Source organism: Arachis hypogaea, chromosome 16 (assembly GCF_003086295.3).
Source record: "Arachis hypogaea cultivar Tifrunner chromosome 16, arahy.Tifrunner.gnm2.J5K5, whole genome shotgun sequence".
Classification (NCBI taxonomy): Eukaryota; Viridiplantae; Streptophyta; class Magnoliopsida; order Fabales; family Fabaceae; genus Arachis; species Arachis hypogaea.
The window spans coordinates 146,761,989-146,865,742 of record NC_092051.1 but is presented as its reverse complement, the minus strand read 5'-3'; the positions used below and the strand labels follow the sequence as shown (position 1 = coordinate 146,865,742).

At 31.6% G+C, this 103,754-nt stretch overlaps 4 protein-coding genes, 1 long non-coding RNA gene and 1 pseudogene across 11 annotated transcripts; 2 read left to right on the top strand and 4 right to left on the bottom strand.

The window, feature by feature from the left end:
* Window positions 1–2,357: 2,357 nt before the first annotated feature.
* LOC112697646 (uncharacterized) lies at window positions 2,358–4,482 on the top strand. The gene is made up of 2 exons (XM_025750903.3): window positions 2,358–2,845; window positions 3,505–4,482. Exons 1-2 carry the CDS (start codon window positions 2,553–2,555, stop codon window positions 4,019–4,021), a joined length of 810 nt encoding a protein of 269 aa, XP_025606688.1. The 5' UTR covers window positions 2,358–2,552; the 3' UTR covers window positions 4,022–4,482.
* A 766-nt stretch (window positions 4,483–5,248) lies between these two features.
* Window positions 5,249–24,061, bottom strand: LOC112697645 (myosin-15). The gene is made up of 38 exons (XM_025750901.3): window positions 23,456–24,061; window positions 22,913–23,059; window positions 22,005–22,150; window positions 21,766–21,922; window positions 21,593–21,651; window positions 20,517–20,673; window positions 20,202–20,351; window positions 19,970–20,106; window positions 19,229–19,375; window positions 19,034–19,135; window positions 18,762–18,819; window positions 18,553–18,654; window positions 17,400–17,437; window positions 17,182–17,308; window positions 16,911–17,084; window positions 16,599–16,730; window positions 15,931–16,040; window positions 15,118–15,178; window positions 13,576–13,753; window positions 13,009–13,214; window positions 12,530–12,649; window positions 12,347–12,445; window positions 11,634–11,855; window positions 11,281–11,420; window positions 10,947–11,058; window positions 10,748–10,795; window positions 10,582–10,668; window positions 9,919–10,089; window positions 9,651–9,803; window positions 8,585–8,761; window positions 7,631–7,768; window positions 7,195–7,265; window positions 6,983–7,082; window positions 6,852–6,908; window positions 6,701–6,757; window positions 6,428–6,508; window positions 6,266–6,348; window positions 5,249–5,765 (listed from the first exon to the last, which is right to left on the bottom strand). Exons 1-38 carry the CDS (start codon window positions 23,600–23,602, stop codon window positions 5,627–5,629), a joined length of 4,590 nt encoding a protein of 1,529 aa, XP_025606686.1. The 5' UTR covers window positions 23,603–24,061; the 3' UTR covers window positions 5,249–5,626.
* Window positions 24,062–30,373: 6,312 nt separating this feature from the next.
* On the top strand, window positions 30,374–32,375 carry LOC140180413 (uncharacterized). Its single transcript, XR_011874659.1, has 3 exons — window positions 30,374–30,874; window positions 31,365–31,970; window positions 32,054–32,375. It is a non-coding gene; the product is annotated as an uncharacterized lncRNA (long non-coding RNA).
* A 2,281-nt stretch (window positions 32,376–34,656) lies between these two features.
* LOC112697644 (LRR receptor-like serine/threonine-protein kinase ERECTA) lies at window positions 34,657–42,637 on the bottom strand. 2 transcript variants are annotated; one of them, XM_072221483.1, is made up of 27 exons: window positions 41,492–42,637; window positions 40,811–40,949; window positions 40,649–40,720; window positions 40,410–40,481; window positions 40,231–40,302; window positions 40,069–40,140; window positions 39,896–39,967; window positions 39,716–39,787; window positions 39,551–39,622; window positions 39,390–39,458; window positions 39,201–39,272; window positions 39,027–39,098; window positions 38,867–38,938; window positions 38,644–38,715; window positions 38,482–38,553; window positions 38,325–38,396; window positions 38,114–38,185; window positions 37,956–38,027; window positions 37,795–37,866; window positions 37,614–37,685; window positions 37,396–37,464; window positions 37,214–37,285; window positions 37,054–37,127; window positions 36,703–36,831; window positions 36,210–36,560; window positions 35,751–36,121; window positions 34,657–35,261 (listed from the first exon to the last, which is right to left on the bottom strand). In XM_072221483.1, exons 1-27 carry the CDS (start codon window positions 41,586–41,588, stop codon window positions 34,863–34,865), a joined length of 2,994 nt encoding a protein of 997 aa, XP_072077584.1. In that variant the 5' UTR covers window positions 41,589–42,637; the 3' UTR covers window positions 34,657–34,862. The 2 variants fall into 2 exon arrangements, with proteins under 2 accessions (XP_072077584.1, XP_025606685.1); XM_025750900.3 differs by having other exon boundaries at window positions 36,210–36,557.
* A 19,713-nt stretch (window positions 42,638–62,350) lies between these two features.
* Window positions 62,351–69,369, bottom strand: LOC112697643 (F-box/LRR-repeat protein 15-like; annotated as a pseudogene).
* Window positions 69,370–71,506: 2,137 nt separating this feature from the next.
* LOC112697642 (cytokinin dehydrogenase 7) lies at window positions 71,507–97,160 on the bottom strand. 6 transcript variants are annotated; one of them, XR_011874655.1, is made up of 6 exons: window positions 96,186–97,160; window positions 95,653–95,928; window positions 92,866–93,128; window positions 72,427–72,503; window positions 72,259–72,332; window positions 71,507–71,761 (listed from the first exon to the last, which is right to left on the bottom strand). XR_011874655.1 is itself a non-coding variant. In XM_025750896.3 (4 exons), the coding sequence occupies exons 1-4, from the start codon at window positions 96,879–96,881 to the stop codon at window positions 92,678–92,680; spliced, it is 1,275 nt and encodes a 424-aa protein (XP_025606681.1). In that variant the 5' UTR covers window positions 96,882–97,160; the 3' UTR covers window positions 92,540–92,677. The 6 variants fall into 6 exon arrangements, 2 of the variants coding, with proteins under 2 accessions (XP_025606681.1, XP_072077583.1); XR_011874656.1 differs by lacking the exon at window positions 71,507–71,761 and adding an exon at window positions 72,044–72,125; XR_011874657.1 differs by lacking the exon at window positions 72,427–72,503 and having other exon boundaries at window positions 71,512–71,761.
* Between the last annotated feature and the right edge of the window lie 6,594 nt (window positions 97,161–103,754).

Sequence of the window (103,754 nt, the reverse complement as noted above, 5' to 3'; positions counted from 1 at the left end):
GTTATAAGTTAGTATATGGAAAAAAAAAAAGATTTTTTCACTCTTTTTTTCAAAAAATAATTACTTTCTATGAATGAATAATCAGTGACAAGTATTTTGTATTATTTAATAAATATGTAGAGTTAAATTGTAATTTTAAAATTCCATTAAGTAAACTATATATGAGCCAAAATTTAAGAAGTAAATAATATTTTTCTATATTATTTTACTACTATGGAATTTATTACATGTAAAATATTTTATACACATTTTATATACTATAACAGATAATTCTTTTTAGGTTTAGTATAAAATTTAAGATTCATGCTTTATGATTTAATATTAATTAAAAATTTATGATTTAAAATTTAAAATAAGATGAAATTTGGGATTTGAAGTTAAATATTCAGGATTTAGGAGTTTGACATTTGGAATAAGAATTCAATCCTAAACCAACACATGATCTGCTTGCTTGCGTGATGTGTTGTGAATAGTCATTAACCTTAATACATAGATTAATTAGCACCCAGAACATTAATAGATGGATTAATTAATCATGAAAAGTTATGATAGTAAAATAAAATCTCATGGAAATGGAATTGACCCACTATAAGGAATGGTCTTCAACTTCTATTCCTTAAGTTTCAAACTTTGTACTTTAACATTTTATTGGGCAAATGCATATACTGTATATTAATATTTGGATGAGATAATTGAGATCATTTATATTTTTTCTTAATTAAACCACAAACTTTTAAATTTTATTAGTAGGAATTTGATGTTAGACAGTTCTATAAAAAATAAAATTATCTTATTCATGAAAATTGTTTTCACTTATTTTTATTTAGAATTCTAAACTAAGACAAATTTTGGAGCAAGTGAGTTTTACATTTCATCTAAAAAATAAAAATGACAAGAATGAATGTATCAAGTATCAACTTAATATATAAATAATATAAGGGATATAATTACCCTAAATATTTCTAGAGACAAATATATATTTTTTCAAAGATTATTTCTAGAAACAAATAGAATTTGAGAAATAAAAGGTAGATAAAGATGCTTACCGAGTCATTTGAAGATACCCTGTATTATAGATAGAAAAGATAGATCACAGCTCATTCTTAATATTCAAAAAGGAAAAGAAAAAAAAAAGAAAAAAGAAAACTTGCGAAAGCTTCATACTTTCTTTTTTTAACATCCAGTGGATCAAGATAAGACCAACCCCCACTTTACCCCCCTCATCCCATAATATATTATTATATTTTCCCCTAACTACTAATAATAGTTTTTTTAAATAAATAAAAAACAAAAGTACAGTACTATGCTGTTGGATACTCTATAGTCTATCCACTACGTTCTTTATTTAAAGAAGAAAATATTATTAAGAGGAGGATGATAATCAAGTGGAAGGAACTCATTATCTATTAATTAAGTGTGGAGAATTAAATTTTTTAATAAAATAATAAAAATATTCTATAAATTCTTAAAATTAATTAATAAATTAATTATTATATATTTATATATTATTTTCTTTTAAAATAAACAATTTCTGTCCAAGTTTTCCTTGCATTGTCATCAAGACATGGAGCAAAGTCAATAATTAAATTTATGGTAACAGAATAATAAACTATTTTAAGTGATTCTTTTATGAACAAGAAGGTTATAATTATAACTTCATTAATAAGCGAATGATGAAACAGCCAGCACTAATGATTTTAAGAAAAATAAATATGTAATGTCTAAGGATGAATCTTATTTAAAGTACTAAAATGATAGATACGCAGATATATAATAGAAAATATATTTAAATTGAAAAAAATTAGATTACCTAATAAAAATAAACATTAAAAATATTAAAAGAAGTCATTAAATTTTTTGTCAATAACTAATTAATAATATTTAAAAATATAAATTAAAAATTAATTGTTAGATTATTAAAATAAAAAAATAATTTAATAACTAAAAATATTGATAAAAAATAATAAATTCTACTAATTATTAAATTTTTCTTTTAAAAATTATTTAAACTTAATTTGAGTAAATAATTTAATTAATTTAAAAAAATAATTTAAATAATAAATATTTATATTAAAAATAATTTATAAATAAGTTATTTTATGTTTAATTTTTTTATTTTAAAAATATTTATTTTAAAAGAAATATAATAAAAAATATTTTATTATAAAAAATTATTTTTAAATTTTTTTATAAATATTTAAATAATTTTTGAAAAAATTATAATTTAATTTTAAAAATTACACTAAATATTAATATTATTATTTTTTATAAGTAAAAAATTCAAAAAAATAATTTTTAAAGCTTTTGAAACTGCCTTAGGATATTTTAAAGTTTAAAAGACTAAACTATCTCGTTTTGTGTAATTACTCCTAAAATTATAAAAAAACTAACAAACAAATTAAAGAGAGCTATAATGTGTTTTGTGTTTTTCTGACAAAAGCACATTACTCTCTCTCTCTCTCTCTCTCTCTCTTCATGCAAATCTATCTGTCTCTCTCTTTCTTGAATCTTTGTATGTTGAGTTTTGTTTTGTGTTAGGCTTCTTCAGGACAATGATGAGCCTCGAAACGCTGGGGTTGGCGGTGGTGCAACCTCCACGCGCCAACGTGTTTATGGAGGCGCGTGAGGTTGATGACGTGGCAAAGAAGCCAGCAGCTGCGGAGGTGGAAGAGTGCAGTACGTCGTCGTCGTCGTCGATCGGCAGGAACAGCGACGACGACGACGACGTTTCGTCTGAGAGATCAATGGACAGTAATAGTAACGAGAATGGTGAAAATGAGGCTCAGAGTTCTTACAATGGACCCTTGCATGCCATGGAATCTTTAGAACAAGTTCTTCCAATAAGGTACCTTTTTTTTTATTTCCATTTTTCAACTCTTAAATTTAAATGTGTATTTTAATAATCATTTATGTGCTTATACTCCTTAGATCCTTAAGTTTGTAGCTTTATACTATCTCATTCTGTATTTATTTTTTTTAATTAGTAGTTTCTATAAAATAAAAAAGAAAAAAATTTTATTGAACTCAGTTGAAGTTAGGTTGGTATGTCATTTTGATTTTATTAGATTTTTTTTGTTTTATTTGTTTGTTAGATGAGTTAGCTGGTTGTTAAGTTGGAAAGGGTGCTTTTTTTTGGGGAACAAAGTTATTTATATTTTATTTAACTAAATTAGGGTGCCAGATTGTTCAATCTTTTATTGTGATCATGGATTATGCATCAACTAGTGTCTTGGTTGATCCTTGATGTAATTTCCAGCTATTGAATTTGTCTCCATGTGTTTTCACAAATTAAACTCAGCCCTGAAAATTTGTGTCATTTGTCTTTTATTTTTGGTCAAAATGGTAGAAACATGTTAATTTGATTTTAGCAACTGGATACACCCTATATAAAGCATTAGATTAGTCAAGAAGATATAGATGCATGATATGTGTGTAACAGAAAATACAATTAGGTTAATGTTTTTTAGCATCTTTTGTGATGATTTGAAGTATATGATTATGTAGGAGGGGTATTTCAAAGTTCTATAATGGCAAGTCCAAGTCATTCACAAGCCTTGGTGATGCAGCAGCTACACCATCCATGAAAGACATTGCGAAACCGGAGAATGCATACACAAGGAGGCGTAGGAACTTGATGGCGTTTAACCATGTTTGGGATAATAAGAATCGAAGTTCCATGTTGAGGAGCAATAGTGGTGGCATTTACAAGAGGACAACAACATTGAGCTCGAGTCGAAGTTCATTGGCTCTTGCTGTTGCAATGAACAACTCTGAAAGTAGTAGTAGTATGACTAGTAGTGAGGATTCGACAACTTCAAGCTCGAATTCGACGCCCCAATTGCTTCTTCCGCCACTACATCCGCGTAGCAATAAGGCGTCTGTGTCTCCGACCTCTCTGCTGCAGAGGAGTTTCTCTCCACGGAGGTCATTTTCCATGGCCGATCTACATCATTGTGCCATTGCAGCAACAGTTAAGATCCCAAGCCCCTCCCTTGGAGATGAAACAGCTCATCCATCATAGAAAATAAACTTTTTTAGTTAAGAACTACGTCTTTAATTTTGACTTCATTTGAAAGAATCTTTGCTCTAGTGGTATTTATTTGAAAGAGCAAGAGGCTATTAGGGTAAAAGAAAAAATTGTATGCAATAGATAGAGTCTTGCATGTTTAGGAATGAATCATCTCATGTAAAAATTTCATCTCCGTTATTTTCACCGTTGATTAGATGTTTTTGTGGGTTGCAAGTTTGGCTCCACTTTCTTAATCAATGGTAAAAATGGACATATCGTGTGAAATTTTCGCATGAGCGATTACAGTTAGGATATCTTCCTGAGTTCTGATAGAGTATTATATATTAGGCCATGAGAGCTCTAACTTCTCCAATTTTTCGACTTTGTAATCATATAAGCTATATTATAGATCGAATGTCCATATTGTGTATTCTACTTAGCAATGTGATTAGATGTTTGAAGGATCACCCAAATAGGTAAGAGTATAATCTCCTTATGAAACGCCTTTTGATGGCTATTTATTTACTGAACTTTGAATTCATCCCAAACATAGGACGAAACTGACACTTTAACCTATATGCCTTACATATTTTAATGCCTTTATAAAACAAATTAGAATAATTATCCAAATTGATTCTTAAAGATTTTCAGACATTTTGATCTTCAACAAATTTTTATTCTCAAAAAGTCTTCAAAAATTATCGGACAAATGATTCTTACACCATTTTGAAAGGGTATTAATTTGTTTTAAGTGTATTTTTTAAGTACCTAATTGTTTATAATAAAATTTGTTAAAAATTTATTGTTTAGCACGTGAAAGATTTGATTCAAAGCGATGTAAAAAAACCAATGTGGAGTATAGTATAATTCTCGAGAATTTTTAAAGAATACAAATTTATTAAGACCTAAAATGTTCTATCTAAAATTCTTTAGGAACCAAAATAAATATTTTCTCAACAAATCAATATAATCATATTTACAAAGGAGATTAGTATTACAATTTACAATTGATATAACCTAATTTTGAAGGCAGCATATCATCTTCCAAATGAAGTACCATCTGTAGCCCACAATCATAGGGAAGGGAAAGGAGTAATTTATAAAACTAAACCACATCCTCAGCTTGGGGAATCATAAAATTCTTTCACAACTCCTAAGTATATAAACCCTACTTGTAAAGTTCTGCAAATTCATAACTTTAATTTGAAAGACTTAACGGAGAAAGGAACTGGACTAGTATTTACATCAATGAATGAAATTACATTACCCTTTTTTTTGCCATGGCTTTCTGAAGCAATTATACTACAGAGAATACAACATAAAAACCAATGACAAATATACACCAGAAGAAGAGCTGCAGTATTAATAGCAGCAGGATACCATCCATTAAGCGTCATCTATCCCTGAATAATTACTTACAAGTAACTAGAACTACTCAGAATAAACAAAGTAAATGACTCTTTGACTTCTGATTACAATGTCATGCACTTGCACAAATATATATGATGACAACCATGGATGCACATGTGAAGAGAAACTTGTGTCTCCACTGTGGATATGCTTGACATTTAATTCAAAGAGATGAGGTACTGAGGTTAAATTGAGCTTCAGCAACGATCATGAAACTGTAGTAGACTTCTGAAGCGAAGTAAGAAATTCGGCACAGGGATGTTCAGACAAGAATGGTGGAAGCTCAATATCATCCGGATCTATAGCAGGGATTGCCATATCTATGTCTTCGGCCGAGAAAGGAATACTGCAACAGGAACCGAAGGTGATTACAAATAAACAAACAAATGGCATACTCAACTCACAAAGTTCCAAAGTCCAGAACATAAAATAGACAAATTCTAGGATTTGGCTCCTCTACACTGCATGCTGCACTTTAGATTTAGTTTAAATAAATAATTTAAAAAAAAACATTTATAGCTACCCATATCAACGGTTGAAATACTTCACTCTCCAATATGTGACATGCACTTTAGAGGAGCAAAAGTGTGGAGATTGACATCAACATCTCATAGTAGAAGATTATATTTATTTTGAGACAATTTCTTTGATTGTTGTTATCCTGCATCGTACAGAAATTCAACAAGAACCAACTGAAGAGCTAAAAGCTATGCTACTCAACCATAGGCATCGTCAAGTCACTTCATTTAACTCTTTTTTCACTTCAGATTTATGTCTTAACATCAAAGAAACAAATGTTAAAAACACAGCAAGCACAGCACAACTAAATGGATGAGAGAATTGTACCTCAGATCGTCATCCAACAGAAAAGAATTTGAGGTCAAGTTTTGATTGTCCTTACTAACAATTTCCCTCATTTCACTGACTACCTGTTCACCATAAATAGCTCAGAACAACCAAGGGAACAATATCACAATTGCATTTAAATCAGTTTTAAACACGTCTTACCTCATTGGATACGCTCTGGGTTCCATACTTGTCGTCCCAGTACATAGTACTGATTCGATAGATCTGCCTCACCGTCAGTGCCTGTCAAAGAATTACACTTAGCCTTCTTGCTAAATTTGTGTTTATATAAACTTTGTAAAAGAATAGATGTTGCAATGGATGCAAGAAAGTTACTATGGCACTGGCATCTACATGAATGATGAAGCTCAATAGAATGAGAAGGAAAATATAGTGAATTCAATGATAACAATAATGCTGTAACCATAATCATACCGGGCAAAGATCTTGGCAAATCTCTTCCAAAGATTTCTTCCTCTTCTGATGTATTACCTGAATAATTCGAACATTGGAAAGCAAAAATGAGGGATAGCTGTTCTATTTGACACCATCAGAAGCCCAAAAACAAAAAAGCAAGTGCTTATACCAAGAACCCAACAGCTTGTCTTATATAATTAAGCTCATGCCAAGATGTTCCTGCATACTACAATTCACAAAAGAACCGAGTCAGGTCATGAAACAAAAATCTCAAACTAGCATTAGCAATCACATTTTTACCTCCTCTGTTGCATTGCCTATCCACTTCTCCAATTCTGCTAGACCAGACTTCACATACTCACCATTTGAGAATGTGCAACATTCACGCCGCAAGAGAAGACTACAAATAAATAAATAAATAAATAATGTGGGCTAAAAAAATCAACAAATTAACAAAGCAAATTAGCGAATTGAGGCTATAAAAAATCATTTAAGTAATTATAGTTTTTTACCTGTTAAAAAGGGTTATATTGATGAAAGAAAAGACCTGGGTAACTAGCTTGCGGATGAAGAAGGAAGGCACCTGAACATGTAATATTTTGTTAAAAGGAGGGAGAAAGGGATCAGTAAATGGTTGAGACTTTGTTAACAATAACAGCTCAAGACACCTTCACGTAAATACAGAAGGTATAGCTAAGACCTAGGTAACCATGCTTTTATATATTATATATATAAGAATATCACCAAGAAAGGAAAAAAGGAGGAAAAGATATCCTCCTAACAAAAAGATAAAAACTAAAGATTACTGAAGTTTGTATATGTAATAATGCGGCTTAACATGCATATCAATGTGATACACACAATTATGATGAAATCATGAAAATGGACAAACATATGATTAGACTAAACAGAGAAGTAAAAGGACCAATGAAAGAATGCAGAACATACATGGTTTCCACGAAGTTGGCTCATGAGTGTGTCCAAAAATTTGACAATATTGTCCCATTGACCACCAGATGATTGTTGAGGAGGTGCACCAGGAGATCTGGTTGACTTTCCACCATGGGATCGTCCTGCTTTGGGAGCCTAATGTCCCATAGACATCAAAAGTAAATTACAATTCTTTTAGGAAAAATCACTAGAATCTTAATGTTGACTTGAAATATAACCCTAGCAATCATTGATGAGGAGAGGGTCTGAAAATTGTCAATAATAATAGTAGCAATATTAGATGATAATAATAATAACTAATAGGATTATGAGGGCAGGTGAAAAGCTTATCTATAGCTGCTAGTTACAAAAATTATATCATTACTATACTAAAATTAATTTCGAAAAGAATTCTAGTTTCTTTCATCCACCAAGAACTGTATTTTCTGAACTTCCCCACAAGAACCAAACACCAAAATCAAGCTTCATGGATCACAATTCACAAACAATTAAGATAAGTTTCAACAAACACAAGTATTTCCACATATCCCAAGATAGAGCAAATGGTAATTGCTAGCTGAGAATCATCACTTATGAAATTAAAATTCATCTCATTACGAAATAAGTTCCACTGCATAAACTATTGTAAGTAAAATGGAAGAAATTCAATAATAATGCCGTTGTTACAGAGATACTACTTAAATACATGTGGAAATATTTTAAGTAATAAAATTGGTTCAGAAAACAATAGACTCTCTTTCCCTCCAACCTAAAAAATGAATGTGTAATGGAAACCCAATTCAATAATCTGCTTCACTTGAAGATAGAAAGCTAGTCACGCATTACAACCATAAGATTATTGAAAGCAAAAAGAAAGAATCAACTACTCAAACAATTGATACTGTAGCCTTGCTTATTTGCAAATAACAAGTCAAAAATCAAGAAAAAGTTAAAGGAAAGATAAAGGGCCACCTGAATACATTGCCCCAGAAGAGGGGAGAGTTCCTTTTTTAAATTATCTCGTATAAGACCAAAAATTTTCTCTACACAAGCAGTGAGCTGTTGCTTAAAAAGTATAGCTGGATATCTTGCCTCCACATGTGAAAAACCATCCTCATATCCAATAAGCTTCATTGGAGATTTTGGTCCCTGGAAATGCTATCATAAGTTCATAACTACATAAAGAGGAAGACACAAAATAAAGTTGCGGAATCCTGGACAAACAGTTTAAACTAAAAACTCTGTAAATAATCAATGCTGATGAAGTTTTAGTGTGTTTCTGCCCCTATATTACCTACACCTCTAATGTGCAATTCATTTGTTCTTTCACACCTGCCTGGTGTGTGAGATTAATATGTCATTACCCATTAGTATAAAGCATAATTATGTACAATAAATAATAAATAATGTAACCAAATAACAGGAGTTGAATGTTAAATGACCATATATAATCAAGTTTTAAACTTAAAAGGTTAACTTATCCGTATATTTTCACTTAATTTTCAGTTATATTCCTAGAGTTTGAAATTGAGTTACGGCATTGTATAAAAAGATGCAATCAAATCCCTTTAGTTTAAACATTTCTAACTAAATCCATGTATATCACAAGCATCTCTAAACCAAGTCCCTCCAGTTCCAAATTTTTTTATTAAGCCTCTATAGTGAATTATAAGTTCTTTTTTTCTCATCTCTAAAACTTTTTGTACAATATAGAGACTGGATCACAAAGTTCTTAAACTACAAGGATTTGGTTGGAAAATGTTCGAACAATATAGGGACTTAATTGGAAATATACAAACTATAGAAAAGTAAGTGCAAATTTTTTAGCAATACAAAAACATGATACGGATTTTTTTAAATAAAGGGACTTCAATGAAAATTGAATGAAACTATCAACACCAAAGGAATTAATCAACTTTAATGTCCACAATTTAAGCTATAGAATCTTTTCCTGTCATCCATCATAATGGGCCCTTAGTTCCACCCCAAAAATATCTTATTCTACATTTATGAGTGGGAGCGGTAGAAGACAACTTACATGGCCTAATCGGCTGCTGAAACCAGAAGATCCCGTATGACGATGAGCAGTGGGAGTTAAAAAGCCATTTGAACGTATGTTCCTCTGTAAAAGGCACAGCAGGGCAGATGTATTTGAAAGCCAATATGGCAATAGAGAGGCATCATCCTTAACCTGAATTACACAAAGAAGCTACATTTCAGATACAGGACTACCAATCTTAAGCTACACTGAAAGAAAACTGCTATATGAGGAAGTTTTTACCGATGAGAGAAAATATCATATTTACCTTTAGAACATCGTTTATGCCTTCAATTATGTAATCAAAAATAGCTGTGCGCTCAGATTCAAAGGCACGCCATTGAAGAAGACATTTGTATATGATACGAGCTGCCAGAGGTTTACCGTTTTTAAATCCCAAATTTTCTTTGATACACCTAGAAAGAAATTCATAGTTATCCTGCACAACGTGAAATCTGTTAGCCAATAGACAACAGGCAATTACATGTTAAATAGAAGATAGAATCATAGTAGCAATTCTAGCTTTTGATGAATAAATTTAGAGGAATGTGTGTGGTTCCTTTTTTATGCACTCACTTGATACTCGCTTTGAGCAAAATGGGATCATACAAATACCTACCTAACTTACCTTGGTCCTTGTGCTTAAGCTATTTTACTTTTATAAAACGAGGTTGTTAGAATTGAACTTCATACACTTGGTTGTGCAAACTATTAAGCTACAAAAATGTGAAGTTGTTTAAAAGTAAAAAAGTCAATAGAATAGTTTGTTAACCTCACAAGAATTTCCTCTACTCTTAGACTCATCATACCTCCATGTTTTTATCATCTTTGTGGGAAAAAAATCATTAAAATTGTATGTCGTCTAGACAAAACATGACCTCAAACTAAAGGCAAAGGATATAGTACACAACCAGAACAATAATAAGTCTACCTGGTGCCTCTCTGCTGTTAACTTAGGACGACGAGGGTCTGTCAAGCCTGATGTAAAAGGAGCAAGTTTTGTGGGTGTGGGTGTCTCCTGCAAAAAACCAGACCACATAAAATCTATAGTTCAATTTAGAAATTATTTTAAACTGATGAAAACAAGAGTAGCTTACAAATAGGGGCTTTCTCTCAGTGCGGGAAGCAATTACGCTTGAATATTTCTGTTGCAGAAAAAACGACAAATTAAGCAATAATGTTTATACAATTCACAATGCAAACTCATGAGAACACAACAGATAAAATAAACTAATAATAAACAGAGAAAACCAGAGCAGGAATCATCTATTAATGAATATGCATGAAGCGAATTACCTCTGACAATGACTTTGCAAGACCTGAACGGTTACTCTTAGGAGCAGCACTTAAGGCTTTCTGCCGAAGCACGTGATTTTCTTCCTCTAAATTCAATACCTTCCCCTCAAGGCTGTAGTTGAGTTTTAAAAAATGAGTAGTTACAAAAAATTACCTTCTAGAGTGAGGAACCATATACAATATTACAAGTCAGGAAAATTTATAAAAAAGCTAAAACTTTAAAACATGCAAAAAGGAAAGGCCAATGTAATGGGAAATATACATTCAGTAAATAAATTTGTATTTTGGTAGAAAGTGGGAAAAAGGGGTTACAGGGAGGAGAAAGAAAGGGCACCTCTTAACACTTTGCTCAAGTTGAGAACACTTCTGTTCAAATTCTCTCAGTTTCTCAACCATTTCTATACGGCCTTTTTGAGCATCCATGAGTTCAAGTTCCAAATTTGTGCACTTCTTTTCGAAGGCACTCAAAGAATCCTAGAAATATAAGACGAGGAAAGAAAAATAATGTAACCAAATTCAGGAGAGAAAACAAGAAAGAAGTAAGTTAAAACAGCGATTGCGCACATAAAACTTAATCTCAATGCAGCATTGGCTAGTCTCAAAATATCCCATATACATGCAATTGGAAATGAACAAGTATGTGTTCTCTTATCACACGTATAGCAGCACACGTGTAACCACATCTACCTTTAGGATAGCATTTTCCTTCCGTACTTCCTCCATTACAACCAACTCTTTTTCTAAAGCAGATTTTTCCTTCATTGACAATTCCAACTGATTTTGCAGAACAGCATTCTTATTGCACTCGTTAATTGTTGCCAATTTAGCTGCATCTAATTCAAGATTCAAGGCTTCTAACATCTTTTGAAGTTTGGAAATCTCCATTTGCTTAGACTCTTCATTGGAACCCTGCATATGAATGCAGAAATAAACCATAATAAGTTGCATACATCAAAGCTTGAATTCAAATATTAATTAAAAAAAAAACGAGAGAAGAGGAAGGAAAAAATGGGGATAAAGCAATTTGAAATGTTGTCAACAGGTAGATATGCCAGATATGAGATAATTAAATGATAGGAGCTTAAGTCCAAATGATCACATAAAAGAGTAATCATGTATGTAAACAGAGTGGGGGAGGTAACCAGAAATAGTAAACTAAATGATCTCCAGTCACATTTGCCAGTTAAAATCATAGAAGCCCCCCAAAACTAAATATATCAGCCTTTGGAATCAATGAGATGTAAAAGTAAAGATAATCTAGATTTTTTTTGTTTGGGGGGGGTGGAGGGGGGAGAGCATGTTTCAAACACATTCAATGTACAAGAACTCTTTCCGCATAGAAGGATTAAACATTTCCAGCATAAAACCTATAAAAAGTCTTTATGACAGGGAAAAGGTACCCTTATTTTCTTTTCAAGATGCAAACGCCATGTAAGCTCGTCCAATTGCTTCTCAAGTTTACTCTTAGCTAAACGGAGAGCACCAGCCTCATTAGCCTCCTGAGAAAGATGAATCACAAAACAGTTTAGTTAACAACAACTGCTAACTTGGATCTCCCCAGTCTAATAAAGGAAATCACTTACTTGCTTAAGTCTCCGAAGCTCTCTTTTAGCTTGTTTACGCCGCCAAAGGCATTGTATTGCCACAATTGAAGCTTGACGTTGTCGGAAAGTTGACCTAACCTTGGCCATCCTCCAATATGCCTGTGATATTCAAGTTAAATGTTCAATAAAATAATACAACAGATTCCATCATGCCTGAGTAACAACTGCACACAAACAACAGCAACAGAAAGTAAATGTAGCAACAATTTAAGTAATTAATGCATTGTCATGCCTCATGTCATAAAAACATGTGTACTAGAAGATTGGAACTTTTAACATCAGCTATAATACTGCTGTTTGATAAAATCAATAAATTAAAAATTCCTAACACAAAAACTGGAACAAGTAACATCTGATAACTAGGATGATAAATGCAAATTTAACTGGACTATATCAAGACCAAGAAAAAGGCCATTGCAAATGTCCTACCACAAATAAAATCCCCTTGGTAAAATTACCTGAATAACAGTAGCAGCTCTATGCTCCTTTCCATGCAAGAATCTTTTGCGAGTTGCAAAACCACGGACATGTGACTGAATGATGACAGTAGATGAATATAGTTCTAAGTAAGCACACCTCTTTAGACACATACGGATGTATTTCTGAATAGAGATAGCTGCAGCGGTCTCCCTTTTAGCAACGTAAATCTTTCGTGCAATGCACCCTACATTTACAAAAAAACAGATAAAACAGAAGACCACCACATTGACGTAAATACAAAAGTAGGGGTTCCTATATGGAACATGGCAGATCTTAGAAGACTGCCAACCAAGAGAGCACAAATCCATCATGTGTTGTCTAGCACCAAGATACCAGTTAAGGATAGAAATGTAACTGAACTCAATAATATAGAAATTAGAATAGTTTAACCCATCCTATATCCATTTAACATTAAATCCCAAACTAAGTACTTCCCACAAAATTTCACTATCTATCAGTTGTAACAACAGTTAACCATAGAAAGACAACTTCTTCCGGGAGCAGCAAGAAGTGGTTCATGCAGTAGCAATAAAGAAAAAACTAACCCCTGCAGCATGACTGAATAGAAATTGCAGCAGCTCTGAGTGAGATGAAATCCCTGTGTAAAATAAATGTCCTCAGTCGCCGCTGAATACATTTTGCAGCATTGTCCAGAACCTCAGCTCGTCTGGAGTCTAAAATACCAATTTGACCAGCTCTGAGAAATACTTTGGTCCTACCCAACTGAAGAAGAAGAAACAAATATAACCAATATAAATTAACTAGATTAGTAAATCTCAATTTTGTTATTGAACAACAGCAAATACATGTTAAATGAATGGCTGGAACCTATGTTACAAGGAGAGAGAAGAAGTTGATGATGACAAACAAAGAAAAACAAAAGAACAGGGTCTGCTAGATTATTTAAGGAAGGCATAATTGCCAAACATAATCATAATCATTATTATCTCCACTTATGTCATCCTTACACGGTATCCAGCATAGCAATCAAAGAATTTAATTCATTAACATATCAATTACATAGAAATACATGTTAGTATTTGTACAAAGTATACTTGCATTATAGTGATACTCAAGGATTATTAGGGAGATTTTATCTCGGGTAGTTATATGATGACGACTGTTTTTACATTGAGGCCATGGCGGTACCATGGCATTATGGCGTGGCAGTTTTGGGCTAACCGCCATCTTAAACGTGCGGCATTGCAGAAATGGTGCTAGGCAAACGACGGCCACATGGCGGTGGCGCCATGGTGGTCCAATACTGGTATGGCGGCAATGGCGGTACTTTTGCAATATTGTTTTTAAAAACTTTAAGGATCTTTTGGTCATTTTAATACCCCTAAACCTAAAATTTACAAAAACAAATCTTCTCTGGCTCTCGTATTCTGCCTCTTCACGCCCTCTCTACTCTGGTTCACTCTCCCTGTCTGCTGCTTGAGTAAGATGAAGACTTGCAATGCTGACAGCACCGCCGCCAATAGCATTGCCACCGTTCTAGACCACAACAACAAAGCGCCATAACACAACAGATGCACGGAACATTAACGATGGCGCCATGACCTGCAGAGGAAGACGACGACATTGAACTTTGCTGGTGAATCTGCTTTTCTAACTGCTTCCTTTTTCCTTTATAATTTGAACCCTCAAGTTTTTGTTTTTCCACTCTAATCCCCCTTTTTTCTATTCTCACCCCTCAATTAGTTTTAATCTTTAATATTGATTGTTATAATATGGATAAACAGTTTCATATTATTATTGATAAATTATCAGTAGTTAGTAGTTTAGATATAATTTTTTATTTATCTTTTAGTAGTTTCACTTATATTTTTGTACATTATTTTAGCATTTTTTTAATGTATCCGCCATTTGCCGCAACACCATCCTTTATAACCTCATGGCGGTTTATCCTTCTGCCATGAGCCGCCATCTGCCATCAAAAGCTATGGATGATGATTAACTTACATAATGCATAATTTATTATAATATTGAGTATGACATGGGATTATGAAGTTTCCCAGCTTAGAAGTGTGTATCCCTTGTTGGTCAGTGATATTCCCAAAAATTGGGATGTAATAGAAGCATACCTGAAAGTTATCAAGCTTGAGCTTCTTCAGAATTCTCTCAGTTGCAACTTTATCATCATAACTATTAACAAAAGCAGCACATAAAAATTGATGAGAAGTGAAAATATTTAAATTTTTTAAAAAAACGAAAATTAAATGAGAAGCACATATTGATAGCCAGAAAAGAATAAATTGTTCAATAGCCACAGCTTTTCCTTAACAAATGATGATAAGAAAATATACAGTTAAGCGCACACTGCAGAGGTAGAACCAACTTGCTTTTATAATTCGTTCATTTATGGTGCTGCTAATTAATACCATCAAAAAGATCACATCACCAAACCAGAACAAATTAGCTATGTGACCAGATTACCAGGCATAAAATAAAGCACATTTTCTAGCCCAGCATTTAGAACTTGGTTTTATCCAAATCAATAGCTAGCCATGCAAAACCAGCAAACTAGGACTAAACCTGAGAATCACTAACAACTATCATTAAAATGGTTTTAAGGTTTCCACTTCTTATCCATAAAACCTAGTATACGGGAATCAAAGGTTGTAGGATTAAATCCTTCAACAAAAATTACTAACTACCAATATAGCACAGTTAAAGCTACATGATTTGATAAGTTTGTCATTAAGCAGCATAAATGCAAATGAACTTTGAATAGGGTAAGAAGTGTTGGCTTCAGTCAAACTATTCACCATAGATTCACTTGTTAGCAATTTGAATTTGGACGTAACCAAAACCATGAATTGGACAAAAGTATATAATATGAATTGAAGAGGTATCCCTTAATGGGTAACCACAAAAATCACATTTAGCAAACTCACCTCCCGTCCATTAATTCAGGGCCTATTAAGCCAAAGCGATCCACAAACTCTGAATAAGTCCTTCGGGTGGGGTAACCAGCTAGGCTTATACGAACAGCCTCAAGGACACCCTTAATGAAAGAGATGTATCATATATGTCAAAACACTGTTCAATGAATGAGAAGCTACAGCTTGTAAACCTAGAAGACAACATGCAAACAATACCCACCATATTTGCATGAAAATGTGAATCAAAACTTCATCATCGACTTGGGTTAGAGCTTTATCTTTTCAATTCTTTGGAAGAAAAATCAGTGACAAACCAAAGACACAAAAACAAAGCTTTTTCTGACAAAGAAACCGGGGAGAGGAAAGATTAAATGTGATTGCGCTAAACTATGGTTATGCCAAGGTCATTTACAACCAAATGCATCTTAATGAGTTTGTCTATTGCTATCTTTGGTTTCCCTGCCTCTAACCACTAAACTATCCCCCATGTCATCTATTCCGAGAGCTTCCATAGATTTCTTCTCACATAATCAAATGACAAAAGATTTTCACCAATCCCCCCCCCCCACAAAAAAAGGTGTTACTCAAACATAACGGAGATTAGGAATCGACATGCTGATAATCATCATGTCAGAATATTGCTCCAATAAAAGGGGATACAAAATATCTAAACTACTCACCCCACATCGCAATTGGTGTATGACACTGGAATTCTCAAACTTTTGTGGTCGGTTCAAAGAATTTGGCTTCACGCATCGTATGTAATGAGGCTCTGTTGATTTAAGGGTCTCCATAAGAGCTTGGAGTTGTTGCTGAGCTCACAATCCACCAAACATGCACAGAAGACACCCCCAAAACAAAAAAGGAAAGGTTAGTAAAATCAGCCATATGAAAATTGATGTTGAAAAAACCTTATTCTCCATATAATTTTGTCCCAAAAATGGATCTCCAAATTAGTAAGTAAAATGAGAAAAGGAATCAAATCTGCACACCTTAAATCTGGATGCCACAGATGAAAACTTGTAAGATGATCTTGAAGATTCCTCTGGTAGCAAAGGAAAAAGACCAGACACAAAGGGGCATTTCGAAGAAGATAATAGATTACAGTGTTCTACTACAACATAATCACGATTTTTGTCTAAGAAGGAATCTGTGTGATATGTAACCTACATAAATGAAGCAGATGATCTCTCCGAAATTAGTAATGTTACATTACAAGAATTTTCGTCCAAAACTAGAGGATGTACAAAAATACAGACTCACCTTTCCAGCATAATGAGAAATACTGAAATCAGTTTGTGAAAACTTCTCCTTTTCCAATCTCGGATGAGACTGGAAATGGTTAAACAACTTGGTTGAGAATGTTTCATACGTAGATTTTGGGAACATGCTGCAAGGAGAAGAAATTCAACAGCCGTTAAATTTGGAACTGAAATATACCAATATACACCAAAATTCAAACTAAAGAACCAAAACTGTACCAGGCTTCATCCAAGAGAGCAATGATACCAATGGGTTTCTGCAAAAGAATGCAATGATAAGACCTCAGTAAACCAAAATTACAGACATATGCACAAGGTGAAATCCAGATTAGACATTGAGCTATAAAACATTAAAATATATCGAGTTTGTTTGTAATATTTAATAAACTATATTATACTATCAATTGTTTAATCTGAACATTGTATCACCTAAAACGTTAAAATTATGGATAGAAGTAGGATTCAAGCCTAATTCATTTTACTGTGCGAGGACTTCCTTCTTTTCTCTCTTGATAAATTGTGTTATTAATATAATATTATTTATCAAAAAAAAATTGTTTTTTTCTACAGTTTTTCTTGATCTCCATTTACCTCAAAATACTGGCTTATACTCTCTCTGATCTTCTATCCTATAGTGACTTCTATAAGAAATGTGAAATACAACCATCTTTCCCACAAGTGCTAATAAATAGAAGTTACTATTTTACTATATCTCTTTGTTACCATGTAATGATATACAACCAAAACAATATCTAAATGTACAGGAGAGTATCATGTGTTGGTTAGTTTTTTATACTTTATTACATAAAAAAAATATATTAAAACCATAAAATTAGATACTAAAGAATATGTATCTTCAACATATTTTATAATTGAAAGCCTTTAAGAATCCTGAAATTTTAAAATAAGAATAACAGATAAACAGGTCCTTGGCCATTTTTGGAGGGGACACTCAAATCCCTGACTAAAATTAATTAGTCATAAGTCCTTGACCATTGAAAATGTGAGACACATGCCCTATTGACTAATGGAGGGACCTATGCATCTCATCGGACTTGCATTTCCATTGGTCAGAGACTTATAAGTCATTAATTCTGGTCAAAAACCTATTTGTCTTTTATCCTTAAAATAATTATAATTTACAATAAATAAGAAACAATTATAATATTAATAATTTCATTTTAAAACTTATCAAAATATTTTTTTTATTACAATTTGCTTTTACTTGTTAAAATTTTGCTTGTGTTTAGAACTAGTTACTACCATCAAAATACAATATAAATAGTATTGACAAATCTTATAAACTTGGTCCTATCCTATCATAAAATTTGGAAAATTTCCACCTGAAAAGCAATAACGATTAACCAAAAACCTTTTCAATTAGATCCAACACATCTTGGTTGTCCACGAATTCAATGTAACTCCAGTTTATTTCTTCTCTACCATACTCTTCCTGCTCCATCTTGAATACATGCTGAAACAAGTCACAAGATAGATGTTACAAGAAAAAAAAATGAAGAAAAAACATCAAGACCATATGCATGAACTTAGTGAATGTAACGTACAATAACACATGTATACCTCATTAAAATGTTGCTGAAGCTTTTCATTTGCAAAATTGATGCAGAATTGCTCAAAACTGTCGGAAGAGAGCACAATGGATTGAGCAAAACAATCATAGTGGAAAAAGGACCAATTTAAATAGACAACAGAAGCGAACAAATAAAAAACCAACAAAGGGAATAACAAGATAAAAAAAATCCACATAGGATATTAAAGCAAACTATGCACACTGACTGAAAGACTAAAGAAGGAAAAGATTAAAATCCAAGAGACATTAATCAACAACTTACCTATTATCCTTGAAGCACTCAAAGCCATAGATATCGAGAACTCCAATTTGAATCTGAGAATTTGTATCCTGACCAACAGACCTATTGATCTTATCAACAAGCCTGGCAGAACAACAAGATCAACAAATAGTGACACCTTAAACAGTGCATAATAAGAAGATAAACATGTTGATTCTGAATTGATCATAAGCATACCAATCAAATAAACGAGCATAAACCGTTTTTGCCAAAGCATCCCGTCCAGCAACAGCAGCATTACAATCAAGAGCTTTAATTATATTTCCCTCTCGAGTTTGTATTGACCGAGTACACAATGTTGCTAGTAGTAGCTCTACATCACATCTAGAGTGAAAATTAAGTCTTTAATATTGGCAAAGGAAAGAAACTTCCATTGATGAGCAAATCTTAAAGTATAAATGACTAATAGTCCAACTCATTTAGTATTTTTATCATTTCTAATTCTGCAATACAAAAAAGAATAATAGGCAACATCTGTTCACAGATAAAGTGATATACCCAACCGAATATAACCTGCTAAGGCTCTTACTCTGATATATAATGCTTTAGCCCTGACCTGTGAACAACTTATATTCACATGTTCATACTTGTTTTCAAAACGGAAGTTGGTTTACAACCTGACTTCTTAGAAATTGTTGTATGTAGAAGTTATATTATTTCCTCTTACCCCGGCCAAATTTTAATTGTATATAAATATCCATTTCTACTTTGTCATTCATAAAAAAATAAAAAAAAAATAAAATAAGAAAACCAGTACAGAGCATTACATGCTTTATTGCATGGTTTGGTCAGTTAGTCTTTGCCATATATTTGTGTGAAGTATATTTTAAATAAATGCATAACGAGAAAATTGAAATTTCAGCCAACTTATAATTCATATTAAGAACATAACATTTCAAAGATAATGTAATTGCGTACATGAAGAGTTCAGCGGCCATCTGCATATGAAATCTTGATTTCTCATCTTTTACTACTGACGAGTCATGCTCTTTTCCAGGAGAAAATTCAATATTCCCCAAATGTAAAATTGCAGCTAAGACACGAAATATGGCTTCCTGAGAATAGGCAGAGGGGTAATTATAATTAAAGGGGAGCCTATATGTAAAATTATCTAATAAAGTGAGTTACACTAATGTAAACATTATCATACCTGGTCCTCATGACTTATGCCAACAATATCCATTGACCTCGTCGTCTTCACATATTCTTCAGCATTGCTTACACCATCAAGTTCATAGATTTTACTTTGGTTTAAATAGTGGAAGTGGCTTGGATGTCCTAACTTATACTTTTCTGCATCCTAAAATGAGGCACCCCAATTATAAAGTATTAAAAATTAATACTTTGAGTGATCATGAAATTATGAAAACCATAACCTGCACATATGCAATGCAAAATATCGCATTATACTGCGATGCTGACCCAAAACAGAAATCAAATCATGGGTGCAAAATAAATTGAATACCATTTCAGATGCACACAACTGATAAAAACAGTGATAATTTCTTTCTGGATTCGTTATCTGCACTACTCGTGATCTTTCCAATAAGTATGTTCTAATTGCAGCACCAGATATTCTACCACTTGAATCAAACTGAATTTCAACAAACTTCCCAAAACGACTGCAGCGAAAAAAAGATAGTAACAAGATTAGGCTTTGGGCAGTAATAGTTTCAAATGAAGAGCTTTTGAAAAGGCAACACAGTAGTCACAGTTTGCACAACATACACCAAAGTGGAATCATCAAAAACATACAGACTGCATGATTGAGCATCAAATCTACTCATATGAAAACTTTTTCTTGAGCACTGCTACACAAACCATGATGTAGTTTTTTCCAAATAGAATTGGCACACACAACAAATTTTGAGTGACTGGATAGAAATCATGAGTGGTCAAAGAATTTAAGATGTTCCTATCAAATTTTGCCACATAATTCGGGCCTTGTGTTTCTGGCAAGTTATTGGCCATATAGTCTCTTCCAAATTTTAAATCTAAGAATTTAAGTGATGCCTTTTCACCCACTTAAGTCTCTGTCTGATCTCACAAACTTCAACAACTATCATCCGTTAACTTCATTGCTTCTAAATCAGAAATCTCTTATATGCATGAGAGGCTATAAATCCCAGAAAACTTTCCTTTTTCTATGCTACATTCTGCACCGTTTGAAATTTTAAGCATCCACAGCACATTAAATAGAACTCCAAATTAATATCCCAAAAAGGACTGACACTTCCATATAATACATAATACAGTTTGTTTCCATATAATTCCACTGTCCTGGATACATTGAATAGATTCAAATGTTGTCTGGACCAGTGAAGGGGGAAGAACAAAGTAACAAACACGACATTACAACATCCACAATTAAGCCTTTTCCTCCTATAACAAGATGGGAACAGTTATGCAAAACAGCTATTGCATCTTATCTTAAACTATGACTATAGACAAATAACCTAGAAAAATCTAGAGATGGAATCTATAGTAAAGGGCAAGTAGTCACGTAAAATAAATAAGCAAACAATGCAGAGCCAACTTCACCTTGAATTGTCATTTCTGACTGTCCTTGCATTACCAAATGCCTCTAAAAGTGGATTTGACTGAGCAATGAAAATGTGAAATTAGTTTCCCATAGTGGCAGATAAATGATAATTGGAACTTCAAAGCGGGCCAACCACTGAATTCATGATTGATTGAACTCAAGAATAGCTTACTTCCAGAACTTGTTGTTCAACTGTTCTATCGTCACCAGCAGCACGTCCACCAACAAAGGTAAGATACTGCATGATTAATTTTGTTGTCTCAGTTTTGCCAGCACCACTTTCACCGCTTACCAAGATGGATTGACTTTTACCTTCACTCATCATTGCTCTAAATCATGACCAACCAAAAATAAATAAATTAAAAAAATAAATTAAGAAACCAAAAATAAACACATTAGATGCATACTAACCTATAAGAAGAATCTGCAACAGCGAAAACATGTGGGCTAAGCTCACCGAATGGAGCTCCCTTATACTGCTCCATCATATGGATTTCATACAAATGAGGAAGCTTTGTGAAGGGATTAACAGCTATTAAAATGCTTCCTGTATAAGTCTGTAAAAGAAAAAACGAATCAGGGGGGAAAACCATTAAATCACTGCCACTTAGGGGGAAAATGTTCATAATCAATAATTAATATTAGCAACAACAGCTCTGCATTAAAATTAAGTCAAATCCATTTAGTGGAGTCACCAAAATGGAAAATGCAGACTTCAAAACTACATAAGATAAACTATCTTAGGCATTTGAAAGTGACTGATCCAGATAGGCAACTCAATGCCAAGTCATAAGTTGCATTCCAAACATGAGTTACATTGATAATCCATAGAGAGATATTTAAGAACTAAGACTTCAAAAGTGGTCTATCTACAACGAGCCATATGTACAACGCCATAGAACATGTCATATATTCTTCAAGAATCCACATCCACCAAACTAGATTTACGAAATTTATTATGCTTACGGTTATATTGTAACTTTTAAATCATTATTACTCTCTTTAATTGAAGAATTATACCTGTTTGTTAACTTTGTTATTAATTTTAAATTTTTTATGCTCTACCACATACATGTCCTGTCATGCAATTTTAAGCCATATCCTCATGTTCTCTTATCATGTAGGTGTTCCATGAGGCCGTGATATATCCTCGGTTCATAGGATAAGAAACATATTTAACTAATGTAGCTATCCCAATGTCAAACTCATATTACCAAACACTCTCTATCTAATTTCAAATGCCTAAGCTCTCAACCAAACTCATTATTTTGAACATCCAGAAAATAATCAGTTCCATTCAATTTAACCCTCTCACTCACATAGATATCATTGAGCGCATATCTCCTCCGAAGATTGTACAACACTCCTGGCTCATTCAAGTAAGCCAGCTTAGTCATGTCTTCAACTCCACCATGCTCTTCTTCATCCGCATCCCGCGGAAACAGCTTATCAGGAGTAGAAAAAACCTGCACCACCACCACCACCACAAGCAATAAACACACCAATATCCAACATAATAGCTTTTTTTTTTCAAAAAAAATAATCAATTCTTTCTCCAAAATCCACTGAAAATCAAGATCATTACTTCATTAGCTTTTCTAAACCTAAAATAAAACAATAGCAAATAATCCACACACACACACCCCTGAACCTCCGTTCAACTAGCAACAAAAAAATCAGTGACTCACTAGAATAAGTTACGAAAATAATCATTTCTCTTTTCTTTGTCCATAATCTACTGAAAATTAACATTTAAGATGTTCTGAAACCTAAACGTTAACAAAATTAAAGCAAACCTAAACCTCGAATAAACTAGCAACAGAACCGAACAAACACGTGAATAATGAATGAGTGACTCTCACCTTCTTGCCGGAGTCGGTCACGAGCTGAATACGACTATTGTTGACTCCGCCGCCACCGCCGCCGCCTCCGGAGTCAACAACTTCGGCAGGTATCCAAGCATCAACCCTGTCCTGGACCCAAACCTTAGCGCCCTTACGAAGACTCATTGTTGCTTAGTCAGCACTGCAAATTGAAATTGAAACCAAAAGCGAAACCCTAGGAAAGCGAGAGAGAATACGAGCATGAAGAAGAAGAAGAAGAGGAGGAGGAGGTTTCTTCGGTTTTTGGGTTTTGGTGCAGTGTACTTGTTGAGTTGTTAGTGAAAAAAAAGAATTTCAGGTTCCCGCCCTAAGAAAGAGGTGTGCAGCGTCCGTATTATTTTGATTTTGACTGAAAAAATCAAAAACTCGGAATGGCGTCGTTATTTATATCACAGGCTTTGGTGGTCGACACCACACGACACGTCACCACATTAAAAACCCACCTCTGCCACACCACCGTTAATACTACTTAGTCAGTGGGTTTCCGTTTTCCTTCTTTTCAGCTTATCTTCTTCCGCTTTCAAAGCTATCAAGCTTTGACGTATATTGCTTTAACGGATTCACGGAGGGTATAAATTTGTCATTAAGCCATTACTAAACTTTATTTTATTTTATTCTTTTTCGATTTCCGCTTAGGTAAGTAGTTTTTTTATTATTATTTTGGTTATGTGAGTCGAGTTTTTATTTTAATATATATTAGATAGCAGTACGTGGAACACGTATATATTAGCCAAAACATAGTTTAATAGAAAGTTCGAAATTCACAATATGCTTTTAAGATTGTACTTTTAGTTTTATATTTTTACGAATAAAAAAAATTCTCCTACAATATGTTTTGACAAATTATTTGTGTTACAAATGTTTCAAAAATTTGTTAAACACTAAATTACCTAATATTTAGAAGATTTACTAACGATAAAACAATGTAAAAAAAATGTCTATGTACGTCTACATATTATTAATAAGGGTCTACTTCTTCTTTGGTATAGAAGTTATCATGACATTATACCAATAATAAACACTTAATTTAGTTTCTATTTTTATAGTAACTAATTCAATTCTTAATGATAAAATGAAATGTGATATTGTAATTTTTAATTATAGTATCTATACTTTTAGTAAAATTACAAATTAGTATTTACACTTTAAAAGTTTGTAATTAAAGTCTTAAAAAAATAAAATTTATAATTTGTCTCCGCTGTTCAAAAAATATTTAATTTAACAGAATATTCTCAACATATTTTCTATTTTAAACATGTAAGCTGCACATGATTGACAATAGAGACCAATTTATAATTTTAGTAAAAGTATGGGGACCAATCGTGTAATTTAAATATTTGAAAATGACCAAAAACTCTCTATGCTATCTAAACTCACCCCGTACCTCCTCAGCTCTCTCATTCTCATTTTCTCATTTTTCAAAATGGCACTCCAACCCCAGCGCTTTCTGTCTCTCACCTCGCCTCCCCATCGCCGTGCCTCTCGCCTCCATCGCCACGCCGGATCTACTGATAAATTGAGTTGCTATTTTATGTTGATTTGTTGCTATTTTCTTCTTATACGTTGAATTATCCGCTTTGAGCATGTTTAGGATTGGAATTGTTCTCTTCCATTTATCGGTGTTTAGTATTGGGATTGGAAGAGAAGAAAAAGTCGCCGGATGAGAGAGGCTAGATGGAGGAAGGAGGCGAGACCCAACTCGTGAGCACAAATACGGTGGATCCGGCGCGACGACGGTGAACCGAGGTGAAAGACAGAGAGTGCTGGAGTTAGGGTGTCGTTTTGAAAAGTAAGAAAGTGAGAGTGTGAGAGCTGGGAAGGGGATGGGTGGGTTCAAATAGATTAGGGAGTTTTTGGTCATTTTCAAATTATTAAATTACACAATTGGTTCTTATACTTTCATTAAAATTGTAAATTGGTCCTTATTGTTAAACATATGCAGCTCACATGTTTAAAATAGAGAATATGCTGAGAATATTTTATTAAATCAAATACTTTTTGAACTGCGAGAACTAAATTGTAAATTTTAATTCTTTTTAAGGACCTAATTATAAACTTTTAAAGTGTAGGGACTAATTTGTAATTTCACTGAAAGTGTAGAGACAAACTTATAATTTAACCTAACAACTATTTAACATCAATTGGTTTAGCACAATTTAAAAACAGAGAAGAAAAAGATGGTGGTGCTTTTGAAAGAAAAAACAGTGGTCAAAATTCTTGTATCTTTAATCTTCACACTCCTTGTCACCAACACCAACAATTAGAAGAATCTTAATTCACATGTAGAGATGGCAATGGTATCTTTGAAAACGAAAATCTCTTTTTCGCTCTCCATTCCCATTTAATAAAATGCTCTCCGTCCCTACTCCATTTTCATTACATATCTCTGTTTATATCCATGGATATTATTAAGTTTTAAATTTAAATTTTTTTAAATAAATTAACACAACTATAATAAAATCCTATACAATTCAACTAAGTATATCAAATCAAACACAATTTAAACACAAATTTTACATAATAACATACATATAAAAAAAATTTAACATTTTTTTTCCAAACAAAACATTCAACACAATAAGGTGGAGCATCAAAGAAAAAGTACTAGACAGATAAAAAACCTAAATTCTAATCATCTTTGGCAATGCCATCGACAACCCAAAAGATCAAAATCATTCCACTATTTGTAACTCCTAATCGACCTGTTGACTACTTCCGCAACACCTGCTTATTGACTTCTGAAGATTCTGTCATTTCTTTCTAACCAAATGCTCCAAATGATAACAATAAAACCAAACTCACCAACATTCTATCAAATGGACTACACGATTGACCCCTGAACCACGTAAACTTACGGTCATTCAATTATATATCCATTAGTTCCATGTTATGCATCCATGTTTTGAAATCTTCCGCTGTTACTGCTAACACATTAGCGCCTTTCCTTTATTCCAACTACACAACCTCAATGAAGTCACCCATGTAGTAAAGAGGAACTTGGCATATTTCCGATAAAAACTCAATTCTCCCCCCACAGCAAGCTTCTCCTCTCTTGTATGCGCACCATACACCAAGCAAATCGCACAATGAAAATTATTGTTTGTTAATTCTCATTTTATACACAACCATATATTCCCTTTGTAACAAATACTCAACCTAAACATCATATCATCCCACATCATTAAAAAACTTCCAGAAACACCTTCTGATACCACAAATTCTCAACCCATCGCATCATTACCCCAAAATTGTACTATATCAAACTTAGTAATCACCTCATTCTTTATCTCTATCAATCCTAGCATATTCACATTATTTTTATGCTTAAAATTTTTTACTATTCTCCACTTTTCAACACCTCCTAAATCCCTCACATTCCACAAACTAAAATCATTTAAAAATTTTATTACACATTTTATTCCGGTTTTTGGGACGGCTCCTTCTTACTTTATCTTTCTGTTTTGCTTGCCTTTTTTTTGTGCCAATACTTCATTCTGAATTGGGAGAATAGCCATAATGTCCACATCCTCGTCGTATAAAACAGCTCATGATTCAAGTACCAGATCCCAAGCAGCCTTATTTTCAACCATATCTTTATCCCAACTTCTTCCGTGCTCGTCTTGATTAATTTCACCACATCTTGTTTTGAGACTCCCAAATCTTCCAAGTTCCTTACAACCCCTTCATCCTCCAACCCAGTTTTCTCCACCGCTATATTCTCATCCTTTAAATCTGAATCATGTAATGCACCACTCCTGTTCAAAACTAGCGTGGATCTCATTTACTGCACTTGGTGGAATGTTCCCCTCCAGTGTGTTGCTCGAACAATTTTTCGCATCTCAGGCAATCTCTTTCCGGCTTGATTGTGCTCATCGGGTGCATTAGGGGCTTCACACTATTTCCTGTCCTCCACGCCATCAAGCTCAGTGCAGACATTATCACCTCCGTCACCAGCAGCTAACTTCCGTACTGCTCCCAGATCCGTCTCGTCAACGCTGTTCACCGTGGTATCAACCTCTTCGCAAATTCCATGACCAGCCACACCCATCTCTTTACTGTCACCCCTCTTAAAACGTATGACGTACTTTCCGTCACACCACACATTTATTTCGTCGCCATGCCCCACTATAGACTTTATATGCTTCAACTCAATCCCAACTGAACTTTTATTCAATACCAAATTAGAATTAAAATTTTTAACATATAAATTAAAATAAAATAATTTAGGATTAGATAAACAACTTTTGTATATATATATATATATATATATATAAAAGAACATTTAAATAATTTTTTATATTTTTATTTATGATTTTATATATTATTTTATTACAATTTAATTATTTTAATTAATTTTATTGTTCTACTACCTTCTGGTATACTTCAATGGAATTCTAAAGACTTTTATCAGTGCTATACTTTTTAATTATTTTTCATTTTAATGAGTTGAAGACTTGAAGCCTTGAAGGTCACCCAAAAACCAAATAAAAGGAAGTCGCCACATGCAACCTTCTCTAACAAGCATCCAAGAAGGACTCGCTTGAAGCTCTTCAACATTGCTATAAGATAGTTGAGTCAAAATCTCCAAAATGACCTTACATAACTTGAATATTGGGCCAAATCCAAACCATAAACCCTTTCTCAGAGTTTCGGCCATGTTAGTTGAAAAAGCTTCAAGAAGACGAGAATAGTTCCTTTTAATTTTTCTTTTTAACTCTGAGAATAAAACGTGACATTTAATTTTTTAATATTTGTTTATTTCACATATAAAATATATAATGAAAAATCACATTTTACCTCTTTAAATACAAAAAAAAAAAAAAATTAAGATCCGAATTCCAAAAAAAAAACCTCTCATCCCCTCTCATCCCCATTTGCCCATCACATTGCCAATTTTACTTTTCCATACTCCATTTTTGGTAAATTAATTGTCTCTTTTGATATTTTACTTGATCTTTTGTTTATCAAAATCTTTTTTAGATAATCTTTTTTCAGAATTTGTTTTATTTAGTATTAATTAATTATTATAATAATTAGTAAATATTAAATAAGACAAATTTTAGTTATTTTTAACTAATTTTTTGTTACTAAATATTTTTAATCTTTTTATTTTAGCAATTCTCAATAAAAATATTAATGTAATAAACTACAAGATTTTAAAAGAATTATTACTATAAAAGTTAGCTATTATTAAGACTCATAACAATTAAAATCATTATTTATCATGCCTTATTTACTATTTTTGCACAAAATTCGCCTTTAAACAAAATCCATGCTCTGGCAACAACCATTCAAGTTCCATGTTCTAGTACAAACGTTATTATTACAACTTTTTTATTACGCATTAAAATCAGCAAAAGAGTGAAAGACTCCATTTTTTTATTCTTTCCCATGTGGTGTATGAGAGAATGGTGAAATAAGCGTGTATTTAATTTTTCTTTTTATTTTTTTCCTTACTTATTTTCCCAGAACTAGAAAGAACAACTCTAGACATGTGCCATAACGCATGACATAGAATAGAAAATTAATAGTAGAACTAGAATCCAGTGGGAAATAATGAATGGCCTAAGAGATGCCAAATAAGAAACAAAATAACAAACTAATCTTACAAAGTCCATACATTTGTATGTTTTTAGGATGAACACCTAATCTAACGTTAAACATTTCCCCATAAGAAAATCTTGCACAATTGTAGATAAAGCCACCACAAGAAGCTCTTAAATCAGAAAATGATTGGCCTTTTTGGACACTTATATTTATATGTGCCTGTTAACTTTTATTTCATAGTTCAATTTTTATTTCATATTTAATTATAACCACTCATTTATATTTTGTATTATTCTTTACTTTGTTTTTAGACTTTGTTATCTTAAAAGAAACAATTTTCACGACTCATTAAAAAATGCGAATGCATCATAATATTACCCTGTAATTATATTCATATTAATAGTAAATTGATATTTCAACTAAACACACAAGATGATAAGAAACCCTAACTTTTATAAATGAATAAATGAGTAATCTATCTAAAAAAAAAATTTACATCCTTTTTGGGTGAAAGTCTACCTAAATACTTTATATTTATAATAAGTATTTAATAAATAAAAATTTGGATCTTCTAAAATTTGAATTTCACTTTAAAGAGTAAAAAATAATCTTTTGTTCTTGAATAATTTCTCTTTCATATTTATTTTTGGTCTCACCTATAAAATCAATAGTGAGAGATCACACTTTATTCTTTAAAGTAAAATTCAAACTTTAGAAGATCCAAATCCAATAAATAATGAAGATGGGTGTTAGGGGTAAACAATTTTTATATTTGTAGCCATTAATTAGTCATTAATAAAATTTTTAATAGTGTGAAATTATATCTAATAGTATAAAATTATTCATTTTTTATTTACTGATTAAATACTAACCAAATTTTAATAAAAATGCTGATTCTTTATACTTTCTCTTTTAAGTTCCTAGAAACAATACAATATAATTTAACCTATGAACTCTTTATACAATCATATTGATAGTACTCTTTATACAATATTCAACGGCCGAGAGACGGTTCTGTATTGTTCTTCACATAGCAGTTGAAGAAATTTCCAAGAAACAAGTTAGAAAAAACAAACAACCTAATTAAATATCCAAAACAACAATAAAACTAAAAACAAATTAAATTATTCAGCTAAAAATACAACAAAATAGTTATTAGTTTTAGAGTAGTACTAAGTTTCTAACTAATAAATATGCCAAAAGAAACTAAAAAAAAAAGATATATTGAAAAAAAATCAACCTTCTTTTTCCAACATAGAAAAAAATAAGAGGATAACCATAAAAATCAACACAAACGAAGAAAAAGAAGAAAAGACAATATATAAACAAAAAAAGGAAAAAACCAAAAACGAATCTATGCCTAAAATTTAAAAATATTCTGGATCAACTAAAGGTTGGTCATGTTTCTCTTACGTTTTCTTTGGTCGTTATTATTATTATTATTATTATTATTATTATTATTATTATTATTATTATTATTATTATTAAAGTAAATTACTATTTCTACCCATAAAAATTGAAAATACTAATATATCTATTTATAAAAAAAATTATTTATACTCATAAAATATGTGTTCCACACAATATAATTATCCAAACACTAAAAAATACCTAAAATTCCTAAATTATTCTTATTTTCACCACCATTTTTCTAATCTCAAATCCTACCACCACCCAAATTCCAGACGACCTCTCTCCATACAGTCTCCGCTCTCTTGGCCCTCCCTTCCTCCTCCGTCCGTCACACAATCACCCAATCGCGCACCACCATTACCGTCATAGCTGCAGCCGTAACTGTCTCTCCGCGCCTCCAGCGCACCTTAGAACTCTCCGTCGGCGTGTCCCTTGACCGTGTAACAGCCCAGACCACCCGCTAGCACGATATTAATGATGCTTTCGCCCCCAAGTCCTGATTGGAATGCATATCAGGCACCTACCTCTTTTGTGCCAATGACGCGTTTTGACGAGTGAGTGTGGGGGGCTTCGGCTAGCATCCCTATCGTCAAAGGCAAAACCGTGAGGCCTTGTGTGCCAAAGCGGACAATATCGTGCTAGCGGGTGGTCTGGGCTGTTACAGATGGTATCAGAGCCAGAACCCGGATCGATGTGCCAGCGAGGGCGCTGGACTCCCTTAGGGGGTGGATTGTAAGGCCCACATCGGTTGGAGAGGGGAACGAAGCATGCCTTATAAGGGTGTGGATACCTCTCCCTAGCATGACGCGTTTTGACGAGAGAGTGTGGGGGGCTTTGGCTATCATCCCTATCGTCAAAGGCAAAACCGTGAGGCCTTGTGTGCCAAAGCGGACAATATCGTGCTAGCGGGTGGTCTGGGCTGTTACAGACCGCCTCACCTCCTCCAAACCCTCATCGACTTCTTCCATTGCCGCCAACGATGGACTTCCAGTGTTGAACTCCCTCATGTCGAACTCCTCCACCGCCAACTGCCTCCCCTCCTACTAACCTACCGCATTCTTCTAGAATCTTCTCAAAAACGCATTACCCACCCCCTATCTTCCTCCGCAGTCTTGACTCGGTGGTGGTGGTGGTGGTGAAAGTGGAGGGAAGGTTTGGTTGGTTGGGGTGGCGGAGAAGTGTGATTTGATTCTCGTAATGACGTCTTCTGATTCCATCTTTCTAGAAGACTTCGGCCAGACGGTGGACCTCACGCACCGAATCAGGATGTGCTTGTGAACTACCTTGAGGGAACCACCGTCCTCAAGGAGCTAATCCAAAACGCCAACGATGCTGGCGCCACTACCGTCTCCCTTTGTCTCGACTGTCACTTTCACCGCTGCGACTCACTTATCACCAACACCCTCGTCCAGTGGCAGGGCCCTGCCGTCCTCGCCTATAACGACACCGTTTTTACCAAGGAGGATTTCGTCAACATCTCCATGATTGGAGGTAGTAGCAAGCACGGCCAGACTTGGAAGACCGGCCGCTTCGGGTACACTAATTTCGCCCCTCTTCTCTTCTGCTTCGTTTTGATTCCTTGAGCTGAATTTGTTTGTCTTTAATGATTTTCTTCAGGGTATTTATCTTCCAAAAGTTTTGGCGGCAAATCTTCGGAAGCGAAGGGGTTAGGGTGACAGTTGGAGGAGGGCGAGGTAGTGGTACTGAGCGGCGATGTGGTCCATGTTGGGATTGGGTGGCTGAGAACATTGAGAGAGAGGGGAGAGACAATGGTAATAGTGGTGGAGAGAAGAGTAATTTAGAAATTTTATTTAATTTTTTAGGATTTAGATAATTTTACTTGCAAAAGCCATTTTTTATGGTATGTGTGTGAATACACAAGTTGCATTTATAACACATTTCCAATTTAGAAATACAATCAAACCATCAACCTTATATATGTGAGGCAATTAATATGAACAAGCTAAGTTGGCAAAAAAATCCACCACCATATGTATTTGAATACACAAATTGTATTCAGTATTCACAATAAGTCTCCAATATAAATATGTAATCAAGCTATTAATCATATGTATGTGACACACAAGTTTCAACTTCTTGCATTAACAATTAAAAAAAAAATCAGTTTGATATTTTTTCATTTGACCATACATGTTCACACTCTTCCAAAATCAAATTTCGACCACTTGTATGAAGTCATAATTTGATCATCCTGTATCTAAATTGATTTTTTAATTTTTTTTTACAGTCTCCAGTTTATCAAATACAAAAAGAAGACACAAAAGATTAATATAAATTTTGTATAACTAAAAAAAAGACCAAACAACTTGGTTTGCAAAAATATAGAAATACACATAGTTGAGGTTGATTTTTGGTGGAAAATATAGACCCTTTCTCCCAAAACAGTAAACACATTCTTATCTACTTATAGTTTTGCAATCGCCTGGGATGGTGAAGAAAATGGTTGGGACTCATTGATTTTCTTGCAACCAATGTTTCCATTACACCACCATATTTTTTCCATTGTCTCTTGCACATTGTGCTAACCTAAGAAATCAAGCTATTCATGCAAAAGCCCAAAGGTTGAATAATGTTGAACCACCGTTGAGTAAAAAGGTTGTGTTTTCCATGATCTTTTCCTTTTTTTTTTTTTTGGTTTTACATACTTGAGTTGAGAAAAAGTAGAGCAATTTTCAAAAGGGTCATGAACCTTATAGGTGGATTTTTGGCATTATGGAAATGGTTGGATGAAATAATAAGAAATTGGAAGAGTCCAATTACAACATTGCTTTTGCATATTCTTTGCAGTCTTATGCTACTTTTCCCATAACCAATTTTGAATTTAATTCTGATGCACTATCAATCAATGTAAAATAATTTTACACGTGCATCTAATTACGTAAGTAAAAATAATTATCTGTTTACATTGATCGCGTAAATGGTCATACAAAATAACGAAGGTGATTGCACAAATGTGTAAAAAACTTTACACAGTGCATCAAAATTAAACTCAACCAATTTTACCTGTTAGCTATTCTACCTTTTCTGGGTTGGCCTAAACGGTTATTTCAAATAGGCTTAAACATCCATATCACGTTGATGCAACAAATTTATCTACATCTGCACATGAAGATCTTTAAGAAGAACTTGACATGTTTCTAACTAAAATTCAAGGAGACTTTGAGAAGGAGATATGATAGGTTGAGAACCATTTATAAGAAGACATAAATTGTTGCTGATAAAGTAATAATATAGCCTTTGTATACAGTTTTTGTATATACATAAATTGGTTGAGAAGAGGGTTCATTGAAGTATATAGCCTTTCATATTTTTTTTTTGTCTGGTTCATGTTTGTTAAGCAGCTTGCATTTTTTCTGAATATTCCACCATTTTCTTATATTTCATTGAGTATGATATGCAACTTTATTATTTTTTATTAAAAAAAGGTTAATCGTTATGATATAGCCTGTTCCAACTGTTTATTTTACCAAAATAAATTACTTTTATTAACTGATAAAAGATATACATATTTTTTTTTTCCAAATAAACAATTTCAAAAATGCATTTTCAGCCTTTTTTTTTAAATTATACATAAAATTTTATCAAATCATTTTTTGAAAAAACTGAAAAGAATACACCCTTAAAGTGATTGTCATTAAAATCATATGGTTACCTAAAAAATCATATAAATGAAGAGATGTAATTAATTACTAACAAACAGTATAAAAAAGTAGTAATATTTGAAAATCTGAAACAGCCATGACACATAAATCTAGCATAATCATATTTCACAATTTTGAGGCAAACATGGCACAGAAATCAATGGCCTAACACTCTGAATCCTCTCTCACTTGTGGGGTGAGTGTGGTGACCCCATCGCCCTTATTTCCATGTTGAAGCTACAGGACATTTTGGCATCAGGCAGTAATAAAAAGAAGCAAATGAATACAGTGCCTATTAATACTTACTAACTTGCCAGCATATAAAGACACATGACACTGATCCATGTCCAGCTAAGAAAGAAAGAGAGAAAAAGAATCAAATCAGTGCATTATTGCTGTTCACACATTATGCACTGCTTCTTCTATCTCTCTACTAAAGCCATTAAGACCCTTTATCTACCCCACAATGCACAGTGGACCCTCTACACTACAACCCTCATTTACTACACTGCAATATTGTGTAAGTGTGTCTGTGCAACCAAACAAAAGTACAAGAAATTTGGTTAATGCACCTTTCCAATTTTTTATACTAAGGTACTTGAATCAAACACATCATCTTTGCAAACTACTACTAACTACTAAGATTGAAAACAAAAATAATTAGAATTCTTATACACATTTTTTTTTTGTTTTTGATTTAATATACATGATATATGAATCATATGATGGTCAATTTGATGATAATTTCCAAAAGGGTCACTGAATCACTCACTATTTTGGGAGATTACCTCTCCAAACTTGAGGAAAAGTTGTGCATCAGAGGTACTCATTGAAGGGCAATTAACCAAGTGTGGTGTCTTGAGGTTTGCATATTCATCAATGTAGCATGATGCTGGAACTTTTGCACATGGTAGTGAAGGTGGTGGAAGAGTTCCTTCTTGTTGTTTTGATGAAATGGTGGTGGCGTCCGTGGTGGTGGACGGCATGAGGCTGCCGAGGACACGTGTCACTTCGTGCATCGTTGGCCGATCCGATGGTTGCCGCTTTGTGCATAATAGAGCAAGCTGATAGACCTTCTTCACTGCTCCAAGGTCATTGCATGTGGCAGTGATGTCTGGATCAACAGTTTCCATCACTGCATTGTTTGCTGTCTTGGACAAAATCTACACAGTAGAGAACCATTATCCATGTAAAAATCAATTTGGAATTTCGAAAGATGCTGTACAAACAAAATAACAGAGTTGTATTATTTGTTCATATCATGTGTGAATTGACATGTCTCACAGTACAAAAGCACACATCATTTTCCAAAATAAGCAACAACCTTTTAACCTAATAAGGAGAATAGTGTCTCATTACCAACAACCATAAGTGGTGACCTATTTTATTTTTACCTATGATGTGTTCCACACATTATTGTGAATCATTAGGTAAATAAGGATTACCCACCAACAGCAGCAATTGATAATTTACCACATGAATCAATCACAAACCACTAGGTGGTTCAAGTCTAAGTGAAAACTTGAAGTTGGTAGAGAAAGTATACATAACATTCTAAAATGTTGGAAATGAAGAAACACACTAGAACATGCAAGCAACATTATGCATTTTTAAAAATGGCCTATAAATTAGATAGCAAATAGAAAACTCACCAGATGATGGAGGTTGGATTCATTGTCAACAGCTTTCCTTCCAGTTAGCAACTCAAGTAACACAATACCATAGCTATACACATCGGATTTCTCGGTGAGCCGGGAGGTTCTAGCATACTCAGGGTCTATGTAGCCAATTGTGCCCATTATGTAAGTCGAAGTATGCGACTTTGTGGGGCAAAGAACTTTGGCTATGCCAAAATCAGTGAGATGGGGCTCAAAGTCTCCATCCAGCAAAATGTTTGATGATTTCACATCCCTGTGTATGATCCGAGGACTACAATCATGATGTAGATAGGCGAGCCCTTGTGCTGCTCCAAGCGCTATCTTCAGACGCATATCCCAGTCGAGCTTCTTCTTCTTACTAGCCCCTGAAAAGAATAAACATAACAAAGTAAGAAAAAAAGCACATACAGCATGAACCAAAAGCATTTCCTAAAGAATTTGTTATCAGATTACCATGAAGAAGATCCCATAGACTGCCATTTTCCATGTAGTCATAAAACAGAAGGTGCCCATATGGGGATAAAGAGTATCCTTGGAGACTAACAAGATTCCGGTGCTTAATGCTTCCGACAGTCTCGAGTTCGGTCTCAAATTCTTTCAAGCACTGTGGATAGTGAGAATAGAGCCTCTTGATAGCCACTGGCTTGCAATTTTTGAGAACACATTTGTAGACTGTGCTTGATGCACCATATCCAATAATGTACTTCTCGCTCAGGTTTTCAGTCATCCTCATGATATCCTCATACACATGAAGCGCCATATTCATATGAAGAATCACTAGTTTCGGAGGAGAGAAACTAACTGCTAATTAAGTTCATGTGTCAGTGGTGGAATGATAAAAACACTATCACTATACATTAATCATCACAAACACTCCTAAAATGAGCCATGCCAATTTACAACTAAGATTAAATTTTGATCATCTACACAACTAAGATGAATTTACCTGGTTTGTCGAGTGATCCATCCGGAAAAGGAGATGGATTGTATGGCCGGCATGCTGCGAGCAATATCATAAGGAGGATTACAAGGCCACCAAGAGCAATTCCTAGAATAGCTGCCTTAGATAATGTTGCTGCATGATAAATAACATATTAGCTTATTTCTCATGTTTTTCACATGATTAACAGCTACCAAACAAACATAGAAATAAGATCAATGATATTATACTAAGGCCACAATCTATCACAAACAACTCGAAATCTCAAAACATGGACTAATCAAGGTACAATAATCAAAGAATATCTTCTGAGCAGACCCTAAAGAATTACATTTCCTGTTAGGTAGTTGTTCTTACCTCGCTCCGTAGGGTGATTAACATGACAAGGTGAATTCAACCAATTGCCACAAAGATCAGGGTTTCCAATGAAACTGTGAAAGGAAGTTTGTATCAATGAGGGGGAAAAAACATGGTTACCACATTGACTACACAAGAATCAAGTGTAAATGATCATTACCTGTCAGGAGGGAACCTTGAAAAGTTATTGCTTGTGGGAATAACACCAACTAGTTTGTTATACGATACATTACTACAAGATTCAAGATATTCAGCTTGTTAGTTAAAATAAAGGTGATGTTGTCCAATTCCTGCAACTATGCTACCAGATTATATAAAAAAAAATTAAGAATACAAACTTACAGCAGCGAGAGACTAAGGCAATTTACAAGCGACGTCACATCCCCGGATAATTTGTTGTTTTGTAGCCTCCTATATAACATTTTCAAAAAATAAAATTAAAAATACCAACAGAGATAATCATTGAAAACCATTTAACACTCCAAGAGTCTAAGATCATCAACGAAAGTTTGTGTTCTAATACAGATAACAAGTTATTAATTTCCAGCAACTGAACTTACAATGACACCATGTTCTGAAGCTGACTAAGTTCTTGAGGAATCAAGCCAGAGAGTTGATTATTTGACAAATCACTGCAAGATAGAAGGACAAAAACCAATTAGCAAACAGATAAAAAAAAAGGGTAGTAAACAAAGGAGAAAACAGATTTCATAAGAGGGAAAAAAAAGATAAATGACTTGCATGTCCATAACACTTCTAAGATTAGCAAATTCTGCTGGAATAAATCCTGTTATATGATTTCTGCTCAGGTTCCTACAAAAATCAAATAAAAGCCGTGAGTAAAAGAGAAACTGCCAGATTCGAAAAACAATAAATAACAAGAAACTTGCCACAGTACTCACAGCTTTAGAAGATGTTCCAAGTCACCGAGGGAAGAAGGAATGGAGCCAATTATATTATTATTTGAAATATCCCTAAGAAGGAATCCGAAACATTATCAGTATGAACCCGAGAGATTTACATTTTACATAAGTAGATACATTAAATAATTCATACTTACAATGTATCCAAATTACCAATCCGTGATAGCTCGATCGGAATAGGCCCTTGAAGATTGTTGGAAGAAAGGTTTCTAATGGATAGTGATCACAATTTCATGAAACAAGGACTAATTAAGCAAAGTCCAAATGTGTAATACTTGACAAGTTGTTAATAAACTTCAGTTGAATCCTACATAATAGAATTGTAAATAGGTTCTAGCTATCACTTACAAATAAGTCATACTCTCCAAGCTCTTCAGCGCTCCAGGAATTGTTCCAGTCAACTTGTTCCCATGCACATTGCTAGTAGAAGAGAATAGGAATCTGTTACCTTAATGTACAAGAAAAATCATAGTAACGAAGTAGCGGTACAAGGTTTATTTCTTACAGGCTGTTAAGGCTTTTACATGAACCAAGGTTATCCGGAATTGGCCCCTCTAGATTGTTGTTGGCAACATTTCTGCAAAACCATTGGTGACCCATCAAGTTAGGATAAATTAAAAAAATGAAGAAAACCATCGAATTGAAACTTCGAAGTAATGGTGCTTACAAGTCAAACAAATCAGTAAGCTTTCCAAGTTCGGGTGGGATGCGCCCACTTAAATGGTTATCATTCAGTTCCCTACAAAAGATGGTTGACCATTAAACATTATTTAAAAACTTGCATTCACTATTGGAACAGTGAGTTCAACAAAGTGCCTCTAGAACAGACATCTTTGTTTGAAGGGAAAAGAAACTACAGCATAATGTAGCTGAAGAAATAAGGATCTTACAAATAGTGAAGCTTTGTCATGTTCCCTAGCTCCGGGGGGATGAAGCCTGTGAGCTTGTTTCCATGCAAATACCTAGAAACATTTCAGCAATGATGTCAAAACACATACTGAGTCTAAAAATTAAATACATACAAGATGAAAACTAATTGCTTATACTTACAATTTTTCTGTGTATGTCAGGTTTCCTAAGATAGGAGGGATTGATCCACTTAACATGTTACAACTCAGATCTCTGGATAAAATGTATGAAATTAATATGATGGACAAAGAAGAAAACATTAATTAAGAAACTTCATAGTGTTTGTTTCAAACACTACAAGCTAACAATGCTTACAAGACGGCGAGTGCTTGCATGAGACCGATCACCGACGGAATATGGCCGGAGAGTTTATTCCCTTGAAGTGACCTGCCAAACTCAAACAAATCCATCAAGCAAGTTCTAGTTTTCTATCCTATTTTTCACCCTATAACCAAGCACCTTAATGAAATATAGCTATACAAAGAAACATCATGCAACACCTACAAGGTAGCTACTTGAAGAAATCCAATGTTGAATGGTATCTCTCCAGTGATTTTGTTGTAGGATATGTCCCTGACATCAAAAGAAGTTACATTAAAATTGTAAAGAGACAATAAAAATACAAAACATTCTCCCAAAATCAGCTATCAAACTGGACTACATACAAGACTTGGAATGAAGTACAGTTTCCTATGCTTTCAGGAATGCTTCCTGTCAAGCTATTGTTTCTAACATCACTGCAAACCCCACAAGAAAATTGATCAGTTCGACTCGATTTATGTTCATATTACCAAATTGGAATGAAAAGAGAGTGATATGGAGATACTTACAAATACCACAATCCAGTTAATTGGCACATGTCTGGTGATAGTGAACCAACCAAATTGTTACCTCGCAAGCCGCTGATGATCAAAAAACAAACAAAGCAAACAATGTTATTGATAAGATCAGAAATAAATATGTCAAGAAATGATAGATTATACTTGTTGCATGTATTGAATACTACTTACAGATACTGCAAAACTTCATTCCAGTATATAAGTCTTGGTATTTCGCCACTTAGATTATTCTGTGCCAGGTCTCTAGAGAAATATATTCAAAGAGGCTGAGAATCATGGAAGCTAAAACTATAATTATTTGGATGAGAATGAGAGAAACAAAAGAAAGGAATAAAATAACTCACAGAATCTTCAAGTTAGGAATCTGAGACAAAGTTGAAGGGATTGGACCAATCAACTGGTTATTCTTCAAAACCCTAAGACACCATTAAAAAACAACAAGAAATGTTATCATCAAATCTCTGTTGGGGTAACAGAATGACAGAGAAATGCACAACAAAACTCACAAATTTTCCAGTTGTTTCAACTTTGATATTGAAAATGGTATATCTCCTCTGATCTCATTGAATGAGAGGTCCCTGAACATGCATAAAAAAAGAATTCTAAGTTCCAAGTCATTAAGCTGTTCTTAGATTATGAATTGGATTCATGAATTCACTTCTTCTGAGTGAGTTTGAAGACATACAAGCTTTGTAAAGATGAACAGTCACCAATCTCATCTGGTATCTGCCCTGATAATCTGTTTTCTTTGAGATCACTGTACCAAAAGAAAAAACCAATCACACCATTGTAGCAGCAAGGACAAACAAAAAGCACGGAATGCCACAAACAACTATAACTAAATTTAATTCTTTGATGAACACTTCTGTTTGCAACATAATCTTTCAAAAGTAATTTTGGTAATTCAAAGTGTAAAGAAAGTACATGGTGACCAAGCTCTTAAGGTTCCCTATTGCTGGTGACATTTCACCATCAAGATTCAGTCCTGAAAGATTTCTGTATCAAAAAAAAAAAAGAAAATAAGGAAAAATAAAGCATATGAACACAATGTGGTAAGAGTAATTTTTAAGTTTAATAATAACTCACAGTGCAACAACATTGAAGGTGACATTATCACAAGTTATCCCTCTCCAAACACAATAATCTGAAGAAGGTGAATCTGTCCAGTCATATAGAACATTATCCACATCCCTAAATGACTTCTTTATCTCCAACAATGTTGCTCCTACCATTCAAAGTAAACATTATTCAAAGCATTAAACATGTTTGTAAGAACAATAGTTAGGAGCTTCAATATTCAAAGGAAACAGAGTTCTTCTTCCAAATTACATGTTCATATGCAACAAAACACTCATTTTCCATGCTAACAATGTGGAAATTTACATCCATATAATAATAGAAATGAGGGGGTTAAAAAAACACAAGATCCCCAAGAAAGAATAAATTAATAATCAAGTCAAAATCAGTGAGAAAAAAAGGTGCTGACTTTAATTAAAAAATTGGACCAAATGATATTTGGATGGAGAACCCAAAACATAAAAATAAATAATTCAGAGTCTTTTTCTCAATACCCTTTACTAAGAAAAGAGAGAAAAACATAGCAAGTACTTGGCTTTTCTAGCAATGCCCTCCATGAAAGAGAAGTTTCAAGTTTCAAGTTTAAGCATTGATGTTATGTTCTCTCACACTCAAAAGATATCTTAGCTAATCCAAACACATGAAGAAAAATGGGAAAGAAAAAGAAGAAAAGACAACTTAAACACTCACCATCATCTGAATCCACAGTGTTGCCATAACCACAATTGAGAAGAAAAGCAGCAACAACAAGAACCACCCCAAATCTAAATGTCATAGAACCTTCCATTGACTTAAACCTTCACACACACACCTCACAAAAGGAGAGAAGAAAAGAAGAGCCAATGAAGAAGCTCTCTCTTTTCCTTCAACTAGGAACCATAAACTAGAAGAAGAGGAAGAAGAAGAAGAAGAAGAAGAGGAATCTTAATATACTATAGTGTGTTATATTATGGTGCAATGTTTGTGGCACTTGTAAGTAAGTAGTAGTGGCACTTGTTCTGTGACAACACAGCATTTGAAAAATGAAAGTGGTTAAAAGGGTAAGGTTGAGTTATGCCTGTGACAATTCTTCTGTGTATTCCCCAACCCTTTTAGCCATTTATGTGAAGAATATTAATTGGATTTTGCCTTGTTCTGATTTTTCAAAATATGTAACAGAAACTGAATGAATTCACATCACAAACACAACACAAGCTTTTAGCCTTTGTGTTCCATCACATCCTTTCTGGCAAACCAACACAAGTGTAAGAAAGATGCAGCACAAAGAAGAGAAAAACAAAATTAAAAAAAAAAATATATGAGTTTGTGAGTGAGTGAGTGAGATAAGAGAGAGAAGAAGAAGAAGAAAAAGAGAAGGGGAAAATTATTTCACAGATAAAGTTAAAAACTATCTGCAACCACTTCTGCTATCAAACCTGCAACTTCTGCAAACACCACACTACTTGTGCTCTCTCTCTCTCTCTCTAAAATCTCTAATAACACTTCCATTATTAATATATTTTTTAATGTGAGAAACTGTATATGGTTTGATGGTGTGACATTCATTCAATTTCTAGCCATACCCCCTCTACATAGTAGTAGTAAATAGGACTGTGCTCTATAAATCTAAATCTATATCTATGTCTATATCTATATGCTATTATTAATGGTGCTGGGCTAAGTTATGATGCTTTTGCTATTCTTGCATACTTGCATGCCATTCATGTAACTTCTTTCATTTCATAACAATTTTGTTATTAGAAATTCGGTTAATGGAATGCATTTCAACTTAAATCTTATAAAATAGTCTCAAGTGTCAAGAGAGTTTTATAAAAAACATTTTTTTATTTATCTAAAAGACAGGATTAATAGTTGGTTCTTGACAAAATATAAAAAGAAAGAAAATAAAAAGTAATGCAAATCCATTTGAGGTGACAAGAACGTCTCTTTCTTTCTCTTTCTCTCTCTTTCCCTTTCGCACTCTCTCTCTTATATCATATCACTTTCTGAACATTGCCATCGGATGGCTTCATGTTTATCAATCTTGATTTATTTATAAACATCACTTAAAACTAATTTTGGTTGGTGGAGCCATCAACACTCTTTCTCGGTCGACTAAATAAATGTTAAGAATTTAAATTTTGTTTTGTGTTTATAGTAATTTATTAGTTAGTGATAAGTCCTTAAATAAAGCTTAAATTTATGACAAATTAATCATTAATTTATCAAATTAAAAAATATCGTAGGTGACAAAAAATTTATACATATCCACTTACTAATTAAGTTTTAAATCTTAATTTTTTAATTAAGAATTCAAATACTATTTATTTTGAATAATCTTTTATTACTTAAAAGTTGACAAATAAATCCACATTTTTCTTAATTCTCATGTGCTAAATTAATTTTAAAAGATAAAGTGTATTAATAGTTTCTAGAAATTATTAGGTTAAATACCTTTTTCTATTATCGTTTTTTATTTAAAAATAATGTTAGTATAGATAAAAACTAAAAGAGTAATTAGGATGGATATTTAGAAAGAAAATGCCAATAACGTAATTATAGAGGATCTTAAATTACTTTCTTTTTTAATTAGTAGTAAAATTTGAACTCAAAACATCTAAATAAAGATATAAAAATTACGTTATTTAAACTATAATTCCTTGGTCTTAAATTACTTTCTTTGTGCTTTGGAAAAGTTGAAAAATAAATCATTTGACATCGATCTATGATGTATTCCATGCATTCTTTTTGTTCTAGAAATAAATAATACAAAAACAGCAGTAATAGATTATTATTGGTAATAGATTTTTGTTCTTTTTTGTTCAATTTTATCACCTCCTTTTCAGCAAGAATGAAAGTAATTGTCCCACTTTAATAAGCTATCTTAAGAAACCTTTTCCTAAATAATTTATGTGAATGCCACGGCCCATTTGATATGATTATAATGTTATGTAATTTATATTATATTATATTATATTATTGCTCTTATTGGATAGTAAACGTTTTCTTAAAGAGAAAAAGCAACATTATACAACAAATTGGAGCACACTATTAAATTATCTTCACTTTTGAAGGAACTTAGGTCAATAATAAACGAATATTAATTTTTTCAGCACTTAGACAATTTAATTTTATTTAGTAGACCTAGGAATTCAACAAAAGTCAAGTCAAAATAGTTGGATCACTATCATCATTTACTGCAGTAATAAATATTTTACATTTATATATAAATAGGATAAATAACTCACTTAAAACTATCGATGTAAATGGTAGCAACTTAATTTTTTTTAAGGAATAAAATTTTAATAAGAAGACTAATTTTTCTTTAATTAGATACTAAAACAAAAGATAGAATGATCTCATTGTTAATCTAATTCACCAATCACAAAAAATAAAAAATAAAAAACAATTACCACTGCCTCACTAATTGAATGGCGAGTCCAAACAAAGACAACATCTTGATGAAATGGATGGGGTTCATATATGCCTTATCACCATATATAAGGATAATAATATAAATAAAAAACATTAAATTTATTTTCTTAATTATTATTTTTGACATTATTATTGATTGACATATCAGTATAGTTATCAAAAACCAAACTAAAAGTCGAAACCGATCATACTACTAAATCACTTAATTATTGGTTCCATTAGTAGATCAAAGATAAAATTGTGTTCAATGACAGATTTTGAAATAAAATTTTAGAGGGTCAAACAGAAGATAATTGTTAAGATATTTTTTATATGAATCAATTTAAAATAAGCTTGTTTAACCTTAGAGCAACTCCAATAGTTATTTTTTTTGAGTTCTTATTACTGTGCACGTCAATAAATATTGGAACTAACCATTGGAATGAGTTGAGAAAAAATGCTTTTTCTTGGATCAAGAACGGGAGTTCCTCTGAACGGGACTCCCATTGTCTAATAATTATATAAAATTTTAATTAATTAAATAATTATATTAAATAATTAAATAATAATTAATTAGATTAAATAATTAAAATTTTATTTAATTAATGATTTATATTAATTATTTATATCATAATTAATATTAAATATTATTTATATTATTATATTAAATTATAATTAATTAAATTTACTTACATTAAAAAATATATTTAATTTTTACACCTTACAAAATAATTTTTGGTTGAATTGGTTATTTTTATTTTTAAAATTTAAAATGCTAACTATATTATTAAAATTAGCAATTGTAAAAACTAACTGTTACAAAATTAGCCGTTGAAAACTTTAATTAGTGTAACTTCGAATTCATCTATTGTGTATTATTGTTATATATGAATTTATTTAATATTAATATCTTTTAATAGTGAATTATTTTTAAATTTAAATATTTAAATTATATTATTTAAAAAATTAATTATATTAATTACAAGTATTTTAATTAATTAATTAAGTGGGACCACAACAGGGACTAAAGTTAGTTCCTCCTAATGGAGAAGAGAGAGATGCTTTGAGTTTCTATTTACTGTTTATGACGCAAAAACTGATGTGAAGTTACTTTTTATGACAGGTGGGCCATAAACAGGAACTGGGATGAGTTTCCTACTGGAGATGGTCTTATCTCTCTGATTTGGGTGATATTGTCAAATTTAAAACTGTTTTCCACGGTCTTGTTCCAAAGAATTAAAGCCAAAATCATCATATTCTACTTTTTGAACTTTTAAAGATTGTATCTCACTTTCTTTGTGATTCATTAAAGTAGAAGAACTATCTACAGGTGTTGATATTGTAAAAGTTATATGTTCTCCTTCTTAAATATTAGCCTTCCTCTTAAAAATTCATCAATTTTTTTTTTATTTTTCATGATTATTTTATATAAAAATTTGAATATATATCCTATAAAATATGTAAAAAAGAAGTTAGAAGGACAAATATTAAAATTTATAATATTTATGGAATTTCTATTATCAATTTATACAAATACAATAATATCAATACTCAATGAATATTCTAATATTTTTTATCATATAAAAAAATTAAATTAAATAAACAGTAAAATATAAAATAATATTAAATTAAATAAATAAAGAATACTTAATTTTTTATATTTGAACTCAAAGGTAGAGAGAATGTTACTTATTGAATAGAGAGCTGCGAATACACTCAGTTCAGTCTAAATCTATCATATTTTGAATGTTTAAAATTAAAAACTATTGTGTAATAAAAATAAGAAATAAAGATTGAACTTGAATACTTTAAGTTATAGTAAAATATTTGAGCCAACAAAACTATTTTTTATTTTTTTAAAAAATACTACTAATTTTTTTATAAAAAGTTTGGGGCCATGGGCTCCCTTATCTCAACTAAGCTCCGCCCCTGATCGTGTTATTTTGTCATAATTAAATAATTAATTATATAAAAGTTAATTTTATGTTATTATTTTTGTAATAAATATTTTTTTAGTTTTATTTTATATTAAATTAACTATTATTTTTAAATTTTAATGACTCATCAATTAATTTATATTTATTATACTCTTTAAATATTTATCAAAAAACAAAATCATAATTTTGAAAATAGAATATATATAATTAATAAAAAACATTTTTCTTTTAAATTTGTATATATAATTTTATTTTATTTATATAATATATTTAATAAAAAATATTATGTATAACAAATAGTAACTTTGCTTAATTTTACTAGATTTAATCAAGTCTCCAAATTAATTATATATCCAATTCAAATAATGACTTAATTTTATCACGTAAATTTTGTATATTCTTGATGAAAGATATTATATTATTATTAAAATAATAATATTTTATTTATAAAATATACACTTTTTCTTCTAAAAAAGACCAAAATTAATGTAGTCTAGAATAAAAGGGAACGAAATTCACACCCACCTGAGCCTGATAGAGTAATTATACGAACTGCAACATTATTGAAGTCTGAAAAGTAGTAAGGGTAAATATTTGACCATATTGATACTCTGATTCTGGTTTCAATTTTGAGACAGCAGAACAGAAAGATTATTAGAGCCATCATTTCACGTTTTCACTTCTGAGTTCTCAGGCTGCCATCAACTATTTTTTTATTATTATTTTTTATATTTAAGTCCAGCCCACAGGCCCTACTTTGGGGGTACTCCCTCCTTCGATTAATTAGCTTATAAGCCTGTTTTTAATTTTTTTAGAATAAAATTATGTGAAGAATCAATAATTTTACTAAATTTTAAAAGATATATATGTATAATATTGTGATTTTTTATTTTAATATGGAAGAGTGAATAGAATTTTAGTTAATGTTACAAAAAATAAAGTTTTACAATATTTTAAGATACTGTTCTGTACAAGTATAATACGTAAACTATATATTGCACTAATAATACACAATTTGTGTATTTATAATACGCAGACCGTGTATTGTAATTTAATATTAAAATAATATAATACATAGTCTGTATATTGTTTTTATAAATTAAAATAAAAATTGATCTGACAATTCACATCCTACAAATTCTATAGCTTCGGTAATTTTGTAAAATATCATAACTTCCAATATTAAAAGATTACACCAATTCTTATCCAATATCTAAAAAAATTAACCTAATATTGTACATGATAAATTTTCAATTAAAACTTAAAAGAAATCATTTTTACTATTCATAAAAACTTTATTTTTCAGTAACATTATCCATATGGATGGATAAATCAAATAAAATCTTGGCAGAACTGCAGAAGCTAAATGGCCATCAATTAGAAGTTCATTTAATGGTAGATATGACTTACTAACAAGACATATAATAACGTGTATTTATTTTTTTTAATGTAGATATTTTCAAATTTTTTAATTAAAATTTTATAAATATAAAACTTAAATGAGATAAAAAAAATGTTAGAAAAAGTTTTTTTATGATGTAAAATTATACTTTATAAAATGAATTGAAAAAATTGAGAAAATATGTTCTCATATTTTATCTATCTTATTGTATCAGTTCTTTCTGATGCCCTATTTTTATTATTAATATATAATAAATGAAAAATAGCTATATGTAATATCATCTGATTGAGGTAAAATACAGTTAGAAGCCTAGAACAATTCAAAAAATAATATATTTTTTTATTCACAGGAAGATCATTTTCTAACTGAAATCATAAGATGAAAATCAAATGAACCTATACAACCTAACATTCATGATTTACTAGTACATAAGCACCTAAATTCAAAAAATTCTCACTATCACTTTAACATGGTTCATAGTATTTCATTTTTTACTTTACAACTCATTATAGTTTAATAAGATGGCTCTCATCTACATTTTTCATTTGTTGATCATAATAAATACTCTTTACAAAACAGTTATTAGGAGAAAAATTACAATTGAGTTATCTTAATAAATACTTTTTTTATTATTCATTCATTGTGAGACTCATTTATATCATCTAAATTTGTTTTGGCAATTTAGACACAAACTTAGAGTTTGAATTCAATATTACTTACTACAATCACATGATCATTTATATAAGCCAACACAATTAGTTATATTAAACTTACATATTTGATGCTGAATAAAGAATGGTCCCGTCAATAATTGTTAAATAATAAAATAAAAGAAGGTTTTGAATTGGCAAACAAATACATGACAAAATATTCAATAAAGTAATTTTATAACTTTTACAAAAAAATGTATTTAGATATTTAAAATTAAAAATGTTTATATATATATATATATATATATATATATATATATATATATATATATTCTATTTCTCTATCCTTATACAATTAGAATAAAAGTAACATTATTTAATTTTTAAAATTAGACTCTTGAATTTTTTTAAAAAATTTTAAATTTTAAAGTATATCAAATAGTTTATAAGTTTCTTGCCAGTTTTGAACATTAGTTAACAACGTTAACAATTAATGTGTGATGTTACTGGATAATTAAGTGTGTAAGATGAATAATTTAGTCTATAAAATTAAGTAATACAGTTCTGTTTTTGAGTGTCCTTTTTATATCTTTTTCTAATTTTACAAAAAAAATCCCACGAGAAGATGAAGCTAGTGCGAGAGGAGCTCCATGTTTTTGGGAAGGAGTTACAGATTTTTTTTTTACGACACAAAGATATAAATCAGTTATGCAACAGTTAATACTTCATCCAACTCTATATACTTACCCAACTCTATATATTTATCCGATTTTCTTATATCCCTTGTATTTGGATTCTCCATCAGAGACACCAATATCTCTGAACTAAGTTCCTAAAAGTTACAATTTTGGAAAAGTCCATACTGACGTGCTTTTAATTATAGTCAATAAAAAGATAAAAAAAAAGAAAGTAATATTATTGAGTTGTATGTATTTATAAAAGATGTATACTCTGAAGGCATTGTTTATTTCCTTAACTTGCATTACCTTTGCAAATTTGCAGTGCATAAATATTTTTGTTAAGTTCGTTATTTTTATTTGAAAAATGAAATTACAAGGTTTGATTATAAGAAAAAATATTTATTGTTTTAACCATCTTCTTTAGTTCATTACATTAGAATTAGATTAAGGTATCATATAAGTTAATACATAGCTTACTATATGTGATTATGTTTAGAATTTTGAACAATTTCAATTTGCAATAACATTCAATAATATTACTTTTTAGTTAAATAATTATAATAAATATTAATTTATTTTAATATATTCTAACAATTTTTATCAAAAAATAATTGAATGAAAGGTATAAACATTTTGATACGAGTAAATAATATTTGTAATATAATATTTTTTATGAAGTCACTTCCAACACAATAGACAGCATTATACTTATCATTCTTAGTAATAAGATTGCTCTTGTTTACTTGTAAGATTGACAGAGATATTTCATGATATCTTCCCATGATTACTAGCTTTATTATAATATATTGAAAGAGTTAATCATCAAATTAGTTCTTAAAAAATAAATTATTTTTTAAATTTATTTATAAAAAAATTATTAATTAAATTAATTTTTTAAAAATTATAAATTAAATATTTTTATCTTTTTATCATTTAATTAATAATTTTTTTAATGACTGATGATATAAAATATTAATTAATAGTATATATGACATCTAATATATTTAATTGGACATTAAATAAATATATTTATAAAAATCTATCAATTTAATATATTTTTCCAATATATAACCCTAACCCTAATATAACCTAACGACACTAAATTAATAAATTTTCATAAATATATTTATATTTTAGCGTCTAATTAAATATACTAAATATCAAGTATGATATAAGATAACGTTTTATATCATTAATTATTTACAAAAACTAATAATTGAATGATTGAGTAACGAAAATAATTAATTTATAATTCTAAAATAATAATTTAATTGATAAAATATTTTAAAAATAAATTTAAAAAATAAATGATTTTTTAAAAATTAATTTAACTATTAATCCTATCTTTAATCCTATCTTATCCTAATGGATGGAAAGTTATTTGTGTCCCTTTTTTCTAGGAAATTATATTTACTTTAGCAATAACATTATTAAAATTTTAAACCCTCCAAATTTTCACACATACTATCAAATCTTAAATACCCAAATTGAAATAAGGCACACAAATAAGCATAGTCAACAATTTACAAGATCGGGCCTGCTACACATACAAGCAAAAAGGCCCTATAAGTTTTACAAGTTCCCAACCCACACATCATTCACACGCGCACTCATCTCACTTTGAATAGAGCGTAAATTACACGCGTCCCACTCAAACGGTTTCTCTTCGCAAATAGCGCTCCTTAATGGCGCACTCTTCCACTTCTCCAACCCGTTCAAAGAAAACACAAACCGTCCATTTTCGAGCAACATTTCAAACTGCAGAGATAGCACTTGTCGCGAAGATCAGAACTCTCCATCAACACAACGTAGAACTCTCGATCAAGAATCTCAAGAAAAAACGAAGTTATAATACTCAAGGTACATTATGTTACTATTTCACTCATATTCTATATTTTTCAGATTTCGAAAACGAAGAACTAGATTTTACTGTTCTTCTACATTCTTCTAGGTTTTACTGTTCTTGTTCTAAGTCTCATTTTACAGTTTTTAATATTCTACTTGTTCTACGTTTTACTGTTATTCTTGGTTCTAGGTTATAGTGTTCTTCTTAGTTGTTCTAGGTATTACTGTAGTTGTTTTTCTAGTTCTTCTGGTAATTGATTGTTTGGAATATAATGCGTAATTTGTTGGGTGTATATGGAGTAACTTGTTGGGTGTATATCACATACTTTGTTGGGTGTATATTTCTGAACTGATATACTGTAATATATTCAACAGTTGCACTGTTCTAATATTTGATTGTCCATGGGTGTATATTACTTGACCTTGTAATGTTGCTTGTCCTTGTATATTAATGCTTGTTTGAGTGATATCTGACTGATATCTATGGGTGTATCTGACTCATATCTATGGGTGTATCTTATTTATATCCTTAGGTGTATCTTGCTGATATCTATGGGTGTATTTTTCTGAACTAATATACTGTAATATATATTCAACAGTTGCACTGTTCTAATATTTGATTGTCCATGGGTGTATATTGCCTGAACTTGTAATGTTGCTTGCCCTTGTATATTAATACATGTTTGAGTGATATCTGACTAATATCTATGTGTGTATCTGACTCATATCTATGGGTGTATCTTATTTATATCCTTGGGTGTATCTTGCTGATATCTATGGGTATATTTTTCTGAACTGATATACTGTAATATATATTCAACAGTTTCACTGTTCTAATATTTGATTGTCCATGGGTGTATATTGCCTGAACTTGTAATGTTGCTTGCCCTTGTATATTAATGCATGTTTGAGTGATATCTGACTGATATCTATGGGTGTATCTGACTCATATCTATGGGTGTATCTTATTTATATCCTTAGGTGTATCCTGCTGATATATATGAGTGTATTTTTTATTTCAGAAAAAATGGCAGCCAGAAACCAAGTTGGAAGAAATGTAAGTGTGCTTAGATGAAATAAATGTCAGCTAGGTAAATGTGTTTAAAAAGTAAATAACTCTGTATTACATTTCTCAATTAACATGATTGATTAAACAGAATATTCTTTTTAATTGTAGGACGAGATGGACCACTTTAGAGTGAAATATGCTTCCAGGATTCTATTCCATGACATGAATCTAGACAAAGCTGAAGCCATTAGGAAAAGTAATGCAATAAGACTGTTCAAGCCATCCTCGTTTTTATTGAGTCCATATTGTCAGATAGATTCTGATGATATTGACACTGTTTAATGTAAATGTTATATAGTCCTGTAACAAATTGAACACATGCTGTAAAAATTTTTCAATTATAGTTCTGTTTATTGTAAAATTTCTTTCAATAATTAAAATCTCTCTACTGTATTCAAAATGTATGAATTACAGGTACTATAATATGAAGGAAAAAATCAAATTAAATATACATCCATAACTTGCCATTTTTTACACCCAAAGAACGTTGAATATACACAAAAAAATCTATCCCCCTGATGCTTTATCCCTATAATCCTAAACACGAAACACTTTAAACCTAAACCCTAACCCGTACCCCGTAAACCATAAAACCTTAAACCCTAATACCCAAAACCCTTAAACCATTGTAAAAGAAATAAACAGTATTTTATAACATAGAGATCCTTTGCGTGCTTCTCATCCCTGTCCAGAAGTGGTGATCCAGATAGATTGGAACCCATATATGACGGTCTTCATAGAGATCTACAGAATACACCCAAACACAGACTATAAATACACCCAAAGAAAATTAAATTTACACCTCTGCTGCAGATTTTAAACAAACATTACCTGAAAGCCACTTGTTGTCCACAAGACCAAAATTCAGTAGAAATTCATTCCAATTCCTATCAAATGAGTCTTTACTATGAGAGTTCCAAACAACTTCGCTCATTTCTTGTTCAATTTCTGCATGTCCCTTGTACCCGTTTAATTTGATTGGAATCTTCTTCATTATGTGCCAAATACACCAACGGTGAATTGTTGTTGGCATACAGGCCTCTAAAGCCCTTTTCATTGATGCGCATTGATCGGCGAAAAACCCTTTCGGAGCATTTTCTCCCATGCAACGAAGCCAACATTGAAATAACCATTTGTATGATTCAATTTCTTTGTTTTTCATCAAAGAGCATCCGAGAAGTGTTGACTGACCGTGGTGATTCACCCCGACAAAAGAACCACAAACCAAATTATACCTGAAACAAATTACCATAGTGCAGAATGAAAAATCATTATGTACACCCAACAAATACTTTGTATATACCCAAAAAATACCCAATATACACCTCTGTGGCAGATTCATAAAACACATTAATTTAGAATCATAAAAAGGGACAATTTATTACCTGTTTGTATTGTATGTGATGTCAAATGAAATAACATCTCCGAAATACTAGTTTCTGTAAAATTTTCTAGCATCTCCAATGGTGGTAAATGTCATTCCAACCTTCGGAATAAACTGGTCATCAACAACAGAGAGAGGCTGCAGAATACACCATGTCAAAAACTATAAATACACCCAATCATTGGTAATATAATACACCCGAATGGCACCAACTCAACCAAAATGACAATAAAAGCCATAAGCTGTAAATACACAGGCTGCAGAATACACCATGACAAAAACTAAAAACACACCCAATCATGTCTCATATAATACACTCGAACGACAACAACTCAGCTAAAATAACAGAAAAAGCCATAAATGTAAATACACCCACACTACCGAAACAAATACACCCAAAGAAAACTCTGATCTATACCCGAGCGTCTGCTATAAATTCCAGATAATCAATCAAATACATTACATTCAATCCACAGATTTATGTTGACGCGTTAGTCTCACAGTCAATGTTCACGAATTATTCAGCTACACAATGTTATACAAATTACTGTAACAAAATTCAGAGTAAACGTATGTAAATCAAATCTCAGGAACTTCGTTAGATTCAAATTCATAATCCATTTCCTCTGATTCAGCTGAGAATCTGAGGTTGAATCATCTATTATCTTCAAAACGAATCCAAACTTTGATTTCAGTAAACAAAAATCGATAGAAAACGAAGCTAGAGTTAGAAAGAGAGAAGAACAAGAAGAAGAAGAACGAGAAGAAGAACGAAGAAGAAAATAAATCTATAAATAAGGAGAGAAGAACGAGAAGAAGAAGAAGAACGAGAAGAAGAAGAACGATAAGAAGAACGAAGAAGGAAACAAATCTTTTAAATTTGGTAGTTACATATACGCGGGATCTTTATATAGCGCGTGTATTGGACGTAGGGCATGCAGCGCGTTTTGTGGGTTTATTGCTTAATGAACTTGTAAAGCATACAAGCCCTAATGGCTTGTATGTAGAGCTTTTCTGTTACAAGATTGTTCTGGGTTTATTGATCTTTTAGTGTTAAAAATTCGAGATATTATGTCTTAGAAATGACGTGCTGATTTTCGGTTGATCTTGAGAGATACAAATACAGTAGCAGACATTATGACAAAGACTGCAATGAGAATCTTTTCTTCCTAAGTGGAGTTTTTGTTGCCTTAAAAAAAATTTGAGAATAATATTCAACAAAATTATTTTTCTTAAACAATTTTTTATTTTTTTCTCCCTCTTAATTTTTATTTATTTTCTTTTAGGTCACAAAAAAATTACTCTAACGTATAACAGTTCAAGAATAATTAAATTAACGCAGTTCAGATATTAAGCAATAATAACAACCTACCACTTTGGAAACACTTTCTCTTCTTGGTACTCGCCCATAATGCAACACATTGGGTTGTGACTACTAATTACTTAACATGCAAGTAAGGAACATGAAGTATGCATTAAGGAATAATAAAATAGGATTACAATAACCAAATTAGATCGAGTAATTAGTTCATTCTATGTTTAATTAAATGTCAAAAATTTAAATATCTCTTTATATATATAATAATTTATTAGTCAATAATAAATTCTTAAATAAAATTTATATTTATGTATTAATTTTTGATATATCAAACTAAAATTATTTTTTTGTTTTTGATATTGGAGTAATAAAAATATTTTTTTTAAATGTGAATTATTAAAATATTATTTTTAAATATGAAATCGTTTAATTAAAGAAGTAGAAATCAAACCATTCGATTTGTTAAAAGTATAGTAATTGACAAATTGAACTGTCCAATTTACATAGATACAGAAATTGAACCATTCGATTTATATTTAAAAAAATAAAAAAATTTGAGGTACAGAAATCTCAGACCTTTCGATTTATGTATCTTTTACAATTTTAAAAAATATCAAAAATTATAATGTTACAATATATCACTACTTTTACTTTCATATAAAAAAATGTGAAAACTATGTATAGTTGACTTCACGTGAAGTTAATACTTGATAATCATTCGATGAATTGACTAATTTGACTAAATTGTCATCTAATAACTCTTAATATTAATTTCATGTGAAGTCGACTTCATTGAGTTTTTACGAAAAAAAAGCCAACTAAAACTACTGTAAAAAAAATTACAATAAAACAAAATTTAAAATAAAAATAAAATACTTTTTTTATTTTAAATATGTGATGAGAAGGTTTGTTTGTGTTGTTTGTTGAATGAGGATCTGCTTTTGTTGGTGTGTGTCCTCGGGAAGGTGATCTGAATTCTGATGATCATTGAATATTGCAATGCATAGGCCCTATTGGCTCTGTGGGTCCCACCCTACGCTCCCCTTTAACGCCGTTAACGTGCCTTTCACTTTCACATCTCTGCATGCATGTCACTGTTATCATCACTCTTCTATCTCCTTTTTAATCTTGTTATCCAACGATTTTACCCAATCTTCATTTCTTATTCTTATTATATTCTTTGCCTTTTCAAAAGTAATCAAGATACTGCTTTCAAATTTTCTCAAATTAAATAATCAATTTCAGTATGTATTTTGTTATGTCAAAAAGATTAATATTGATTACTCTTGTTATTGGATTAAAATACACTTTCCCTTTTTACATTAATAGTTAAAAAAAAGTTTAGAAATTAGTAGATTTTGTAGTTTTTAGTCATTAATTAGTCATCAATAATATTTTAAATAATGTGAAATTATATTTAATGGTATAGAATCATTCAATTTTCTTTTGATGGTTAAGTACTGGTAAAATTTAACTAAAGTACTAGCCCATAACACTTTTCAATCATTAATTATGTTTGGATATATTTTAACAGTACTTTTTTCTCATATAAAAAGATCATTTAGGATTATTTGATGAACAAGTTTACAATCTCACCGTAAATAATTTAACTGGTTTTGTTGCAAATAAGTTTAAACTAGTTTTTGGGTATTATTTTTATCCTATAATATAAACAATTAGTGCATACTCATTGTAATTTCAATTTATCATTTAGAAGTAATTTTTATATCCAATTCAAACAAAAATGATTATTTTAAAATTATTTTTCAGTTAAATTATATATTTTACACTATATAAATTATATATTCAACAATCAATTCTTAACAAAATACATTAATATATTTAGAGTTTAGCTAACATAAAAAGCACATGTTAATGTTACTAATTAGAAAAATTATTATAAAAAATTTTAATTTTCAATGTAAATATTGTGTATTTATTAAAATAAAATATTTTAAAACTAAACCCATATATTTATTATTTATTTTACGGTAATACGAGTGCACAAACTTAAAATTAAAGCTTACATGCTTTTGACAAAAACGTGTAGAAACCTTATGAGAATTAATTATTAACAGAATCTTATAATAATGAATTACTGCCGTTAAGTACTTTCTTAATTGAACCTACTGTTCCCTGTATTAAGTCATGCTCCTTATTTAGGAACACAAGAAAGTTGAAACTTCTCAATCATTATATTATTTATATCAAACCAAGCATAAAAGACGAACCCATACTGTTATTTATGCTCCCTTAGCTTCTCTCTTTTTTCCTTATTCATTTTTTGTTTTCCCTTTTATAGTCTTATAAGAGATTAGCCCTTTTTTTAATCACCCTCATATTATTGATAATTTTGTTTTCGATTGGTTAAGGTTTGGGTTAATAATATGAAGATCTTATCATCAATTTATAAAAGGCTTTGCTGACTCCAATTTGCTCATTTTTGTTTTCAGTTGCAACTTAAAAAGTCAGCACTCTTCATCATATAGGCAACTTTTCTCATCTCCCTCACTTTAGTAAATAAAAAATAAGTTTAATTATTCTGTTTGTGTGTATAATTTTATAAAATTTTTAATTAGATTATTATATATTTTTTAATTAAATTTTTATATTAATTTTTTTTAATTGAGTTTCTATATTTTTTTTTTATTTGAGTTTTTACACTAATTTATATTTTTTAGTTGGGTTCCTATACAATTAAGTCAATTACTACTACGAGGGACCTAATTGGAAAAAAAATTGGTACAATAATCCATTTAAAAAAAGTATAAAAACCTAATTAAAAATTTTACGAAACTATAAAAACCAATAGAATAATTAAACCTAAAAAATATTAAATTCATTTTTAATATGAAGTAGTATATAAATTTTATTCTTTAACTTACTCAAATATTTTGATAATATTTTTTATTAATTTTTTATATTGCCTACCATCCAAGACTAAAAAATAATTCGTCGTTATTTTAAATGTTATTTAAAAATTTATTATTAGTCAATTTAATTTATTCACAAAATGAGATTCGAATTACGAGTTGGTATGACAATATATTATTTATTAATTGAGAAAAGGCTTGATTTTTTATTTTTTTTTTATGAAAAGCATTTTTTCTTTAAAATATTAAGATTAAACAAAATTTAATTACATTAAAGGACTGAGAATGTGGTCCAACATTCACATGCATGGCGTTTTAGTAGGAAGGCCCTTTCAACAACAATTGTTCCCAATCACGTGCCCATTAATGTGTGTGTATTTAAGGTTTTATGGGACCCATCTATATAATAATTCTCACTCTGAAAATCTGAATAATTGATGCTGCGGATGTATTCTTTTTAATTATATAACCTAAGGTAAGTAATGGGTTTCCTCCATGGAAAAGAACAATATCTCACATCAGAATATAACCATGTATTAAAAAAAGGTTGCAGAGGTTTTAATAAAATAAAATACAAAACTATTATATACATATTAAAATTTAACTCTATATAAAAATTGTTATTATATATTTGTATATAAATATATATAAATTTTAATTTATTTTAAATTTATATTTTATATTTTAATATATATTTTATACAAATAATTGATTTTTTTAGAAGTAATACGATCGAATAAAATAACATGCATTTTTTATTTTTCACATCACACTGTTCAAGTTCTGATATTAGAGAATGTTACAATGAATATAATAATGAGCAATGCTAGGGGGCCAGCAACATTTGTGATTGGTAGCCATCAACTAGCCATCAATGATGATTTGATGGTGTGAGATTGGTGTAAGATTTCATCCAATGGCTTACCCTTCTCTGCTGGTTACATGCTGGCCAAAATACAATAAAATTGCTGGCCCCCTAGACTTTTCCTATAATAATATACACGTAGAGTACATAATAGGTTGAAGTTGGTCCAACTGTATATTAAATTGTATCTTTTTTTGGTGAATATTAAATTGTATCTGATTGCTTTAGTATTTTCCCTATTCAGCCATATTTATTTACTTATTTTTTTAAATATGGTTAAGTATAGAAAATAAATAAAATTGAATTAAATATGAGACAGAGTTCTAACTAAAAATTATCATGTAATACAATTATTTTTATGAGATAGTCATATAACAATCTGTATTCATTTATCAAAAGAAAATTATCATTATATAACTAGAGATGGAAAAAATATATATTTATAGTTGGAAATTGGAATAAGAGTCAAATTAGAGAACATTTTAAACTATTTTAATGAGACATTTTTGGCTTTCACTCCTCAATAAACTTTGAAGGTAGTTAATACAATCACTCTAAATTTGAGATTTTTTTAACAACTATGCTACTATTATATATATATACTAAAAATTAACTACTAAATTAATTATTTTATAGAATATATGTTAAAATATAAAATATTATTAAAAATGTATAACAATAGTAAAAACTTATATATATTTATTTTCAGGTAAAATTATTAATTAAAAATTATTAAATAACAATTAATCAAACATATCAAATTCTCTAACAATTTTCAATTAACAACTTTATATAAAGTCAACCGTATTTGAGTTTTTACAATAAAAAATACATCTCATTTTTGTTTTTGTAATTGTTATTGAGAACCTTAATCTTTACTGAGGTGATTTTACTGTAATATTAGAGGTGTTCATGGATCTGATATGATCTATATATCTACAGTATTTATTCGAATTTGATCTGAAAATTTAGATATGGCGCACACTGATATAATCGAATTGCAGATTCTATGTAGGTATCCGCATATTTGTGGATCCGCAAAAACAAATAAATAATTAATATTATTTTTATATTTTATTTCAATTAATAATTATCATATTTGTTGTATTATTTTATTTTTATTGTTTAAAAAAATTATGTTTAATTATTTTAAAAGTAAACATGTTTAAAAGAGTAGAAAAAATGAATTTTATTGATATTTTTTAATAAAAATAAACTTTCAAAAATATTTGTATGTGTTGCAGATATATTCGATATCCGATATTCAAATGTGCAGATTGAATCAGATCCATGATTAAAAAATGCGGATATTGAATCCGATCCAATCCAGTGATTTTAGTGCAGATTGGATCGGATCGAGATTTTAGTCATATCCAATCCGATCTTATCCGCGTTCACCCATAATAATATATCTACAATATACTTCTATTATTTCAATAATAATAAATAAATAAATAAACAAAGGTGTTGTTAGCATTGATTGTCCATCAAACATAGGCTAAGGATGATCAAAGTTAAGCTTTCAAAATATTTAAAAATTAAAATTCTCAGCGTACTTGTTCAGTAAAAAATCATATAGGTTGCTTAATTGGAATTAATTAAACTCTATATATTTTTAGTTTTCTCTATAATATACTTCAAAAAAAGCATGCATGGGGACGAAGAAAGATGGGATGAGATAAACACACTTAATTTAAAGGGGATTTGGCAAAATTTTCCGCATCGAGGAAAAAAAATAACAAAAAAAGAGAGGACAGAAAAAAGGACTGGGGTCCTACTTGAATTTTTTTAATTTTCAATTTTTATTTTCTTTTCAGCCATCAAAAAAAATAGGGAAAATAATTTTGGCATCTCAATTTATTTATTTTTTTTTTTGAGAAAAAGAAATGCATATCTGATCTTCAGAAGGATGTAAGATTTCACTAATATTTTTGAAAAGACAAAATTGAAAGACACAAAGCTATATATATATACATATATCTATTGAATTCAAAACAGTAGTAGTTCCATTTCATTGGTATCTATTGCATTCAAACAATGAATTTATCAAAAGCCCATGCATCTATTTCAGTCCACGTTGTTCCACCAATCTGAAGTTCATGGCAAATTAAACTCAGACTTAGAGGAAGCTTCAACATTCAAGTTTAAATAGCAAATTTCAATTATAGCTTCTAGGTTTTCCTTGTGCATTTGAAAGTAGCAATGGAAAACCCCTTTCCCATACTATATTCAATTTGACATCTCAGTTCTCTATTTCTTTGTTCGTCAAACAACTATTTTATCTCTTATCTCTTATCTTTGCTTAAGGGCTCCTTTAGAGTAGTTCAGATCCCTTACTCTTTGCTTTTAACTATAGGGAGAAAAATAAAAATTGATCCATAGGTTTTTACATAATATCAGGACATTTCATTAACCCTATTCGCTCAGCAGATAGAGCACTCCAAAATGAAACAGCACTTGAGATGATAAATTCTTGCTTCCTGTAAGCATAATAAACATCGCATTATAATTCAAAAAATACTAGGCGGCCAAGCATTTTTTGAACCAAGTTTTTAATTAAGTCTGCGCGTTTCTTCTCTTTTGTATACCAAAGTTTTTCTTCTCCTTTTTTTGTACACTTCTTTTTTTAACACCATTATCGTTGTTACCACCGCCACCACTACCATCATCGCTTCCGCTGTCTTCTTTTTCTTTTTGATGTTATTGTTTAATTTCTTTTTTTTCTTCTTTTCCTCCTCATCCTCTTTTTATCATCATCACCGTCTTTGTAGTCTTCATCTTCTTCTTCTCCTATAAATATTAAAAGAACTAGAGCAAAGAAATTTTGATACATAACATAAATTTTGGTGCACAACATACAATTTTCAGTGTACAAATTTTTTTGAAAAACCATATATCCAAAACATTGATATCCAAACAATAAAATATGCACTGCACATAAATTTTGGTGTGCAATACAAAAATCCTAGTACGTAGCACAAATTTTGATGTGCAGCATAAATTTTTTGAGGACTATACTTCAAGAACATTGACGCAGCAAAATTTGTTATGCATGAAAATTTCTATGCTATGTGAAAAAATGTGTGCTATATGTAAATTTGTATACTATAAAAATGAAATACACAGCACATAAATTTTGACAAACAACACAAATTTTGGTTCATAACAAATTTTGATGTGCAACACAAATTTTTGAAAGACTACATACCCGGAACATTGACTCACCCAACTAACAAAATACATTTACAGCAAAAAATGTGTTATGTGCAAAAAATGTGTGCTATATGAAAAAAATTATATACTATATCAATTTGCTTCTGTTAAGTGCAAAATTGTGTGCTATATACTTCAAAAAATTTGCGTAGGAAGAAGAGAAATGGTACATATATTCCACATATGCTCGCTTTTGTTTTTTTCCACTGGATTTGCACCAATTTGTTGGACTTTTGTTACAAGAATACTTGTACAGTGTAACACCATTCTTATAATTCGATGGTGTTAATGTCAACGTCTACACGCTAATAGTCATGATTTGTAACAAATTTATTATCCATCAACTAGTTTGAAGATGGTAGATGAAGACACTTAAAAGTTAACGGTGGCTAGTACAAAATTTTAGGCATTGTACATTAATATGCCATTATTTGGCGTATTTGGTTACAGCTTTCCGACTCCTTCAATGACAGATCTGAGTATCAACAATATTTATGAGAAAGGATTAGATATTTCCACTCTAAATTGTGTAAAATACATTATATTTTCAAACGGAATTTCCTTAAACTATGCTTCATGTAAAGCTTTGTTATGGCTCTTTTTTCGATTTAGTACGGCAAATATTTAATCCAAACATTCCTCGCCAAAAACTAGGGAAAACCAGCTCTCCAAAATAAAATCAAAGATCCTTAGTGAGCCCACTTGGACATTGTGATAGTCATTAACGGATATAGTCATTAACGGTGAGTTAAGACTGATTTTAAAAAAGAAAGAATTTAGAGGATTAGACTCTTATTATTCAAATGACGAGAATTTTTTTTTATCCATCTTGTTAAGCACTTGATATCAGCTCTTTTCTCCAATGTATTTACTTATTTTATGGTTTTGGGGTGAGGCCAGCATTAAATTTTTACAGCGAGTTACAAACAAAATTTCATAAAATCAAAACATAGACGTGGATACCTAACTAATATATTACATACCCAGAAATATCATTACTAATGCAAAAGGTCATACTAACACCTAGGGATCAGATACACCTATTCTATACAACAAACAAGGCTAGACTGTTTTAGAACAGAATATGCATCAGCAAAATTGAAATGTCAAATTTACAGTAACATTTAGAACAGAGAATTTATTTTGACAATACATGAGATCACCTGATTTCTATATGCCAAACACAATGAGAAAGTTAACCATGTACAATACATAAGGAAATAAATAGATTTGTTACCACGTGCAGCTTCACTCCAAGTGCACTAGATAACTTTGAAGATCCTTTGTCAAATTCATGAAGTTGACAAGCTGCTGAATATACGCTTCAAACTAGCACAAGCAGCACGTAATCTAGCCATGCTCATTGAGCTTATCTGTGAGGCAGTGTTGACACAACATATAGTCAAACACAAATTAATTTCGTTATGTATGAAAGGTTCGTTAGCATACTCTGTAGAGAGCCCACATTTAAGAGGCACTTACTCTCACCTTTGGACAGAAGCGAACATCAAGAGTTTCCAGCATAGTGCATCTAGCAATAGCGGCTTCAACAGCTTTCTCATCAATATTGCAAGACTACAAAACCAAAATTACCCCGTCGGGGAAAAAAAAAACCCAAAATGTCAATAAAATGAAGAAAAAAATTTGCAGGAAGCCAGGAACTTCAACTTTGACCATGATTGGCAACACCTTTCATGGACAACTGATGAACTAATTCCAACATTTTGATAAACTAACCAAAGCTAATGCCAATAGGAGCCAATAATTTAAAAGAAATTCTAGAACAATAGCATTTAAAAAGCAAGGTGCATAATGCACTCATTTTTCAAAATAATAAATAAAAAAGCGAGAGAGAAATGAAAGGTAGAGAAGTCTAGTAACCTGAAGGAATAGGCTGGCCAATCTTGGGCACTCTAGCTTCAAAACTTCCAAAGCAGCACAATTACTGTATAGACAAGTTAAAAACATTATCACATCTAAATTACAAGTATAGAAAAACCATCCACATTTTTGGATCAGAGTCAAAGTTACCTTAAATTAAGCCAGCATAGGTTCAGACAAGCAACATCAACCTCCTTCAAATTAGTTGAGAGAGAGAGGTTCAGGTATAATAAATTGGCACAATGTGCTGCCAATGGAATGAACACTTTCCTGATATTTGGACATCCGACACAGTTGAGATTCTGCAGTAGCCGTGTGGGTTGCCCACTTGACTCGTGGACAATCGCAGAGGAACTTGGATGGGATAGGATCTTCACACCAGTCATTTCGGCAATCTCCCCAAGACTGGATCCCCAATTCAAATCATGCATATTCACACAGCCATTCAAGCTTACACGTGTAAGGTGTGTGCAGCAAGAAAGAAGCTCTTCGATAGCAGACTGACACAGGGTTCCATATGACAGGTCCAACTCTTGTAGTGCTGGTAAAGCACCCCCCTTGTAAAGAGGTTCAAGGGATGAATCTGGGAGATATTTGCACGCCTGCAACTTCAATACCTTCAAGAAAACAAGAATGATACTATCAGAGGTACATAAAATAACTATACAATCAAAGGTTGCAAAAGATTCCAATATCTGTGAACTAAGGACAACAAAGTCACAACTGTATAACAACTTGAATACGTTTGGTTGAAAAACACAAAGGAATTACAAATTTTGCCCCCTTCCCCCTCTGACACCTTCCCCTATTCTATTTTTTAAAACTAGATATTCTAACAAAACCACCCATCCCCGCCAACATACACACAGAGACATATAGGCCAGCACCTAAGTATCATCAACAGTTATTTTATACATAAAAAATGAATAAAACTAAGATCTCAACTTTATCAGGAGGCAATAAAAGCAACTAGACTAAATCGGCCTAAAGCTTGGACTGAAAATAACACACAACCACCACTAATAGAAATGTGTCTTTATTCTGTTCGGGTGGGGGCAACAACTGTTTGTGCAATACGTGATCTAATTTCACAATAGCCACCATATGCACACAAAATTGTCTGCAACTCTTACCTTTAGCTGTGAACAAGACTCAAAAACAGGCTGCAAGTCGACCAAGAAAGTGTACGATAAATCGAGGAGAGTCAAATTTGGAAGAAACTGCAGAGAACGGAGACCACGTAAACCAATCGATGGGCAAGACATCAATATTAGTGACTCAATCAGGGAGCATGAAGCAGTTGTAGCAGACAAGCAGGCATCTGTGAGTTGGCTGTATGTCACAACAACAAACATCAGTCCATGTACGAGGAGGATAAGAATTCATTAGTGAGTGAAACATCACCTGCAAAAGGAAGCATCCAGAGATGTCAAGAGAGGACAATTAATGGATGCCTCAGATAGTACACCACAACCTTTCAGCTCAAGTGAGACCATCGACGATGCTTCAATGCTGAGAATGTTCAATTTTGGACATATTCCTAAATTGAGAGACCGAAGACCAACCTATAAAGCAGGTGAAGAAAAAGAAAAAGTAAGTACCATCACACCAGCACATTAAATTCCTCGACTTTATTGCATACACCTAATCCCAATACTTAACCAACAACTGCTCCTCCCCCCTTCAACAGCACCACAATGCGATGAGAGAAAAGAGAAACTTACTATATGGCATTGTTTCCAAAGTGTAGAAAACTGTTCTTAAGGCTTGTAAGACAGCAAAAAGCTCATTTACACAAGCATAAAAATTTTGAAAGTTCCACCTCAAGCAAAACAAACAAATAAAGCACCTAATAAATGTAAATCACTTACAGGACAAAATGATGCTCTTTCCAAATGATCACAACCATCTAAAATAACCTTCTCAAGCTTAGGACATTTAAGCTCAAGGGTAGTAATTGCACGACATCCACCGAGAGAAAGACTCACTAACGAGGTGCTGTTGAATCGGACTGATGTTAAACTCTGAATTCATCAAAAAAAGATCAGTAATAAGATAGCAGAAATAGAACCTAACTTACATTAATTACAACTACCCGAGTAAAGATCAAATCAAACAATTTTTCAGGACACTTAACAGGTCGAAGGTGGAAATATGTAAGTAGATAGTGTAAAGTATTTTGACCATGAATACTTCATACACATCGAAAGAAAAAACTTTTCAATGATTCCATTTATCTTCATAACAACCCTGTCATGTCAATCATTCTGACTCATTTCCGTAGTGGTACCAAAATACTTTTGGAGATGTAAAGGTTAAATGCAATCACATAGTTAAGAAAAAACTACTAACATCTTAAAACTCCTCTGGTAAGTTTTTCATTAAGTTATGATTCAATCACTTGTGTAAGTTCTACGAAAAGCAAGTATAATAAGGCAGATAGCCTCAGCATCTAATGAAAACCATGAATGGGGTAAACTCAATCAAGCAAACGCCAAATCAGATGAACTTATTCACATACCTCACAATTATCAAGAACTAATGATTTCAACATAGGACAACCTCCACCATCACTAAAAACATCACAAATTGAATTCGTCAAAGATTCACACTCAGAAAGGTCCACTTCTTGCAATGACTGGCATTGCAGAGCTAATGTTGTCAAACTATCCTGCTTTTGCAATTTTAATTCCTGCATTGCCACAAAATCTGTGATTTAAACCGCTATATACATGAGCATAGTAGCAAGAAATGACAAGTAATTACTAGACATACTTTTAGTGAATCTGAAGTGATGTTGATACAGTGAAGCGCAGGGCAGTTGGACACCAGTATAGAAGACAACATTAGTGTCCTCAAGTTCAAGTCAACAAATCTGCCAATGAACAATTCCAAAAGAAATTATAAAAGCCAATGCAGAAAATTAAGTATGAAGTTAGAACTGGACTAATACTTGTGTTGTATTGCATACTATTCAACTAAGAGAGAAGGGAAAAGATTAATATTAAAACTAAAGAGCAATTGGAATAGTTTGCTGCAGAAGGGGAAAAAGGGAAGCAGAAACATACTTGCGACAGTGTACCAGTCTAATATTCTGCAAACGTGGTAGATCCAAAGACACTGAAGTCAATAGACTGCAATTGTCAAGCTCCAAAACCTGCAGTAACAGTGACATCATTTATGCATCCTAAATATGTAAACTAAGGAATTCAGACATATCCTTAATATCAGCATCCAAGACCAATTACATACCTCCAACATATAACTATGAGCTATTGCAGCCATTCCATTGAGGCTGAAGTGATTCCCTCGCAGCTGTGAAGCTTCAAAACAGTCAACATTGGCAGTCTAACCGACTTCAACGAGAAAACAAGACAGTAAGCAGTCATGTCATATGAAGTGATATTCAATCTATGAACGCAACAACTGACTCCAGAGTCTAAAGCATACCTCCAAAGATATATTTGGGCAATATGATGCATCAAGAAAACTAAGGTTAGCACAACTCAGTGCTATTTCACGCAGAGTTTCATCACTAACACACGAACAATTAGACATGTCTAGAGACGCTAGTTGTGGGCATGAAGTCGCAGCCGCTCGAATTGCAGCATCAGGAAGTTTATGACAAGAACCTATATCAAGCTCATGCAACAAAGGGCAATTAAGAACCACCTGTGCCATGTTACTACGCTTCAGTGACATGGTTTCTAGCTGTGGGCACCTGAGAAATAATACACAATTACATGTTAGCTCCTTGATAAAGTGCCAAAGTAACATCATAATTTCTGTTAAATCTCAGCATATTCACCTGACTGCTATTCGCATCACACGGCATTTGGTTAACTGAATATGGCACAATCTCTCATGGTTAATAGATATCTCCTGAATGCCATTTCCAAGTGTAGAATCATTGATATTCAATCTCTTCAACATAGAACAATCACCTAACGCATGAAAAAAAGTATCTGCTATCTGTCCTCTTCCTAAGGTTAGCACCTCAAGATTCCTGAAAGTAATTTATAACAAATCAGCAGGAGAGCTGAGACCATGATAACTTTATTGACTTCCTAAGTACTGCAAAAAATACCTACCGCAATGAAGAGATAGCTTTCATGACCAGCAAGTAAATAGTTGGACCAGATATGCTCATTGCTGTAGCATTTGGATACCGCCTACACATGTCTTCAACTGTAAACAGATATACAGCTTGAGATAAGCACGTTACCTAAAAAACTTAGCTAAAGCATGACTTCTAGTGACACAGCACAAATTCCTAAGCTTCTGTGAATGTTAAAATTTAACAGCAGCAGAAACGATCCATGATTAACAGTTTAGTAAAACATATACATTCAGACTCACATTGTTCTACAGATATATTCCGATCTTCAAAATTCAAACTCTTCCAGAAGTCTTCGTGAGCACTAGCAACTCGCCACTGCTTACAAACTCTGGCAGCTTTGCAAAGGTTGGGATGATCCAAAAATGAGAACACCTAAATTACAGGGGAAGGAAAAGTGCATGTAAGAAAAATAACGAGGGGGTTACATGGGACCTTATCATCAGGGGTTTAAGTTTTTAACGGAGTATCAATAAGTATAAAAATTATCATCACCCAATATCATACCATATGCAGCAAGTCATCTGTGAGATCCATCCTGACTTCTAGGTCTTCTCCCTTTGAAATGTCACTATCGTCTCCTTCGCCGTCTTTCGCGCAGCTAGCATTAAAGCCATTCTCCTCACCAGTACACATCAATGTAAAATCATCATAACATACATCACTTGTCGGTTGAAGAGACGAGCCTTGAAGATAATCATAATCTCCATAGTCAGCAGATGCAGTGGACTTCCCAGTATTCAAAGACGCAGAGGTTGCATAATGACATTCACTGCAAGAACGCAATCATCTATCATATTTGGCAACAGCTTAACTTAGGAAAATGATTGGGCTTTCTTTTCTTGAAGCAAAATATAACACATATGCTGCAACATTTTTCATTTTCCAGCTCATACTAACAACAGCAATAACCATAGTGCACAAAGAAAGAACCGCCTTTTTCCTCTCTTACAATCCATACACACATAATACTTAAAGTTTGTGCTGAACCCTAGAATAATCTTAATCCAAAGAAAACACTCAAAAACTGATCCCTGAGAGTAGAAAACAATCATGCAACAAGTATTCACCCCCAACAAAATCAAGAACTCACCCGAAATCAGCGTAAACCTTGGGCCGCTTGTGGCTCTCCGAACCGGTGGGAGCAGCAGAAGAACCGGAGCTGCTCTCTCCCTCGGACCGGCGCGGACCGGCCCATGAACCGAACCCATAGCCCTCGAACAACCGGAATAGCTCACCGGAAACCGGCACAGCAGGTCGTTCGTCGTTGTCATTTCCAAAAACGAGAGCAGCGGCGGCATCGTCGTAAACGCCGTCTTCTCCCTCTTCCTCTTCTTCTTCCTCTTCTTCTTCTTCTTCTTCTTCCTCTTCTTCTTCCTCTTCGTCGACAGGAATCGCCGTCCCCGAAACGACGTCGTCGTTTCTGAAGATGTCCTCTTCGTTACGCTTCATTAGATTGTTATCACTCTTTTTATCTTCTACCTCTTCTTCTTCGTTGAAGCATAGAAAGCACCAAAGCTTCATGCAATAATATTTATTTTCTTTCCTTCACTTTTTTTTCCAGCGGAGAAGAACGCTTCAGGTACCATGCGTCTTCTTCTTCTCGATCCCGCGCATTTTTCTTCCAATTGAAAGCGAAATCAAGAACAGACGAAACCCTAATTGGGAGGATTTGGGGTAAAAAGAGTGCTGTGTAGGGAAATTTCAGAAAGAGAGAAAGGGGGTTTTAGAGAGAGAAAATCAAACAGAGAGAGAGAGAGAGATGAAGTTGAATGGATCTGATCGGATCTAGGGAGCTGCTTCGGCTCTGGCTTTGGTTTTCTCTTTGGAATTTTTTTTTTTTTTTTGATAATATCTATCTGAGGGGAAATGAATGAAAATGAAGAACGCTTTTGTGTTGGGTAAGACTGGAGGAGAGAGTGCTTGACCTTTGACTACGACGTCGTTCTGAGTATGGTCTTGGTCTCTTATGTAGTAATTTTTGCAACGGTGCGATAAATGGGTTTATTATTACCTAGTAACAATATTACAGTTTATTATTTTTATGGGCACGTAACTAATAATATTTAAAAATATATTGTTAGATTATTAAATAAAAAAATTAAATTGATAGTTAAAAAATACTAATAAAAATAATAAATTTTATTGTTTTTTAATTTTTTATTATTAATTTATCAATGTATTTTGTTATTATAAACAAATTTAAATTTTTTAAGTGAGAAAGTTAGTAAAGTAATAAAGTAGTAAAATTATAAAGTGAAAAGATAATTACTCTTAAATTAAAATAATGAAAACACATTTGACAAAAATGACAAGATTAAGAGTAATTAATCTCTTATTTTATCACTTAACTAATTTTTCTTTTCTTGAAATATCTAAATTCTTTATTAACACATTCTATATTAATCTAATTATTTTTATGAATTATTATTAAAATATATGTAATAATAATAAATTAACAATTTTTTGAAATGGTAAATATTTTGTTATTTTATGGAAAATTTTATGTTCAAACTTTGAAAATATTTTTATAAATAGATATATGAATAAAGATTCTTTCTAACGAAATTTATACATGGATTTTTTTTAAATTGTCAATTCTCTGTTATATCAGTTTTTTATTTATTAAATGTATAAAATAATAATAAATAAATAACTAGTTTAGATGGTAAATACTACAATTAATCACAATATATTTATATATAAATATATATATTATTTAATTTATTTTTTATATATAATTTATATTTTTATATATATTTTATACTAATGCTAATTTTAATATAGCATAGTTGGTTAAATTTGAAGTAATGGTTTTTAAATATTTTTATTTTTCTTCCAAAAAATTTAAAATTAATTCAATGTTAGTCACAAAAAAAAAATTGATTCAATGTTATCTTAGCCATTAACTAGGAAATATATATATATATATTCTCCTACTTTACTTTGAAAATGCTTTGTAGTGACTCTTGTCTCTTTTTTTGGCGACCGTGTGCTTACAAGTTGCTACACAAACTATAATATATACTATAGAAAGTTTTTATTTTATAATTTTTTTCTTTTATTTTTTATGGTTCAATGAAATTGAAATTTGTGTGCAAAAGGGAAAACTCGTGTATGCTTCTGATTTGTGCCTCTAAACAATTATAATAATAACAAGTCTTCTATTCATGTTTGGGCAATGTACTATAAAGTCTAAAAAGTTATTACTCAGACATTTAAAGTATATCAAGTTTCAATTGACTTTGGTAACATGTAAATAATATAATTAGATAATCAAGGAAAATTAGGAAGACTTATTGGTACATCTTGCAGAATGTGTATGACTATAGGTATTCTGGTTTTATTCTTTTCAGATAATTTAATTATTTTCATACATTATGCAAAGAAATGAATATACTAAAATTAAGTACAAAAAGGCTACCCATTGATTAAGCTGGATTAGTGCAAAGAATTATGATGGAAAAAAAAAGTTAGTTATGCTTTATCTTTTGTTTTAATTTAAATTTCTAAATAATTAATATAAAGAAAAATGTTATGCCATTTTTACATTGCATTATTTTTAAAATATTGATCCAAACCAAAAAAAAAAAACGCTCATCCAAAGAGTCATTGATTTGTATGAGATCATCACTTCACTCGACTTTACAGTAACAATAAAAGAGATAACTATTAATTTAATATTTGAAAAATTTAGGCGTTGATAAAATAAATTATAAAAAATGTTCTTAATAAAAAAATCTTAAAAGATGGTTAATATTGATAAAAATGATTGGTCATTAACTGAGTTAATAGAAATTAACGTTAAATACTAACATGCCATTTATCAATTATTATAATTATAAAAAATTTTATAAAATGTCCTATTTAATATGATATCTGATTTTAATTTTTTTTCCTAAAACTCTCATCTCGTTTCTTTTTCGCTATCATTATCATCCACCAATTTTTTTTTTATTTTTTCTGATGTATTCAGTCATACTCATACACAGTGGCGGAACCAGAAATTTCATAAGAGGGGGGCCAATTAAATATAAAATATAACAAAAAATTAACAAAATATGATTTGTAGCATATATATCAAAAAAGTAATTATATTATATTATATAAAAGTCAATGTTCAACTACATACTTTAAGATTTTGATATTTTTAAACTTGCTCGACGATGCTTCATGGAACTAAAATCATCAATTATCATCTCTGAAGTGAATTTTGAAGCAATTTCCTTTTCAATATATACAATCATACAATCTGCTAAAAATTCATCTTCCATCTTGTTTCGAAACCTTGTTTTAATAATCTTCATAGCTGAAAAGGCCCGTTCAGTTGTTGCTGTTGTCACAGGAAGAGTCAAAACAAGACGAATTAATCTATCAATTAAAGGATATATATTTGATTTTCCTGTCTCTGTCAATTTTTGACACAATTCAGCAAGAGTAGACAAATTCTGAAAATCTGGAGCTTTAACCACATCAAGTTCATAATGTTGTAACTCATAATCCAATTGAATCTTTTCTTGCTCAGATAAATCTAAAGAATAGAAATTCTTTACAAGATTGCATATGTTGCAAACATTGAATAACTTGAAAGCATCTTTAGGATCTAGAGATGTACTCAGTATGAGGAGCTCGGTTGCTTGCTCACTAAATGAGTGAATTGTTTTCATCTTTGACATTTTTAACTTAACTTGAACTATCTAACAAAAAAAAAAAACAAAAATAATTGCATATATATTATTTTCTTAAAAAAAATATTAAACCTATTGAGCAATAACAAATAATTTTAGAAACACAAATATATAATAACCAAAAATAAAGTTATTGATTTACCTGATTATTTTTTGTTCCAAGTCTCACAAAAAAATAATTCTATTGAGTTTCGTCCTCACTTCAATCTTTGAACACTGTCCATTATAAAAAAAATAAATTAATTATTTTAAATAAATAATGTAAATAATACTTGACATTGTCATTAACTTAAAAAAAATTGAAATATACCTCTTTGAATCTTTGTTGTGCATTCAATGGTTAATATTTTGTTGTTCACTTCTCTTCAATGGTTTTTCTTCATATGTCTTGTTTTGGTATGGAAAGAAAATTAGAATGAGAAGAGTAGAAGACCAAAAGTTTGGGAATCACTAAAAGAGAGAGAAAAGTGGCGCTATGCCTATGATAGTTTGAAACAAATATTTGAAAAATGTACTAGGATTACTTTAATTAATAGTATGGGCTTGGGCTAGTATAATAGAACCATTTTTATTAATTATTAGAATGGGCTATTTGTTAACAAGAGCAACAATAATTCAAATATCTAATACATAATGCAGTTTTTAGTTTTTTTAATTTATAAAATTTTGTAATTTATATTTTTTTTAATATTATATATAAAAAAATTTAATATTATTAATTATTACTATTTACTATTTTTTTAAAAAAAATTTGGGGGGGACCATGGCCACCTTAGGTCCCCCGTGGATCCGCCACTGCTCATACACCTCCTCCTCTTCATTTACAATAACAAATTCAAAATCAAAATTCAAATTTCAGTATCAAAATCACAATATCCATTAAAAGAAACAGAGAAAAAGAACAAAAAAAAGAGAGGGAAATAAGAAAGAAGGAGGAGGATGGTGTTACTGCTACTAGTACTAGGTTTCATCCCTTAAAATCATGCTGCTGCTAAAACGGTTACGGAATTCGAAACTTCCAGTTTAATTGGTTAAGGGATAGAGAATTCAACAACGATTAGCGTTGGCATTGGATAAGACAACGTAGGCGATGTTGGGGATAGAAAGGTGACAATTAAGGAGTTTGGCTAAGTAGTAATGACGCCACACAATGAAGACAACGACGATAACACTATTATAGTAAGATAGAGATGGAAGTTTGTCAGAAAAGGGGTGGAGAAAAAAGAGGAAGAAGGCGGAGGCAAGGTCGGCAAAGGAGAATGAAGAGGGCGGACATATTTGATTTGAGAGTTGTAAGTGAAAAAGAAAAAGACAGAAAATTAGAAGTATAAGGAGATTTGAAAAGAAGAAAGAAGCGATTAGTTGTATCAACCATGTTACATTTACATAAAAAATCAATTGTTAAATTAATCATTTTATAAAATATATATTAAAAATAAATTAAAAAATATATGTATTTTTGTAATAGATATACACATAGCATTTTTGTAGTTCTATATATAAATTTAATTGAGTGTAACACTAGTCAAAACAAAAATCGAACTGATACTTATTTAAGTAGACTAATAAATTGATTATTCGACCAATACAATTTGATTATGATTAATTTGATTATATAATAAATTTTGAATATGCGAAAACTATTCGAATTATTTTTTCTATTAATAACTACACCGGAAAAACCTAGCATTTTTCTAAAGAAATTAAAGTACCCATTTTTAATTAAACATTAAAGTATTAAACATCAAATTCTAAATATATGTTCGCTTTTCTTTTACATTATCGTGTAGTAGTTAATGTTCGCCGATTTTACTTTTCAATACAACCTTTGATGGTTACTAAAGAATCTAGCATAGTTCGTTGATGATAACTTTGTTCATTGTTCTGATTATATTAGTGTTAATTATAATAAAATTAGTTTTCCCCCTCTCTAGAGGTTTCCCGTTCATAATAGTGGCTAATTATCTATCCAATACTTTATTAATAATAGTGACGAATATTCATTTCCAAATAAAGCATGTTATACGTATCAGAAATCGAATTCCTACAAGAACAAGAAGGCTATTTAGCCGTACCCATTTTTGTTCTTCCGCGGGGGTGTAACTAGGTATGTTATATGATATTATTTTAAGAATTTAATTTTAAAATATTATCAGTGTAAAGTAATTATATATATATATATATTTAACTACATATACATAATATTATATTAATAAAAATAATTATTTTTTATATTGACTATATAAATTATTATCCAAAAAATAAATGTAATTATGTAACTGTATAAAACACTTTATTCTCAGTACATTAAAATTAAATTTTTATTTTAATAATTAAATTTACCAAATTATATATATATATATATATATATATATATATATATATGTGTGTGTGTGTGTGTAATCTAATAACTGTATTTACTTGTATTAATAAATTTTTTACAGCTCGGTGTAAATTAACAAGATTTACATATATAAATAGATTACTCTTAGTATAAAATAAAGGGCAAAATATCCTAATAAGCCAATGGCAGTTTCAAGGTACGTAAATAAGTCAAAACGAAAATTGTTTCAGCAATAAGCCAAGTGATATTTTAATGTAATTCGAACCAGGCTGGTTCGAACTACAAATGTTAATAAACTGAACCAAGGCAGTTCGAATTAGGGTGAGAAAAGGTTGAACATAATTCGAACCAATGTGGTTCGAACTTAATATGCACATAATTTGAACAAGGCTAGTTCAAATTATACATAGGAAAGCATTGCATGTAAATCGAACCAACCTGGTTCGAATTACCCTTGTCGTGGCTCATTAATAATTCGAACCTACCTGGTTCGAATTACAGGTGATTCGGCTATATAAGGAGTTCGAATCAGCCTCATTCGAACCATTCTTCCTTTCCCCTATCCCACCAAATCCCAGAGAAAACGACCCAGATTCTATCCGACGAAGACCTGAGCGGAATACTCTGCTGATGGGGGACGATCCGGCACGGTTATATCGCTTGGACGGAGTTGCTCATATAGCCGGGGTCATCAACGACGAGGTTAGTACAGAAATAACTTAATGCTAGCAGTAAATCGTTGTGGTATTGCTGGTGGTTTAGTTGAGAGATTATGCATGCGGTTTAGATTGTGGTTTAGTTGGTGGTTTATGTAGGTGGTTTCTGCTGATGGTTTATGTTAGTGGTTTATTTTAGTGGTTTATGTTAGTTATTTTGTGTTGGTTGTTTTGTGTTGGTTGTTTAGTTGGTGGTTTATGTTAGTTGTTTTTTGTAAGTGGTATGGTTTTATGTTGGTTTTTTTATGTTAGTGGTTTATGTTAGTTGTTTTATGTAAGTGGTTTGTGTTTGTTGTTTTATGTTAGTGGTATGGTTTAGTTGTTTTATGTTAGCTGTTTTATGTTAGTGGTTTATTTTGGTTTTTTTATGTTTGTGGTTTATGTTAGTTGTTTTATGTTAGTGGTTTGTGTTAGTTGTTTTATGTTAGCTGTTTTATGTTAGTGGTTTATGTTTGTTTTTTTATGTTTGTGGTTTATGTTAGTTATTTTATGTTAGTGGTTTGTGATAATTGTTTTGCGTTAGCTGTTTTATGTTCATGGTTTTAGTTAAGCTGTTTTATGAAAGTGGTTCTAGTTTAGCTGTTTTATGTTAGTGGTTTAGTTGTGTGGTCTATGGTAGTTGTTTTGCATGTGGTTCTCGTTCATGGATTTTTATGCGGTTTTATTTAGTATGACATTTTCTTGATGATTTATCGTTTTGGCTATGTTTGTCATTGGTTATGAAGCTGGTTCTAACAATGCGGTGCATGTCATGTGCAGCCCCAGCGATGCATCCGGAGCATGCGGCGGCAGCAGGGCATGCGATTCGATGACAGATACGTTCCGTACTTGCAGATGGCCGGACTATACCATCTTGCAAGGATGAACGATAGATGGTTCCGGTTAGACGAGGCCCTTGTCAGTGCATTCGTCGAGCGATGGCGTCCGGAGACGCACACGTTTCACATGTCGTTCGGAGAGTGCACGATCACACTTCAGGACGTGGCATACCAGTTGGGTTTGCCAGTGGACGGGCGTTACGTCAGCGGCTGCCTATCAGAATTCCATATTTACATCCAGGGTGGCCGTCCAGCCTGGGTGTGGTTCCAGGAGTTGCTCGGAGTGGTTCCTCCTCCCAACCAGGTTCAGAAGTACGCAGTGAACTGCAGCTGGTTTTAGGAGACTTTTGGTGAGTGCCCTGAGGGAGCTGATGACGAGACTGTGCGGAGATATGCCCGTGCATACATCATGATGTTGTTGGGTACGCAGCTATTTGCGGACAAGTCCGGCAACCGCATTCACATCAGATGGCTTCCCTACGTAGCTAGGCTGGAGGAGATGGGTACCTACAGCTGGGGTTCTGCAGCACTGACCTGGTTGTACCGGTGCATGTGCCGAGTGGCGAATAGACATGTGGTCAAGTTAGCGGGGCCACTTCAGCTACTTCAGTCTTGGATCTTCTGGCGATTTCCTCGATTTAGGCCTGAAGGGTATGAGACGTTCAGCTGGCCATTGGCGTCGAGGTACTCTACTTAGCCTTCTCTATTTCAATTTAATATAAATAATTCCATGTTGATTAAAAAAGCATTATAAACCCTAAACACACATTTATGATGCAGGTGGTCAGGATACAACCCTTCCGGTAGCGAGAAGGGTCCTAGAGTGCAGATGTGGAGGCTGAGGATAGACCAATTACATGACAAGGAAGTGAGTACGCTACGTAATAAGTTTCTTTATTTAACCACAGTTTATGAGTTGGGTTCATGAGTTGCCCTAACAATGGAGAGTTCTCCGTGCAGTTTATCTGGATGCCTTACACAACTCCCGACATACTTCAGGTTGTGCATCCAAAGGCTTTGGAGCCTCGGCATATGGCATTGTGGCGGTCTGTGACGTCGCTGATATACTTTGCCGTCATAGAGTGGCATCAGATAGATAGGGTTCTTCCGCAGTTTGGAGGTGTGCAGCCCTGTCCGAATCCCGCCCTGAACATCGACTTTCTGATGTCCAAGGACGGCAGAGGCGGTGATCGATGGTTCTCGTACCAGTTGCAGAAGTGGCATCTCTATTGGGACTCCCGTGCGGATACCGTGCTGAAGTTTGATGTTGTTGCCGACCCTGGACCGTCGCAGCAGTTCCTCGATTGGTGGAGGCAGCATGGAAAGATGTTCCTGTCTCCGGAGATGCAGTTGATGGATCCGAGAGCCATTCCTATTCCAGTTGAGGCCTCACAGCGGGGTGCTGGGTGAGTTCCTGACATGGATCGGCCTGAGGACGTGCCGGACAGGCGGCGGGTTGAGAGGAGAGCTCGTGTGGGGACACGACGGGGCCAGCGTGAGTGGAGGTGGCTTGATGCGGCTATTGACGATCATGACGATGACGGACCCGCTAGAGGCGGATGACGAGGCCAGGGAGGGAGACGGAGAGGGCGTGGTGCGGGGGACCACCGTCCTCGTGACCCTGACGACGATGTCGACGATCAGCATGGTCCCGTGGGCGGGGATGGTGCAGGGGGCTGTTGCAGTTCATGGTGTTAGTACCCACAATGGCGGACAAGGAGGTGAGTGGTATGGGTCAGGTATGGGTGACGTGGCTGACCCTGGTCATGCTGGACTTGGGTCGGGGCCTCTTGGAGATTACTTCGTTGGTGTACCCGCCCATGACCAGCCTCAGCAGGAGGGTACCCCATGGGTTATTACGGGATCACAGTGGTCAGACTTCCTTGCCTCAGATACGCTTGATGCGGACTTCGGGGGTGAACAGTTTCTGGATGACATCACCGCCATCATGCAGGAGGACGTGCCGGCCCGGAGGCGTGGTCAGACATTCGGCACGCAGGCACCGTTAGACATTGATCTGAACGAGCCTCCTACGGCATCTGTTGGTGACCATTTTGGTTTGGGAGGTACCCCACCATCCGCCTACGCTGCTGCATCAGAGTCTGTTGCCGGGCAGTCTGCGGCACCCGCCCATTTTACGCCACCTACACAGCCTGGCCGGATGAGGACACGGATGAGATCGAGGATGAGGAGCCGTTTATCCGCAGAGGTCAGCGGGCACGGGTACCCCGTCGTTGCGGTACGGGCTCGCATCTGTTTAGATGAGTCATGTATCATGTATTTTGTTTCGTAGAGTTTATTCATGTATCACAGCCATATGTACTTTTGTTGTTATTTTAGAGCTGTTTTCCTTTGTTGTTTGTTCATCGAATTGTACTTTGAAAACGGTTGTTTACCAGATTTATCAGTAACTATTTATAATCATTGCATCATATAACAGTCTAATATATACATTTGTTTATTAAATTTTGCATTTAGGGTACTTGTAGCAAGACTCAAAGTGATACATAACATATTCATTACTTAACGCAGCATGCTGAATACATGAAAGTTAAAAAATCAACAATAAAACTTAACTAAAATAAGTACTAACGCTAAGAACATGGCTACTAATGGCCCCCAGTGTGAGACGATCCACCCAACTGGGGGCAACTCTGACGTGTGTGTCCGGGTTGGCGACATAGGCCACATCTCTTTGGACGGTTTAGATCTGCCTCTTCCATATTTGTTCGTATCCTGGTGGAGCTCGGACGACCCTCTCTCGCACGCCTCTTGTCAGGGTCCGGTATCACAGTAGGCCCGTTGTATGGTGGCCAGAAACCCTCCGGAATCGGAGGGGTGAATCCCATCCGATACACACTGAATACCGAACTAATCATATACACGCTGTGAACATAAGTGGTCTAGTTCACCTGTGAGTAGGCACAACATGCAAGTGCGTGCGGACATGGGAAATGAAGCGCCTGGAAGTACCCGCAGTCACATGTCCGAGCGGCAAGCGATACTTTGTAGCTACCCAATGAGAAGGAACCAGTCGGAGTGGTTTCGGCTACGGTGAACTCGGAATTATCCCTGTCATACAAAGTCACCGTGAAGCACCTTGCCGTCTTCAAGTTGGCCTCAATACACTTGGCCAAGTGCTGAGTGAATTGTTGTCCGGTTTCCATCTGGGCCTCATCCTCTCTCCCCTTGCGAACAAAAAGTTTCGCAAGCCTTCCATATGTTGCCTTCACCAGCGAGGATACATGTAGGTTTCTGACACCCTTGAGGATTGAGTTCACACACTCGGAGATATTCGTCGTCATGTGACCGAATCTCCGCCCCTAGTCACGATGCTGAGTCCACAAGGAATAATCAATCCGGTTCGCCCACTCACACATCTTCGGGTCTTCAGACCACAGAATATCAAACCAGTAATCAAACTCAACCTCGGTCTTGGCATACACCGCATTCACAAGAAGCCTCCGTGCGTCTTTGCCCTTGAAGGTAAGGGCAAAGTTAGCAGCTACGTGTCAAATGCAGAATGCACGGTATGCAGATGGAGGTAACCAACCTCCGTCAGGAGCCTCAAGCGCAGCCTTGATGCCATTATGCCTGTCTGATATAACCAGCAGACCCAGCTGCGGTGTCACGTACTGACGAAGGTGGGAGAGAAAGAATGCCCAAGACTCAGCATTCTCACCATCTACTAGTGCGAATGCAATAGGTAGAATGTTGGAGTTCTCGTCCTGTGCAATTGCGATGAGCAATGTTCCCCCGTACTTGCCATAAGGATGGGTGCCGTCAATGCTGACTAGCGGCTTGCAATGACGGAATGCCTTGATGCATGGTGGAAACGTCCAGAAAAGTCTGTGAAAATAAGTTTGAGACTCGTCTACCTGTCCTCCAACTCGAACGGGGCTAGTCCTTAGGACTGCAACAGTACCAGACATCGTCAACTGGACTCCCAACACCCACCTGGGCAGCTCGTTGTATGACTCATTCCAGTCACCGTAGATGAGGGCAACAGCCTTCTGCTTCGCCATCCAGACCCTCCTGTAAGTCGGTCTAAACCCAAAGTGTGCTGCCGTGGCATTCAGGAGCACCTTGATGCTGACGGATGCATCAGCCCTAACCATTGGCATAATGAACGCCGATATCACATGATAATCCAAACTCCTGTGGTCACTCGAGATGGAGGTGGCAAGACAAGTGTGAGGTCCATTGTATCGTTTGACCTCCCAAATGCCCTTGTGCTGCCGGAGACTCAGTCGAATCAACCATGTGCACCCATTCCCAAACTCAGAACACTTGCCCACATACCGGCGATAATCAGACTCGATTACCTTGTACTGTACCCCTCGCCGGATGCTGTAAGTCTTCACACTTAACAGGGCCTGATCTTTATCCTGAAATTGTTGACCAACCTGGAACTCTGTCAGACCAGCAGTCCCTTCCGCATCTCTAGCTCCGAATCCAACAGAGTGCCCAAAAAACCCATCCTGCCTCAGGGCATCCAAGTCCAAAGAGGAAAAATGAGGTGGATACTGTTGTGTGTCAGAGCTAGAACCACCTACCGCCAATGCAGGCTCACTCGCTCCAATATCATCGCCGCTGTCATCGTCAATCATATCCGGCTCGACGTCATCCTCCTCTGCATCACCCAACAATCCGTCTCCAACGCCAAGCGGTGCAACGCCCAGTAAAGCGTTCGGCAGATTTTCCCTTGAACCTACCTCGTAGCCTACGCTGCCGTTGAGATCAACAGCAAAAGACGGGGAGGCGACAGGTTGGACCACTGGCTGGTACACAGGGACGGAGGAAGAACCAATGGCAGGCCGAGAACTAGAATCGGCTGCCGTGGCTAAAGTGGTGGTATTCCGGTTCGAACCCCCTGAGCTGGATACCACATCAACCAGCTTTGCCAACAACTCTGGTGTCCTCACCTCCGGAAACTGCCGCCGACAAAGAAACATTACTTGCAAGTCCTCATCGCTACTAATCGTGAAACAATCATACTTCACGGTATCATGGAGCACCGTGATTGGAATGCGATAGAAAAACTTCTTAACCCGCTTCGCACCTTCTAGACCGAGCTTCATCAGTACAGATCTAACAAGGTCATCAAAGCTCGTCGTAGGAGTAACGACAATACAGAGAGGATTCTTATCTGTGAACTTCACTCCGGAATGAGTTTTCCTCTTAATGGATCCTCTGTGGTGAACTAAAACAACAAAACTCTCCTCACTAGCCATCTTACTCCCTCTAATGAGACCAACTCACGTTTACAGCCATATATATAGAGCTCTTTCTCCCACTAATTCGAATCGGCCTCCTTCGAATTAAGGTTTGTTTAATTCGAACCAGCCTGGTTCGAATTACTTTGGACGGCTTATCTCTCTATAATTCGAACCATCCTGGTTCGAATTACTTGCAATCGAAGTTCGAACCAACCTGGTTCGATTTATGAAGAAGACTCAACTCATAATTCGAACTGCCCTAGTTCAAATTATTACCAAATGCAGTTCGAACCAACTTGGTTCGAATTATATTAATATATGATCTGGCGCATTACTGAAACCATATTCAGTTTGGCTTATTAACGTAAATTCTAGAGCACATTGACTTATAATGGTTTTTTGCCCTAAAATAAATAAAATATAATACAATTATATTATGTGTATAAAATAAATTAATTATTAAATTATTTTTTGAATAAAATATATGTTAAATATAAAATACATATAAAATTTGGGTTAAATAATAGTATTAATATAATAATTAATTTGGTAGTTGATTTTTTTATTGTTAAAAATTATAATTGATTTATGTGAAATTAAAAATGAAAAATATTTAAATAATTTAATATATTTAACTAAGTTATTATTTAATATTTTTAATTATTAATTTTATATAAAAATATTGTTAATTTGTTTTTACATAGTATTTTTGAATATATAATATAATTAGCGTCCTTCCATCATCATCACTATGTTTCTTTGTATGATGATTATTATTGTCTAGAGTGAACCCATTTGTCATTATAAGACTTAGATATTTTCTCATATGTGTATGATACTATTACAATAATGTTATGTAAATAATTCATTTTAACAATCATACAAGATAATTATGTAGAAATAACAAAAATGTATAATCAACAGTACAAATTAAACACGTATTAAACATATGTATTTTGATCTTTATTCTTTTGCAACTATCCTATATAACATTATTGATGGCAATGTATGTGTATATGTATTGTCTTTCCTTTCAAGTTTCAATGAGCAACAGAAGATTGCGTAGTTTTAGTGGTGGCAACAACTCCATTTCACTTCGCACTACTCTGGTTGATTTTCTCTCTCTCTTTTTCATTGAGATAAACCCTAAAACCTCTTTTGAGGGCTGCTGCCGCCGCCTCAATCTAGGCTGCGGTGGCCCTCCGATGCTCCTATCTCCTCCTACCTCTTCTTCTTTGCTCCTGTTTTCTTAACTTTTTTCCCTTTTCGTCTTCTCCGCCTCTCCTTCTTCTTCCTCCTTTCTCCTTCTCCTTTGGTTTCTGTTCTCCATTCACCTCCACGCATTCTGCTCCGTCACCTCTTCAACTTCTCCTCTCTTTTCTCTTTGCCTTCCCAGTTCTTGTTTTAATTTCTGTTTTTTGTTTTTCTTTTAGAGATCTAGATTTGAGATCCAGATCTAGATCTAAAATAATTTTTTTCGGACTTGAGCTTAGCTCTGTGTTCCTGTTTGTATAACCCATCTGTGATTTTTCCCCTTGTTTGTGGTGGCATTTTGGTTCCTGTTATGGGTGCTGGTGGTGTTCTAACGATACAGATCTTTTCAAATCTTGAAGGAAAACTCGATGAAAAAATGGTTTCATTTACAGGAAAACTTTTAGATTCAAAAAATATTCAGATTTATATGGAGAAGAAGAAGATGTATCTTATTGGCTTACAGCACATATGTGTAAATTTAGAAACAAAAGATATTCTGTTTGATCTCTGTTTCTTCTTTTAAGATTTTTAAGAATCGAATGTTGGGCTTGCTATCAGATTTTAGTTCAATACATAGGATATCTTTCGTCTTGTTATTTATGTAGAATTGATATTTCTTTGAAATTTGTAAGTACCGTTTGGCTTTCCTATAATTGAGAAACGTTCCTTTCTGTCAAAAAAAAAAAAAAACAACTCCATTTCACTTCACTTAAACTACTTTTAGCTAGTTTTATGCACAGAACGTTTTGAATTTGGATCCTCTAAATTTTAAATTTGTATTTTAGAGAATAAAAAGTGTGATCTTCTACTTTTGAATAGTTTTTCTCTCACATTTATTCTTGATTCCACTTATAAAATAAATGGTGAAAGATCATATTTTATTCTCTAAAGTAAAATTCAAATTTTAGAAAATTCAAATTCAAACGTTTTATACCATCGTTAAATTATCTATATTTGTTTAAATAATTATTTAAATAATCAATATAAAAGATAATTACTTTTATTAATATGAAGTTATGTAATTAAATATATGTATAATTATTTTTTATCGACAATATATTAAAATTAAATTCATATATATATATATGGATTCGGATCCTCTAAAGTTTAAATTTTATTTTAGAGAGTTAAGTGTGATCTTCTATCTTTGATTAGTTTCTCTTTTATATTAATCCTATATATATATTTTTGCCATAATAGTGTGGTTGTTGTTGTTGGTGGTGAGAAGCAAATTTTTGGGTAGCTTTTATATATATAAACACCCAACATCAATATGTGATATGTCCCCATTAAAATTACATAACAAATTTTACTTTTAAATTAATTCATGCATCATGCATCATGCATCATACTTTGCTGCAAGCTATCGTACCGACCATTGAATCAATTAAAGCATTGCTTTATACAATTGAAAATTTAAAATATAAACTAGTTATAAGTTTCATATTATTTAGACAAAATTTTTGTTTTCTATAATCTATACCTATATTATTGCTTTATACTCCTTTTGAATTATTTAATCATAAAAGTAGGGTAATTTTTTTTGTATTTATTGTATTATATATATATATATATATATATATATATATATATATATATATATATATATAAAGAAAGAAAAGTGGCCCAACCGCCTAGTACTACTAAAATAAGTTTAGGTAACGTGTTATTTAGATTATGAATTATATATACCCTTGAGAGAATTAAAAATACTCATGTATTATATGTTTAATTCAAAGATATCTTTCAATAATGTAAAACTAGTAATTACTTTGGTTAACAAAGATTTAGTTTTAATATATTTTACCTCAATCTTGACTCAATAATATATATTTTTTGTTTACTAATAAGATTTTTTTTTTGGTTTTTCACATGCTAAGGATGACTAATTTGGCGTTGTGCATACAACAACAAATTAACCAACAATAAATTTTTAAATGAAGTTTCAATCCGTGACAGATTAATACTGATAAGATTGTTAACAATATTATAGTTATTATAAAAAGGCCAAACTCATACTATGTTTTTGTCTGCAACACATTATAGTTTCCAATTGTGTAGGGCAACATGTTTTTGGTATGAGCCTCTTGAAAGAGGCTATAGTGCCCTATTTTTTTTTTTTGGGTCAAAGCTGTAGTGCCCTAATTTAGTAACTTCCCTGGTTTCTATTGGACTAAAACTTGGCTGTTCTAAAAAACGTGTTGATTTTCTGGTAAAGGGGGCCCAAAAGGGATTTGTTTTATTTTCTGTAGAAAAAGATGGAATTTAAGTGTAAATAAAATCAGAGAGTGCATCCCACCAAAAACAAAAGTATCGTGAAAAAAAAGAAAAGAGTATTATGGTCCAATATGTAGCCTGTGGTCATCAAAGGGATCAAATTAAAAAGTAAAATTCATTGGCCCCAAAAAAAAAAAGTTATATCCAAAATTTTGGTTGACCTAATCTTAGCCCAAGTCAAATGGGTTGGTCTGAACGTTCTGCTAGCTTTCATTATTCCTCCTCTTTCCCCACTACAGATCACTAATACTTCCCATCAATTTCAAAAAATTTTAATTATTAAATCAAAATTCAAATTTTTGTTTTATCATAAAAACCAATTTTCACGTTAATTTATTTATCTTTATATAGGAATTAATATAAAAATTTTAAAAACTTTTATGTCTTTATTAAGTAACAATAAAAATGGATTTGTTTAATTTTTTTAGAAGAATTTGACATCAGAGAATTAATTTAAATGTTAGAGATTAATATGGTAGTTAATATTTACCAAAAATTGAAGTGTCTGACTGATTATTTTGTGGGGACTGATTTGGTATATTCACTACTCCCAAATATATACAAAGAAAAGATAAATCACAAATTCACAATGCTATATATGCATATGCTAATGTAAATGACACTAAATATTATGTGAGAAAACTTCTTTTTCACACTATAATATATTTATTTTATTTTATTCAGTTTTAGATTTTGGTGTATTCTCACTCTAAAATGTTATCGTATAACTTTTGTTCACTGTGGATAAATTAAGTCAAATGTCAATAATGGTCACCCAATTTTAGTCATAGAAAACAAATTCAATAAAAAAAATCAATTATACTATATAGTGATCATAAATTAGCCTCTAATAATTAATATATAATTAACTCATATTTAGAATTACCATCAAACCATTCTTTTTAAAAATTTAAACTAATAAAAAAAACACATAAATATACAAAATAGTTATATTTTTTGGACTATTTAAATTTTTTACTTAATTTTTTTTAATCTTATACTAAAATTCTTTTTTTTTTAGAATTCAATAAAAATCAAATTCTATATTTTTCGGTCATAGAAATTTAATACCATATCATAAAATTATTTTTTTTTAAAAAAATTAAAATAGAAATAGACACAAATAGTTCAATCAATTAAGTTTGATCATTATACCGTAAAAAAAGTTTGTTTATACTACCATGAAAAAAATTGCTTATTCTATTGAGAAAAAAATAATTCTATTATATTATTTCAATGGTTTACGTGAAGTTGATATCTAAGAGCTGTTAGATAATTTGACTGATTTGACTAAATTTTCATCGAACGACACTCAGATATCGACTTCACCTGAGTTTTCAGCTATTTCAATAGTAGAGGGTTCATTCAACCTCCACAAAATTTACTTTTTTTCCACCAAAGTCCGCCACCCACATATTTTTTTTCCTAAAGTATGTCCCCTTCAACTATTAACTAGAGTGTTTTTTGTTAAAAAGTAGTTTATATATCTGAATCGATAGATGAGCCTAACTCAAAGTATGTCCTTCTCTTAAACTAGTTCTTTTTCCATATTTGATAATAAACAATAGCCAAACACTTGTTTTTATTAAGGAACCACATGTTCACATAGTACAAATCCAAAAGCATCAATTCTTTTTTCCTTCAACATTCATATGCATCCATGCATGCATGCATGAAAATTAAATTAAAATTCCACGAATATTGATGAATTATTCAAACATTGACCATGCTTTCTTTATTAAGCTCCAAAAGGTGGAATATTCTGCTTAGCATAGTTATTAGTGAAGCCAAATCTCATCTATGGCATATGAGAACACAATCCTATCAAATAATGAAGCAAATCGGATTCGGTACCTCATAGTCTTCCATGGATGAAAAAGAAGCTCTGCTTTCTATATAGTTTTATTCTATTTATAACTCAAAACATTCAAATAGATACTTACTATATACATATTATTCTTCCAACAAAAGAAGATAAATCACATGGTTCAACACGTGGAAAATAAAGATTTAAAAAAAAGAGAAAAAAAAATGAAAAAAGTTGATGCTTAGTTTAACGAGACACTTAGGCTGTGTTTTGTTATGAAAACAGGATATAACGAGATATTGAGAACAAAATATAAAGAATAAAAATACTAAAATTAATGTTCTTATATTTGTTTGATGATAAACTATAACAAATTATACAAATTAATTTATTGTCATTTTTCATAAAAAAAAGTTAAGAAAAAAATATAATGATAAAAATTATAATTATACAAATTTAATAAAAATAATAATAGAAAAATAAAAAATAAGTTATATCTTTTGTTAGTGTCTCTATATCTTTTTTGTCAAGAAGAACACAAAATATGCTAGTTCAGTGTCAGTGTCTCTAGACACGTACAATATTTTTGTCCATGTCTTATTTTTTAAACATAATTTTGTATTTCCCATAAACTAACCTAATCCGCCAACTCTCACTGTACGTGTAAATAGAATTACATTGATCTCTAAATAATTTTAGATCGAGCACTTTAGTACACAATAAATTTATATTCTCTAAAAGTCATCTCTTTTAAAAAATTAGTGAGAATTACTCTTATAAAATAAATTAGTCTCTCTATCATTATCAATTAAATAATTTTTAATGTGCGTATTTGGACAAATAAATCTTTCGCAAATTTTAATATAAGACACTAGATCAAGAAAATACACTCTAAAATAAATTAACTCTTTGTTTGACGAAAAATAATTATCAAGAATTTCTAACAAAATAAAAGTTTAATAGGAATCAAAAGTGTCCGATTTAAAGTTTTTAGAATTAATTTAAATAATGTTTAAGATTTGGTTATTATGCTTAAAGATGAATTAATATTGATCGAAGAAAATTAACTCTAATTAAACTTGACGATGAATTTTAAATTTGACCAAATATGAGTGATACAAAAGTGATAGTTAACTAGCTAATGATGAACCGTTCATATAATTTCAACCTCTCTTTATTCTCCCACCAATTCATATGATTAATTATTATTACTTAATGTAAAAGAAAAAAGAAAAAAACACGTCCTTGCATGACACGTTTACCAAAGGGACGTAGATGCCACTTTTGCATGAGTCAAATCAAGTAACCACTATGCAATTGGTTGGTGCTTCTTACAAGAAATCATGTTCTTATTATTGCCTTCTAAAAGCTACGTAGGGGACCCCAAAAAGTAGTAATTCTCTTCTTTTTACTTTAGTTTTCTCTACTTTTAATAAGGGTAAAAGTAAAAATCAAATAAATTATTATTAATAAATAATATTAAAGAAATTGTGAAAGTAAGATTGTGTTTTGCTTTCCGCGTCAAACAAGCAGAGCCCGAGGGTTTGTGTATGAAACCAGATCATTCAAATTGGAATGGAAATGAGAAAAAAAAAAGTGAGTGCTTTTGTTGGGATTTTTAGTTTCTTTTATTTGTGTTAGATTTGATCTTTTTACATGAAAAAGTTAATGACATGCACCTAATTCTAAACCAAATTGCCTTAACCTTCAAGTTTTTAATGTTTAGAACTTTTTCAATCTTTAATTTGAAGTTTTTAGTTATGAAAAACATTATATTAATTGAGTTGTTTAATTTGTTACATTTATTTTTGGTCTAGCTTCTGTCTTAATAGAGTAAAAGCAAAGAAAAAAATGAAATCATGCTATGTGACTATTCATTATATGACACTTTATACGACATACCCTTGGAATAAATAAATAGTTGGGGTTCATGTAATGATGTTATGGTGGTTAACCATACAAATCAGATAGAGGGCGATGGGGATGTTAATTTTTTGAGAAAATTTCACTTCATTTTTCTGTGAGATGTAAAAATGACACTCTTCTCTCCTTTATTTTATAAATGTACAGTCTCCTCCCTTTTAATTTTTAAAAAATCTCCTCTTTAATCCATTTTAAATTTTCCGTGTTAACTAATATTAACTTTATCTATTTTTTAAGAAAAAATAAATTATTTTTTGAAAAATATCCATTAGCAAAAATTTTATTTTTTATCATTAAATTTTGTTTATTAAAATACCCTTTAATAAATTATTTTTTATTAATTAAATTATATTTTTACCAAAATACTTTTAAAAAAATTAATACTTAAATTATTTTTTCAAAGATACCTACTCTTCAATAATTTTTTAATTATTAAATTGTGATTTTACCAAAATTTTTGTTAATAATTATTTTATATTTTACTATTAATTTTTTGATATCAATATATATTATTTTAATGTTAAATTAAAAATTTTTACCACTGTTAATATGTATAACAATTAATATATATTGATATTGAAAAATAATTTTACTAAAAAATTTTATTTAATGTTAAAATAATATATATAGATATCAAAAAATTAATAGTAAAATATAAAAAAATTGTTAACGAAAATTTTGGTAAAATTATAATTTAATAATTAAAAAATTAATGAAGGGTATTTTAGAAAAAAAATAATATAATTATTAAATCTTTTTAAAAATACAATTTAATCAATAAAAAAATAATTTATTAAAGAGTATTTTGGTAAGCAAAATTTAATGATAAAAAATAAATTTTTTGCTAATGAGTATTTTTTTTAAAATAATTTTTTTTCTTAAAAAATGGATAAAATTAACATTAGTTAACACAAAAGGTTTAAAATGGACTAAAGAAGAGATTTTTAAAGGTTAGAAGGGAGAAGAATGTACATTTATAAAATAGAGGGGAGGAAATTATCATTTTAGCATCTCGCAAGGGAGGAGAGTAAAATTTTCTCTAATTTTTTCCTTTTCTAAAATTTGTTGTTTCTAAAATTATTTTTTATTGCTTCATTTTGGAGAATGGAGGAACTTTAAGCTTGATCAAGCTGTGGAATCTTACATATTGATTAGTTTTGGATTAGGTCGTCAATGTTATGATTTAAGAATATATATATATAAATCTATCATGATAACACTTCTCCTAAAAGTTTAAGTTATGGTTATATTTTTTTAATATGTTTTCTCACGTGCAGAACTTTTTTTAAATTTGTGTGAATTTTTTTACGTAAAATGTCTTTTTCTTCTTTTTGTTTTTACTTCATACTAATTTTTTTTGTTCAACAAAAATTGAACTTTTAAATTTTTTGGTCATAAAAATTTTAATATCACAACATTATATCACTTTTTTTAAAAGTTTAAACGGATAAAAAAAATACACATAAATAATTATATCTCTTACAATAATTAGAGTTCAACTTTAATTAAAGTTTTAGTTCAAAATATAGTAACTAGAATATATTTTATGATTTCTCACTTATTAATTAGGCCCTTTTTGGTAATTATATTAAAGTAGAAATATAAAAATATTAAAAGATACACATTTATTTTAAAAAAAATATAAAGTTTAATATGTTGCTTATTTGATTAATCTTTCCCATTTTTTGAGCTCTTCTTCACCACTTGATGCATGAGTAGTCATGACCTCAATAGCCAAAATATTCATGATTGATTATTGTTTGAATATATAAAGAAAAACATAGCAATATATATTATTAGACTGTATTTGAATATTGTCTAAGATAGGAATATAAAGACAAGAGACAATAATACTATATTTTTTATTCTAAAAATAAAATAATATTTATCTTTGTTTTTTTAATCTCTATCTTCTACTTTTATAGTCTTGTCTTAGAGATAATATTAAAATATAAATAAAATTTATTATTTAAAAATATTATTTATATATTAAAATTAATTATATATAAATATATATAATTTAATTTATTTTTATATAATATATTTTATATTTTAATATATATTCTATATTAATAGTTAATTTTAGAATAATTTATACTAATTGTTTTTTATATAGGGATGATCAAACAAAATTCAACCAAGATATTATTACATCAAGGCCGGTTAATATTGTCTCATTTAAGACACATATACATGTATGCAGTGCTTGGTTTCCAATTGATGATTGACAGTTAAAAAGATTAAAATCCAAAGAGACAAAGGGGAAAAGGACTTTGTGTTAACAAATCACTAGTTAGTTTTGCTCCACGGAACTGAAAGTGACATATATATGTACCATTCATTATCGATCTTATTACACATCACAGTTGTCATGCATCAACCAAGTATATTTAATTTAAATTTAGATTTACATTATATAAAAAATATATTATTGTGCCCATCAAATTCTTAATCGACAACTCAACAAGGACAAAAATTCACATTAATAATTCCTCCATAAAAATATTGATTCTAAAAAAATTAAAAAAGTAAAAACCTAATCAAGGGTTAATTAAATTGACTCATCACATTAATGAGATTTAGTAAAATTCAACCCATTATTGTTTTTCTATTTCTAAAAGCATACATTGACTTTTTTCTTAGATAACAATACACTTGACACTCCTACATTTTATGAAATATACCAGCAATAATCATTCTACTGAAAATGATTTAGGAAAAATTAATATAAACTTAGACAATAATTAAAATATATATATATATGACTGATAAATTTCACAAAATTGTAGGAGAAATGGGTGTAACTAATTTGGCCAAAACTAAATTACACATGGCTAGAAAAATTAAAGCAAGAGCTAATACTAAAAAATATATTGTCATAAAATTTTTTTCAAAAATACTGAATAAAAACAGTTATATTCTTAATATAGATAATAAAATCCAAGAATTATTGTATGTAAATTGATATGATATGATGCAAGACTTTTATGATTTGTGTGTTTGATGATTGATAAATAAATGCAAAGGGGGGGGGGGGACCCTTAAAATTTTAAAAGAGGAAGCAAATTCCAATCCCCAGAAAAGGGCATAGGGCAAGGGGGGGGGGGGGACCCTTAAAATTTTAAAAGAGGAAGCAAATTCCAATCCCCAGAAAAGGGCATAGGGCAGCATTATAATTATAAATTTAAATCCCTGTGTGTGTGGAACCAGAGAGAGTGATTTTGTTGTTTTTGTCTGCCAAAATTAAATCTCGTTTCTAGAGCCCCATATATACATACATATTAATTAGACCATATGATATACAAAATCCGGTGTCACTGTAATCCGGTTGGCAAAATAGATATTGCTTTGTCCATTCTTAATTGGCAACCACTGACCCCATTTTGAAAGATACTTTGATGATGGGACATAGAATTTATAAAATGGCAACATTGAAGAGAACTCATATATATCTTGTTTTTTTCCTTTTTCTATAGCTAGTTTGTTTCTTCATTATTCACCCTAGTCTTTAAGATTTTTTTTCCCAATCCATTGGAACATGTATCATGGATGTGATATGATAGATGTACCAAATTTGGCTCACAATCTCTTCTTTTCAGTTCTTTTGTGTTTATCTTATATCAATATATTTTTAAAAGAAAAATAGATATTACTTCTTATTATAGGTATTGTAAAAATGAGTTGCAATTCAATTTTATTATTAGGGTTAGTAGAAATAAATTAAAATTACCCATCTAAAATAGTAAAAATACAATAATAATGAAATTAACCTCCAAAAATATTTGAAAATTTAGATGATGTAAAGTGTATCATAATGTACGGATAAATTCAGTGAAAATATGGTACAACGGTCAGTATGATGAAACCCAACAACTGAGACTACCTTACGACCAAAAGATGATGAAGTTTTTTAGGGTTACTGGTCCCACTTATTTTGGCCTCACCCTTAATAGAAAAGAGTAGAAAATATTAGACCTACCCTAAAAATCTTAACTACCAAGTTTAAATTTGTGGTCCATGGACTTAAAATTAAAAGCGTAGTAAAAAAAAAAAAAAAAAAAGGCGTTACAAAGAAGCAAAAGATATATAGAGCTCAGCACTCAGGTGATTCATAAATGTGAATGTGACCTAAAGTTTCAATTTACAGGTCACAAATTTGTGCCCTTATATGGGACCCTTTTGGCCTATATCTCCTCTTGTATGTCATGCACAAAGGTGGTTGTCATTGTTTGAATCTTTTAACCTCGTCATTTTGTCAAATAAAATCATTCAAATATAATTAGAATGTACCAATTTATTAAGTGTTAAATTGAAATTATTGTATGTATGTATTCTAAAAATTATTGGTTAGATCAGTTATCATATATTTGTGTATAAAGTCTAGAACTTACTTGCTTCGCAAGAGGGGATACACTAAAATGGGGCCACCAACACCATTCTTGATGATTTTCTTGAAGACTTCACGATCAAACTCAGCAATGTTGGACTTTGATATAAACATGTTCAGCCATGGATGAGGTGCATCCCATATCCCTTTTACTTTTGCTTCCTCTTCAACACGCTTCACACGTAGCAAGAATTCCATGTAGCTCACGTCCACTTCGAACTTTACACCCTCCACGAATCGCAACCGTCCAACTAATTTCTCTACTTCCTATCACAAAATACAAAATAAAAGATATAAAATTTTATATAATCATTCAATTATATTTATTTTATTAAATAATTATTTATATAATTAATATAAAAAATAATTATTATTACTTTTAATGTTATTTATTCAGATTTTGTTTTTGATATTGGAGTAACAACGGTGTTTTTTTAAAATATGAATTAATGGGGTATTATTCTCAAATGTAAAACTGTTTAATTAAATAAACAAAAATTAGACCGTCCAATTTGTGAGAAGTACAAAAATCAGACCGTTCGATTTGTGAAGATACAGAAATCGGACCGAGAGATTTGTGAAATCGGACCAAGAAATTTGTGAGAGTACAGAAATCGGACCGAAAAAATTGTGTTAAAAAAAATTAAAAATTTTAAAGTATAGAAATCGGATCTTTCAATTTGTGTATCTTCTACACTTTTAAAAAATACCAAAAATTATAATATTAAAATATATCACTATTTTTATTTTCATATAAAAAAACCTCATTTATTTATGATGAAATGTTTGGATAAATTCAATATTAATGAATATGAACAAATTATATCATAGGTGGCAAAGTCTACAAAGGAAGGTATTTACGTCATGAAAAAAAGAAAATGATAAATAGTTTTATTTATTTTACAAGAGATTGCAGAAAATGATGGCTTATTTTTGGCTATTTCCTGAAGTGTGTGGGGACCGTAACGTCAGGGAGATCTCAATGATCAGAGCAATATGGAGCACCTAATGATGTAACATGACCATTTTAACCTCACCTATAAAGAAACCCTACATTACCCTTTTTACGCTAATAGCTAATAAAGGTACAAGTCCCTTTTGGTAATTTGAACAAAGAAAACATAAGCTTCTTAGGGAAAGTGTTGTGTCAGAAAATCCAATGGAAGATACATTACGACCGAGTAGTCAGTTTTCAGTTCACGAACAACCATTTGCATTTATTAAACTACGTACCCAGAAAAATATGTTCATTTTAATAATAATAATATATCACATAATTTTCTTAAAAGTTAAATTAAAAATAATTTATTGAAAATTTAACTTAACTTATTTCGACACCCATGCGTATACTAAATTAAGATGAAAATGAGAGTTAGAAAGATAAAAAGAAAAGAAAAAGAGTAGAATTTTCTAGAAAATCGAAATCACAAAAAGCTAAACCCAACATTACTTACTAGTTACTACACACAATGACACAATGATCTGTTAGAATGTGACGTTATGCTGTGCCAATTCGTACACGTGTAGGTGAACTCTGCATGTTTTGACTTTTTACTTGAGACATACACACACTAAAATGGTTCTCTATCACCTCCACTTTATTATTATTATTATTTTCTTTCTAAAGTAAAGGGCATCTCTCTGTTTCATACTCCATATAAAAGATTAAAAAATGTCTTTTTAGTTTGAGTATTTTGGAGAAAATCAAATTGAAAATTCTGAAAACATACTAATATTGTATAGTAATCATTTTTATAATTACTATCTTTTAAGTTTCCAGATTTATTAGTAGTTTAATTTTTAATCATTAAATTACTAATAAATTTTAAAGTAAAAAAAAAAAGCTATTGAATGAATTACGGAATACTCAATTTTAATCTTTGGATATTGTTAAGTGATTTTTTATTAAAGTAAGCGCCCTCATATTCAGTAGGTCAAAACTTAGTATCATAAGGGGACTTCGTACCCTTATGGGGGACACCACTATTAGCCCGACCCCTGTGACCCCCCTAATAAAAAGGGTTTAAAAGACAAATAACTTCTAGCGAAGTGTATCATATACCATGCTAAAAGAGGGGAAAAACGGCAAATGCTAATGTATTATTAAAAAAAAATAGAGAATGATATGTTGTTAGAGATATTTTTTTTTTCCTAAAGTTAAAAATAGATTTGAATTCGAACTTTTAAGTAAGAATGGAGAGAGTATATCTTTTGAAAGTTATAGGCCTTAATATTATTTTTTTTAAAGAAAATGCATGTAGTTTATTTTTATAAAATCTACTTAGTAGGTATTTATAAATGTTAATTATTCCTATAAAATAAAGAATAAAGATTTGTTTAATTAATAAAAAGTAAAAATATTCTTTATTTAATAACGAGTGATTAAAAATAAAACAAAAAAACCGTCAATTAAGTTTATTTTTTTCAAAAATAAAGAACAAAGTAATTTTAAAAAATTAATTTTTTTTGTAAAATTTTATAATTTTTTTGAAAGTTTAGATATTCTTTAAACTAAGAATTACTCTAAATTAGTATTTGAAAAAATTAAAATTAGTTATTAAACCGTAAACTTAATTACAATTTTTTTTAATGGTGTGAGATTATATCTACAATGAAAAATCATTTACTTTTGTTTTAATAGTTAATATAAGTACTGATTAAAAAATACAAAAATTGATAGTTTCTAGACTTTTTCTATTAAACTTTAGATAAAGTATCGTAAGAATGAATGAGACCTAATATAAAAGAAAAAGAAAGAGAGTTTGAATGAATTGGGGCAGTAATTAATTACCATATCAAGAGTTGAAGGATGGTGGGAGTGACGATAATGAAGGGCGAGTTCTAAGCAATAGAGGACGGGTCCAGCGTTGGAAGGGAGACGAACCGGGTCGAACCGTTGGTTAGGGTGAATGGGGACTGTGGGCCAGCCGTTGCAAGGGTCATCGCTGTTCACAAAGACAAAGCCTTCCACGTAGTCAAAACCTTCTCCTTCTCTCAAACTCACTAGCCACTCCGCGTCCCTTGTGTACGCCTCAAATTCTGAGTACACTACCCTTATCCACCTCACCTAACCATCACAAACAAAATTTTTGTTTTAAATTACATTAAATGCACACATTTACGTTCCTCAAACGTTTTCTTCATGCATTATAAGACCAACAATTTTAATTTAATAAAAATTTAGTTGTAGCCAACTTCACTTGAATTTATAGGAATTTATAGTTGAGAGTTTAGTTTAAAATATTTTACGTTGATAATGTAGAAAAATTAAATCAGAAAAAATGTATATGTTTTTTTTGTTAATAAGGTTTAAAAAAAATTCACCATGTCTGGAGCTTGTTGAAGAAGGACTCTAGCTCTGGTAATGATACCGAACTGTCCAAGACCACCAAGCGCGGCAAAGAAAAGTTCCGAATTCTGCTTTTCGGAGCAGATAACCGTTTCGCCTCTCCCAGTAACAACCTCCATCTCCGTCACGTTTGCCGTCTGAGGTCCGTAACGGAACGCCTGTCCGCTAACGCCGCCGTTAGACAGCGTTCCCCCAACCGTTAAACCCAAATAATCCGTCCACGACCTCGGCGCCAAACCGAACTGCGAAACGCACCGTTTCAACACGTCTTCCCATAATGCCCCTCCCGGAACGTCAACGTATCGCAAACCACCGCTACCGTTTTCAGCACCGAAACGAAAACAGTGATTCTCCATGGCGCGCATGTCGAGGACCAAGCCTCTGTGCGCCATGGCTTGGCCGTTGATGGAGTGACCGTTGCCTCGAGCCGCCACCGTGAGATTCGCCGTGGCCGCCGCAGCTCGGACGGCACGAGCGATGTCGACGGCAGAGGATGGACGGACGACCGCGAGCGGCTTCGAGAATTTTGTGCCGCCGAAGTCTTTGCCGGCGGAGGCGGTGGCTGTTGTGATTTCGAGGCCGTCGAGGGACGAAACGACGTCGCCGTCAGTGTCGTCTTGCCTCGATTCGGCGTCGTTTCCGTGAACGAAGTGTTCCAGGTACGCTATCATTTTCGCCGGTAACCGGTTAAACAGTGAAACACTGAAATGGTTGTTGATTATTATATTTTTTATTTTTTATTTTTTGTTTTGGGCTTTATTTGGATCTTGGGGTATTCTGTGTATTGTGTGTGTGTGATTGTGGTAATGGTGCATGTGAGGTTCTGGCGTGGCGTTGTGGCGTTTAAATAGGGGGCTGATTTGGATTTACATGGAATCTTCTTGTAATAAAAAATGGAAATAATTTATTTTAAAAACATAAGATGATCGAAAATAAATAAATGTAATAAAAATTTAATTATTCTATTACTGATTATAATTTTATTAAATTTATAATTAAATTTTTATTTTATTTTTAATTATGTCTATATCTTTTAGTTATAAAATTAAAAATATATATTTAATTATAAATTTAATAAAATTATAAAGATAGTTAAAATAATTAAATTTAAAATAAAATAAAAATTAGTACCATCATAATCATAAAATATTTTATTTTTGGTAAAAATTTGTAGAATTATATAATAATTTTTAATTTGTAATTTTATATAAAAATAATTGTAAATGAGTTTTTATATTTTGTTTTTATTAGTGGCTTAACAGATATCTTAGCCACTTTTCTATTATTTTTTAAGAAATTAATTGTATCTTTTTTATCAATATGTTATTCACCTTTTAAATTTGTCAGATAAATTTTTTTTATTATTTTAAACTTAACATAGTATTATTTATATGATAGTCTGGTTGAAATTAATATTACTATAAAAACATTTAAATTGCTAAATTATAAACGCAAACAATAAAAATATGTATATATGTTATCGGAAATAGATATGGTTCATAAAATAATGATAAAAATGTTATCCTAACTTAAAAATAGTATATATAAACCAAAATGCATGTTGCTTATTTCAAAAGGTTAATTATGCATAAATATCATGGATATGCTTTTTTTTTTTTTTAAATATCAAACTATAAGATAATTAATAAAAAAAAGGAGAATATAAAGATGATGTACTTGAAAAACATTCTTCATAATTCATCATACATCTCTTTATCAATCACTTCTTTTGTCTTGAAAAATTGTCAGATTTTTTTTACCATAAAAATAATTATATAAACGCTTTAGGTATATTCAATCAAATTGATTCTTTATTATAGAAAAAAATTTAATTTAAACCTGTAGAATTGAGATATCTTTTTTTGCATTGAATTTTTTGAAAGGACAAAAAAAATGATTATAATTCATGAGTTATTATTGACAAAGCGTAAATTAAATGATATTACATCTGATTTGTTAGGTAGTTTTTTTAATAACAATTACGAGAAATGATATTATTTTGTACCGAAATGAGTTGGTTGTGTTCTTTTGAGTCATGGCTAAAAAAAAAGTTAAACTTTTAACATAATTGGTATATAAGTCGAAATAGACGGTTTTATTTATTATATACTAAAAGTTTATTGCATTACCTTTGATTCTATTGATCCAATATTTCTCTTTTTATCATTTTTCATAAGGGAGTTTTGTCTGCTTTAACTATACCTCCCCAACCAATAGAATAAATTTTGAGTGGATGAACCTAATTCAATTTCACTTCTGAGTAATAACAATAAAGTTAAAAATATGTATCATAAATGCAATTGTCACTGTCATTAATATTGTAATATTTACTTTATTGTAGTTAATCAGGTACGGCATTGGAGTTGGAATTGGAGTTGTATCAGTTGATATGACAACTTATTTTTCTCGTCGAATCATCTCCCGATAAGTTGCACGTCTTCTAATTAGGTGTTGCTGTTTTTGTTCTTCAGTCATGTTCTGTCTTCTTCGCCTGGCATATTCTTTCCAAGTGAGTCGACGTTGACGTGATTGTTGATGTCAAATTTTTATTTCTATTTATCAGAAAGAGAACAAGATGCAGAAAAGAAAAACGTGTACCAGACCAAGTTTAAAAGTGAAAGAGTAATCTAATTCTCCTGTGGGTTAAGTACGATTGAAGGTGAAACAGTTTTTTATTAAAAAAAGTCGATTTTTAAATTGAGTACGTAGTAGTAGCAATTTTTTTATTGGAAGTAAATCAATTTTAAAATATGTCGTGGGTTGAAAGTGAATCCGTTTGATACTCTGTCGTGGAATAAATTCTCTCCTTGATAAAAAAATAAAAAAATGGAAGACGTAGTAACAATTTGTTATATTGAATTGAGTGTTTAACAAAAAAGAAACAGGAGGTAAAATAGGAGGAATTTTTCTATCCCTATTATACATTGGTATAACTCATTATATATATTGGTATAGATTTGACTAAGAAGTACTCTTTTATACGTAATTTTTTTATTAAATATACATATAAAAAAATTTACTTTAATAGACACTTAATTAAAATCTAAGTATTATAATAAGTAAATTCAAGTACTATAATAAAAGTTAGTGTTTTTTTTATTGTACTCTTAACCTACGTAATTTTAATATCATTTCTTTTGTATACATGTTAAGTTTTATTTTATCTAAAATAAAATGAATTAGTTTTAAATTCTATTATGGGATAAAACCAATTTTTTTATTAAAAAAATAAAAAAAATTGAAAATGAGCACTGAGCAGTTTGATTTTAATTCCTTTTACGATTGAAAGTGAAAAAGTTACGTAACTCTCTCGTAAATTAACAGAAAATTTACAAAAATGAGTAGTTTTAGTCTACAAAAATAAGGGTAAAATAAAAAATAGATTTAGATACCAAACTATCCGCTTTATATATTGTTATAGATGATCCTCTTAAAATTAAGTTTATGCTAACAAATCAGTACTACGCTAACAAACCAGCACTACAAGAAGTTTAATGAGAGATATTCTCTACATCCAAATAATTTTGGCATCCAAGTTCATCCAAACAATTTTAGGTCACGCGTTTTTTCCTCTTTCTTCTTTCCTCACGCTTCTTCTCTTCTTCTCTTCTCGCTTCTTTTTCTTCTTCTTCTCACGCTCGTTTACGCACAGAGCATCTTTTTCGCCTTCTTCTTCGCGTTCCTTCTCCTCATCCTCATTCTCCTCTTTCTTTTTCGCGTTTCTTCTTCTTCACGTGTTTTCTCCTTATCGTCATTCTTTTGTTGTTGTTGCTGCTGTATTTTTTTGTCTTTTCCTCCTTCTTTCACTGTGAAGAAACAGTAAAAGATGAGAAGGAAGAGTTTGAATTGTGCAGAATAGAAATGAATCGAACATGTTATTATGGTGAAATAATTGTATAGAACTAAATGAATGGAACATCATCCATTATATAAATTCGAATTTGAACAGCTTTCTGCATAATGAACCGAACACGTACTCATGGTGAAAGAATTGTATAGTACTGAATGAACGAAACATAATTCATTATATAAAATCAAATTCAAACAATTTTCTGCATAATGAACCAAACACGTACTCATGGTAAAATAATTGTGTAGTACTGAATGAACGAAGCATAATCTATTATATAAAATCAAATTCGAAACACCTCTATCTAGAACTTAGATTATCAATTCAATTCAATTCAATTCAGATTCAGAACACCTGCATCCATTCAATTCAATTCAATTCAATTTAGAAATTGCATTCCATTCAATTCGATTGAAAAAATAATCCATTAGTAAAATGTTTGTATTGTTGGCGATGACGATAACGAAAGAGGAAGATGAAAAAGAAGAAGAAGAAGAAGAAGAAGAAGAAGTATACGTGAATTTGAAAAAAGAAAAAAACGACGTATACGTGTATTTGTAGCACGGGTAATGACGCTCTTTTAATGAGAGTAGTTTTTGTTGGTGTTAGACCTACTTAGATAAAACTTGGATGAAAAAAAATAATTGGATGTGTAGCATAGCCCTTTAGTAATTATAGTTCAATTTAAAAAAAAAAAGATCTTAAACGGCCTCTGATAATTTTTTCGAAAGACAACGAGACCCTTAACAAAAAAAATATTTCTCGGTCCCTGATCTTTACTTTTATGAGACTGATCATCCCCTTTGTCAATGTTTTTTTTTTACACATAAGCTAATCAGTCTCATAAAAGTAAAGATCAGGGGGCAAAAAGGGTGTCCTTTTTTTATTTGGAGACCTTGTAGTCCCTTCGAGATATTTGTCAAGAGCCGGATTGGGTATTCATTCTTGAATTTATGGTTGAAATTTTTTTTATTGTAAACCGGACAAAAAAAATAATGTATCTTTTTAGAAAAGCACAAACAGGTCCTTGACTTTTTAATTCACAGACTTTTAAGTTCTCGAGAATTTAAAAATACATTTAAGTTTATAACCTTTTCAAAACCTACATATTGATCCCTCATGTTCAGTTGGGTCTGCCAGACTCAACGAAAAAATTAAAACGTAACTCCTGTTGTACTGACCTAGTTGATACGGATGCACACATGAGATAGTTTTTAAAATTGAACAAATTAGATTCAGAGATCGATATGTCCAGATTTTAAAGAGGCCGTGAACTAAATATATTTTTAAATCTTTAGGGACTTAAATATTTGCGAACCAAAAAGTTAGGAATCGATTTGTCATTTTTTCTATTAGAAAGACCTCTTTTAAAAAAGAAAAATACAAAAGGTTAAGTTATAAAATATATTAATATTTTAATAGTCAAACTACAAATTATGACTACTATTGACAAATAAATTTATGAAGAATCTAAATAATGTAAATAATGGGCTGCAGATTTAGTCTAAATACATATAAAAAATAAAAAATATTTTATAAATTACATAAATAAAAAAATCCACTCAATTATTTAAAATAAATAATCATCTCAAACCCTAATTTATCAAAGTATTTTACTTCAATATCCTCTTCTTTTTGAACTGGCTGTCACTTCCACCTTCATCAATAATCATCCCACTTCACCATTGCTGCTTGGCTTGCCACACATCGCCACCGGTGTCATTGACCCATAGTCAAAATAATCATCCACTTAAGGATAAAAATAATCATTCGCATACTTAATAAATTGAACATCCAACACATTTTAATTATATATAACTAAACTAAATCCAATCAAAATAATCATGCACATAAAATTTAAAATAACTATCCGTATACCTATTAAAATGATCATCCTAAACTGGCCATTAAAATAGAATAAGAAGGAGATGAATGAACTGAATAAGCAACCATGATCAAGCTCCCGTAAGTAATGAATGAACAGAAGGAGATGGATGAACGCAGTGGTCTACGGAGGAGGCTGCACGACCGACGGCCGGTGGGCAGCGCAAAGGAGGCTGTCCGAGGATGGTGCAGCGCAACCGGACGTACCACATTCCATCGGCCGACGTGTTCCCCTACCAATGCAGTGCCATCCTTGCCGGCTCAAGGTCATACTCACTAAGCGTCATTCCTTTCCCAGCACCGTCGATAACGCTCTTCCTCTTAGGTGCCCGCAAAAATGTTCTATCCTTACCTTGAAATTCAACCCTCCACCACTAAGAACGTTATTCATCACCAAGCTTTCCTTCTTCGTCTTATTCTTGTTTTCAAGAAGAATCTTAAAAACTCTCAAGGTTTCACTTTTCTTGATACTTTTACAAATACAAATCAGGAAGAATCTGACTCAAGTGAGACTATGACGGTGAGAGGGAATACCAAAGACTGAGGAGAAACGATAATATTAAAAGTAATTGTCTAAAGTGAAAATGAGTTTAACTAATCCTAATTTTTTAATTTAAAAATTTAAAAATTAGATAATTAATTAAAAAATCTGAATTTTAATTATAATTTTCCTTCTAATTTTTAAATTATTGTTCACATGTTGATACATGTCATTGATTTTTCATACTTACTCTTGACGAATTTATCCCTACACGCATTTACTAAAAAAATGTCTGAAATCTATATCCAACAACAATTCTTTTTAATAGGCTTCATATTAAATTTATTTAACAACTTGTTACAATATTGACTGAATTGAAATTACTTGTTATAGGTTTAATTCTTTAGTATTTATTTTTATATAATTTTTTGTATTATTCTTTAGTTTAATCCTCCTCCTTTTTATTTCACAAAACCTTAGTTGATATTTCTTTATCAGCTGACGACGCATTGTTTTTTTATTTCGAAACCTTGACAAGAAAGCATTGATCTTCATTCTAATTGATTTTTTTAGTTATGAGGTTATACCAAGATTATGAAAAGTGATTGGATGGCATGTAATAAGACTGAATCAATCACTAATAAGAAATGATATCATTTGACATTCTATTAGTCACTTATTATAGTAATAGAATAGATGCATTATTAATTATGTGTACATTATTCTATTATGGATTATTATGAATTTAATTTAGTTTCTCCAGGTAGCTAGGCTTGTTGAAATCGATTGTTGCACGAAGAAATAGTCCTCACTACTAGAGAATGATAAATAGCCACATAGAAAGAATTAGATTTTTTTTTTAAAACACATTGAATTATTAAATTAATGGTTTTATTAATGTCAACACTATCAATAATAAAGAATCGTATTTTGCTGCAACTACAACGAACTGCTAAGAGTAATAAAATTAAAAGCAAACAAAATTAAATTACAAGTCAAAAGAAATAACTTATATTTGAGTTTTAGATGCTGAAAAATAATGTTAGGATGTTTTTTTTTATTAAGATGGATGAGAGAATGCAAAGTTACACTTTCAAACGTGTAATAATTGAGAAAATAATAATATAATATAATTTAGAGAAAATTAAACGACAATAGAGAGCTGAAACTATTAACGTAACGATCCATTAATTTATACTTAATATTAACTACTTATTCTAAAATGAAAAAAAAATCTTGTAAATAATAAAAAAATTTATTTTTATTATCCTTCTTTAATTTTGTAAAAGATATATAAATTAGTTAATTTCTGTCTTTTTCTTCTTATTT

Coding starts and splice junctions, on each gene's coding strand:
- LOC112697646 (XM_025750903.3), top strand. CDS start 2,553: ATGATGAGCCTCGAAACGCTGGGGTTGGCGGTGGTGCAACCTCCACGC. Junction 2,846..3,504: donor GAACAAGTTCTTCCAATAAG/GTACCTTTTTTT, acceptor ATGATTATGTAG/GAGGGGTATTTCAAAGTTCT.
- LOC112697645 (XM_025750901.3), bottom strand. CDS start 23,602: ATGAGTCTTCGTAAGGGCGCTAAGGTTTGGGTCCAGGACAGGGTTGAT. Junction 23,060..23,455: donor TGACCGACTCCGGCAAGAAG/GTGAGAGTCACT, acceptor GTGGTGGTGCAG/GTTTTTTCTACTCCTGATAA. Junction 15,179..15,930: donor CCTGAATTAATGGACGGGAG/GTGAGTTTGCTA, acceptor TTTTGTTAATAG/TTATGATGATAAAGTTGCAA.
- LOC112697644 (XM_072221483.1), bottom strand. CDS start 41,588: ATGGAAGGTTCTATGACATTTAGATTTGGGGTGGTTCTTGTTGTTGCT. Junction 40,482..40,648: donor CTTAAGAGCTTGGTCACCAT/GTACTTTCTTTA, acceptor CTTTTGGTACAG/TGATCTCAAAGAAAACAGAT. Junction 37,686..37,794: donor CTTAGAAGTGTTATGGACAT/GCAAGTCATTTA, acceptor TCTATCTTGCAG/TGATTTGTCAAATAATCAAC.
- LOC112697642 (XM_025750896.3), bottom strand. CDS start 96,881: ATGATAGCGTACCTGGAACACTTCGTTCACGGAAACGACGCCGAATCG. Junction 93,129..95,652: donor ATCCTTCAACTCTTGATATG/GTAATTAATTAC, acceptor ATTTTGTGATAG/GAAGTAGAGAAATTAGTTGG. Junction 92,718..92,865: donor TATCCCCTCTTGCGAAGCAA/GTAAGTTCTAGA, acceptor CAAAATGACGAG/GTTAAAAGATTCAAACAATG.